The sequence below is a fragment of the Leiobunum rupestre genome, chromosome 7, assembly GCF_980474605.1.
Source record: "Leiobunum rupestre chromosome 7, qqLeiRupe1.1.hap1, whole genome shotgun sequence".
NCBI lineage: Eukaryota > Metazoa > Arthropoda > Arachnida > Opiliones > Sclerosomatidae > Leiobunum > Leiobunum rupestre.
Window position 1 is genome coordinate 32,818,461 of NC_143390.1, and position 144,179 is coordinate 32,962,639.

The 144,179-nt window shown below is 38.2% G+C and overlaps 1 protein-coding gene and 1 long non-coding RNA gene across 5 annotated transcripts; one reads left to right on the top strand and one right to left on the bottom strand.

Annotated features, from left to right (window-relative positions):
• Window positions 1-781: 781 nt before the first annotated feature.
• Window positions 782-91,487, top strand: LOC149936087 (cell adhesion molecule Dscam1-like). 2 transcript variants are annotated; one of them, XM_090154035.1, is made up of 26 exons: window positions 782-1,081; window positions 3,387-3,713; window positions 18,833-18,994; window positions 21,062-21,208; window positions 39,047-39,343; window positions 54,229-54,495; window positions 55,144-55,551; window positions 72,839-72,997; window positions 74,395-74,682; window positions 77,078-77,197; window positions 78,720-78,896; window positions 79,456-79,603; window positions 79,699-79,847; window positions 79,914-80,045; window positions 80,114-80,278; window positions 80,804-80,874; window positions 81,590-81,827; window positions 82,511-82,618; window positions 87,011-87,196; window positions 88,604-88,897; window positions 88,964-89,140; window positions 89,519-89,751; window positions 89,821-89,929; window positions 90,001-90,142; window positions 90,206-90,333; window positions 91,046-91,487. In XM_090154035.1, exons 1-26 carry the CDS (start codon window positions 1,012-1,014, stop codon window positions 91,123-91,125), a joined length of 4,782 nt encoding a protein of 1,593 aa, XP_090010161.1. In that variant the 5' UTR covers window positions 782-1,011; the 3' UTR covers window positions 91,126-91,487. The 2 variants fall into 2 exon arrangements, with proteins under 2 accessions (XP_090010161.1, XP_090010162.1); XM_090154036.1 differs by having other exon boundaries at window positions 89,821-89,905.
• LOC149936088 (uncharacterized) lies at window positions 66,425-69,623 on the bottom strand. 3 transcript variants are annotated; one of them, XR_016472277.1, is made up of 5 exons: window positions 69,435-69,623; window positions 68,438-68,615; window positions 67,119-67,278; window positions 66,895-67,063; window positions 66,425-66,792 (listed from the first exon to the last, which is right to left on the bottom strand). It is a non-coding gene; the product is annotated as an uncharacterized LOC149936088 (long non-coding RNA). The 3 variants fall into 3 exon arrangements; XR_016472275.1 differs by having other exon boundaries at window positions 66,895-67,278; XR_016472276.1 differs by having other exon boundaries at window positions 66,425-66,805; window positions 66,895-67,278.
• Window positions 91,488-144,179: the final 52,692 nt, after the last annotated feature.

The following is a 144,179-nucleotide window of genomic DNA, read 5'->3' on the forward strand; positions in this document are numbered from 1 at the left end:
TTTTTAGCCCGCTTTAATATTGGGGACTTAACCTGGCTCGATAGGAAATGTACTATAATAGCCAACTGATTCTTTACAGCTGATTTGACACTATGCCATTATACGTAATTTTATATTCCTAATTTTGATTTTGATTTACTCGCGTAATTGCTGTACGGATTGGACGTTTTCACACGCGGAGCGGTATAAAGGGTGGATATTTTCTTGAGGCCCTACTTTTATGAGAAATAAATCACCCCTCCACTTTTATTTGAACCAGAGGAGACTAGTAATAACGCCGTTGGAGAACTATCATTTCATATTTCGCTGACTCGGCGAGAAATCGAAAAATTCCAATCATATCTTCATCGGCAATCTCATTATGCGCCCTCTAGAATCGCGAGCGTCCTCGCGTATGTAGCTTCTAGCTCACTCGGGAGATGGAGCCAGCCCATGGAGAAGCAGCAGAGAGAGAGCGAGATAGAACGGAGAGTGGAAGGGAACAATCTGACAAACCGAGCATTTTCGGGCCCTATTCTCAATTGCTTCGTCCCAATTTGAAAACGCGGGCTTCCGAAGGATATTAGTCTATATTCCGCGCGTGATTCGCCGGAACTCGCTGGAGTTTCCATTTTCGTCGCTTCGAGAGCGCTCTCGACTGAGGCTTTGATCCACTATGGCGCTGGAAAATCGACGTACCAACCACGTGACGGGGTCACGTGAGGGAGCGGGGAATTAAAACCGGAGAGTCGATCGAGGAGCCGGCTCCTAGAAGGGCAGATCTTGCGCGGCCGCATCGTAGGTTGGGTCGTCCGGGCAGCGAGAGCTCCTTCGATTCGGATGTGACCTACACCGCCGGTTTAACGCGCTATCTATCTCTCTCTCATTTACCCGCATCTCTCTATTTTAGTACCTTGAAAACTATTATCGCTCGCTCGAATATTTACCCGAAAAGCGAGGAAAAGATTACGGTAGCTCGAGTATAAGCGGTCGCCGTTCGGACTTTGATCTTTAATCCAACTGACTGTGCTAATGAATGTTGGTATGAAGATAAAGGATGCTATTTACTTGGTGATGCTATCGGGATGCTTGACTTTAATGGGTGAGTTCTGGGAATGACTTTTCTCTAGCGAATCGCCCTTTATGACTGTGCGCTTAAGGGACGCCCGCGAGAGACTAGGGTAGGGAGCATCAGCCCTGGGAGGGTCCTTATACGGTTCTCTTAACGAATTCTTCGCGGGAATTAAATCGAAAATATCCAGCTTTGGACGTTCTCCCGGGACGACTTTTAAATTAATGGGAACCTCCTTTTAGTTGAAAGTGCCGTTGCGGTTAAAGGTAATTTCGGATCTCGATTAGCGTTACCAAAATGTTCACAGTTTACGAATTCTTAAATAGGTGATAACTCGTGTTTTTCTGGGCCTAATTTCACTTGAAATTTACACAAGCGCTTTAATTACACCGGCTATATGTTTTCTCTAATAGTTTCAGTTATATAAGAATATCTCGTTATTCAGTGTTTTACTTTCCAGCGTTATTTTGAAAAATCGATAAACTAAACTTTAATTAGGGTGTTTATAATTATTATTATATTTAGTTTCCGGCTTAATAAATTTCTTTCCCCGTCGAAAATATATAAAGGAGATACTGCAGTAGTGTTATTTAAAAACCGATCAATATTTGATTATTGGTTATTTTTATTTAAATATCCACATTTAAAAGTCGTTTTATTTTTATTTGGGATCGTTTACTCCCAGAAAATACGATTTGACCTATATTTGGTCTAAAACCGCCTGTAGAAATGTTCTAAGGGTCAAACACCGTTGTTCAGGGTTAAGTCACCCACCAGGCGGTAGAAAACTTTTAAAAGGGAAATTCATAAACTGTCAATGTGGCCCATTTTCCCATCCTTTTAAGATTAAGTTATGTTCAAAGTTACAAAATTTACGTGTCAAAAATGGGCCGATAAAATATGACACTTACGCTTGTGTAGAAAATGAAAATTGCTGATGAAGCTTTAATTAGCTATTTAGTTGTAAATAAACGGCGCGTCTCTTTCATTATTTATAATTCGGAGAGAAGTATAGATATTCAAATTGGTTTCCATTACTTTTCCATTACAAACGTATCTGTAAACCACGTGTATATATCTTAAATTTTAATGAGACTGACTTTAGACAAATAAATTTATCTATCTAAGGTTGTAATTGGGCCATATTTACATTGGGGAATAATGCAGTTCGTGCTCGATTTCCATTTTAATTGACCTTCGACTGAAAATACATTTTTAAGTTTAGTGATCCGTGTTTAATTATCCGATCAAAGTGTGTTTTTTTAAATCGTTAATTCCGTCCCCTTTACGTTTCCTCAAAACTATTAGTCAGCCACCAGTGAGCGAGGAAAATTAAAGTCAATAAAGAAGAGGTTCGCAGTGAGGATAACGTGTACCGCCTGTATTATAAAATGCTATGATGTAACGTAGTGAAGGAGAAGATACCTATAAGATATAAGCGGCCCGGTGACAGTAGTTAGCTTTAAGCGGTCTCTATAGAAAAACTCCATTAAACTGGCGAAGAACGTAAATTTTTTATAACCCCCAATTTTCTATTTTCAATTGCTATAAAACACTTTTTAACGACTGTAGTTCAGAGACTGAGTGTATATTCTCTTTAACTCCCCCCCCCCCCAGTACACCTAGCTACTCGTTATGCGAAATTTCTTAACCGTCTTCTCTAAACTTGGGTGTGAAGCTTCCTTTAAGTAGAAACGGAAGCGATACGGAGTTGCGTTCGTATGATACTATTATTTTCTTTGAACATAAGATGAGCATTATGGATATTCGTTATAACAACTTTGAATTATTAATACGTTCCTGGGCCCATGTAGCCTCTCCAGCCCCGCAATATTATTCGGAAACCCAACGCCCTCACTACACTTTACAAACTTTATTCCAAAAAATTTAAGAATTTTCTCGCCGTGAAAAAAATGCTAATGCAAATTTAAATGGAGGAAAGAAATATAAAAAAATATTCTTTGAAAAAGAAAAAATGTTTTAAAAAGTGCCAAAAATATGACTATATATTGCTCTGGGAAGATAGTTTAGTGTCTTTTAATGTATATGGTTTAAAGCTATACGGTTCGTGCACTTTAAACCAAAAATTATCTCTTCTACGCTGCTCACCGTACGAAATTCTTGGCTATAGAACCAGTTATTATACATTTAGTGAATTTCTTTTAAAAATTCAAAATTTGTATTTGATCATTTTCTTAATAGTTTTGCGACCAAATTTACGATGCGCGTTCCTTATTTTAATAGAGTTCGATATGATTAGCAAATCATTTAATTTTAAACTTGTAATTATAAATATTTGGTACGAACTTTAAAAGCAGCGATTTAATTGTTACAGACGTAACGGCAGGGGTGCCTTCTTTCTTGCGAGGCCCGAAATTTAGTCGAGAGCCGCCAAATCAAGTGGTGTTTCTGAATACCTCCGGAACTATGCTCTCGTGCGTCGCTGATGGTAACCCGCCACCGACAGTAACTTGGGTGAAGCGAGACGGAATGCTGGTGGGTGACGTCCCCGGACTTCGGCACTTGAGACAAGACGGCTCCTTAGTGTTTCCACCTTTCGTCGCCTCCAACTACCGTCAAGACGTTCACTCGGCTGTCTACCGATGTTTGGCCACCAATGCCTTGGGAACCATCGGATCCAGAGATGTCCACGTCAGAGGAGGTCAGTTGATTGACATTTTTTAAAACTAATTAGCTTTTAAGCTTAAGTCAAAATTGTGGTCTTAGTGTGTGTCATTGTTAATGCTGGGACTTGGAGACTTTTCATTTTTGTCTTCCTATTCACTTAAATATGATTAAGGAAAGTTTTAAGGGAATCCTAGGTTGGTTATATTTTGAAACATTAATATCGCCTAAATGTTTATCGTATTTTTAAATGCTTTTAAAATAATTTGTAAAATATACTGTGATCCAACCCTTTCAAAAAAGGTGGATAAATTTTGATTCCAAATTATAATGCGTGAAATATAACTTTATTCGTATGTGATCAAACTTATTTGATCCAAACATAATTGGATATGAAATGAAAGTTATTTGTTTCCAGTTGAATCTAAATCTGGACATATTCATATTCTTAAGGAATTGAAATAAATATTAACATGTTGATAGGCTACTAAGAGAATAAGGGGATAAGATTCATTACTTTCTTCAACTTATTTGGCGCTATGCTAGCCCTTAAAAATTGCATGTATTAATCGATTATGATATATATTTTAGGGCCAGGTTTTTAAATTAGAGAAGTTTATAATATTTTCAATTGAACTTAAGGGTAAATTTATTTTTATTAACTAGAAAAATACATAAATGACTATGAGGTTGATAATCAAAAGGCCTGTGGAATTGAAAGGCTGTTTACCTCTCAGAGAAAATACACATTTATAGGGTTTCCGAGGTGAGACCTAGTTGTCGACAGTTAATCTATCTCTGTTCCCGAACCAATAATTTAAATTAAGGGGTAAGTCAGCAGTAACTCTAAAAATGAAACGATCTTACGACACTTACTAATTCTACAATAATTAAGATATTAAACCTCGGTTTTTTACATAAATTTGTTAGAAACCTTAACTAGTCAATGATTGAAGATTTAAATTCGAATTTATTTTTAATATTTAATTTTAAATATTTTACAAACTATAGTATTTGGAAACTGACGTCCTTGAAAAAATCTTAACTATTGGACCGATTCTTAAAATTAAAACTGCTCTCTATAGGTTTGACATAAATCTCGTTTACGATTGAAAATGGCACCGCTAGCCTAACGAACAAATTTTATATTCAATTAAAACCGTATTTTTGAGTAGTTAGCTTAACTAACGCGGGAAGTCGCTAAGGTCTTGGTGCACGACTTTCTTAAAAAATAGCAAAATTCAAATGTAACGCGCTAAAGTATCGTTTTATTCCGAGAGCTATTATTTCAGCGCGAGTACGTTTTTATAATGCGCGAGCGTTGCTCTCAGCTTTAACAGTACAATGAGTTTAACTAAATAACGTGAAATTGAAGAAAAAAACATTTTTCTGACAACACCAGCGCCATCTCTTATTATTTTCCAGAAACACAAAACTACTTACTTCCGCCTTAAATGAAACCCAAAGTTGTGAAAGTCCAATTCAATCCTTTTTTTAGAATTTTTGACTGCCATTTATTAATTTCTTAAAAATACTATGTTTTGAGTCTTTATGAAAATAGAATTAAAGACCAACCTTTTATAAATAGTTTTTTTATATAACCCTAATACTAACACGATAAAGAAGCTTCAAACCTAGATTAAATTTGTTTTGGATATATGTTTGTAATTTTGATGTTAAATTTTTTTCAGAAATTTTACGTTTAAGGGGGAAGACTATAGTAAAAGCCTCTTTTTCGTTCAAGCTGAACGTCTTAGTTTTAACAATTACACAATCGAATTATATTTTAATTAATAGGCTGAACCTTCCTCTAGTGCTTAAAATAATTTTGATAATTATAATATTAATAGTTAACGAGATATAAGGCTATAAATAAAGGGAAGTTTGGGCGCTTGCCCAACTTGTTTAGCTCCGGGGGTCCAAATTAAAACGTAATAATTAAATTATTTTAAGCACTAAACCACACTTAAATATTAATTTTTTAAGTTAAAACACAAAAATAAAACAGTTCAGCTTGAAATAGCGCGAAAATAGACAATGGCCACTGTAGTCTTCCCCTTAAATATGATATTTTAACCTATGTTAGTAATCAATATGTTCCAAATAAATTAGCAAAGCACGCGTAAAGCACAATTTTAATATTTAACTGTTTAAATAGCTAACCCGTTCTGGGATGCACCACATTTAGGGCTTCAATACAATTTTTATTCCGAAGATACGCGATAATACAATTTCCGTTCGAAATATCAGTATTTTTAATGAAAAATTAATACCGCAAAATTAAAGAAAAATATTGATTTCTTGTTAAAATGGTTTCCTTAATCGTAGCTAATTATTGGTGAGTTTTCTTAAGCAATATATATATGAAAAAATCTTCATATTTTAATGAAATACAAACACTGACTTTTTATTGTTGGAGACGGAATGAAATGGGTTTCCCGACGAATTACGCGAATAGAAAAATGCTCTTCAATGTGACAGTGGCTAAATGGCGCTTTTTACAAAATGAGACGAATCTTCTTTCAGCCCGAAGCCGCGACTCGATCCGTCGCTGCAGCCGCAGATAGAGCTCGTCTTAGTATCATTCCACGATCTGAGAGCTTTTTTATTTCTCTACATTGCCCTTCTCTTCTTTTTCTCTTGTGTCTTAATCAATTCCATTAGAAAACTACAGGAACATCTGCTAGGCAGTCATTAAATAATGCATCTTCAATTTACCGAGAGGGGAAGAAGTGTAGCAAAGAGAGCGAGAGAGCAGGCGAGAGAACGAAGAAGAAAGATAAAAAAGTTTTGGATTTTTTCGAGGTTATTCCTTAAAAGGGACGATATGGGCGGAAGAAGTCAGTCTTTATTTCTGCTCGAGCTAAATTCGACGTCAAAGTTACTATTTCTCACGCGGCTTGCGAGCAAGAAAGAGAGAAAATCTCCGTTCAGCAATTTTCTCGGTTCCCAAATTCTTGGAAATTTTCTTTTTTAAAATATATCGTAAAAAGAATTTTTGCTCATGGTTGTTACAAAAATCGGGCGGATTTTTATAGTAGAATATCTAAGGATTCACTCCGCCCATTGTATGTTTCATTTAAACAGTGTTGTTAAAAAATTTCTTTGGATTGAAAAATTGGCGAAAAAAATATTTCTTAAGGTGATTTTCACATGTTTGCTGGAACTTCTTCTCTTCTACCCAGAATTGGTATGGTCCAGGAATAAATAATCGAATAATCGGTTTTCTTCCATATTAGGAAAAACTGCATTAGGAATTCTGCGGCTTTTTCTTGCCGATATTAACCCTGAGAATGGTACTTTTCTATTTGAGTTTCGGGAAAGCGAAAAGCAATATAATTCGCGGCGTGAAGCTGCTTTGTTCATTTTAGGGGTTTCGAGTGTCGGTAAGTCTCTCCTCCTTTTGCATTGGCTTATCTGACGGAAAATTTCTATATTTTTTGCTCCCAGAATGATTGGGAGCTAGTGTACTCCTCTCTCGTAGTTCCCGCGTTCTCACCTATCCAGATAAGATTGAAAATATGAAACTTTTCCCTCCTCTTTGCTGAGTTCTCCCATTCTATTTACGCTCTGCAAAATGAAACTTTAGAAAAATCTATCGCTCCAGGGAGTTATACGCATTTTCTCCGAAAAAAATACTTCTCATAACGGGAGAGATTTTTTCGTGGCTTTCTCTCTCATCAACCTACATGATAGCTCTGAATAATAAAATAGATAAAAAAGAAGCATACGCAATTTTTTTCACAATCAGAAATCTAAGATTCGGGGCTTTCTCGCCATGGGCAATTTCCGATTAAGGATATTTTCTAATCTCAATTTACTTTTCATGTAGGAAGTGAAGCCAATTTAAATGTTTATTATTTAAATAATCTGAAAATATATTTTCTCCTGTGAGAAATTTATTCTATTTAAAATGGTTATTATTTTTTCTGATAAAATAATATTGTAAAAATTGTCACGTTTGTATAATTTCCTTACTCTCAAAATCGATGAAAAGTCTATTTGTTTCTTAAAGTCGTTAAATGCTTTCTACTATTAGGAATGCGTGATTGTTTTAGGTAAATATTGAATTCTTCAGTCAAAAGCACCATTTTCACGCTCGCTAGTAAAAATACTTAAAATAGCTTCCCCGGTAATAATTTTTATTTTCAGATTCAAACTGTTTCAAGGGGATATTTCCTTGAAATTTGAAGTTGTTGGCTAGTAACGTTAAGCTCTATTTAGACTTTACACTCTCATAAGCTCGAGTCATTAAACATTGATTTTTTTGGACGAGGTTTACCAACATGTAGTGGAATCTCCTTAAGCGAGGCAAAGAATTTACCATAAATTATATATATCTCGCATTGAGTCTGCGACACTTAAAAAAATAAATGAGATATTACCCTAATGGGAGGGGGAAAAATTAATTAGTTCGTGTCTAGGGGAAGTTAAAGTAAAGTGTCAGCATTGAAACTAAGAAATCAAGATTCGCATTACGTTATTAGAAAAGATAAATCCGTTACTTTTATTGTTGGTCATTACGATTAGAATAATAATAAAACATAAACATTAAATTGACAACATTTATACGGCGAAGTTTTGGCTCTCTGGTTCCCATTTACTTAAATAAAGTTATTTCATCTTACGGTACCGTAGAGTTCGATGCGGGCGTAGTTCAACGGGGCACAGATCACTCTCCAAGCAAAGAAGATACGAGCGCGCACAACATAACGAAGCGCGGTCACTTAACGTGTTTTGTCAAGAAGTTTCTCGAAGAGGAGTCCGAACGGCATCACTGCTTACTAGGAGAGAGAGAGAGAGAGAGAGAGAGCGAGACGTGTCCGTCTATTTGTATGCGCTGGTCAGTATTTCGCCACCGTTTGAAATCTTCATTGACCTTCCTCTCGGATTCCCGAAAAGGTTGACTGATTTAGCGAAATGCTTCCTCTCAGCCTCCCAAACGCTGATACATGTTGGGTTTTAACGGAAGAGGTACTTCTTAGGGGAACCAGGAGAAAATAAAGCCGTTGAAGTTTAAAATAAGGGAACATTCATAAAGTTCGTGAACTTAAATTCATTAATATGAAAAATATTGTTACAAGTCGTATTTCTTCTCAAAATAACAGCACGAGCGTAATTTCGAAGATGCCATCATTTAAATTTCGGGACGTAGCTGCAGTTCCTGTCAAATGTACGAAGCTTACGCGTAAAATTACCATAACGTAGCGATAGGTACTCGCAGCGTCTTGTTCGCTATACCGTCGTAATAGGCCAACAAATCACTCAAGTTAGGGAGCATGTCGGGAGAACATAGAAAGAAACGATATCGAATAAAACCCTTAATAGGAAGAATATGACCATTGTAGCGGGCTGAAATATATGGCGGAAATCCTCCCTTTCTTATCTCATTTTCTTTCTATTGACATTAACGAGAGTAGATAGGGTGCAATAACTCCGTTATCTCCCCAGCGCTAGTAACAACAACAAGAACCCGTAAAATTAGATTTTTACAGTTATGACGCCTTTGGCCCGGGCTCTATACCATCGCTACTCCTACCACCGTGAGTGGGCTACTTCGATAAGGCTGTTTACTTCCAGGGTTTTGGCTCGGGTTGTCCAACCCGTCCCCTAATCCATATTAGGAATTGTTTTCTCTAATGGAACGCAGTCCCGGTGAAGGCTCGTTCGTAACAGCCTCGAACCCTTAGACTGCCCTCCGCCGAACCCAGATAGTGAACCCACGCGCTGGGCTCTCATTCGTTAGACGAGAAAAGGAGCTGACTTAGCCACTTGAAAGCTTACGCTGCGTAGACTGCGCCATCCGATAGTCTGGAACTAGCCGTAGTAGGGTTGCCAATAAAATTACAGTTTTCTTCGGTAAAACGTTAGTGAATTAGCAGTCATGATTCGAGCCGTCGCTTTCTCGGTGGCCTTCGCGAACTCGCACCCTCAAACGCTCTAGGCTCGTTAATTATATATAGCGTATAACTATGGGCGTGGCAGAGTTACTTTGATGAACGGTGACTAGGCACGATAGGCGCGCGCCTCCACCCCGCTCCTCTTCCAGGCCCAATCGTCCGCCCAAAGTGAAGAAAAAGCTTTCAATAGAAAAGAGGCTTTTTTACTCCTCGGCACTGACGAAGAGAGCGAAGCTTCGTAGAAAAAAACGCTTGTCTTCCTTAATTACCAGAGGCAGCAGTCACAAGTCGGCTCCGCGCTTGATTGCCATCCGCCCTCGTTGCTTGCTGCGCGGCCCGGTAGCATCGCGAAATTATAGCGTTACTGAAGACGTTAGATTCAATTGTTCACTCTTTCTTTCTTTCTTGGTGGGGGTACTTTGGCATTTTACTTTAGCCGTAATGTTTTCCCGGCCGTTTGATTGGATCCCGGGAAGTTGTATACAGCGCTTGTACGGTTGATCGACTATCGTGGTTTCGCAGCTTTACGCGGAACCTGACTTTACTTATTTTTTAAGAGTAGCCGCTTTCAAGGAAGTCACGAAGCTGCTGGGGTCACCGTAGAGTGGCGCGGGATGCGGGACTAGCTTGATCAGAAGAACTATCTTTTGGTTGTCGAGTCAGCTTATCGATGAGCAACATTCCTCGGGCACCAACGCGAACGCTCGTACACCCATACCCAACGTAAAGAGCGTGTCATAAGTTGAAGGGTTGCGTTCATTGAACGCGAAAGAATATTCCTCGCCTTAATGGAAACACGTGATCGATTTCGTTTTAAACGGACGTTACGTATCCGAGCTGAGTAAATCTTGATCTTCCTTAATAATACCCTTCAATTAAATGTGTGAGGAAATAGCAGATGACTTTTGGATTTAAAGGATTTTTGGCTGAATATTTCAGCCACTGTTCAGAAAGAATTAGGACATAACAGAAGTTTTCACAGATTAAGTTTAAAACTCGGCCAATAAGCGTTTATACGTGTGACCAAACTGTTAACGTCACTTCCAGTGTAACGTGATCTTTACTGAAAACATTGGTTGATCGCAATCGCATTAACAATGTAAGTGTAAACGTAGCTAGAACGAAAGCAATATCTCTATTTTTGTCGAAAGCATCTTTTTCTTGGGTAAAGGAGGCTGGGTGGTATATGGAGAAAAGGGCACGAGAGGGTGGCGGTGGAGGGGGTTTGAAGCGGAAAGAGGTTGTTTGTTCGGTAATGAGATCCTCGGAGAGAAATTAATCAAACTGACCATGCCTGCTCCTGTAGCTTTCTTTCCCAATTGTTTCGGTTAACGGGGGTTGTTGCCTTATTCGTAACAAAGAGGTCGCCCTCTCCTCCATAGCAGAAGCTGTGTTGAATGCGATAAGATGAATTCGTTATCGATTTATTTTGGGAGGGAAAGTTTCCATAGAAGTAACGCCACTACGCTTAAGACAAAAAAAGCTATTTGTAATTTTAATCGCGCACGGTGGAGTTGGTATTTGACGGTTTATGAATGATTTTCATTATATTTTTAATCGAGCCGTTACCTTTGCTTTGGCCTACCACTCGAGTTATTTTTATCAATTATGACGAAATATTTCAACGTAATGAAATGAAGGCGAAACCTTTCTTTTTTCCCATGAAACAGCCTTTTGCGACGTGTAATTTACATAAAGGGTTGAACCGGCGCTTTTAATTTTAGAAATTTAACCATCTTTATGAGTTATATCTAGCGTTGGCGACATCGAGCCGCAAACGTGATAAATTACGATACCCTTTTTCAAATGAAACCCCTGAAAGGATCAGGCTTAAATTATCGTAACGACGTCTCGCGGGACTCGGGAGCATTCACATTTTCCCGTTTCGTTTCCTTTTTCCATCGTCAAAGTTCGGCCGTCGACCTAATAAAGAATCACGTCTCGGTCCCAGGCGGGGACTTTCGATTTTAAGTTAACCTAGCCAACTCAGCTTCAAATTCGTGGTGGGCAAAAAACCAATTCGGGCATCATACTAAACTAGTTCATCTCCCAAGTCTCTATTCGCGCAATTTTTTACTTGTTAGGTTCGTAAAAACACTGGTAATTGCTTCAGTTTCTCTTAGTTTTTTCGCGCCTTTTCCGATATGCCGCCGATGGAAGTTGGTTCCTTTCCGTTTTTTAGGGTTTAACGCGGAAAGAGAGAATACGAAGGAGGACGTGGCGGGGATAACTGCTCTAATTAACCGTCTTTGGAATAAGTTGGCTCCTCATTACTCAGATCCCCCGCTCGCTTCGCCCATCCTCTATTTCGCTCCTTTTTTAAAAAGTTTTCTCGCGATGAAAACTCTCATTAATATTTCGATTGAAAAGCGCGCGGGCAATTAACGAATGGAGCCAATTATTCCCGGTTTTGACAAACAGATATTTTGAACACCCACTCCCCTCGGTATGCCTCGCTTCCCCTTTTAGAAAAGCGCGGATTTTGAAGTCAATATTATTAGCTCGACGGGGAGGTTGAAATGACCTGCAGATTGCAAGACCGCGCGTTTCGTGATCAAACTGGTTCCCACTTGCGAAACCACGCTGGGCGCGTTTCCGAGATCTTGAAGGATACGAAAAGAGAAAGAGGTACTTGACTCGGTCGTCTTAAGAGTGAAAATATTTCCTTTATAATTAAGCGTTAACTTTTAAGGGTAGGACATTCGCGCGTAGGCACTATGCAACATTGCTTAGGTAGGGCCTCAAATAAGGACGTTTCGTTAGACTAAAGAGGCAGGGCCAAGTTATTCGTAACCTACGTGACCCTATAGGCGTACGGAAATAACGCAGACTGCACCACCCTTGGGATGTTCGGGAGAACTGAAGTTAGAATTGTAGGCTTGGCGGGAGATAAGGGGTTTCGCCTCGAAGCCGCGGTTCTTGGATCCCTTTGTCTTTAGCCGTTAGTTATAGGTACGAGTGTCTCCCTGGAATCGTCGTTGAAAATCTCATTAGCGCTGGTCTTCTATCATTCTCACCTTTAGCCGCGCTCGCGGATAGAAGAAAGGGTGGAGAAAGAGATAGGTGTATCTTTCCTCGGTGCTCCGCGCTTTGGCTCTTGGGGTTTCTTCCTAGGAGCGTGAACGTCGATAAAAGTACCTCGCGGGGGTTTCGGAGTTGGGTCGAAGTTAATGTAGGCATTCCTATCTCTTGGACGCTATACGCCCCGCTCCCTCCTCTCGCTCGCCGCTAATATTGTCCGCCTCCGCCCCGCCAAAAAGCAATCGAATTAGACGCACTGTCCCTCTGTAATTAGCCTGGAGCGCGAACGACTTGTGGTCCTTTCTTTGTCTCGAGGCATAGTTCTCCCTCTCGTTTTCAAGCCGAGAGAAAAAGGGCGACTTTCACCGCATCCCGGCTCGGGTCGACTCCTCTCCTTCAGAAGTCCGTGAAACCAATATAGACTCTACTCTCATCGGATATTGGATTCTAAGTTTTTGTCCCCTTTCTTTCTCGCGCCACGACTCCTTTTTCCGCTCTTTCCATTTCTGCAGGCTTATCCCAACCGCGTTTATTCAAAAGTAAAAAGACATTTTTCCGGGCCTGGAGCCGCTTGCCAATGGTCAATAGAATGAATGCCTTCATTTATATTGGAAACCTATCTTTTTGCCCCGGACCTTGCATGGTTCATTCTCTTTTCACGAAGAAGCGCTTTTTTAAATCTTTTACCTTGGGAATATCCATTGAATAGATTCCGTAAAAAAAATATTTATCTCCGTTCGTTCGTAGGAACCGATAAAATTACCGTGAACCCGTGGAACGGATTAAATGATACTAGGGATATGGATTTGTTACTTTATCCACTGATAAGTCGTTTAGTACGAAGAAGAGCCATTCCAATACACGTTACTCGAGCGCACGTAGTACTCTTAAGATTGATACGTAAGGGATATCCTTCTGGCGTTTTTCCCAGATCTACTTAACAAGGAAAGAAACTACTTGTTGAAGTATTTCTCAACCGGCTACTCAATCAGTAAAAGTACTTAAGCGCACCCTAGAGATCCGACATCAACGGCTACTACAAGGTTTGTCTTAAGTACATGGAAGAATTCCCAACTCTGATGGCGTCCCCTTACTTATCGAGGGTGCTTTTTCTACGAGCCTTTCCAGCTTTTTTCGGAGTAAGGGTGTTAGAGTATAGACTGTTTCGTTTGAGAGTAGCGCACTCGTATCGCGATTGGTGACCATGCTGGCTGTCAGGCGATAAATTTGGGTGGTTCCAGCTAACCCTCCTTTTGGTTTAGGTTCCGAGTCGCAGGCGGAAACACCGCGAAAGAAGCCAACTTCACCCCCTTCATCAACCTTCATTACGTTGTCGTTCGACAAGCGTCAATAGTTACACCCCCCCTTTCAAAATCAGCCTCGAACGCCTCTCGATTTGACCCCAGTTTGGAAGAAAGAGCGTCTCCCGGGGTGGTAAGAAAGGATTCGCCGACGGAGGCGAGATGAAAAGTATAAGAAGAAAAAAGCTAAAAAAAAATCGAACAATAGGTAGCGCTTCCGATCAATAATTCAAGAGAAAAAAAGAGAAGTTTTCAAAGAGGATTAAGCCAAGATCGACTTGAAAGGAGAAAGAGGGCCTAAAAAGAAATCGCTTTGGTACCACACCTATAAGTAGCGGCGAGAATAGAAGTGATAAAAAGTTTTCTAAATTGGAGAATCTGATGAGCCCATATGCGAAACCAAGTGATATAAAATGTTAGCGAGGCCTCTTGGCCCGTCAACATCCACCGAAACATTTGGGTTACCACCTCTGCTTATTGATGATGTATTTTTCTTTTACGAAGCGGGTAATATTTCTCCAATATTTATATACCTACGTATACGTACTATTATGAAACGTGTATGAAAAGAAGGCAGCTCGTTTCTCCATCGCATATACGCGATATCATCACGCGGTGCTCAATTTAGTAGAGTACACCTCAGACTCTGTTCTTAAAGTACTAAGCTGGATTGGATAGTAATTGAATTGGTGGCTGTGCCAGAACTAGGCCGACGTATATTTTAAACCCTTCTATCTAAAACTTTAGCTAAAAGGGAAAAGTTTTTTTTCCATAAAACCAAAAATTTAATCCGAAATATAGTTTTGAAGAAAGAAACCATAAGAGGATGGAGATCCCCGCTTCTGCCATCGTTTTTATTTAAGAAAATCTCCTTTTCGTAGATCTTCTTTTCTAAACTCTATCGACTGAAATAACTAAACGGATCGAGCTGAAAAAAATATATGATACGAAATTTTATAGACTTATAGTATTATATAAAATATAGTCGGTCTTAAGCTAAACTTTCACGAATATGGAATCCGAATAAGGCCGAGCCTCTATTCTTTTCTTTTTCGGTTCCATTGTTTTTGAAATAGTTTCGTTCGCTCGGGATGTAGTAGCAACAGTATGGCTGCTTCGTTCGGCAATGTTTTTTCCTTTCCGCTGTTGTGATATAGAATTACATTGAGAGAAATACTAGTCTCGACCAAGATCCTGTTTTGCTAAGAATTTACGATGGACTTCGAAATAAACTTTTTTTTAAGATTAAACGTAAAGAGACTTTCTTCCGGATAGGAAAAAAATATAAGGCTTAAAAATACGGTCTTCGAGATTCGCGCGGTTAGGGAGCTTCCTGACACAAGTTGCTCTCGTTCGACTTAAATTTTCCCGTCCCTCCCTTGTATAAAACAGCTCTCTTGAAATTTACTTCTCAGCTGAAAGAATAAAATTTAAAACGAACCTCGATTTCTTTGATTTTTCGAATCAAACTTTTCCCAAATAAGTTTAGTTTTCGTTATTATTCAACGTTTTCTGTTATTTACCAAAAGCCTTTGATCCTCTCTTATTTATATTCTTAATATTTTTTAAAATATTAAAACAAACCACGTATTAAAAAATTTCTACCTCCTAAATATTTGCCGAAACGTAGCCCATCGCTTCACCATGTACTTAATATGCCCTTGACGTTTGACCTTTATTACGGGCTGTTTTAGTGCAATAATTAGGTCACAACGTCGCGCGGATATTAATCTATAAGACGTAGACGATGTAGATTGAGGAAGCCACGAGCAAACATAACAAATGAGAATCGGCGGACGCCGTTTCGCTAAATATTAAGCTCGAAATTTACTAGTGGTTACGTTTTGGCGCGGTTAATCACGATGGACTAGAAATCCCGGTGTCACCGTCGAGACGAGGATGAATATTGTAGATCTAACTCTATACAAACCAACTTGACGACGTCGGAAAATACTGACGTACGAGCTTTAGTTCAGTTTACGTCGCGATGGAACTTAATTGAAACCAGCGTATGGGCCCTATTCATCGACTCTTATCCCTACCGAAATCAAAGAGACAAATCTTCAACAAACGCTAGATTTTGGAAGTTTACGGTCTTAAGGGCGGGGACGTGGAGCAGGATCGCTTCAAACATTGATGATCAGGAATAGCAGTCCCGCGAAATTCCACATAGCGGAGTGAAATCGCGAAACAGCTTATAAACGTTTGCGAAAAGCTGCGGCGAACTGGTATAAGACTCTAGACGGCTAGAAATGAATTCCGGGCTGTAGCAAATCCGTCTGTTATTAGTGAACTCGACCATCCCCTACTCCCCCAAATGTGTATGTCCGTGCCTAGCCTCTGCAAAAGGATCAACTTTCTTGTTCTATTCAAGCAGGAGGAGGTTCCGAAATGTCAGAATACGGCGAGATCGGGATAAGGAAAAAATGAAAAGTGAAGAAGGGTTCCTTTTGAGAGAAAGAAGGCCCTCTTTCTCCTTCGAAAACCGACTTTTCCTCGAAAAAAGAAGTGCCCACTCCTTTTCGTCCTTTTCCTGATCCTTCCGCTCTTCTGGTGTATCTTCTTTCAATAAAGTAGGCTTGTTTATAAAAGGGAATTGCGCTCGAGTTTCTTTCTCGTCTTCGGTGGTTTTTCAATTCGTCCACGTCTGTCCGCTCATACTCGTATTTAATCTGGCTCTTCTCATGCAGCCTCGGAGACCTCACAATAATTCCGAAGGAGAATGATGGGATAAAATAGCAATTTCTCTTCAAACCTTATAAGCTTCTTATACTTCGGGGGCCCCATTGTCCGATATGAATTGGAAAAAATCCTCTATTCATTTTGTCTTAACTTGTCTATTTGCGTTTCACTAGACTCTTATTTCAAGCTAGTCGTTTATAATCAGCTCTATTTTATTTTTCCGCATTTGAAGGATCCATAAATATTAGTTCGTTATAAGTACGGTATTACAGGCGTTTTCCCAAACATGTTTTTCGCAAGATGAAAGAAATTTGACGATATGCAACGAATTTAAGCACTCCGATTTTTTTAAATCCTCTTAAAAGTCATTTTCTATCGAACGAACTTAACTCAATCTAATTCTCGGCGGAATATAGTCATTTCTATTTGAGCTGAATGGAGGATTTATCATTAAGTACACCAATTCTTGAAAACCGAATAACGGATTTATACAATGAAATATTCCGAAGTATCCCATATAAAAAATAAAATTTGAAACACTAAACTTTACTTTATAAAAATAAAAAAAACTCGTATCTTTTTCGAATACAGGGATAAAAACGTGAAAATTTCCATATTTTACACTCGCTAAAAAGAAAATAAAATGTCTAAAATCTTAAACTTATAGACGCTACTTGTACGGCACCTCGAAAGAAATTTATATTCCGAACGAAAAGTGAGTCCCTTGAAATATATCACCGTATTCATATTTTATCTATTTAAAAAAATGCGGGCTAAAAGAGGTAGGTGGGGGAGGAAAAGGGGGTGTTTATACCATGGGCTCATTTTAATCCAAACATTTCGGTCTCCCTACCTCTCAATCTTATTTTTTCTCCCTTCTTAGAGGAGGTTCGATCTAGCGGTTCTTTATCTGCGTTTTCAAACTGGGAAGGGGGTCGGGTAGGCGTCTCTTATCTCGGTGGCGGTCCGCTTTAGAAAAGGGAGGACTTCAGAAGAAGGGGGATAATGTAATCGAATTGCAAATACGGCTCCGAAACCCATTACTATCCCTGCCTCTCAAACGGCGAAGCGCGACCAAAGCCTACGCTCTCCCTTTAAGATGTAGAATGGTTTTATCGTCATCCTCGCTTTCTCATCCTTTTATTTTTGGGTCGGTGGTCCTGGCCTCCGTCCCGTGACTCTCCTCTCTCCTCTCTCACTCGGCAGGCCTCGGTCCGCGGCTCACCCGTGATCGAAGGGTGGCTATGGGGCTTTATCCGCGGAATCCCTGGCCATTCATATATTCCTTGTTCCATCGAAATCTTAGACCTCCCTCTTCTTCTCTCCTGGCCGGCATTTTACTCATCTTCCATCCGTTTTCTCACCTCCCATTTCTTGCCGAAAGATCCTTCTTCATCCCGAGGGGCCATCGTCTCTTCGGGAGTTTTGTTCCCAAGAGAGGTGGCGTTGGGTTTACAATAGGCCTCCTTGATGGAGTTGAATCAACCTACACGTTTCGGTAAGCGTTGGTCGTTGGTAAAGTCTTCGTTTTTTCCCCGATAGACTACCTCTTTTCGAAAAGCGTGTTAGACCAGTTCGCGCGATAGTGATTTTTTACAATTATTGGACCTACTCTAAGACTCATTGCGAGCTCTCGTCTAAATTGAAAAGGGCTTTATTTTCAGATATATACGCCGATAGTGGGCCCTATCACCAACATTTTGTTGGGGAAAGGAACGGGAAAACGGCTCGGTTGTTATTTGTTAAAATAAACATCGGTCGGAGTGAAAGTAAATGTTTGTTTAAGCGAGACCTATTGTTGGAAGAAATCTGTTATCCGTTTTGTCTGTTTATTTTGCTAAATTTATTTCGGTTAGGTGCTGGCGTTTTTGGGTAGCTCTCATTCGCTTTAGCGGTTATCACATTTGACGATTAAATTTCCATAACGTTGCGGATTTTGCAATCCTAAAGAACCAAAATAAAAAGGTTTAAAAATTAAATGTCTCCGGGGATACGTCTAAAATTCATCTAAAAACGCCTGTAGAAGTGTTCTACCTGCCACTTTGCAGTGTTCAGGGAGTATCTGACTACCAGGCGTTAAGAGAATCTTACGATGTAGTACATGATTTAGAATATGTGATTGGTATAAAAACAACAAAGTAGCGGGGCCAATTTTAATCATAAACATTAAGTATTAAAATTAATATTTTTGAAAGTGTCAGTTTCCCAAGTGATGAAACTTTCTTTTAACTGTGCTTCTTTCATTTTTGTAGTGGTTCACCAGAATTATGAGGCGCACGTTTACGACGAGTACGTCATCCGAGGCAACACGGCGGTGCTACACTGCCACGTTCCCAGTTTTGTCAAGGAGTACCATCGAGTCATGTCATGGACGCGGGACGACGGATTCGTTCTTGTTTCCCAGAAGCGTCTAGGTAACCTTTGAACATTCGCCTATTGTAATTTTTTAGTTGTGATAAGTTCCTCTGAAAATCTGCCTTCCGCCGCTTAACATCTAAAGAGCAAAACAGCAAACTTTCCCCTAAACACCATTAATTGAGAGGGTTGAAACTAAACGTCAGTTTGCAAACAGAAGCCTGCTCTTCCCTGTTAAATTATTAACGCAAATATTTACTTTGCCCCTAAAATTCTTTCCATCTATGAACGAAATAATCCCAGAGTTTTATTCCGTAAAATTTGGTAGCTTTTATTAATTCTGGTTTGTTTGGTTTAACAAAGATCTATATTGTATAAAGTACACAAAGCAAAGTATAAAATTCCTATTACAAAGATATATAGCATTTAAGTAAGTTTTATATAACTCAATAAAGCCTCTTATAAAACATCCGAAGGAAAATATAAAATACATCTCGATTATATATTTATAAATTTAATGGCAAATATAGCCTCCGGGTGTGGTAAACAAATTGAACGAAAAGCCCAAAGAAAATTCAAACGTATTAAGAATTAAAATTTTCCACCCCTGAATTAAACCTTTTTTCTTCCACTATAGACGTTGGAAACGGTATCTACATCTTCATTTCTTGCAAAAACCCGTTCATCCGTTTAAATAAAACCCCCTCGGTTGAATTTTTTTTTACAAATATTTCATAGTTCTTATTAAAAAGAGGCAAAATCCCTCTTCACCCCTCGACGACCGACATTTTCAGTCCAGTGATTTTAATTTTTTTTCTATTCCTACGTATATACACGGTTATTTTTTCCCTCTCCTACCCTCGAGGAGAAAGAAAAGGAGACAAAAAAATATTTTTAATAGCAGGGATTCGGAATTATCCAGCGTGGCTGCTCTCTCCCCTCGTCCTCGCGCCGGAGCCCCGCTCTTGGAGGCTTTTAATAAGCGACCTCTTGAAATCCCCTTAGCAACCGGGGGCTGTATCCTCCTATTTTCCATTAAACTTTCTGACAGTCTTACGGAACGGTTCTTACCCTTTCGCGTCTTTTTGAATGAATTATCAGGTGAGGTTAGGCTCGAATAGGGCACGGACCAATGTGATAAATTATTATTTGCGGAAGGTATACGTTGCTTTGTGACGCGGAAGAATGGTTCGAATCAGGAACCCAAAAAGAATAACTAATAATGGCGTTAATGTTATGGAGTTAACGGAATTTGTCGACCTACGGTATTTAGTACTTTAGACTTTCGAGGTTCCTTAAAACCATATACAATAATCTTTGGATTTAAACAACATATTTGAATAATAGAAGTCCACGTCTTCAATATTGGCAGGAAACGAATCATTTAAAGTTAAATTTTAAATTACAACCAGAGGCCCACCTTTCAAGTAAAAATAAATATAAATATAAAATATATTCGACGCAAATCCTTTTATTTACTTCCCTAGCTACTTCCATCAATTTTAATTTATTTTATATCTGTTTTGGTACATTTTCTTATTGTTACGTTATTTCTTTTTTGTTTTCTGTCTTTCGCGATTCCCATTTTGAGAAAACGAGAAAGGAACAGGCGGACAAACACGGAATCGCAGTTTCAATCGATATTTCGATTACCCCTCGGGTCGTAAATTACCTCGACGGGCTTTGCTTCATCCATTTCGAGCGAAATTGTACAGGCAGAGATTTCGCAAATATACAGAGAGAGAGAGAGAGAGAGAGAGAGAGAGAGAGAGAGAGAGAGAGAGAACCGAATTTTAATACCGTCTCCGGTGTTTTACGAATATAAGCTCGTAATTGGGGTGTGTAATTGGTGCCCCGCCGGAACTCTCGCGCTTACTCCCTCTCTCATTGATCCTCGGCTATAGGAGCCGCTTGGCCCCCCATTCAGCTGAAAGCGTAAATTTCGAGAATATGCCGAAGCATTAATTAGAATTATAAGTTCAATTTAATGGCGTTCCTCGAAACGGTTGGCGAAGAATTCGAAGCCGGCCGTCGTCTACGCGTAACCCCTAATTAAGTATCCGATTCGATGGAGAAAAATCGCTCTTAATTGAACTTTGATTGAATCTTCGCTCGTCTCATTTCAGCCTCAAAATATTTCGTAACTTCAACTGGCGATCTGCTGGTTCGAAACGCCGATCGCCAGGACAGTTTTCGACGATATCAATGCCACGTTAAAAATCAACTCACAGAGGAAACTAAAACCAGTTCTGCGGGTCAACTCATTGTCACAGGTGAGTTTCTTTATCTATAAGTGGGGTGGCTGAGTGGTTAGCACTTTCGCCTCGCAGCAAGTGGAGCCGGGTTCGATCCCAGCTTATGGCACTGGGTGAAAACTCGGAACAACTCCTTCGGCGTTGAGTTTGCAAGTTCTCTCGCCACTAGTTAAGGGGTTTTCCCACTAGCTCTTCGGTTTCCCCTTCCATAAAAACCTATTGAAGTTAATAGTTAGAGTAGGGAGCTGTTGGCTTGAGTGGCCTGCAGTGCTTACCACCACCCTCCTACGCATTATGACCCGGCCACCTGAGTTAATGGCTTTAAAAGTCGCTTGATAACTTAGGCCTAAGGTGGTGCCTTGGGTACTAGCTTATTATTAAATGAGTGTGTCATACCTTTCGGTCTCGACAAGTGATTTCATTATGGATTAACCGATTTCTTTCAAGGTTCATACAGTTTCATATCACTGAAAAACTAAGATAATAAAGTTTTCGACGTAAAATAATGAGAAGTTCATTCTTTATTCAGTACCTTTCAAATAACGATTAGTAATGTTCTCTCTTTTTGTTATTTTGGCATAGCGGTGACCACATCTTATTTCCAAATTATAATTTTTGGGGTCCTATTCCAGGTTCAGGATGGTCATGTAAAGCACCGATAGTTATTAACACACGAAAATGTTTTAGAAATAAGCTCTTAAAAATTTTGATTTTCTTTTGGCAAAGGAAAAGGTCAAGCTCAAATTGGCATCTCGGGGACGTAAAAATAAACCACGATGGTGGCACAATTTATCATTAGTTTTTGGTGCGCTCTATTTTGGAATAACCTTATCTACTACTGCTTTCAAAAGCTAGATGACCCTTTTATTTCATTACCTTAAGTCTCAGGTAACATAATTTTTTGGTATAGAAAATTCGCATAAAATTTAGCTGGGTATTTAAGAATATCACCATTCAGGGTAGTTATTTTTAATTAGACAGTTGAGAAACTGAAATTTGGTATTGGGTTTCAATAATATCATAAGTAAAATAATAACATAAAGTATGACACTTTCTATGATTTTAATGCTAATTTTCTGACCGAACCTTTTTTCGACAAACTACGACTTGGACTTGCATTCGAACAAACAAGGAGACGACCCGAGGTGTTACACATCAATTTTGTTCAAACTCGGGAGGTTGCTAGACCTTCATGTAACTTGAAAAATCCTAAAGTGATTTTATTCAATGGGCAACGGTTTTGCCATGGCAACGAAAAAGGTTACTGACAACATAAAATGGAAATTTTGCCATTGAAAATAACATGGGATTTTGACCGATTCCAAGGGTCGCCCCTAGGAAAAGTTTAAAATACCAAAAAAATCAAAATTGATCATATTTTGATCAATTTGAACCAAATGGGTGAAAATGAACCGATATGGCTAAAATTTTAAAAAATATGAGAAAAAAAATAAAAAAATAAAAACATTGAAAAAAATATTTCAAAATTGATTGAAATAATTTTTCTTTTCAAAATTGAAAAAAATATATAAATTTAAAAAAATATTGATCAAAAACAGTAGTTTCGATCAAAATTCAAAGAAATTGACGGAAATTTATAAGTTGTATAAAATTGGATTAATGTATAGATAAATTGCGATTTTGTGAAAACAAAGTATTTATTTTGGTCAATGTGATCAAACTTGACCAAAATGGGAAAATAATAGATCTAAATTAGCCCATTTTTAAAAGTTTTGTAAAAATTATATAAAAATAAGCTAAATTCGACCCACTACCTCAAAATCTTTTAAATACTTTTTTTAAATTTAAAAATGTTATTAACACTAAAAAGATTATCAAAATCAATAGTTTCGATCCAAAACGATCAAAATTGATAGGAATTGATGGAAATTTATTTATACAGAAAAATTGCTTTTTTTTAATTATTTTCAAAATATTAAAATTTTGTTAAAAAAAAAGTATGAAAAATTTAAAAAAATCAGTAATTTCGATCAAAAACCGCATTAATTTTTAATCTATATCCGTAGTTGTTTTGGTTCTAAAAATTCAAAAATATTATTTACTTAAATAATAAATAAAAAATAAATTAAATTCATTAAAAATTATTTATATTTATTTATTGAACGAAACGGTATTTTTTAATCATAAGGTATAATAATGTTTGGTTTTTAAAATAAATGTTAACTATAGCGAAATAAATTTTGTTCAGTTAGTATATTTTGTCGTCAATATTGGTTTCTTCATGTATACGGTAATACCTAAAAAACAACAGGAAAATTTTAGTGTAATAATTACGTAGTATAATAATTTATTTCATTTAAAATAATTATTAATTTTTAAAATTTTAGATAAACTGATTTTAAATAATGGAAAATAATATAAATAATTAAATTAAAATTAAAATGATTAGTAAAATAGTAATCTATTTTAAATTAAATTGAAATGATTAGTAAAATAGTAATCTATTTTAAATTAAATTAAAATGATTAGTAAAATAGTAATTTATTTTAAATTAAAATTATTAGTAAAATAGTTGTTTTATATTAAAATAAAATACACGTAGTTAATAAATTAAAATTAATAATAAAATAATTATTAATTTATATTATTAATAAATTTAATTTAATTTTAATTAATAAATAATTTAACGAAAGAAAATATTTTCATTAAAAAAATAGTATAATCTAAAATAGTTAAAAATAAAATTAATTAAAAGGAAACAGTTAAAGTTATTTAATTCACTCTTTGATCGTGTCTTTACTGGGCGCCGCCATTTTCATACAGGACTTGAGCTCCACCGTTAAAATGTTTGTTTCCCCTAAAACAGTTTTTGGGGGTCTGTAAGACAATGACGGCTGATTTGGAGAGCGCGTAAAAGAGTTAATAGGATATAATTCAAATTATAGATTATATTAATAGTTAAAATTAAACATTATCGGCATTTTTTAATGGTTTAATTATAATTATATAATTATAATTTCCATTTTATGTTGTCAAAAACATTTTTCGTTGCCATGGCAAAACCGTTGCCCATTGAATAAAATCCCTTTAGGATTTTTCAAGTCACATGAAGGTCTACCAATCCCCCGAGTTTGAACAAAATCGGTGTGTAACACCTCGGGTCGTCTCCTTGTAAGTAGCGTGTTATCGTCCTTGGTAGTAGAATATTTTGCCTTAGACGCTAGTGGGATCTGTGCTAAGAATTAATCCTAGATTGCACAATAGATTTGAAAACAGTGCGGTGATAATTTTTCCTAATTGATATACTTATTATTATTATGTTATGATAATATATAATAATGAACAATTTAAAGTGATGTAGAAGCCAATAAGAAAGTCAGACATTTAAGCTACGTTAAAACAAAATGGACACGTTAGTTTACATCCACAATTTTTCACTTTTATAGGAACAGTTAAAAGTTTAAAGATCAAAATCAATTAAGGACATAAAGCTTTAATAATCTTAGATCGTAACGTATGGATTTAGGCTCACCAATTAAATGTCATGATATTTAATTCAGGAAATTTTGAAATTTTAGTCTAACATCCGGACATGAGTGTAAAATTAATATATTATAAGTTTCGGTACTAATATGAGATCATTTAGGTTTTTCTATCTAAAATTACAACAGTATGGTTTTATATTCTGTTCTAGGAACATTAGATTTAAGGTTCAATATCAGAACATAAATGTTTTATGATTTTATGTTACAAAGTTGTATTGACCCATTCTCAAACCAATACTGGCTTACTTATTTTATTTGAACAATTTTTAATACATTCAATTTTTGCAGTGTAGAGCCTGTATTTGCAACTCCAAAATGTAATAAGTTAAAATAAGGCATTACATAAACTGACAACGGTTAAATTTCTATCGAATACTATTAATTTATTTGCGAAATTCGTAAGTATGCCAAATTTGGTTTAAAAACAAATAAAGAGGAAACATTGAGGAAACGTTAGGTGAAATGAGGTGCCAATATCTAAAAATACCATAAAATGGAGGAATAAGTAATTTCTTAGCGTATAAAATTGAAAGAAAAATCGAAATCGTATGGATTGACCCACATTTTATTTCATCGTTAAGCCTATTCGTCATGCTTTTTCCCTCACCATGTGTCTCTTTAAACTATCAATCGTGTGTCTTTTGCTCTTCATAGCTATAATGGATACAACGTAAATCGATTAAACCGATTGCAGTATTTTCCCCATCAAATGGGCGGTATTGAATGCCATATATAATAGTAATCTTTATTTTTCGCAATTAAGGAAGATAAAGAAACTTCAGTTCTCTTATATAAAAAATTAAGTTTTTATATCACGGTATTGCTGTCTAGGGATTGTTCCGATCGTGCCTCATATCACAAAACACAACAGTTTCTTTCGCTGTAAGGCTAATTATTATCGTTACCGTTGTATAATTAAATATATAGCATATAGCGTTAACAATTGGGAGTTTCATTGCAAAATAAATTAAAGATTATACAATTACAGAATCAGACTTAAGTTTTTCAAATTTGTTGTGGTCTGATAAAATTCGATTTAAACTTAGTAATACGTTCTAGAATTATATATTTCCATAATAGAGGAATCAGATATATTGCCAATCGACTCTATAATCCTGTATTTTCGTTTTGCGTTATTTAAAATAAAGTCAATATTTTGGCTCGAGTTGTATGGCTATTCTAAAGCATTTGAGGATCGATGGTACTGCGCTAGAAAGGGTTGGTAGCTTACTGTTGAAAAAACCAAAATGAATATGGATTTGAAAGGTATTTTATGCCACCGAAACATTAACTTCATAGCGAGGTGAAAATAAGAAATAGCAATCAACAAGTCTATTTCCGGCTGAAAAATGGGTTGAAAATACGGCGTGATAAATTGAGACGCGCGGGAACAAGTACTGTTAAAGAGGGGAGAAGAAGAATAATAAGAAGAAGGGAAAACTTTCGCCTTGGCATTTTTTTGGGTCTTTGGACTCCAGAGAACGGCTGCCGTTGTTAGATAGTTGAAAGGGCAGCGTAGTTGAAGGGAGCAAAAAGATGTCACGATATTACGACTCATCGAGCGATGCTTGTGACAGATGATGGAGAAATGTATCCTTCATCTCCTATACCTCAAGTGGAGCGCGTGCCTCCGCCCAACGACGCCGTGTCCCCTCGGAATACTTTTTTACCGTTTTATTTCTCATCATTTTCGGAATTTCTTGGCAAGCGTTTCTCTCTTCATCTTCTTCTTCTTCGTACAGTGAACGTACGTCTCTGGCTTCTCTCGGTCGACGGTTAAGCGAAAATGACAATTTTTTCCGCCGAATAACGCAACGCGAACAGGACGATATCAATTTCGAATGGGTCTGTCGTAATGCCTTTTCTGCGGGGTATATTTATTTACAAGCGACATGAAGCGACGGTATTACGTCCTGGTATACGTCTGTATAGCCCCGGGAATCCCTTCAAGGCGTATCGCGCTCTTATTCTGTTCTAAAAGGCCTTCCGTGGTCGCTTCGAATTTCCTCTGACCTCTCCTCTCTCTCGGTCTATACGCCCTATTTATCTTGGCTCCAGAATCATCCGTGACTTATGGCTCTGGGGGTCCTCGTAAACTAACCAGAACGTAGATCAAATTTGGACAAGCCAACACTCGCTGGATACCTCGTGTTTGGGTTCCCGTTTAATACAGCTGCTACGAAACTATTACCCGCCTTATGGTTGGCACCAACAACGTGTAGTTAAGCGTGAGGCGGATAATATATATCGCCGTTAGCCGAACTGGCTGTTGATTGTTGACTTCGTTCCACCGGGGTATAGTTGCCGGGGCGTCTTCTTCAAATCTATTCTTTTATTAGTCGGGTCGTATCCGATAAAGCCGAGATATCTAGCTAACCGAACTCGGTTTTCCCTCGCTGACTCGCTTTCTGTTTGCTCCGATTTGGTACCGAGGGGATACACGCGGTACAGGGTGGAAGGAAGAAGAGACCCGGTTTCATTACGCCAGGGTCGAAGGTGACCAATCGATTCCTTATTTGTCTAAGACGGTATAGCGCGCCGTTCCTCCGATGTTTGCCCGGCAAGGCTTCAATTGGGTGATATCTCGGCTCACCGTCCCGCCCGTATCAGCTTTCGTCCACACTGTTTTCGTTCTTCATATTGGGCCCAACTGTTTGTCCTTCTCTAGAATATCCCGTACGTTGGCCCGCGGATACCCGCTTAGATAAAAAAAAATGTTAAGCAAGAACCGCGCTAATGCAATAGTGCTTTGTACAAATACGCGCTATATGTACGGTATGGAAACCGGTACGAGGTATAGCGAAGACGCTCTACCCTCGAAAATAAAGAAACTCTTTCATCGTATCGTCTTTCTGGACGTTTTTCTTTGCCTCCCTATTCTTCGCTCAATTGTTTGCGGTAAAAAGGAGATACAGAAATGGTGGAAAAGCTATAGCCGAAAGGCCATATAATCGAGGTGAACCTTTTGCCCTCTATCGAAAAAAATAATGCTTTCATTACCGAAAATTGGTAGAATGTCGAGAGATTGAGTCAGCCAGGGTTCGCTACTAGAGAGATAAATTGACTGGAAACACTAATTACTTCTGTTATAACTGCCCCAAAAACTAACATTTTATTTTCGTGGAAGTTCTATATAACCTTGTTATACAGGGTGTTTCAGAAGTGAGAACCCAGATAGAAAACCGGTTTTAAAGGGGTAGTAGGAAATTTTACTACTACCCCTTTAAAACCGGTTTTCTATCTGGGTTCTTATGTTCTTGGAAAGTTTACATTTAGGCGTTTTTAGGCCAAACTTTAACGCTCTCTAGCGCTTTTCCTAATCGTCGCAGAGGATCGCGACAAAGACAGTCAAACATCTTTACTCAACCCCTATAACACCTCAAATTTATTGCACTGACTTCTGAAACGCCCTGTATATAGTGAGTCGCTAGATATTAATGGGTTTTTACTGAGCTTCGGAAATAGTTAATAGATTTCCTTTTTGACATTAACCTTTGTTTTTTAAATTTGGTTTATAAGCCCTTTTTGGAGCACTGTTGTGGAATCACCTTTAAATAATCTCCTCCGAATAAACTTTTCTTTTTTCTTGATAAATGGAATTTGAATCTTATTTTCTTTAATCAATTGTCAGGGTAAATATAACACTGTTAATTAAACCAATACAGGTTGTTTTAAATACGCTAGTAATTAGAGGAACATTTTTATTTTAATAGTACACTAGTGAAAAAAATAAAATTGTAATCGAAATCCCATTTCCACCGAAATAAATCCCCGCTAACAAGGGCGATTCTTTTTGTATTTTTTTAAGCTGTAGGTATAGCTGCTTAAAGAAGGCGGATTGGATCGATACGGAAAATAAGTTACTATTTTTTTATTCTTAGTCCTTGAGCTAGCAACAACGTTTTTACGCGCTAAATGGGAGAATTTAAGGAACGAAGAATTCTTAGGACTACTCGGTTTATATATATACTCCATCCACTTTCCCAGGCTCACTTTTGCCCTCACATTCGCGATCTCACTCGGATGGAAATTCTTCACGCAATTTCTCTCAGGTCATGCATGATATCGAAATGACTCGAGGAGCAAATCTCAGGCCGCCACCGCCGCCGAAACTCTTCTCACGCCCGGGGTTCTCGCGTCTATTCCGTATACGTATATAGTCGGCGATTTATAATCGAAAGTAGCCGGGAAATAAACGACTCGCCGACTGCAGTTCTGGCCTAATAGAGCTCCGAGATTGAATGGCCTTGTATTATTAGACTCGGGAACCCGGGGCGTTCGTACTCGAAATAATTTAAATGGAAGTGGGCATCGATTTCGATCTTTCCACGTTTCCCCTTCTAAAGACTAGAAAATGACCTACGATATAATTCAAAATTACCGCGATAATTATCGAACTTCTCGTTGAAGTATACGTATTTTTATAATTGGCATATAGGCGGTTTGTAGCCCTTATCATCGTATCTCTACGATTTTCGCGATTTTTCAGTAATAAAAGCAATAAACGTCGATCAGCGTTTCCCTTTGGAAATTCGGGTTGATGACTACATTATACCCTATTGATTTTCTCCGTTTGAAGCTCACGCTATCTAAATTACGAATTTATTTCGGAACTTTGGAATTCGACGAGTCCCAATGGGACGCGGAAGGAGATTACGACGACTGGCACATTTCGTACAACCCTCCGACTTGTAAATTCGACCCTGTTCTCTCCATTAAAATTGGTGGTAATTGGCGCAAATCGATAATGTTACCACTCTCGCGTCTTCAGCAGTCAATCTAAGGCGCCCCACATTCGCATCTCTCTCCCTATAGTTATCTCTCGTCTTTTGTTAGCCAAACGTATTCGAAGAAACGTTCACTTCGGTCCCCTTGCCAAGCCCGGCTGCTATTTTATACCACCGGCATCACCACGGCGGAAGGGTACGGACACGGCAGGGCCTTCGCGTAATCAATCACCGGGACCAACCGCGGTTCGATACTCGTAAGAGGGGGGACTTAAGGAGTCTTAAGGCGAGGCTGGGTTTGAGGGGCCCTTTGCACGTTCGGTCGGACAGGCTCGCCAACGCCAATTACGCGAACCCTTTTACTATTCAGCGTTTTAGTCGAATTCCACTCAAACAAGAGGCAGCCCTCAGCCCGATGTAAATTCTAATTAGGGAGCGGCGAATCATTCAGCGCCAGTCCAGTTCGCGATCTCTTTTTAGCCCTTGCCCGATCACCCCGCTCAAAGCCGTTGTCAGGCTTACGCCTGGGCGTGTTCGAGCTAGATCGCTAATTTCACCTTGATTTATTCCTTTATTACTTTTCTGCTGGGATCGTGAAATATTGTTCGGACGGAAGTGCTAGTTTCTCTCCCCGTCTTTTACAACCGCCCACGTTTTCCCGAATCGGAATAGCGGATCGCTTATTTCGATCTATATTATTCTTCCCCCTTTTCGCGAGCTCTCTTTCCAAATTTAGTTTCGGGAAATGTAGCTCGATAATAATCCACTTAAAAGGTTTTCCAGATTGGATGCCAATCTATTTTATTTTATAACCATTGAAGTAAAGAATTATCCGAAAGGGAAAGAGTTCTATTTTTCATGACCGGATCATTTTTAATAAACCGAACAGTTTGAATCGGAATAAGTGTCTCGGGAATGTCACTCGTTAAAATTTATCACAAAATGCAAATTTCCAAACTATTTGTAATTCAAAGAGAGCTTCGAAAGTAGGATTTATAAGGTTCAAATCGAAACTCGCAATTTGAGGTCCACACGCTTTCTAAATCGGATATAATCCCAACATTGTGATTAAAATGTAATATAGATAATGCTAAATAAGGTTTGATAAATAGTAAAACTATACATTAGCAATTTATCTCTTCAGTAAAATTTAGAAGGCGAACCACGAGCTCTTAGACTTTTCAACTTGTATTACCAATGTTTTATTTTCCATTACGATATGTTTGAAAATGGGATTTTAAAAACGAGGCTGACATTTGTACGAACAGAGATAGCTCTGGCAATCGATTAGAAGCGAATGCGAATTCAAAGTTTCGACCCTGTGGCATGGGGCCTCGATCGCTTATCATTCTTCAATTCTCGTTCTTTACATTAACGAGTTTTTAAGATTTCCGGGAGCTGCTGAAACGAAGCCTTTGAGGCAAAAGAAAAATGAAATTTTCGGAGTTTTGTCGGAATTTAATCTTTCGTAAACAACCTGGGTTTTCTTCATTATTCAATTTCGAGACCCCGACTGCGAACTCTTAGTAAAGTATGGCCTTACGCGGCTATAGTTGGCCTCCTGATCTCATTCCCTGTGATCTATAGCTTGGAGCTCTTAGCCGAGTTTCGCCCTCCCTCTCGTTATTTATCTGGAATCTTAATTCCCTATTCTGCCGATTCCGGAGCCAGGCTCTTCCCTGCCGCCGGGTGGCCGCGTAATCCAGGCCGGCTCAGTCTGACAGACGATAGCGAGAGATTTCCGAGAGTGAAGAATGCGATTCTCTAATCCCCCCATTCTTGTTTCGGTCTCGCCTCCCTCCGCAACGTACGAGCCGAGGAAGCGCGAACTGGCTCTGTCTTTCCATCTTCTTCTTCTAGCCCTTTCGGACCGCTAGAGCGCCTATGGCACTCGCTACGGGAGAAGCTTGGAGTAAGGTTTCATTGCAGGGTCTGTGTCAACAGGATATTTTAGCGATTTTCTCCAGAGGGACTGGCCAGAGGAGATAAGCCTGAGCTACACGTCGAAGTCGTAGAATACAAGCTAGATCTCTCCTACGGCGCGCTTTGCTTCCCTTCTTCGTCTTCTGGTTCCTCCGAGGTTTCCTTTTACGCTCTTGACTTTTTTCTTTAACGCTATTTCTATAGGATAAAAAAGTTTCAAATTTTGAGATGTTGTTTCTTTTTTTAATTTAAAACCACCCAGCTTTTTTTAACCCATTAATCAAATTTATTTTCATTCGTTGCTTTCGGGTTATTTCTTAAAACGTAAAATTTTAATGTTATAATAATTTAATGCGTGTTAAGACGTCGGGGATTATTCCTGACGTAAAATAGGCGGATAGAAATAATTTATTACGAATGGGTTATTAATGGCCATGAAAATGTAATAGTAGTTTCAACTCCGAAAAGAAGACAAAATAAAAGCTGACTTTACAGTGGACAACGGCGCTCAGGGTGAAGCGCGCAACCAGGGACAGCCTTTGCTCCGCACGCTTTGTAATCGTGTTTGATCTTAACTCGCAAAATAAAATTAAATAAATCGGCTAATAACTTGTGAAAGATTTATAAATTTAAAACACTCGAGGAATTTAATTTTATCAGCAAAGTTTCGGAGCGAAGAAAAATTTCGGGATTAGGAAAGGGTGGTGATAGTCGAGAATTAGTCTGATCTTCCTTCCGCTTCCGTGAATTTAATTATTCTTAATACGTATGAATAACGCGACCCCGCCAACTTAATCTTTAGCAAAGTACGTGATGGAGACCAAAGAGTGGGTTATACTATCTTTTATCCGTGACATAGGATTCCCCTTTGGGTCGTAACTTCGTGGAAGAGTGCCTCTATTCGGGCGCCCTCTCTTTTAGTTCCGAGAATTGTTGCCCGTATCTCGTCGCCCGTAAATCCCAGAGAGTGGAAAGGTGTGTTCGGCCTGGATGAACGGCCGACAAATCCTCAGCGGATTAAAGGATTTTCGACTACTCAAGCGTCTCTCTTCTGACCATCTTTCTCGGCGGCTAAGCTCGCTCCCTCCCGCCATACTTAGATCGAATGTATTATATATACCCTCCTTTTACGAAGGTACAAACACTGACGTGTCTATAAAGACTCGTAGATATATAAATAACTTCCATAACACGAAAAGAATACGGGACAACGCTCTCGGCCGTTTGCAAGACGGAGATATTTCGCCTCGCTTCCTGCTTAAAAGTTTTAGCGGCGTTCCTCCCATCAAAGCAGTCTGCAGCGCGAAGACCCAAAAAATGAAGGACTGAGATTTTAGGAGATTGAGAACATCAGGAAATGAAGCTTATACCCAGAAAGACGTATAGGGCTTGCCGCGCGTGCTTTCACCGCTAGGCGTTCCACCCTACTCCGTAACGGATCCGTTTCAACTATCCGCTAGACTTCACCGCGTTTAGAAGTGGCTCTATACGGAAGGCGTGGTGGATGCGATAAGGCATTTAACCGGTCGACTATAGCTTTCTTAGTCGCCTTTATCCATCGCAACTCATATTTTTATTTATCTGCTGCTTTTGTTTTTCTCGCTCCGCTCGTGTCTAAATTCGGTAAGGAACTTTAGTTCCATGGCATGCCTTCCTAGCGAATGATCTCCCCTAATTTGTCTCCCTGATGAATAGCGTTTCCGATTGCAACGGACGCTTTTATTAGCCACCAGAAGACGGACTCTTTTAATGTGAAAAACATTAATATTTCATTGTAGAAACATTTTTCTAAACTATATTTTCTTCTAACAGATATAACTCTTAACTGCGCCCTGTAAGTACCGCTACATAAATGTAAAGGGATTATATTATATTTCTAACGAAAGATGTATCCATCGTGGCCATTGAGAGAATGTTTCCGACTTTTTGTGATTATATTTTCGTTGCTTTCGGTGCTAGATTAAAGCGCAATTCTTCTTTGTAAAGATCTAGTTACGTTTTATTCTATTCCGGTCGTAGGTTAGAAATATTTAGCAAAACAATGCATTTTCAATGACCCTTCAAAATTGGCAAGAAGAAATTTGTATCAGAGTTTTTCTCAATTAAGTGCACTAAAAACAATCCGAAATAATGTTGGAAATCGGTAGAGCCGTTCGAAAGTTAATGACTTCTTTCTGAAAATTTGCTTTTAAATTTACGGTTTTAGTTGGCACTAACGAAATGTTATACAGCTAATATTTTTTAGATGAGCTAGGGAAATATGGGACTCTTTGACCTATTTTATTTAACTAATAAATGTTTTGCAGTGAACTTGGCAAACAATTTGCTATTTATTTTAACGAAAAAGAACACCCAACGGACTGATATTCTGAGAATAATTAAAACGGGTTTTATTTATCTCAGATTTTTATAAATAAATAAATTGGGGCTACCTCTGCAATCTTTATTAAAATTTTAATAAAAACAAATAAAAAAATGAAACACAGCCTTTGGTGTATTTAGAACTGAAACAAAAAGATAAAAATAATTTCCTTAAACTGGGATCGTGACGTACAAAGCAAGAACTATGGTTAATTTTACTAGCCTCATCTAAGGGCAGATAGCTTTGTTAATAGGTGTATACTAATAATTATTTAGGGTTACTTTTCAGAACGCTACGATGGATTTAATGTTCTCAATTGTGAATAAATCGGATGCAATTTTCTTAGTGTCAAATTAATTTTAATTGCTAATTATTTTTTTAACCTTCGACGAAAATAGAATAAATTGTAAACAGACCTTTACAAAGAGGTATTGCACTTTAATGTAGCACCGATAGGAACGAAAATATAATAAAATAAGTGTTCGGAATCTTTCTTCCACGAAGGTACCTTTGTACCAAATGAGAGCGAATTTCGGCCAAATCGAGCATGTGTACACAAACAACCTGTATCACTACTCCCGAATATGTTATTTTACAAAAATTACTCTGTTCGAATATTTACCCATCTGAAATACCTTAAGAAAATCACTATGTATTTCGCCTCGCACTATTTTTTTCTTCCGAAACGTGATTTGAAAAATCACCAAGAGCCTGTGAATAACCTTAGCAGTATACAGGGTCTTTTTTTTGCTCGGAAAAGTGTTTTTTTTTTCAAAAACTATTTATAGTACCGATTTCAAATTTGGAAGGTCAATTCTCTATACCGGGGGACATCAGTTTGAGAAATTTGAGCGTTTTCGGTAATGTTTTTCACCAATTTTTAAAAATTATTTTTCGACCACTAGGTGCGAGATAAAAAATTTATATTATAAAGTTGTAGGCCGTCATCGAAAACCCTTAAAAATTGTTCACTTGACGAAAAACAACTTATTTATCAGTGAAAATTCGAGCTTGAAAAATTTACAAGTTGGTGAAGCCAAATTACGATTGTTTGAAACGATAATTGAAAAGGGAACAAGTCTAATACAAACGTAGTAGAGTTTTCACACTTGAAAAAATGTACACGTTTGGTTTTTAAATGCAGATATTTTATTCACACCATTGGCTGCAACACAGGTTTGTTCGCGGACAATTAAGTTCTCAAACGCTTTCTCTACCATTTCTGGTGTGACGTCTCGGCAAGCACTGATTATTCGTCTAATGAGTTCCTCCCTAGTTTCAATGGGCGTGGCGTATACCTTTGCTTTAACGAATCCCCAGAGAAAATAATCCAGCGGTGTTAGGTCAGGTGACCTTGCTGGCCAATGCACTGGACCATTTATCCCTATCCACCTTTCAGGAAACTCGTTGTTGAGGTGCTCAGTTACTTGCCGGGAAAAATGCGGAGGGGCGCCATCTTGCTGAAACCACAACTGACGTCTTTCAGCCAATGGAAGGTCGTCGATTGCGTCACTCAGTTCGTTCTGTAGAAAATGTAAATACCTTTGGCCGTTGAGGTTCGTCGGCAGGAAAAAGGGACCAATCAAACGGTTTCCAACAAGTCCAACCCAAACATTGACCCGTTCAAATTGAACCTGGTGATGATATTCAAAACCCCAATGTGGGTTGATGTCAGACCAAAGATGGCTGTTTTGATGATTAAAGGGCCCATCTCTAGAAAATGACGCTTCGTCGGAGAACAAAACATGGCGCAAAAATTGTCTATCTTCTTGGACAGCATTTAGTAACCAGTTGCTAAATTCATAACGTCTTTGATGGTCTCCGTCAATTAGTCCTTGGTGGAGCGTAGCTCTGTATGGGTGATAGCGATTCTTACGAAGAATTTTCCACACACGATTTGCAGAACAACCCAAATCAGCAGCGGCGTTAGCGCAACTGTGACGAGGATATGCCACAAAGTACGCGAGTACATGGTTCTCGAAGTCTAAATCCGGTTGACCCAATCCGCGAAACCTAGGTTGCAAGTGACCAAATTGATTGAAATCGTGAATTGCTCGTCTTACTGTATTTACAGATGGTGCTCCATTTGGATGTCTTTCTGCGAAGATTTCAGTCACTCTTCTAAGGTTTTGCGCTGCTTCTCCATAGTAAATGGCAACTATCTCGGTACGCTCAGCTACTGAATAACGAGGCATTGTTCGAAATATTATCAAACACTGATAATAATCTCCCAAAGTTTTCCTTTAAATACCCAATGCATGTTTAGGATTGACCTATAGCCTCGTGTTTTTTAAATCCGGTCGTTTTTTTAACCAAAGTTTCAACTGGATTAGGTAATTCGGTTTCAATTATCGTTTCAAACAATCGTAATTTGGCTTCACCAACTTGTAAATTTTTCAAGCTCGAATTTTCACTGATAAATAAATTGTTTTTCGTCGAGTGAACAATTTTTAAGGGTTTTCGATGACGGCCTACAATTTTATAATAGAAATTTTTTATCTCGCACCTAGTGGTCGAAAAATAATTTTTCAAAATTGGTGAAAAACATTACCGAAAACGCTCAAATTTATCAAACTGATGTCCCCCGGTATAGAGAATTGACCTTCCAAATTTGAAATCGGTACTATAAATAGTTTTTGAAAACAAACACTTTTCCGAGCAAAAAAAAAAGACCCTGTATATGAAGATTAATATTTATTTGGTACGAGTTATATTGTATATTTCTGAATTTATTAATTTACCCACTCCAGGAATCCGAATCATCACTTTTATTTAGACCTCGAGAATAAGTCGATGGTATTTATTGTCATCTATCAAAGATTTTAGACTTAAATATCGACATTCATTTTTTGGCGTCATAATATATTAAATCCAGAGATATTCAAATTTCTATAAAAAAAAAAGGACTCTGAGACTTTAACTCGGATAAAGACGCGTCGCTGAAAAAAAATAAAAATATATCCACGATGGTATTTGGACGCTTTCCCGGTCCTCTTTCGGACAATGATATATTTGATTCTCGCTCGGCTATCCCTCTCATATTTCCTTACTTCTTACAGTCTCTCTTTTATATTCAACGCTTCGGTGTTCCTTCGCTCATAGACGTCTTTCTTTTCTCCTTTACAAGTAGAGATTGATACTGGAGCTTAACGTTTTAGAGATGCAGATCCAACGGATTCGGGCCTCTCTTCCGCACAAAGACGCCGCGGCTTAGATGGTGCCCGCTCTCTCTTCTTATAAAAGAAAGGAGTAAGACGAGGACTTCTTAAAGAGGTGGCGAGGAGGATCTCTTTCTTCATGCCTCATGAATGCCAGAATGTCCAAAATCATTAGCGTATACGGGCTCTTTGCGGCGAGTTCCCTTCGGGGCCCTCTTGCCCTTTTTCGCCTTGGCTTATACGAAGAGATATGAAGGATCTCTCAGTAGTCGAATAAAGTAGACGCTCTCCCTGAGAAAGTCGTTGGAGGATGCGCGAAGAGAGTACGAGCTTGCTAACGCCATTCGTATAGTCAGTATAATAAGGAAGACAAATCGGCCCCACACTCTCTGGGTTTCTCGGTGTTGCGCGTCTGTTGTGATCCCAATGAACTCGGGCTGTAGGCTTCAAGTTGGGAAGAAACTCAACTGAAAATGATGTGATATTTCATTTTACCCGATCTCATTTCGTGAAGTACAGCACCCCTAAATTGTATAACTGTTCTTGTTGTTCTTTTATTTATATATATACTCGTATTAAGTGTGTTTTTCCTTAATTTATCAATATACGGGAAATGTTTAGATATATCACTGTTATTACTTATTAACGCCGGTTTATTATTTTAGTTGTTTTTCAATAAGTTGGTCAATAAACTTAAAAATTTCTAACCAAACAGTTAAACACGAGATTTAAATCAGACGTGGTTCAATTTTGGACCACGATTGCTCTAAGTCAAACGCTAAGTTAAGTCAAGTTGAAGAAGAGGAATAAAGAACTTAGTGATGTAATAAGCGGTAGATAATCATCAGTAGTTTAATAACCGTTCTAAAACTCTTCTATAACGATTTAATTTAGCCGGGTTTAATCTCCCTTGATATATTTATAGCATTTTAAAGGCCTTTAAGCGCGCAATAGCCCCTTTGAAAGCGAAACCATTTATTTAAACTATACGAAACGTATTCCATCAAATAGGTCAGATAGTCAAACTGCAACCAACCTCGATCCTCAACTGCTATTTTGGGCAAAGTTTGAACTTTTAGAGCTTTTACCGTGGTATATATCCGCCATTCCATTGTGAAGGTTTGGTTGGAAGCTTCATTCCGAAGAAAGGTTTCCGCTCCTCCTCGCTTAGCGTGGCGGCTCAGAGAAGAAAGAAAAACCAATACATTGCCTTCGCTCGGAATGAATTTCGGCGTGTTCCGACTTCTGATACGGAACCGATATTTTCTTAGCAAATCTATAGCCGTTGCGGCCGGAGATTCGAAGCGGGAATACGGGAGAGGCCGCGTCTCGTATCCATACATTTATAAGGCACCAGATACGCGCTATTAAAGTTGGATATTTCTATTTTTTTTGCATAGAGTTATAAAAAGTTGCCATTACCCCCGCTATCTAACGGAGAATAATGCCTCTATTCGTAAACTATATATAACGGAGTTCCTTTGTGTAAGCAAAGGCCAAAAGACTTCATTCCACTTTTTGGGGCCAAACTTTGAGGCGAACCCATCCTTTGAGTATTCAATTTCGGCCGGCGCGTTCCGACTCACTAACGAGAAACCTTTAGAAAAGTCGGCGGCTGAATCAAAGAAAGAGAAAAGAACCGAACGTTCCAAACGGGCAAAAAATAACTGTTGCATCCATTGTAAGGCCGCGGTTTTTCTTTACCTCTTTCTCGAGATTCTCGCGAAATGAATTCTATTCAGGAAAATATATTACAGTAATTTTAATATCAAAAGATATAGGACAACTAACGGCTTATCTAAAAAATACACCGTTACTTCTTTCAATTTGGTTTTATATAGCATCTTGCCTTTTTTATATGCCAAGCTTAGGACTGCGGAGACCCGAAAAATAAGGCAGTTTTAGTACGTTTAAAAGAATATATATCAAGGATGCTTTTCTCCTACAGTCGCCTTAAAGAAACGGGTCCCCTTTCTTAGAGAAAATATTATGGTGAATTAATTTTTAAAGGAATTTACATAGTGAAAGGAAAATAAAAGTAATCTTCGGGGAGGCGCGCTTCTGGCTTTGATTTCGAGGAGAACTTTTATAGCGGTATTATTATAATAAAAAAATATAATCCGGAATGGCCGCGAAAAGAAATTTTAATTAAATTTTTCCTTTTTAATTTTTAATTTTAGATCCCACCAGCAGTATACCGCCCCGGGTGACGCTGAGGAAAGGGAACGTGCAGGCTCACGAAAGCGAATCTGCGGAGTTGGTGTGCGCGGCTCAGGGTTACCCGCCCCCCACCTATTACTGGTACCGAAATAGGAACGGACAATTGCAGGCCCTGGATGTTAGCCCCAATCGAATGCAGAGACACGAAGGAGTCGTCATTTTGAGCCGCGTGACTGCCGATGACGCCGGAAAGTACCTTTGCCGTGTCAACAACAGCTTGGGCAAAGAGGACATTGAAACGGAACTCACCGTTAAAGGTAAATATTATCTCGATACTTTTCGCGTACTTTCCCTTTGGCGATGACGGCTGAGATAGTTATTTTTACTCGACTGTAAAGGATAATTATTTGAAAAAAATATCGTAAGGATATTTCACCGATCAAGGTATATTATTTATTTCTTAGAATAGACTGTTTTACGACAAAATGACGGCGTCGCCATTGTTAGTAGACAATCAATTTTTTTACGGGTAGTTGGAGAAAAAAACTACAATCTAAAGCGAAACACTGCAAAAATGGCGTTTTTTCACATTTGGAACCAATTTAGAAGGAGTTAAAGTTAAAATAAAATGGTTTAGATTTTGGTAACGTTAACTTAAATATGCACTCAAGGTTTCAAAGGAAGACGATTTTTTGATAATTTTATAATTATTTAATTTAGAAAATCCCAAATGTGCGTGAAGTATTAAAAAACGCAATACTATTAATTCGTTTATTTTTTTAACTAGATAACATTTTAAATTTTAGTAATAATAATCAATGGCATTAATTCAGGTGGCTTAGTTAAACCGCGCACTTGGGCGGTGGCAAGTCCTTCATGCCCCACGAGCCAACAGTTCCATACACTTACCGTTAACGTCTACAAGTTTTTTTGAAAGGGGAATTCGAAGAACTCGGAGGAAAACTCCCTTAACCAGTGGAGAGAGAAATCGCAAATTCAACGCATAAAGAGCTGTTTCGAGCTGATATTTTAAATAGATACGCAAAAGTTATAATTAAACCGTCTTTTTCGAAGCGTGTGTCACCTAAAAAATGTTAATATACTAGCATAATAAAAATAATATAACACTAAAACCTAACCACCCTGTATATGAAAAACATTATCTCAATCATTCGGTCGTTTAACATTACTAACCCACCAAGCATCAACAACCAAAGAGTAATTTTAACTCAAAGAAAAACCCATGACCACTCTTTATAACAAACGCGTGGTGCCCTAAAAAGAAGTATCCATCACCCTGATGAAGACCATGGTTACACGTCGTAGAGGTTTCCAAGGTAGAAGATCAAATATTTGGAGACAGATAGAGCTTGTTATCTAAATCTTGAGTTTTTATGAAATTCAAAGATCACCATAGTGCGTACGCGGGTTGTGATGTCCCGCGAATTGGCCAGAAATATCACTTAAAAATAAAATTTATCAATGCAACCGTAAATGTAATTCCAAAAATTATCAGCACTAATTGAAAATATAACTTTCAACTAAGTTGGTCTAAATTTAAAAAAGGGTGTTCCAATCTTAAAGTTGAAAATCACTAAAAAGGGCAAATGACCAACTTTTGGGCACCCAAGCCCAAATTAATTTTGAGCTATTGAGGATTGTTAATTTTCATTCGATTGAAATACAATTGATCCTTATGGACACAAATCCCAAACCAACTATGATATCAGTGTTGTCGGTTATAGTTCGTACAAAATGGCGTCACTTAAATTTTGGCGCGAAAAACGTCTATAAAACAAATCCCAGATATTCGCGAATAATATACGATTGAATCTCAAAATCATAACGAATTACATTTTACCACGATATCTTAAGCCTAGTATGGCTATTGTAAAAGTCGAACCCTGGCACACTGATCCGAATGGGGCCATTATATTTACGACTTCGCGTAAAGCCCACTGGCCCTCCCTATCGCAGTTGGACCACAGCCATTTTTATAAGTATATTTCTGCTCGGAACATTTCAATACGGGTCGTTTTGAAAATAATGTGGGCTTCGTTTCAATTCGTGTTCGACCGAACTGAGGCTTCCCTGGTGTCTGTACGTCCCGACGCCATAGGGGAAAATCGTTTGGGTTTATAGAAGAAGGCTTTCCCCCTCAAATAGATCCGAAATCTTTGGCCCTCTAAACATTGGAATGAGTCCCTGAGCGTCCGTGGACTGTGGCAATCGAGCCGTTGATGTATGGGGGGATGCCGATTGGAGCGAAGAGAAGGCTTCCAGACACGCGAGATTTCGGATTTCGCCCCAGGGTTGTAACGGAAAACCCGGCCATTGGAAACTTTATATCATTCCTAGACGATGAAGCGGGACCTAGGCCTATCAAAATTCAATAGTTGGCGAGGGCTCTTCACGCTTAGGTACCTTCTCAAGGTGACGGAAGAAGCTGAAAGGGAGTACGGAGAGAGAGAGAGAGAGAGCGAACGCCGCTATATACGCGCCCATCTCCTCACGTCTCGAGGTTTCGAGGAAGAGTTTACGGAGAATCGTTAGATTGAGAGAAGCGCAGCGCGACGCACGGAGCGGCCGATCGTCAACCCGAAAGTGGAAAACATTCTTCAGTCGAAATTGGGTTTTTAGCCCAGCGTCGAAATGATGTTGACTCTCGGAGGAAATAAAACACGCTTTCTAGTTTTTGCTCGAATGCCTTTTATTGGGGAGGAAGTTCGGATTTGCTCTATTGATTCTGAAAGACCAGATTGAATTGTTGTTATTCAATTGTCGATATAGCTCTTCCCCAGCAACGGCGCTCGAAACTAGCACTCCACCTTCCTTCGACGCGTAAAACCCTCTTCGGACGCTATATCCTTCCAATAGTTTTAAACGCTGGCTTCACCGCGTGACTTCCACGTATCAGAGAGTCTCTCTTTGACGCTCAATATCTGCCGCCGCGTATACTTCCATCCGCATTCCTTTACTCTCAATTCTCATGACGTTTTGAAACATTTTCCGCGAAACTGGTAAGAGACTGTTTCTGCACTTCATTTTAAAGGGTTTTGTTTAGAAAGCACGCTTAAGTACTGATTTCTTACGTGTCTTATTGACCCCGTTCGAACGTGCACTGGCGTAGAGTATAATCTCGTCGACCTAAGTGTTTGAAGTTAAGTCGTCGTGAAAGATTTAATCGAAATAAATTGGAACAGCTTACCTTCGAACTTTCAAAATAGTTCCAATTATCCCAATTTGTGTTCCGTAAATGGTAAATCTCCTTATGTTTCCGGAAACGTTTCCAGAATTGATTTAGGAAACTTTTCTCTCTTTTCGCTTTCTTGCAAAAACTAAAGAAAAAAATCCCCAACGTGACTATCGAGATACTCGCCAAAGGATTCTATACGCCAAGTATACTACGCCCTCTTTTTATCTCAACTTGTACCTTCCTCTTAGCAAGCCGAGACTCTCTTCGCTCCGACCTCGCGCGATAAAATAGGAAGGATCGAATTAACAAGCCAAATGCGCCGCCATTAGAATACAGATAGCGTTTTTAGCTCGGAAATTGGCCTCGGTTGCTGGGATCTTCTTTAACGAAATGGCGAGAGTTTCAGAGTACAGCGTCCGATCTTTCTCTTATGTGGCTCACTCGTTGGTGTATACTCAGTCGACCCTTTATTTAATAACGAAACCAAAGGCGGGAGGTGAGGGATAACGGGCGAGCGTATCAATCCCGCATTCGGCTTCGTTCTTTTCCGTAGAATAAGGGTTTGAGACCTCGAAATTTCGTTCTCTCTCTCATTACAAATAGACGATGAAGCGAAGGGACGTAACACGGTTTTGGACGGGGACGCGGAAGATGGGTCCCTCCCGATAGCGCACTAAAACGCCATTAAAGCCAAATGAATATTCATGAGAATCCTGCACCGTAAGCATTATACTCGCCTTCTAAAGGCGTTTATTAAAGCCATTTAAAGAGTATGTTTTGGGGAACTCGGTTTGCTCTTGGTCTACCAGGAAAATTCAAAATTCCAGGCATCTTCATCAACCCGACGACCTGGTCAGGGCTGTCTACAGATTTCGGATGTAATGTTGTAAACTTGATACAGAATGTAAAAGGGCCTTTCTACTTAAATCGACAAGAAGGTTGTTATGGAGGGTGTACTAATCGAAGCGTATCGATTTATTTTTAAAGCAAGTACTTCCATTATAAGTTATGGGAAATTTTAGATTTGAAAAAGATAAATATACTTTCAAACTCTTAGCGCTTTTAAGACTAGTTTCATCGAGTGCAAATCACTTTTAAAACTTTATTTTCTTCTATTTACACGCCTCTTAATCAGACTAGTAATCTGCACTCAAATTTAAAAATTAAAACTGAAAAATATTTGTAAAACCACTTAAAGGGATTTTCATATATTTAATATTACAAATACACTTAATTTAATTTATAGTGAAAATTTATTAAAAACAGATCTTTAGTGGTTCGTTTATTAGTGTCTGGTTGACTGATGTTTAGCGTATGACGTAAAAATTCCCAATGGCTGATTTTGAACGATTGAAAAGATTTGGTCTCTATCCTCCCATGGCCAAACTATCATTTCCACCACCACTTTGAGATTCCAAATAAACTCTGTGGTAAATTTAAGCCGTTATTTACGCTTAAGATGATTGATTTCAACTATTGATTTGTGTTTTAATTAAGTTAACGTTCGGCTCTTTATGAGATTAACCATTAAAAATATGCTTTCGAAAATTGTTTAATTTTCCTCCATAAAACCGCAGTGAAAGAATACGCGTCAACAAATTTCATCCCAATTTTTATTTAATCTCTAAATAGTTAAACTGGTGGGGTTTGAAAAGTCGGTTTTGCATTTTACAATTCGTTGGCCCTTTAAAAATGAGAGGGTGCCATTTCATCGCGGCTCATTTCGGAGAAGGAAGGCTCTCTAATCCTTTATTATTCGAAAACCACCTGAGACTTAGCCTAAATAGGCTTTCACGCGCTGCTCGCGAAGGAAGCAGCGTTCCCCGTCTTCCGCCTTCATTTATCTCAAGACTTAGCGGCCGGAAAGCGGCTTGCATCCAGCCAAATGCCCTTCGAGTCAAGGAGGAAAAGAATTGGGCATAGAAGCCCAGTTTTTATTTATTCCCGGGAAGGATTCGGGAAAGCCAAACTCATTCTCCAGGCCCTCCCCCACGTAATTAAGTGACCAAATAAAGAGTTAAATGCTAATGAAATTTTCACTGGGCCGTGTGGATTGACTAAACCCGGATTTAACCTCTAAGGAACGCCTCGGATGAGAGAAGATGCAGGAGAGAGAACGACCCTTCCGCGTCTCGCTGTTTTTATTCACGCCCAGCTTCGTCCGCCTTTGAACCTTTTTAAAGAGCCAACAGTCCTCTTCTGTTTTGCATTACTAAAGGAGAGAAAATCCTATCAACACTTTTCATTTACAGGCCTTTAGGATTTGGCATGCGCGAATTTTAATCAAATTCTTTTTAACGGTGGAATAGATTTTAAAAACGGAATTTTTATTTTATTTTAACCTCACCAATGGGCTTGGTAGCAAATTATTGGTGGTGTTAATTGGATTAATAATGATTCTTTTGAAGAATGGGAGTGCATTTTTAGACAGTGACATATTAGTGAAAGAATTAGCAAATCCAAAATCTTAAAATTTACTAGTCTTCCCCATTTCTTCCACGAAAACACGAGCGTCGACGCCAGATCCGATAAATATATCTGATGTTGGGAACGTCGGGAACATGGGAATTCGGCATTTGAAAAAGCAGATGATGAGTGAAACTAACAACAAAGGTCCTTTTTTTACTAGTTAGGTCGTTACAAACAAAATGTTGTGTGTCACTTTTTTTTCACTAAATTACGTTTTATTGGGTGCATATGGCATCGTGACCTTCGCAGCATTTTTTCAAAGTTAAAAAGATGTGGTTGGTGCATGTGGCCGTATCACTATACTATTTGAAACAGGTGGCGCGGTATTTCTCTTCGGTAGACGTAAAAAATTTTAAACATATTTTTCTGAACGACATTTTGACCAACACGTCGGGAAGAGACGTAGACGTATGCTTTTACGCCTACTAATTCAAGAATACAACATAATTTTACAAATGTATCAGTCAGTTTTTTATTAAAAAAGGGTTTTAAATTAGCCCGTACATCCTTTAAATTATGTTCCTAGAAGGAAAGTAAGTTAGGTAATTTTGACGTCACTGTGAAGAATGGCTTTAGTAAAATATATACCAAAGTTTCGTACTTACATTTATTTTATTACTTCTGATATAATTAAATATAATTTGAGCAATCCTATATATACGTATAATTTTCCTAATTTATTATCAGCTTTTCGAGACTGCTTTTATATAATATTCATAATTTATTATACGTTCCAACTTTTTCTTGTAGGTCTAGCCAACTATTCCGTAAACAATAAATCTCTTATTCTCGGTAATTAGTTGATAAAATGTTATAGGGTCCAAAAAAAGGGTGCATTTAGCGTGGATAAAAGTTTAATTTTTTTGTTTAGGCAGGATGAGGCACATCAGTTTCAGCGGGAAAAAGTCAGGAAGGGCTATTTTAGCTCGTTTCCGTCTCGCTACTCCACGTTAGCTGTTCATGACAGCGTCTCTTAAAGAAGTATCACAAATACGAACGGCAAACACAGAAAAAAAAACGCGTTCATGCCGGGACGTTAAAAGGGCAAATATCGAGGAAACTTTGGGAAGTGCGAAAAGATGTATCCATTATGGATTACGTAGCGATACTGTCCGCAGCGAACGCGCACACGAACATGCAAATTAAACTCATCCGCCGCGTTTAATACGCGCGATTTTCCAAGAAAGGAGTTATTTCACGAACCGCTGTTTTCACGGCAGTTTTAAGTTGAGCGAAATTTTAGTGGACCCCGAGCTTCAGTCCCGTAGCGAAAGGATCGTACCCTAACCCCCTTCGTACGAAGTAGCCGGTGACGCGGGAGTTCCAACGTCATCAATCTGAATACGTTACACTCTTTTTAACCAGCCTATTGCAGCGTATAAAGAGGAATGGCTACTCCTTTACGCTACCACGGTTTATGTCGTTTTTTTGGTATTTACTAGAAGGAACTCCGCTGTCCATAAAGGCTTGTCTACCGACGATGGCGAGCTTGCCAAACACATTCGCTCTCTCCCCACTAACAATATGTCAGCTATCGGTAATGGCTTTTTCAATACCCCCGTAATAACTGACGAAAAGAGTGCCGCATTTGTGAGCTTATGAGACACGCATATCGCGCGACGTAGAACCAGTCTAGTAAAGAAATTATATAACTAGTTCTTTCGGTACGTTTTTTTTCCGGTAGAGTGAAAAATTTGACGGGTCAAAAAATTTCCTTTATTCCCAACGGCCGACCCAACTATTTCTTCGCGTATTATAAATTCATGACTAGTTTAATCATACTTTCTAAGTTTTTACATCCATATAGAAAACTCACGAATTTTTTATCTTTTTAATTTATATCTAACACGCGGTTTAATAAAAAACTAATTTAATCATACTTGGCACGCGGTCATGCAATAACAAAATTAAAGTCATTTTTTTAAATCGACGAAAAATTTGGAAGGGTTTTCTATATTTAACAATTGTTAATCAATAATAATTTTAAATCCAGTGTCGATAACCAAAATAGCTTCGATAAGGAATATCTATTACTACAAGATGTTAAACAAAAAATAAATAATTATCCACCAGATGTTTCATTCTAAAAAAAGCTAGTGGCGGTTGAAGATGAAAAGCGTAGAGTTGATATAGTTTGGGGTCTCTAAACGTCGTTTTCCTTAAGATCTTACCAAAGAATTACGCCCTTCCTTAATGGAGAAAAACCCTATAGTATTTTAAACTAATGACTCCGACGCTAATGTCCGCGCGGTATAGAAGGATAAATACTAGCGGTATCTTCCCGCGTATGGTAGCGAGAACGGGGAAAAATAACGGCGGGCCAAACCTTGATTTTTATGGTTCTGGTAATAGGTATTTTTATAGCCATTCTTATTTATAAGGAGAAAGAGAGAGAAGATAGGGGCAAAAAAACTATTTGCGCGTTTCACTCGGTCCTTGGTTCCATAGGGTGAAAAAATCCGCGTAGCCTTCTATAACAAGATAAACCCTCTGGAAAAAATGCATAAATTTTAAGGCTAATGCGTAACTTTCCCATAAGTGAGGTTTTTAAGATAAATGCAAAGGAAAAAATACGTTTTCCTCCTCGGGTTTTTTTCCCGTGCAGGGCGAACGCAATGAAACAAGGGGATTCTTTTTTTAGGAAATATATAAGTTTGGCCCGGGCTCTAGAAGATGAACCGCGGCATGAGAAACGGTGATTTGAGTCGAAGGAGAGTACTTCTATAGTTAAGGAGGAGGAGTGCGGAGAGAGAGAGAGAGAGAGACAGAGGGAGTGGTGGCCCTGGGCGTTATATCTCTTCCAAATCGCACTCGCGAATTCTTATAATACCGATATTATAAAAAGGAAGGACTCGAAGAAGTGTAATCCGATTCTGAGAGCAATTTTTTATGACAAGCTCTCAGTTATCTGGCCCTTTTATTTTGTCTGATAAACGAGAGAAGTTTATTTTATATCTAGGTCGTCACCGGTCTTAAGACTTTACTCGTGCCGTGAATTTATTTTATTTGACTTAGAGAATAGTATTGTCTAAAGGATTGCGGTGTGCCGAGTCTATTTTATTATTCTTTACTCCGTTTACTCCTATCTTATTTCGAACCTGATGGTTTTCACTTGCGAACCTTTTGTTTTACTTTTGTTGGATAAAATGGGAAAACATTTTAAAAGTTTTTTTAAAGGAACGTTTTGGTCCACCGATTTTAGTTTTTCTGATAAATATATATATATATATATATATATATATATTATATAATTTTTTGAAATTATGAATAGTCAGATAACTAAATTAGCTAAAATATTATTTATGAAACGTGTCCTTTGTAATATCTAGATTCGTTAACGTTACGCAACTCATGCTCAACCATTTTAATTTGCCCATTTAACTACACAGGGTGGGCCACTTTTTCTTGCTCCAACACAAATATATGTTGAGGAGAGAGTTTAGAGAAGCGGGAAGGTACGCTTGAATCGCGTGACCGAGGGGGAGGAGCTATCTGAAATTTGCAAAGATTCTGTGGAACTTTGCAAGTACCACATTAGGCCCCAGTCATCTAATCTCCTTCGATTGGAACCGGTTCAAAGAAACTTATAAGGAGAACGATTATTAATTATGAACATGTCGGTACACAAAAGACGTGCTCTTTTCACAATTCGTTTATGTCAGGTTAATAACAGGTACTCAATTTATGGTTTTTCCACAATATAACAAACCTTCCATTGTTAATGAATTTTGAGCGCAAGCAAATAAGATGATGAATTTATCAATTTAATATTTGTTCATATTAAAAATTAACACGAAAATCAGGATGACACCATAATACTTCTCACGGAGATAAAGCGAAAGCCTAGATTTTAAACAGGCAACGAACCTTACCGTTATTCCAATAGAAACAATAGTCACATCGCTCTATACGCTATCAACGGCTTGCCTTATCGCCCATGGCTGTTTTTTTCGCGAGTGTGGCTACTCGAGTATCAATCTTTGATATACTCTCCGAAGGGAAGGAAAGGGAGGGGCTGGACATATGACCTTTCAATGTATTAAGAGCCGAGTTTCCTCCTACCGTCTTTTCTCGGAGGATAATATATCGAACCGAATGGGTCGGAGAGGAAAAACATTAGTCTTATCGGAGAAAACCCCGAGAACCAAACCCATAGATATGATATAAGGGAATCGTGGGGGTTGAGGCCGAAAGGGTTTCGAATTCCTGTCATTGAGTTCTCGTATGTCAAATGAACCCCATTTTTGGGGGAGGGGTTATATGAGTAAATGGAGCCGAATTTTATGAGCCGCGGAAAATTTAGTCGCTTCATCGGTGGAGCCATTTTAACTTTCAGTCTGCCATGGTAGGAGACCCATTAACTGATCCACCTGATAGCTCACTTTAAAGTAAAGGGGGGGGGGATGGCGGGCCAACCTTTATCTTACCCTCCCTTTTGGATTGAAATATCAAGCCGATCGCTTAGATCCGTCCCGGATAGAAGCTTTAACCCTTTTCTGGGTCTGGCAAACGAGGCGCCCTAACCACGACGTAAGAGATAGGAGAGTGGGGAAAGATCTTGGCCAGTTGATAGAGCCGCTGGCATCCGATAGAGGGCGGCAACTTTGAAAGACTGATTGTGGCGCGCTCTGTTCGGGTGTATACGCGGGCCATTTCGCCCGCTGCCATCTTCAGGTTGATCGATGATTCACCGTGACTAAAATGTCACGGCTTCCGATTACTTTTTACGGATGTCTGACTCCTAATCAATGGAGAACCGAGTGGAATATCCCTTCCTAAGTTATCCTCGGTTTCGCCGGCGGTTTTGCGTTAAAGCTCTGGTTATATAGGATAGCGCCGTGCCGAATTCGTGTTTCCACTTACGGGATATGTATAACGGATTTGGAACGTTCGGTTATAGCTACGTATAGTCGGATGTAACGGAGAACCGCGGCGTGGCCATTTCCGTTCTGTACGGATTCCGCAGCGAAGGTGTTGAAGCGTGCGATTGACGATGGCTAAGAACGCTCGAATTCATTCCAATGCGCAGAAAATTCGATGAACGCCTGATTTTTGTCCCTACCCGTGGCTCCCGTTTCTGGACCCTCCTCCCCAAGATGCTCTATTTGCAATGTAAATTCGAACCTATTCCAACAGCTCCAGCTCCACTCTTCTTTCTTATAAATTGAATAAGAAAATTCAGTGTAAAGAAGCAGAAGTTTTAGAGGAATTGAGGGGAAAAAACGCGTCTTTCTCTCCCATTTTCTGGGCGGAAATTTAAAACTGGGGCCAGAATTTTTTTATTACCATTTCTATGAATTGGGAGAATTCTTTTGTTCGACGCTTTTTTTTGGGAAGAGGACGAATTGTCATTGATTAACTATAACGAATTCTTTTGAATCGCGCGCTGACATGTATAGTCTTGTCTCTGCCCCCGTTCATATTTTAATTTCGAAGAAAAGCCGGAGCGAAGTTAATTTGCAACCAAAAACGTTTATTCGAGATAGCCGGAGACGTGAAATTAAATTGAATATTAAATTTGGTCGGCGGCCTCGAGGTTCTTCGCATTATCGAAAACCTTTTATTTTTTTCTGGCCTTGGCTTTAAGCCACAAAAAAAAGTATTGTCTTTTGTAATTTCTTATTATACAACCCTTATAGAATCTTAGACCATTATATTAAAAAAATTAAAGTTTTTTCATTGTTATTCTTTGCCACTCTCACTTTGGAATGTAGACGTTAATATTTGTTTTAAGTTGAAGCCTCAAATCAGCTTAATAGTAATATTTTGGTTTCATATTTTTTATGGTCTTTAATCACTTTAACTATAACTTGAAATAGTAAGCAAAATTCCGTTTTAGGATTTAAATAATTACTCCTTTTGCTTTACTGGTACACATTATACCGTATGTTAACAAGCTTAGCTAGATATATCGATATACGATATAGCGTAATTTATAGTTTTTCTCAAGGATTTAATTTACACGCTGTCGTAAGTAAGGCCAACCCCAATATAACGATTCTAATTTAAATTCCTGGTCTTTAAACTACCGTGTTCGGCTATATTGCATTAGCATAAGTTAATTGCGAACCGGGCTCCTTATCGATTGGTTTATGAATGAGCCGTTAATATACTTCATCAGCTGAGTTCCGTTAATTAAGAATATACTTTACCAAGTAAGCGAAACGGTATATAGAAATGACTCCGTTCAATGCGGTAATCAAATAATCTCCGCGACAAGCCAGTTACCAACCAAAACGCACCGAGCAACCGAGAATTATTGTAGGCGGCGAACAAATCGTGTGTAACATTAAACCGTTACGCGCTGAAATCCAGCCTGTATGTCGGCTACTCCCGCGTCAATGAGACTCTCTCACGAAAGAGGATTATAAAACCCAATTTATGTTGCTTATAACCCCCCCCCTCCCCTCCGGCAACAATTTAATATCAGAGCGTCACGATATCTAGAACTTGCCCATGAACAAACTGAAGTGGCAATGTTTTTAAAGCTTTCATTTTAAATGGGCGCCATTACTCAATTATCCTCAATTCAGTTGTTTTGTTTTGGTTCAATAATAAAAAACACTTTATTCGCAATTGTGCAGTCTTTCCAGACCATCTTAATCCAATAACAAATGTAACCTTAACAGCAATGCCAAAAATTATCGAATATTTGCTATTCGGTAGTGGCTGCGTTAACTATATTAAGGGATGAAATTATCTAAGTTTGGGGGTAGGACGAGGCTTTTTAAAAGCTAACGCTTACTTTATTAAAGAAATAATAATATTCATTATAAACCCTTCCTTCGGCTCTTGAGGTAATTTTGACTTATTTAACTTCTAAACACATACTTTTCTACGACTAATATCAGATTGACTTGATTTAATTTCGACTGACTAACAGGAGAAGAATACTCAAAAGACAACCTTCAGACTATGGTAGTTATAAAATTTGCGTGGAAAAGCTCACAATATCATACGTATTGTTATAATGTATAATACAACTAGAAATTTATGCAAATAACAGTTGGAAATTAAGCTAAAATTTTAATAATTGCTCCGTATTTTATTTAAAGTTTTATAAAGGATTCAGCTTTTAACGGAAAAATGTGGAAAATGCCCTTGAAGGAATCACCTCTCCAATGTTACATACCAGATAGTTATTCTTTGGCTATGCTTTAGCTGGCCTCTATGAGTGCTCTAGCCAGAAAGTCGGCGAGGGTGATTAGCCAACCCAATTTAGCTTTAGCTGAGTCATCGTGAGAGAGTAATTATAAAGAGTAGAATGAAAAAGAAAATGGTGTTTGCTAGATTGGTTATTAGAATAACGCTGATGCCAGGCGAAATATGTTTGAGTTGTGCTCTCTCTGTGTTTGTCCATTCAACTTATTTCCGTACCTTAATTAGGAAAAGTTCGATCCGGCGCTACGCTCTCCCTTCGCTGGGTTCCGCCACACCCCCCTCTCTCTTTCTCCAAACCAGCCTTTGTTCCACCAAGTGTTTCAATGCCGACCAATTGTTCCAGCCCGAGGCGAAATAAACTAAAACTTATACGTCATTTAATTAACAAAGGTCTCAGAGTTAACCGTGTTTTCGCGTGTTTAGCTTGTCGACTGGCGATAAATTTAACGGGATCACAAAATATCCAACGGGTGAAGTATTAAAGTTATTTCCCTTTTAATACTATTTGTTCCAAAAATAACGTGGAGGAAATATTTACTAGCGTTTCGCCTTTGAAACCGACTTAGCTATAAACGCGAGTAATTAGCAGTAGGAAAACCTCGGTAATTAAGTCACAATTATTTGATGTAAGAAGTGTCCATCTTAGAAAATATAATGGATGCCGAAGTCAACGCTGAATCACGGCTGAAAAGCTTCTGCCTAACGATGAAAATGTAAAAATTGCAAATACTGAATTTAAATAGTTTAGAAAATAATTTTATAAAGTATGTTGTCCCACACGGTTTCCTTCCGACAAAATCATTCTAGAAATCATTAGCGAAATAGAGTAAGAGATGTTTTATACTTCTAATATAGTTATATTATTAATGGTGTATTTACCAAGAACCTATAACAGTTTTAGTTTATCGCGTTTCTTGGTAATGGTAATATCGCTTTTGGTAATATACTCGTCAATAAAAATGGCATTTTATACTTTTCCGTTTCTTATCTTTAAAAAGAAAAATCCATTAGATCCAAGGCGCTCATTTTAGTTTTTTCTCTGATGATGGTTTCAGACCAGGCTCGCCTCCGGTAATAGGTATTCTTCAAATGTTAACTTAATATTGGTAACTCCGCTTCGTTTTTGGCAAATAGCAATCAGATCTCGGGGGAATGGTCCCGATGGCGGGCGCGTATCAAGGGCAGGTGTGATGTAGAAAAGGGTGATGATACTGCAGCCTTTTTTTTCATTTGACTTACTATAGATTTAAGTGGCTAATATAAATTTTTCTAACTGGACCTTACTTTTAAGTATAAAGACTTCGTTCCGTAGAATTAGATTAGACCTTTTCGTTGGACAAAGAGAGTTATTTGCGATCGCAGCTGCTCCAAGGTTAAAGAAAAGAGCTTTTTCCATCTGCCAAGTTGAATCAGAAACTGACAAACGATCCGTTGTCAAACCTCCCTTCATCAAATTCCTTTAATATCGAAAATAGAAACCCCTGCTTAGTTAATTTATTACAGCCGGGATAGTCCACTATAGAGAGAATGTCCCCTCGCCTAGTTTGGAGCAGGGGCGGAAGAGAACTAGGAAATACATTTCTATTTTCGAGCGAACTCCGCTTTCCGGTCGTGGCCCTTTCCCGAGGCAGCTCTGTCTCGGATGATGAAAAATATCCTGACCGAAATGTCAATTGCAGAACGCTTAAATATAAGAAAAAACTTTTGATATAGGCGACGGGGAGGGCGTTTTTATGGCGTTTAGAGCTGGTACTGTCTGTGTTGGAAGAAATATTCATCAAAAAGTAATAGGATTTTGGGGCAGGTTCTGGCCGAGCACCGAGTGCGATCCGACGTTTTTACGTTTCCCGGCGCGCGCTATATCACGCGAGAACTTACACGTAGCAGAAGTTTTGGAACGGTTATCAATAACGAAGTTAAGTCTATTTTTCGAATGCCGCCGCCACAGCAAGAAAGAGAGACTGAGACGAAAAAATATCAGAATAATCCGTTTATTTCGTTCCGTTTCTTCGGGGAGGGGGGGAGGTGGATCGAGCATCCTCTTTTCTACGTTCGAAGATGCGAGATCTACCGCGGAATAAACTACAAAGAAAAAATCTCGAAACTTCCGGGAAGAAAAATGGAAAAGCTTCTTTTGCTATAAATTATATCCTTTCGGGAAGGCCGTGTTATTCGCTCAGGTTTAAAAACGACATTGGTATTACCAGAAGTTGCTTCCCCATCGAGGTTTTAAAATATTGCTTTATTGTATTATTGAGTCGCGAAGACGTTGTATGATAAATCGGGGTTATGCCTTTGAGGAAAAGCCCCGTTCGCGTTTCCCGGCCCGCTTCCAATATTGATATTCTCTCTTCGTTTTTTTATCGCGGTTTTCAGCCAATATTTCGGTGTACTTGTCTCCTGGGACGGCATCCGTCGAGATCAGCCAGTCCGTGTCCTTCAATTGCACGATACAGGGTTATCCCATTCAAACTGTTACGTGGCTGAAGAACCAGAGACCCATCGTGCCCGGTAACAGGATTCACGTTCTGTCTCGACAATTGTACATGACGTCGATTCAGAGGGATGACCAAGGAGTGTACCAGTGTATGGCCAACGGCGATAGTCAGTCCGCCCAGGCCGCTTCTTACCTAACGTTGTCTGGTAACTCGTTATTTGTCTATTTAATACTTACACAAGTTTATTAAATTTATTTAAGTTAATTTGTTAGCTGTAGATGGGTTTGGCTATTCAATTTAGGTTGTGAAATTTAACAATGCATATAACAAAATAGAGTTAATATGATGAATACTTTGTCCGCAAAGTAGGTTATTTCATCTTAAAATCTAATTTACTAGTATAATAAAATTGGGACTTGGCAGCATGACGTGTTAATACGTCACCCATGCTTTTTCCCATTGGAAAAAAATATTACCAGCATGGCGGCCGTAACCAAAAGTATCGCGTGACGTCATGCTGCCAAGTCTATATTATTTAAATATTTTATTGTTATAATTTATATTACGGCAAGTTTCAATCTTAAATTTCATGAAAACAAAATTATTGTATGATCACGCCAGAAACAGATCTCGCCTTATCTTCAAACTTTTATATAATAAGATAATAACTGTTTAGTTTAAACAAGAAACTATACAATAATAGTTACTTAGCTCGTTTTAATACTCCTCGTCTGTAGAGATTATTGCGAACGATTAGTGTTTTGGAAGACAGTATCTTACAATAGGTGAATTTCATTTGGTCGGCAATCATGTCCTACGACCGCTTTGTAATTTTCAACCTTCTTTTTTACAGAGGACGCGCCTACGTTGAAACACGTGTTTAGTCGTCAAATAATACAACGAGGCGAGCGTGTGTCGCTGCGATGCGTGGCTGTAGGCAACCCTCTTCCCCGAGTCACTTGGACGTTGGACGGCCGTCCCATCCCCGAGAGCCACCGCATTCAGTATGGGGATTTCGTCAGCAGCGTAGGCGAGGTCGTTAGTTTCGTGAACGTAACTTCGGCCAGCAGCGAGGATGGCGGCCTTTACTCGTGCGTCGCCACCAACGAGGCCGGAGTGTCGGAGCACTGGGACCGAGTGGACGTCTACGGGCCTCCTTTCATCCGACCCATGGGAAATCTGACCGTCGTGGCCGGCGAAGACCTCTTGTATCATTGTCCAGTAGGAGGATACCCTCGACCCAACGTAACTTGGTCTAAAGGTAAGATTCGTATTCTCTTTTTAGAGCGATAAAACGAAAAAGGCTTCTCCGTTATGCTCGGTTTGCAACGCACGTCACCCGGTCTTTTAAAAAAAGACAAATTACGGCCATAAAATAAATAACTCCCCCGGTACGAAGAAAGGGAGAAAAAATCTCGTTTCAACGTGTTTTTTCCCCTCGGGCGGACTAGATTTGAGTTCTCGCTATTTCTTTCGCGGGTGATCTGTATTACGAATATAGAATATTATATCGTTTATATATAACAAAAATTAGGTTTAAACCACCACGCTCAGTTCTGTCTCGTTGCGCTTAGAATGGGAAATTTGATAGAGCTCGCGTGCGCCGTAAAGTGCTCTTTAAAGCTCCTCGGTGAGAATTCATTGCCGACTTTGTACAGGCCCCGAAAAGGGTACCAAATATAAAGCGTTCTAAAGAGGGCAGTTTCTCAGATTTTTGAAGTCGCCTTACGCGGGCCCCGGCACGAAGCGGCGATTTACGAGGAGGATTTGAAATTCCATTTATTCCCTAACTCGCTACACTCCTCCGAAGTTCTCTCTTTCTCCTATAGAGGCCTGTGTTTACGTAGTTCCTCGATCTTTCCAGACCTCCCTTTCCAGATTCTCTTTTCGCGCGACAATAAACTACACCGAAACTGTGTCACTTTTCAATTCGGCTTTCGGTAAACTACGAAGGACCCCCGGAAAAGGGCCGAAATCCACTTTTCATGTACTGGCGCGCGCGCGATGGGCATGATCCAATTTTAAAAGCGTTACTTTGGCCTGAGAAGATTCCCCAACACACTCTCTCCGCTAATACTCTCCACTCTCTTCCGTATTTTCCTCTCCGCAAAATATTGCGCTCAAAGTTTTTAAGCCTTTTAAGCGGCAAAGCCTCTTTTCGCCGATATAGAAAGGGGTTAGAAAACAATTTCATCGCTTAATACCTTACCGCGCTCGCAGTATACTTAGAATATGGATAAAACTTTCTACTTGCAAATTGCGGAAGTGCACGCGGGGAACGGTCACTGTAATTTAATTTGTGTGGAAGGTTTTTGACGCGTATGGTTACACTTCGTTTCCAGGGAAATGGTTTTTTTTTGTAACCGATTTAAAAAGGGCGTATAGTCTATAGGTTAGCCGATTCAAATTTGTTTTTCAAATTTTCAAAATTTAAGTTGACTTCGAAGTCAAATATTTTATATTTTGTTCTATTTATTTTACAATTTTGTAAATTCATACAGTTGTGGATTAATCACTTTATTTTCCCAATACAGTTTTGACAGATATATTTTACCAGAAGTATATAATATATTGCTTAGGGATCCAACTCTTTTACTGTTAATGTTATTCGCTTAAAACATCTACCTTCGCAGGCTCCCGCTGATTTTTCAAAATACTTTTCGGATGAAAGACAAAATAAATTGTCAAACTATAACTATTTCCGCGGTAAAATATGGTTTATAAATATACAGCGTGTTACGGATAAGAGTACCGAAACTTTCTATATGCATTCTATGGGTCTCTATGAGTAACAAATGTCCAATGAACATGGATCCCAAAGTGCTTGTATTTGACTTCAAACTCATTTTACTTCTAAAAGGACATTAATGAACTTTTGCCACTTGTTATTAAAATTTCTCGCCTCACGGATAAAAACAATTGATAGTTTAATGAAAACAATTCGGTTCAAGGAAGAATTTGTTTGCCAGATTTAAGGCTGTGTCCGGTTGTTTGGGGTAGTTTTTTTGGGAGCCCATATCTCTGAAACGAAGCACTTTGGGACCCATGTTTAGTGGACATTTTTTACTCATAGAGACCCATAGAATGCATTTAAAAAGTTTCGGTACTCTTATTCGTAACACCCTGTATAAATATTACCACGCAGTTGAATATCAGCAACGTTAATAGTAATTCCGATGGTAAACGTTAAACAGTAGTACGGTGTGCACATTGGCCGTTAGCCGGGTCAAACTGCACACGAGCCCGCGAAGGTACACGTTTCACTTTTATGGCCTATATGGCTCCTCCACGCGCAAATTCTTTATTATATTCATTTGATTTTATGGAATTATTACAATCGTAAAACTTAATTAATAATACGTTGTCAAATATACAGACTGGCATTAATTCCACGTTTAACATTTTATTGCCTAATAAAAATAGTGTATGGCGTTTATAACAATCAAAGCAAAGGTCCTATTTTCGTATATTTTCTACTAGCCAGTTATCATCGGAATTTACGACCCTAACAGAGGGAATTTGCGATCTAAAATTGAAAAAGCCAGGAAAAAAACATCAAACGGAAAAGAGAGAGTGATATAGGTTCCACTGCAATGAGCGCTACTTTAAAAATATCCCGCGTGCCATAGTTTACCCTTCGTCCTCGTTTTTCCGCCACAAACATAAATATTTAACCATCAAGCAGTCAGGTTTTTTGTTTACTTTTATCCACTAAATAGCTTTCGGCCCCCCTCCCTTTTATGGCGTTGTCAGTCATGCAGTCCACGGGAAGTTTATCAAGTCCTTTCTCGTGTCCAGTCCATTAACCAACATTTGAAATTAATATCAACGTACCATTTACGAAATAGACTGTACTTTAACCAAGAAATTATAAACGTGTACACTTGGAATGTCTGGGGATCCATTACCATTTTGCTGCGTAGAATGTTAGACGAAATGCGTTTCTCTTCCAAATTCACTGACGGTCTGGTAAAATAGACTGGTCAGAAAATGGATTTGAAAAAGTCTCTATTCGTTCTCACACAGAAGCGCTTTGATAATTTTGATGGCGAAAAAAACCGAAATGAATCGGTAACTTGGCGGGTGCGAAAATTTCGACTGTAATCTCCATCCGTTTCTATGATGATCAACAAAGTTACCATGGGTGGGGTGGCGGAGTGGTTAGCGCTTTCGCCTCGCAGCAAGAGGACCCTCGTTCGATCCCAGCTTAAGGCACTGGGTGCAAAACTCGGAACTACTCCTTCTGCGTAGAGTTTGCAAGTCTCTCCCCACTGGTTAAAGACATTTCCCCCCGAATTCTTCGGTTTCCCCTTTCCATAAAAACTTGTAGAGGTTAACGGTAATAGTTAGTTTAGGGAGCTCATGGCTCGCGTGGCATGGAGGGCTTGCCACCACCGTCCTACGCATTGTAACCTGGCCACCTGTTTAAAGGCATTATAAGTCGCTAGATGACTTGGGCCTAAAGTGGTACCTTGGGCCTATCTGATTAGTCTTCCTTAATCACTGCAGTATACAAATGTAATTTCCTGCTTTAACCCTGCCAATATCCCGTTTCCTCTACGAAAAATCATTCTTGAATTAGTATATTATAAAACTTTCTTTGTCGCTTAAAATTAGAAAAGTTAAACCCAAAAGCGTATTGGATATTAAGCCTCGCGTGGCTTTTGGTCTCGGAGTAGTTATACTTCGAGGTAAAATGACGATCGACTCTATTAAGGTTCCTCTCGACATTGTGTCCATTTTCGGGCTTCTATGATAATTTCTGCTCCTATTTCTTTCTGCCACCGCGTTGTATAGCTTCTTTTCTCTATTTACGCGTCCTCCGCGTTGGAGCATCTCTGGCATCGTCCGCTGCCGCGTTCTAATGGCTTTCTCTTAACTCTTTTATTACACAGGCTCTCTCGTATAATGTATTCGAAAATGTTGACCAGCTAGGATGCGAAAACCGTGAAACCCGGCTAAAGCTTAATGCGAAGAGATGGGCTTCTGGCCCGTACTCGGTTTCTCCATTATCCCCGGCACTCCGTTTAGATGACAGTAGAGCCCCCTTTACTTTATTTTTCAATGAAAAATTTTATTCTCTTAAGACTGACAACCGATTAAACGTCAACGGACTGGTTCGCAATCGAATTATAAAAAACCTTGATATTAATTAGAATGTTTCTTTTAAAATAAAGATGTCTAAATATATTCTTATCAGAGAATACATATAAACTTTGTTTTTATGATTCCCGCAAATAATTATCCGCCTACACACCTTACCAGGAGAAAGGGTGGCGGGCCGTGGTTTTTCTTCCGGGGAATCACATATTATCCATTATATTAAATTAATTAAACCCGTAGCATTAAGGCATCAAGGGATATAAGTTAAATATTTTTATATATGAATTATAAAATGTGTTTAAATTTGATGGACATAATTTGTTCTTATTTATATCTCAATTTTGTAAGTACGGCTTCACCTTTTTAACTCCCTCGATTTTATAAATTTAATTAAGGGCCATTAAAATTTTCATTTTATGACCCCAAAATAGCGTTTGACGACGCTATTTTTCCAAAAAAAGTGCCCCTAATTCGGGCTTATCTCCGTTTTTATCCAACCCCCACTCCCTACCGTCATAAATTGAATTTTGGTATACGTCGAAGTGCGAACCCGACTCTTACGCTCTGGGTAATTACGCTAACCCGAAATGTCCAAGCAGATATAATCCTAGCGAATTAATTCGATAAATGCGTGGCTAGAAGCTTTCCTTACGACTCTTTATTACAACTCCCGCCGCACACGCGAATATACGCCGTGGTTAACGCGGAATTGCTTCCTCCGCAAAAAATTGAAAAAAGAGACGTGCATTTGAAAAATGCGAGACTAGTGCCATCAAAAAATGTTCTTCTTTCATTTCGAGTAACGACAGTAAATTACGGCTCCGAGTGAGATAAGATAACAACAAAAAGTCACGTCAATTTCGGGAAAAGGCGCTAGAAAACTTTTTTATATTAATTTTACGCTTTTACGTTTTTTTATCCAACATTAATAAGAAAGTTTTAGGTTGAACCCACCTGGAAGGTTTGCTGGTGTCCTGACATGCGACCCAATCTTTCTCTATTTCAAACGTTTTATAACGAAAATTGCGAATATTTGGATTACAATGTTGCGGTGAAGCGTTCCTTCCCAAAAAAAACAACATCTTTCAGTTTAACTTTTTAAACGAGCGATTCAATCAAAGTCGTTCTAACAACGGCGCAAAAAAGCTATACGCATTTTTTTTTTCAAACCATTCAACGAACTGTCACTTAAGCCTTTGCATAATTATAATTGGATATGGGAACGTTTTACCCTCGTGTTCTTCATTTTTTTTTGTTTTTGTAACAGAAGAAATAAAAAAAATGTAGGCAGGGCTAGCTTAAATTCTTTTGTTTCGGGCGCGAAATTGGTCGAGGGAAAGACTAAAGATTATTTTTCGTTATTACTCTTTCGGTGCGCCTCTTCGGTCACGGATAGACCATCCATTTGCAAAAGGGTTTTTGATTTAGCATTCACGGAGAAAACCGCTCAACCCGTTCCCCAAAATGCTTTTTGCTTTTATTGTTTCGGCGGAAAAAGCGCGTGAAATGCCTATATGGAAGCAGCTCGAAAGATAAGCTGGGTTTTAATGCATTTTCCAGAACACCCCTCTCTCACCCCTTCTTCCTTTTTTTGTCAAAAAATTCCGCGAGAGTTTCGCTTCTTTTTATTATTCGTTCACCGAGAAGATAGCATTTTGCGCATTTTTTCTTTATTATTTTCCTCCGCCATACAAGAATGTTTTTCTTTTATATTTTTTTTTAAAAGCGGAAAAAAGGAAAGGCTTAGGACTGTCACGCTTTGTTTCGAAAAGTTTAGGCTGAAAACCGCTGTTTCTGCCCAGTTTTGTTAAATTATTTTTCAATTCTCTTCGCTCTGATAATCGCATTTTTATTAATTATATTTCGACGGGAATAATTTAGTTTTCCCTTATATATACCGCCGTAATTGCGTCGTTTCCCAACGAATGTACGTGTTCCAAAATGACTGTTTGGCCAGTGATACGCGTACTAATATTCGTAGGAAGCTTATTTATCGGGTATACTTACGGAAACTATGTAGATTAAACATTTAATTTTTTGGTACTTTAAATGTAAATTTGTTTATTGATAACACAGAACGCGTTGCACTTACGTGCCACGGTGCCCTGAGAAAATATCCATTAAAGATAACATGAATAATGAATCGTGTTGTTTGTTCCAAACATAAATCGTAAAAGTTATGTTTATCATTGTAAACATAAAATTTTAGTTTATCATTCCGCAACGCGGATGATGATTACGTTTTCTTCAGAGGCGTAAACTATTTTATCTTTAAAAGGAAAAATTCTGCTTCGAGTTTTCCAAGCACGAAAGCCATTCTGATAAATCCCCATATTCGCCGCCAACGGCCCTCAAATCTTGTCGCTTTCAACATTTTGTTCCGGAATCGGATACGGCGAGAACCGCGTTGGCTGATTCCTAGAAACAAAGTTGGAGTATCGCGAGTTTGATTTTCAGCGCGCTCTATCCGATCTGAAATGTTATACATGAAGAATAGGCTCGTCTTTGGGAACAAAGAAGAGGAGTTTTGCATTAGGCTCTTCGGCGGGTGGAGCGGGCCCGCGTTATTAAACAATTCGTCGCTCCTACGCGTTTTCCATATTCAATGGGATTAGGATGAAGGACGCGTTATCAATAATTCATGGTCTTCCAAGAGATCACCTACAGCGGCCGCTTTCGGCTTTATTGGAGTTAGCCGCCACCGGATGGGGCTCTTCGCGTTGCACACGACGCTATTACGCCGGCTCCGTAATATTGGATTATATAACGCTTTTAGCGGCAGGCTCCAACTTTATTAACCCGATTTGCTTCAGGGATCCGCTTTCTCGACGCTTTTCCTGGAACGGAAACCGCATGCCGTAGATAATGAATTTTATAGGGAAATTGGACGCGTTTAAATCAATTTCCATTTTGAAGAGGGAATAGTTTTTATTATTTTCATAATGAGATGATAAATGGTAGTTATTTTTATATTTATGGGATTCGACACCTGCGAAAACTATACGATGTATCCATTTTCGGATCGTCTTCCCTATTTAGCCGCGTAACTTTCGGACTCGCAGCCGGGCGCGTCTATCCTTCTTGGTGAAAGCTCTCTGCTCATAGTTTGAACGATGTTCGAAAGTTGCGCCTTCAGTGACGCGACTTCTTCGCGGTGATAGATCTTTCCTCGGCGAATGTATACATAAAGATAAAAGCTAATGAAGATTAGATTATGAAAATAAATCTTGTCACTGGTCGCTAACGGTGGAAGATAGCGCCTAAGAGTTATCTGTCTTCGTCCCCCGAATCTGCCAACGTCCGCTGCGGGAGCAAAACTTCCCGCGAAACTCGACTTTATGATAATTCATTATCGAAAGGCGTGTGTTTCTGAATTTTGATGCCAGATTGGACGCTGAATTAACCTTTTCCTCTCAAAGGTGAGCGCCGAGTTTTAGAAGTGGAAATATACATTCCTAACAACGCGCATTGTAACTTTTAGATAAGCGACTTACCTATACGTCCATATTTATACCAAAATGCCTCCATACATATACTTAAACAGATTTATTGGACAGCGATATAAACTGTTTTAAAGATAAATTAATATTACGTATTTTCATATAACTTGTCTTAACCTAGAGAATAAATTTCGCAGATATAGAGATTCTATAGATTCGACTTCCATCTTAAAATCGATCAGCTACCCTTTTCGAAAATTAATATTCGTTGGAATTCAACGCGATATATTTCCAGAAAGCCTTGAAACAAGTTGATGGGCAAGTTTGATGGTGGGGGGTTTGATGGTGGGGGGTTTGCCACATCGCCTTCGTCCACTTTTTAAATCCTTCCGGAAAAATCTCGGCCGATCACCATCCTTCTCAAAAAAATCAGAACATTTTCCCGGCCCCATAATCCAAATCCTAATTACGGGGACCACTTTAAACGAGGAAGAACAAAAAAAGCTTAAAAAATGACAAAGATTAAACTCGTTTATTCGAAGGAAGCGCTAATATAAAGGATCGCTTCTTACTGGCTCTCGTTGGCTGAGACGCGATCGTGGTGGAAAGTCCTTGTAAGGGAGGGCTATAAGTCCTGGCATCTCGAATCTGAGGACGACATGGCGTTTTTGCCTTTGAGAGTCATAACTCTTCTCGACTCTCTTGGCATGTAATTAACTGTTTTACGCTTCTTTCCATAAGCGAAAAGTCTAAGACGCCTGGCCACTAGGGTAAAAGCGCAGTTTTCTCGCCTCGCCACCTTTTTACGGAGAGCGCTGCTTTCGATTATATTTCGTGCCTCGGGATGGCGATCGCGTCGGATGGTGGGTCGACCGAGCAACTTTACCCTATCGCCATCTTCGAAACTAAGCGTTCTTTAAGCCCTTGTTTAACCGAACCAGTAATACTTCGAAGATGGGGTAGTCCTCGGGTAGAAAGCTCGCAACGAGGGAGTGAGATAAGATGGTTGGGAAAATACGCGCGTTTAGGTTATAACTTTGTTAGAAATTCGCTTATTTTTAATAGGCAACGAATCCTTAATTAAACGACGATTTACTGACGTCTGATCCAGTTACAATTTTCCACTCCTGGCTGGCTGCTGCTGGCGTGGGGGAAAGTGAGAGATAGTGGGGCGCTTCCGCTGAAGAGATAAATGCATTTCCATGTCTTCTCTTCGTTCTCTGGCAGCGCCGCTCCTCTCTTTTGCCGATGGAGCCACTGGTTTTATTCCCCATCCTTCGGCGCTATTCCCTTTCGGGGAGAGCGAGCGACGACATTAATTGCGAATTACATAGAGATCAAAGTTAAATTTGCCACTTGTAAGGGCTTTCAAATTACTTCGCGAGCACCAAATAAGTACGTCAGTCGAAGTATAGGGCTATTAGAATTTTAATTTGCATATTGTTTGCATTTTATAATAAACTCGCGCTTATAGTAAATTTTAAGTGCATGATTCCGGTGTTTAGTGAAAACAGGCTGTTTCTCGCGTGATCTTCGGTAATTATTGGAAATATTAATCATGGTTTTTATATATAAGTTCTGTATTGTGCTAATTGGACTCTCGAAATCTCGGCTCGGCTATTTACTAAATTGAACTTTTACAGGGCTGGGATAAATTTTCGCTAATTGAATTTTATTATTTACTCTGACGAAAATAAATGTTTACAAAGTTCCAAGTAAATGAACTATTAAAGTTAGCGCCTTTATATTCTTTGGTAAACTTTGGCGTCGTCTGTCTAAAATATTATATATTAAACATTATCCGGAAAGCGCTCGTTCTTTCTTTTCGTCAGAGCGCGCGCAACGAATTCGACCGTATATTATAACATTCCCCCCAACCTCCCATCTCCAAAGAAAATAAACCTCTCTATAGATCATAGATGGGTGGGAGGTTGCGTATCATGGCGCTGTATATGGAGAAAAGATATTTTTTCCTTCGCTCTGTCTCATCTAGGAAATTTTTGCTCCTCGCGAATAATGCCTCTCGCTCTTCTTCTTCCAACGTCGTCCCGGCTGACAGAGATAAATGGGAGCTCTCAAATTTTTCTCCTCAAGTACTTCGTCAGGAGAACGAGAGAAAAGAGGTGTAAGGCGATAGGCCTCGGCCATCCCGCTCTTCGTCCTCCGCTTCTCCTTCGGTAGTTAGGAAGCCCCATCCTTTCCCCTAATAGAGAAAGCAGACTCGCCTGATAGAATCCTTCACGCTATAACGCCGAACCCTTCCTATACCTCACCTTCAACTCTAAGGTGGCAGTTTCCGGTAAGGCGTGCGAAATAGTAAAGTGCTCGTGGGAATTACGATAAACGACGATGTCGGTTAATCAGCGCGTTTCGCTCTCGCTGTATCGCCATAACGGTAAGGAATAGTAGCCGCTAGCGGCTAAAAACCCCGCATATTTATAATATTAAAAGGATAGAGGGAAAAGGTGTTTCGAAATAACTGGAAAATGATAGGAGCTCTCCTCCGTTAAGCCCTCACCCTTCAAATTTGCGTAGGTTACGCGGGGAAAGGAATTTTAAAGTTAATTATCTTTACCGGTCCTCCAACCTCGCCCTTCCTTGGATAAAAAGTATCTTTCTCCCTCCCTTTTTATTATCAGGAAGTTTCTTTCTGCACAATGGAAACTTTTCGCGATAAAAGCGCTAGTTTCGTTGGTGCAGCGGCGGTTTTATTGGTAATATGTAAATTTGTCCCGCCGACCGCGAAACAGTATGACGTCCTAACACGATTTTAATAGTCTCGCGCCAGCGCAGTTGTTACGGTGGTGGCTCCGCCACACGGAGGAGTTTCAGAAGCGCGACGACGATATATTGCGCCCTCTTGTTTTAAAAAGGTGTCAAGGGTCGAGTCCGGGCGTGATGTGCCCCTTCAACCCTTCGCCCCCTTTCTATCGTTTTGCTATTTGGGTCTACGTAGTCACACTTATCTTTATCACTCAGATTTGTCGAATTGAAATCGAGTTTTAAGGTGGCATTAAAGGTAGCCTGTCCGAACTTGTGATAGACTAACTAGACTGGCTTGGGGGTATACTTACTAGAGGAGTTGCATATCTTAAACGAATAGTGTTGGCATACTTTCAGGGTCTTCGATAGCGGGCCATGTAAAATATGCAAGGGATTCCCGCAGCCCCCGAAAAGTATCGGCACATGGGCCCCACATTATTCTGCCTGTAGACCTGTTACATCAGAAAATATTAACATTATTTTTGTATCAATATATTTATCTCTTTAACGGTGATACGAAAGCGCGTCGAGAAAAAGGCTGGGCTTAACTACGTCAAGTGTAAGACGTAACACGACATTTCTATTTCATTGGCTCGAGGTTTGAAGCGAAAAGAATTCGTCGTCATGGTAACAAATAGGCGATCTTCCCGCGCAAAATAGGCTTATAAAACAATAGATTTAAAAACCTTAATTTGTTATCGTACTTAATATTTTCGCGAACAAGTGTAGTGATACCTAATTTCAGGTATTTGTATGGTTATAAAAGAGATAATCAGGTAAGCTAATAATATAATAACCTTGACTAAGCTTAATGACGAGTTTTCGTCGAATTAGCTAGGGTATAGCGAGGCGCGAGAGTTTTTCCACTTTAAGACACGCCCATTTCTACGAGCTTCATCACGGCCGTAAAAATCTTCCTTAGACATTCCAAGTGTATACCTATATAGTTTCCTGATATTACATATTTGTAAAACTTTTATATCGTTTTATGTTTAAACATATAATTTTGGTACATCTTCTCTTTGGCTATTTTAATCGAAATACTTTTGGTTCCATTAGTTGTTAGGCCTGTTTCACCGAAAGGGATTATTTTTGGGAAGGGTCCGGTCATGCGTTTCACTCTCTCTGGTCCGTTCCCCTTTTGGTAAGACTCCAGTGAGTGGCTCGGCTTGGAGGATTTCGAAACCCAGCTTGAGCTATAATGTAAACCTTTACTCTTTAAACATGTATATATCGTCAGCATATTTTCGGACGTGGAAGTATTTTTCCGTTCGAGGGTTTTACACGAGTTTACCTACATTGCGAAATCTCGTGTCACGTGAGTGTTGTGCGCCAGTGAAGGAGGGTTCACAAAATAGAAGCTCGGACATTCGAAGAAACGCTCTGCTAGGAATAAGGCAGTCAGTCTCCAATAGTTCAACGCTAGTTACGCTATGGACTTCAGTCGGCCTTGTGTCCTCTACAGTGCTAAGTTCAGAAAGAAGATGAACTAGAAGAAAGTTAAAATCAACTAGGCTAATACCCAAGCTGCCTCAACAAGGTGTAGATAAGTATTTACGTTGACCTTAGTTGGCCTCAGTGTCTGCGTGACGCTGGGTTAATCGTACTCTGAGGTACCGAATTTAGTCATGGTCAGCGCTCTAGAAGTTCATGAGTCTGAGACTTTCGCTATATAACTTCCCCTGTAACATTAAGGTGTCGGTCAAGAGTCGGGTATGGGTCTAAAAGTCGTTTTCAGGTCGACGACCGTATGCCGACTCAAATTGTTCAATTTTTTCAAACCCCAAAAATTACAAATTTCCATTTTGAGACTTTATAAAGTCGGCAAGTCGACTTTAATGTACAGTCGATATGCCGACTTGATAAGGACCACACATGAATTTTTTTCATATTTTTAAAATAATTGTATTTTAATTATACTTGAAGTTAATTTTTACTAATTATGATTAATTAATTTTTAGAAATTAATTTGCATAAGAAGTTACTTCCCCTGTAGCAAATTAGCGTCGGGCCGACGTCGACAAAAGGTACTAAACACTAAAGTCGGCCGACCTTTGGATTGAGGGTCGAAATGTCGTAGGGGTAAAATGGTCGGCCGACTACAAAACGTCGACTCTTTACCGCCAATTAATAGATCTAAGAACTGGCTCCGAAACGACGTCGGGCCGACTTTATGTTAATGCTTATTTCCGACCCAAAACTGATCTCATTATTAGATTTTCGAATACAAATAAGTTTGAAGAAAAATTAAAAGTGAATAAAAAGTTTATCATCATCAAATAGTCAGAAAATAATTAAAATATCCCCTTTTCCTAAATAAATATGGTCGGTTTCATAAAGTTTATGTCGAATCCAATAATTAAATGTAAGGTCTATTTTAAGTTGGAAAATGGTCGGCATACCAACCATAAATAGTCCCAAAAAAGCGAGGGGCTGATCACTCCGCGTAATCGGTGTACAGAGCCGTACCTTTGACTGTACTAATGGGACTACGCGTAATCTTTGAAGTCCCTGCCTTTGGCAGTGGTAATCTAAGTGTAATCCAGTGTACAGACTTTCTAAGAGTGGTTAGCCCCTCGCAAAAAAGGATTTACGGTTTTAGTGTCGAAAAACATTTCGACGTTTTTAGGTCGGCATTTGGTCGTCGACTATAAACCATTGAATTGGGAATAATACTGCTAGAATTAAAATTACGGTTTCAAATGCCATGGTTACGCGGGACCTAGTCTGATAAGACTGTTCGAAATTCATCTCTATTATTAGGCGGTAGCGCCATCTATATTTTGTAAAGTTATATGGCTAAAAATAAATAATTATATTATATTAATTATAATAACTCACCGTAACTTGAGTTAAAAAGAATCGTGTTGACAGAATAAAATTATTTTTAAACAACTTCAAAGGTATGTTTGTTTCGAGAAATCATACATTCCAATTTCGCCTCTAACGGCTGGTCAAAGGCTTCTCCCGTGTTTCGATTTTCGAAAGTGTGTAATTGTTGACTTGTGCGCTTAATTTTCTATTAAAAATTAATGGAAAAATCATTGAAATCTTGAGAAATACATTAAATCGAAACTAACAAAGTAAGTTTTTCAATAATATATCAATATAAATAATATCTATATCAATTAATTATAGCTTTGTGAACAATTTTTTGCATGAGCGGTTAGGCCTTGTATAACGACGCTTCCGTTTTCGTGGCCGAAATCGGGTACAATTACAAACGAGGGGATTTTAAGTTTAAGGCTTTAATAGAGCATCCCACGCCAATAAATGAAAAGAGAGTTTTTAGGCTTTCTTTGGCGTCGTGTACATCACATTTGAGGCTCGAACTGCCCGAGTTGCCGTTTTGGTACCAAGTGTAAATGAATTGAGGAAACACAACCAATGCAATGATAATGGAGTTTATTGTAACTCAACAGTTCAACTTAATTAATACAATACACCTGTTAATAAATAAGGACGTTATGCTAACTTCCTATTCCAGAGGGGCCAAGGGTTCAACTAAGTTTACGGGAGGACTGGTTCTGGAAGACACCGCTTTGATAATACAATTAAGGGATCTGGTACTGGGTGACACAGATTTCGGAGAGGAAGAGTACCTACTAAATTATGGGGAGAACCGCTGGTTTCTCTTGAACAAAATGGTTGGGGGGACCTACCATGCGGCTAGAGGTTTCAAATATCTGAATCTACGGGGTCGAGATTAAGAGTTCAAGGGCGTCGCAAAAATAATCATCTAATGTCGGCCTGATATAAGCAGCTCTTATCCAATATACACCTAATAATAATAATACCAAATAATGCAAAGAAATAACAAAAGTTTCGATACAATTACCGCCAACTTCTGGCTGGACTTCTTGTCCTTCCGCGCACAATTACTTTAGAGAACACAGTCTTTGTATTCACACTACCGCACTACATGTCCTTTCTTCAGGGACACGATTCCGCACGCACTACTCGCGTTTGTACAACTTCGACTTGGGCCCACTGCCCTCGCTCACCGTTTTCTCTAACTTCCTTGACTCTCTCGTCACAAAGAACTCTCCCCCTTCTGCCCAGGCAACTATCTTTTATATCCCTGGCTTATCTAATCTTTCTCTTATATTTAACCTTCATCGGGATGCCTCCCGTAGCGTGATTAGTAAAACAAATATTTACAACGCGCCTCCTTGTTAGTAGATGGCGCTACCATCTGGTTCCCCTCGGCCCGCTTGGCGAAAAGGACAAATAATACTATCGTCTGCTTTACTCTAAGCAGCTCGTATCCCCTACAATACCCCTTATTTCACCCCAAAAAATGTCAGGTTCCTAACACTTGGCAATTACAAGGTCATGTGTTTTATAAATAACATATAAAATAGACTACAACATTAAAAGATAATAATAATATTTTTTAAAAGTATTTGAATTGTAATTGTTTTTACGTATTAAAATCTATAATTAAAATGTTTCTTTTCTATATCACTACTATATTAATTCTATGTACTTCGCCAAAAGATTTTAAGTCTTGTATATACAAGACTTAAAATCTTTTGGATTAGTTCTATTAATATAAATAGCTCATTTTTGTTTACAAAATAATTGAAAATTATTATCGATTCAATCTCAGCTAAATTACTGTTAAGGCATCAAATTGGTATTAAGTGGGAGTTCCGAAGTGCGATTTAATTTGAAGTCGGCCCATAGTAATTTCTGAGTCGGCCCATAGTCATTTCTGAGTGGGCCAATAGTCATTTCTGAGTGGGCCCATAGTCATTTCTGAGTCGGCCCATAGTCATTTCTGAGTCGGCCCATAGTCATTTCTGAGTCGGCCCATAGTCATTTCTGAGTCGGCCCATAGTCCTTTCTGAGTCGGCCCATAGTCCTTTCTGAGTCGGCCCATAGTCCTTTCTGAGTCGGCCCATAGTCCTTTCTGAGTCGGCCCATAGTCCTTTCTGAGTCGGCCCATAGTCCTTTCTGAGTCGGCCCATAGTCCTTTCTGAGTCGGCCCATAGTCATTTTTGAGTCGGCCCATAGTCATTTCTGAGTCGGCCCATAGTTCTTTCTGAGTCGGCCCATAGTCATTTTTGAGTCGGTCCATAGTCCTTTCTGAGTCGATTTTTTTTGTCGATCGACGGTTGGCCGACTACTTTTCTACTAGGACATTTCGACCTTTCAGAGTGGGGTGGCCCGACAGTAGGCCGACCTTTCTGTTTTAAGACACTAGCCGACGTCGGTCCGACTCTAAAATGCTACAGTGCTTAGTGTTAACCATATAATTACCATATTGGTTCATTTGTTTTTAATTAACCTTAAGGTAATCTTAACCGCAGTGCACTAGTTAATATTGTATTTTAACCCTTGGGATTTAGTAGTATGGTACCATTTAAAAGTTTAGTATTGTAGTGTTTGCGTTTAGTTACTTTTATGGTATGATTGTATATTTAATTGCTCTCAGTATGTGTTAAAACTTAATTTAATTTCTGTTAGTAAATTGGTTTCTTATGGTCAATTCGAAATTCTTCATTACAACCCTTAGCCTATAAGTATTTCCCTAAGCACTTTTTAGAATTAGTTTAATTGTTTTGTCAACAGATTTGAGAGAGTTTGTTGCAATAAGGGTTTCGACCGTAGGTAGTCATGAAATTTATTACACATTTTGTGTTGAAAAACAAGTCTGGATAATTTTAGAAGTATTAATATTCATGGTGCCGAAACCCGGGGAGCTTATGATCAAGTATTTTAAAGGAAGGATTCTGATCGGTCAAAATAATTTGCAACGTTAATGATGACGTACACGCTAAAACTCCAGCAAGTTTAAAACAAGAAAAGCATATCGTATTAATATTCACTAACAACTTGTAAGTTCTTTGTATTTCCAGAATTTTTACTGCGTGTAATACTTTGACTAAAGCACTCTGTAATTTTCTTACAAATAGTGAAATTTCGAGAAAACCAATTCTTTTAATACTATTCCTTTCTTAACTTTGAATCGAACATAAACGCAATAACATAATTTTTGTACACGTAGCTCGTAAAAGTATTGTTTACTCAAAAGCGTAAAACAATGGGGCTTACATGAACTAAAGAACAAATTGAGTTCGAACCTAATGGTTACCTTGTTATAATTGATCGTCAACACACTATGGATATCGTGATATAAGTAAAGTAAGTAATTCTATCCCTTCGTGCTCGTAGGTTGTATACACAATCGTTTTACGCTATTTTAAAAGTGTGTAAAATCTGAAATCTTTATTTTCTCTACCATTATTTAATGCCTGCCACACCTGGCTTGAGCCTATACGTTGGCTCTGGAGAACGGCTTATAGACGAGAATGTTTCGACCGTTTTTGTCGTTCTCGGGTGAAGGCTTTTTATTTGAAAATCCATCAACGATGCTCACCGGGTGAAAAATCCATTACTTAATTTTTACACGCTGGGCTTTTCCTCTCCGGATATTGACGCCCGGAGGTTAAAAAAAATGCCATTTACCGCCACAGCCACCGAGCGCGCGTTTCTCACACTTATCGGGCTCGCGAAACAAGCTCGCTGAAAAACTTTTAAAAGCTCGATGGCGTACTCGGTCGTGGTATCCTCTTTTTTAGTTCTAAAAAGGAAGTAACGGAAAAATTTTCCGTCGCATCTATCATCCCGCGAAGTAGTGGTTTTTTTCTTATCCCTTCGTCCTTTTTTATATTTTTATTATTATTTCGTCCGCCGGACTTTCATTTAGGATGCCAACCAATACTTCGTCCCCAAAACTTCTAAGTAGCCTGATTCTTCTTCCTGCTTTTTCCTCTTATTTTTTTCGCGTACCGGTTGGTTTGGCCACAAAAACTTCTTTATTCGATTCGAACGTTGCGACAAAGTTCACTTTAGTTTCTCAAAAAATATAAATGGAAAACGTAGGAAAATAAAAAAAATTGTAAGTTTTCCGTCTTTATAGACTTTTAGAAAAAGGCAAATTTAACGTTTGCTTTTTCACGAATACATTAAATTATACATATAAAAAATAGTCTATACATAAAGCTTTTCGTACAGTTCATTATATTATTTATTTATTTTTCTTGAAGAACTAAAACGCGAACTTTGGTGCAACTTTATGAAATTGCGACGCGTTTGACTTGTTTTTCTGTTGAATCTTTCCGAGCGCGAGACCGTCTTTTCAATTTCCTCTTTCCTCGCGCAATTTTTCTTTGTCTCTCATTTTCTTTCGATCTCTTTTTCTTTCTTCTTTTTCTCTGGTGTCTTTGGCGGTAGAAGGAAGACGCTTGCCCTACAACGAACGCCAGCAAGTCTTCTCCAATGGGACTTTGATGGCTCACAACGTGACCAGGGAAGCTGACGAAGGAGTCTACCTTTGTAGCGCCGAACGTGGCGAACTCCGAGTCCAGCGGGAGGTCAAGATTCTTGTGCTCAGTAGGTTCGAGAAAATGCGAGAGACTCCAATATGACACGGGGTCTTCGCGGGTCATTTGCAGTCAAAAGCCACGTCCCCGAAGCGATAGGTGCCTTCGCGCCAGGACTTCCGGTTCCTAGACGGGTCCCGTCGCGCCGCATTTTAAAGGAGAAAACATTAATAGTCGCGGTTAGTTTTGGGGCTACCACGCTTAACGCTCCTTCATTTGGCAAAGTTTTAATTAGTTTCCCTTACGAGTCAAGACATAAATCTCCTTGGCGGCATTAGTATGATGGATACTAGACTCTGTCGCTGTTTTCTTTCGCGCACTTTGACGAGACCCCGAAAGGAAAATTGCATTATGGTAATTGCGGTATATTGTATGGTTTACGTAGAGAATTAGTTTAAAGTTTAATTAAGGAGCGTTAAACGTGATTTACAGCGTACGCGTTCCACTCTCAAACAACCCCGCAGTGAGGCGTTTTATTAGAATATTTTTTGTACGGTTTTAGCTACCCTTGACGGCCATTCATTCTCGTTGTCGTAAATAACGTTTACGCCTATAATAAAACTGGTTTGTTCTTTTATACCTTTAAAGGTGGCATAGATTTAACCAAGATTAACTTTTGTTGCTTGCGCACTCGTTATGTGGTTGGCTGTCAGTTATTTAACGAAAGGTGATATTATATTCAAATTTCCCAGCAAGTACGCGTTGAAGCGTGACATCAGGGCTATCTGTCCAACTAGTTTCCGATTGCTCTTTGGTATATCGTTAATTTCCGACAAGTCGCGAATTTGGCTAAATGGGGATGGAAAGGTAGCCATCAAAGATCTTGATGGATGGTTTTTGAAAGTCGATCCCCTTCGCTTACGGCATTCCCGCTGGATTAATAAAATCCAATAACGAGGTATATAACATTTATCCCCGTCGAGTTTGAAATCCACGTTTGGTTTAATATCGAATCTAGGATTGTAGATATTTGCGTCCACCAATAAGCAAATTTCGATCAATATATCATATTCCTAGCGTAAAATAGGCGAAACCCATTAGAGAATAAACACGATATAAACTGAATCGCTTTACTCGTCGTCTTCCAAGCTTCCCGCGATAATACCTTTCTAGCAAATCGATATTTTCCACCTCGCTTCTCTGGCAAAGCTCGCTTTTAGTGGTACCGTTTGAATATTAATAGGGGGTGTATATTTCTCATAGGTGTCGCTCAAAGTACAACGTGTCTTCTGTTATTTGCGCGTCACTAGCGTGAAGCCGATCACGAATTTGCAAATTCGTATCGCGTTTACCATCCAACCTTATATTGACGCTGAACCCTTCTACGTTACGGAGTCGCGAATAGCGTGTAGATGTATACGTACGCCATCATCTTGGAAACTAACCCGGTTATCCACTCATTTTCAGAGAAACCCGTGATCAACCCTTTCATCATTCCGAGCAATTTAGCGGCGGGAATGCGAGTCATAATCACATGCAGCGTTCTAATGGGAGACCTCCCAATCACGATTCGTTGGCTCAAAGACGGATTGCCCATCAAGCTGCAGAGTCTCAACGTGGAAGAAACTCCCATCGGGGACTTGGGCTCTTCGCTCATCTTTGCCGGCATCGGACGAGCCAACAACGGCAACTACTCCTGCCTGGCGGAGAACGCCGCGGGAGAAGCCAGCTACTCCGACACCATGGTTGTAAATGGTAAGCTATATGGCTTCTTTGATGGAATATCAAACCTAATTAACTCCCGATATCACTTATACTCTCTTGGAAAATGTCTTTACTAACCTACTTTAAGAGACTGCGGTTATTAACCGCGAGCTAACACTAATTGATTCCAACGTCTTCCGAGGAATAAGATATTGTTTACCAAATTGAGACAAATGCAATTTTTGATAATTAAAAATTAGCGGGAAAATTTAAATTATTAGTCCAACGAATTACGATGTGAACGTGTGTATGATCTAATATCGGAAAGACACGAAAATAAAAGTGTTCGTTTTTCAGGATGGATAAATTATTCGAGATGAATGCTAGTCGATGTCGTTAGCTAATAGGCGGCTTGGCCGGGCGACGAAAGCCAGCGTCCGTTCTCCGATACTCGTTTCGTTTTAATCAAGAAAAGCCTGGGGATACGGGGAAAGGAATCCGTCATGATAGAAAACCGCGAAAAAGCTAATGAACCACAGACTCGATGTTTTGTTTTTATCTTCTATCTTTCCTCCGTCTCATCTCCTGAGTTACGAAATAAGCGTTTCGATATTGATTGAACCTATTGCGTGACGACAACTTTAACCAATAGGTCGCTCGGAAGCTTCGCCATCTTCCGGAAGTCGTTCCGCCTTTGATTGAAATTATTTCGTAGACCCTCGCCGGGACGTAGCTATCAGGGTATCCGTTACCTAAGAGCTTTTTGTTATAGGTAACGTTTTTCCCTAGAACGAAAGGGATTAGGTTTTCTGGAAGCTCGATTCTTTGTCTTTTCCAGCTAAGTAGAGCGCGGCTCTTTTGACGACGTTGTCTTTATTATATAGAAGTGGGTCCAATGGATATCCACGGATATATAGATACTCTAGAAAAGATAAAATTTGCTACGTATACGTTGAAACAAAGACACGTTAGAGATCGATTGTTCAACTGTTACGTTTCAGTTTCGTTCTGGTCTATTTTTAGCGGTTTTTAGAACGTCTGTATAAAATATATATCTCGAATAGCGCCTAACCCGAGGAATACTTTCAAAAACGGTGCTCTTCTATGGCCAGAGAAGATGGGTTTACAAAAATTCAAAGCCTTGTTTCAGCTTCTTTAATCCTCTTTGCGAGACGGTTGAAACTTTCCAGGACATTCTCGCTGACTCGCCCCTGGAAAGTTTAACGATGGCTCCCGCGCTCTTCGAAAGTTCCAAGTGACTGTTAATCTAGCAAAAGTCTGCCTTTTTTACTTTTCCCGAAACTCGCCTTTGTTTTGAGTGCCACTTGATGTTTGGTTCCATTACTATCGTTTAGATCTTCGCAGGATCATGGAACGCAGAAATGGCATCTGACCTTGCTTATTTTTTTCCCGGTTGTCTTATTCGGCCACCTTTCTTCCACAACGTACACCAGCCAGATCTTTTCGTATAATTCCATTCCACAAATTGGTTGTCCCGCCTCTTCACCGCTCTTTTTTGCGACTCTAAGTCAGGTATCTTGGTAATCCTTTCTAATTGGATCCCCGAGGAATTCCAAAAATTCATTCCTTCCAGCAGTACTCGCTGTTCCCTAGGTGATGTTTTAGGAAGCTTCCTTTTATCGCGCCCAGCGCGACCTATGTTGAAGCGATGACGGTTTCTCTTGGCAATGCTACGGGTGAAGCAAGGTGAAGTAATCTTGTTCCCACTTTTTTATCTCCTCTCACTCAAGCGTACGTTTTTGCCGGTACGCTGCCAAATTGGCGAGTTGTCGACTATTGGCTATGTTTGGCTGCTTTTCTTTTCTCTCCCAAACTTTAAAGAAGCTTTAAGACCATTCATTCATGACGCTTGATCCTAAAATCCTATTTTTCTCATAGACGCCAATAATATTTAAAGGTATTACGTTCTAGTGGTCTGCGTTTGTAAGGATAATAAATAAATAGTTTGGCATCACTTTGAAAATAATAGTTCATATATATATATATTGACGATTTTATCTGAACTAGAGGATGAACTTTTTCTTTAACGCTATTAAAAAGTTCTTTTATCTGGAAAACAAAGTTAGAGGGCTTCCGTGCACATTTTTTAGGTGATGTTCTTCGTACGATGTTCCTTTACTCTCAATGCGCTTTAAATATTTTATACTTCTTTAAATATTGAGAGCGTTATCTTCCGGCGTCTTTCGCGTTTCTAGAAAGAAACTCGTAAATGTTTCATTTTCTTTACTGTAAGATTCCCGCTCGCAGTGTTTTTCAATAATTCAGGAAAGGGAAAACTTGTAAGAGGAAATTTTAAACCGATTTACGTGCTTTTACGACCCGCACAATATATACATTTCCTAAAGGATAGAGCGAGATAGGGAGAGAGAGAGAGAGTACCCCTTAATTTATTAACCGACCCGCGATGATTCTTTTTCAATTTCAGTCGCTCCGTCCTGGAAGCTCGAACCCAGAGATGTGTCAGCCATCGTTGGATCCAACGTTATTCTGGACTGCCAAGCCGACGGTTACCCTCCACCCATTACCAGGTGGAAGAAATCTTCGGGTAAGCTCGCTTTGTTGTTAGCTCTGCGTGGATTGCCTTCATACGTTAGCTATAATAAATTATTAAACATTTTTCCCCTGAGTCAATTAATAAGACTTTATTAATTTCGATCTTAAAAAGGAACGCTTTATAATTTAACTATATGCAACAAGGCATTGTTTGATTCTTTTATGGGGATTCAACGAAACCAACGACCCCTAGCGTTGATTCAAACCTTAAACTATAGGTTTCTCGTATTAAGGCAAGAGGGCAATCACCGGTAAATTTTTGTAAACTGATTATTATATGAAATCGACAAATTAAAAGACCACTGTGTGTACAATAAAAAGTTTTATTTAAAAACTCGAGTTTTTAAATAAAACTTTTTATTGTACACACAGTGGTCTTTTAATTTGTCGATTTCATATTATAAATGTACAAGCGCCAATAATGATTAATTTTAATAATAATCCCTTAACTGATTATTAATTTTCGAACCTATAATGCAGTGTTTTCTTGTGATTTCTTACACTTTTCGGTGATTTCTATTGATTTCCTTAAGACGATTTCTGGTGAATACCTAAGATTTATACACCTGATCACTTAAGTGAATGTTCCTTAAATAATATTTTATAAAGGCAAAAGGGTTTCAAAAATAATTGAGTGATTTCCTTAAGTAGATTTCCGGTGAATACCTACACCTGATTTCTTAAGAGATAACCCTTTAGGTTTATTTGGATTAACGCAAAGGGGTGTTAATCACTCTTAAAAATTTTGAAACCTGTTTACTGATTTACAAAAGTAATTCAGTGTTTTTCGGTGATTTCTAGTTTTTTTTAAGTAGATATCCGATGAATACCTACGTTTTCTACACCTGTTTACTAAAGTGACTTTCCCCCAAAATAAAGGCTACTAAATTATTTAGCAATGCGTATTTCTTCAAAGACTTAACATGCTTTCAACAAGATTTGGTACCCGTGGATCGTATCAGAGTAAACATAAGCGAGACTACTAATTTAGAGAAGCATGGTGTTATAGCTAAGTCCTGCCACGTCCTAAAGAAAATTTAGTTCTGGGTGCGTGAATTATAAGTAATGAGATGGATATTTTTTTCTTTCTGTACACTTCGCCAAAAGACAAAGGTAGCGGCTTTTTAGATTGCTTTAATTACGGCATTTTACTTCAAAACAAAAGGATGTTAGTCGCTGCGGGAAAAAACCTAGTCGTTTCTGAGGAAAGAAATCAATGTTGTTAAACAAAGAATATTGCTTGGGCCGCCCTCCATAATGAGCGGACACTTTTTTGCGACAATTTCTGTCTCCTCTTTTCCCTCTGTACGTCCCATTTCCCAAATAAGAAAAAAAAGGACAAAATCGAAACACTTCCTGGGGTGAAGCTTAATTAAGAAGGCTTTGGGCGCTGCTGATTAATAAATAACCTATGTAGAACTAACTACGTTGAGTTTTTTCTCGTTCGCGTGTCTCTTATTAGGTATATCGTCTTGAGAAACATTTTTTCTTTTTTGTTCAATGTTGGTGTATAGACAAGACCTCGCCTCGAAATTTCCAGTCGGTGATCAGCAATTATCACATCCAAGCGCTCGAGAATGGTTCGCTTAACATTAAAAATGCCGAAATAAGTGACGAAGGCTTTTATCTCTGCGAGGCGGTCAACGGAATTGGCTTCGGTCTCAGTTCTTCCATGCAACTTTCCGTTCACGGTGAGCTATCCTTTCCCCATCTCCTCGCACTCTCTTTCGACGGGCCTGCTTTAACTCGGGAGGCAACCTTCCTTTGGGAAGATTAACTTTATACTGACGCTTTAATCCTAATTACTCTATAAGGCGCTTTGAACTTTGCAGCCTTAAGGGTAGTTGCTTTGATATAGCCGCTCACTTTAATTCCATCTCGAGACGGAGCCTTTTTCGTCATTACTTTAGCTCTCGCGGCCGCAATAATATGACCCGTATTCTTATTTATTTTATTGAGCTTTTAGACTCGTATGTTTAAACTGAGGTCTATGCTAAAATTATCTATAACAATGAGTAAGCAGCACACGGTTCGTAATAGAATTTAATTTAAATAATTTAGTTAAAGCAAATCGAGCTTTAATTTAAATACCCCATCTTTATAGTTTGAAATAGGACGAAAGGTTTTGAAAAATCTTTTTTTTGTTCGTAAGCGACGGACCGTTAAGCCGGAAATTCATTTTAATTAATAAACTTAATGGATTAAAAGAAAACTCATTCCCTTTTTCTCTCGTTCATTTTTTAATGGCAGTGGCGGCTCATTTTAAAACTAATTTCGTCTTTGTTCGAGTACGAAAGGGAGAGGAGTTGAAAATCATTTGCGAGGCTTTCGGAGACCGGCCTTTGGCCGTGCGTTGGAGCAAGGAAAAGTTGAAATTGGATCCCAGTCTCAACAGCAGGTATGCGTACCGGTTTCCTGGTGTGGTCATAAAACGAAAATTATTTTAAATTGTTGGAGTTTTATTAAATATTCAGTTTGATTTGCTCATAAAAGGTACGCCTTTACCGAAGATCCGACAGAGGAGGGCATGAAATCAACTTTGGTCGTGAACTCGGCCGATCGCAGAGAAACTGGTCTTTACACTTGTTTCGCGACGAACACTTACGGGACGGATGAGAAAAGAGTTCAAGTCGTAGTCGAAGGTGTGTATATTTTATCTCTTCATTACTAGATAAGTTTAGGTATGACCCTTTTATTTCTAATTTCAGAGGTTCCGGATCCTCCTACTGACGTTCGAGCTACCGAATTGTCCAGTCGATCAATAACTATCATATGGGGTGTTCCCTACACTGGTAACAACGCCATTAGCCGCTACTTGATACAGTGGATCAAAGATACCGGTTAGAATTCCTTTCATCTCCCAAAAAATATCGATAGATATCCCAACTGCTGTTTTAAAATTTTCTAGATAATTGGAAGACATCGTTCAAAGTGGAAACCCCCGGGACGGATACAAAATCGTCTCTTCGGGACCTGGTTCCCCTGACGAAGTACCTGGTCAGGGTATCCGCCGAGAACGCCGTCGGCACGAGCGACTTCAGCAACACAATATCCTTCACTACGGACGCTGAAGGTGAATAAGTTAATAGCGATTGAGCTACGCGTATTTTTGCCCAATTATTCAGGTTGGCACCTAAATTTAATGATCTTATTAACGGCGAAGTAACGCGTAGAGCCTCGTTCTCATACGAGACAGTTGTTGAGTCGCGTGGAACGGCGTCTGCGTTTTTCTTACAGCTAAAACGGGATGGACCTGTTCTTTATTAAACGAGCTGGACTTCGCTTACGTGGATTGAATAATGTTTTGCCCACTCCGAGATCGATAGCTTTACCTTTCTGCCGTGGTGGGACGCGAAGGATAAGAGGCTTAGGAATTTCGGCGTGCCTGCAGAATCGGCAACGTTTTTTGTTTTTATCTCGAAAAATTCCGTTCTTGATTTATGGCTCAATGAAGTTTCTAATATTTGCTCCTTTCCTATTCCTCGAGATTTCTGCGCTCGAAACTTGTCTGATTCGCTTTATTCGCGCTTCTTTTTCTCTCCTTTGCTTCTCCGTCGGGCCTTCTTCTCTCTCGGGTATTCGTTTCAATCGGAATCAGTCCCCGAAGAACCACCTCAACACGTTCAGGCTAACGCTGCAAGCTCGCAGTCGATTCGAGTCTCTTGGAAGGTAGGTACGTAGATTTACTCTTCTAATCGTTCAACATTTTACAAGCCCCTCGGGAATGTGTAAAAGATTGAGCCGTTAGCAGAGCGTTCTTCGATAACCTAAATGAGGCCGTAGGGATGACGTTTAAAGGATCAAGTTTAAAATGAGTTTTATACGATGCTATGAGAAATCCGCGAGGCCACGCTTCCGAATCTAAAGCGTCTAAGAGGAAGTAAATTTAAGCGGAGAACATTTGAACGATTTCCTTATTTGCCGTCCGAACATTCAATTCTTTATCCAAAAGGCCTTTTTTCGAGGAAATATTCATTAGTAATGGCGCTAAAGGCACGGAATGGATATCGTCTACATTAAAATTATTTACCTTTTCCTTTCTGACGCGTGTTGCGTGTAAATTCAAGCGCGCTTAAACGGTACGAAAATGACTAACGAAACATTCGATATTGTTTATTTTTGCTTAGTGTATGCACTGAGCCAAATCACTTGCCTCGAATGCTTCGTAAATAATTTTTTTCGTCGCCCATACTCGCTGCAGCTGGTAATTACTGGACGGAAAATTGAAACGTTAATTTTTATTGGGAGACTAGAGTACGAGTCTTTATTACGTTGTCAAGGGCTGATTTTTCCGTTTCCTTTCTTTCTCTTCCTCTCCTCCCGCTGTTGGTTCGCCGTGGCTTTCTGTATATTCCCTTCTTGGGTGACTGACTCGCTCCCGCAGCCACCTCCTAGTCACGCCAGCTACGGAACCATACTGGGCTACTACGTGGGATATAAAGTCCAAAACTCACCCGACCCCTTCATCTACAAAACCCTCGACGTCACCGGAAGTTTTTCTGGCGATTGTTCACTGACCCACTTGCGTCGATTCACTCAATACAGCATCATTGTGCAGGCCTTCAACCGGAAAGGGGCCGGACCCGCGTCTAAGGAGATCACTTGCCGCACCCTCGAAAATGGTAAGGGGAGCTAAAACCCAACTCCTACATACGTCGTAAGAGACGCGATCTTTTCACGCCTTACGCGCCACTGTCACCGTACGCGACAACCTAAGGCCCGAAGAATGTTTATAGGAACTTCGGACAGGCGATCTTTTTCTGGCCGGTCACCCTGATAGTTGTCAAAAGGGTTTCTTATATGGCCACTTTGTTTTATAGCTGTAAAGAGTGTCAGAAATCCTTTTTTGAAGCGCCATTTTATTAGGTATTAACGCGTTACTCAACTGCCCTTCTAGAGCCCGGTGTTAAGAGAGACCAAAACATTACGGATATATATTCATTTTTTAAGAAAATAGTAGGCTTACCTAATTTAAAACCAAAACCAATGACTGGGGTTTGGTGTTAACCGAGAGATCATAGTTTTTCAATTTGACTTAAGAAAATGTATACCGCTGAGTTTCATTTTCCAATAGAAAAAAAAAACGGTTTTTTGTGCCCGAAAACCGAATGAACATTTTTAAGCTGTCATTTTCTAAAAACCGTAAAAAAGGAAACTAAAATAAAAGACGAAATGGGAGAAAGTCGTCCATAAGTTTCAACCTCTTTTTGTTCGCGGATATTTGACGTCTTTCTGGCCTTTTTTTCACTCTCCGTTTCAACTCCTTTTTCTTGGTGCCCTTTTTTTGATGCTTTCTCTATTTTAGATCCTCCTCCTCCTCCGACGTTGAGGGTGGCTTCGACCAGCGTTTCTTCCGTCAATTTAGCCTGGGATTCTCTTATCGAGGGAGACAGCGACCCGACACCAGTGAACGGTAATAGCTTAAAAGATCTGTGTATATTTCGGGGGCTGTCGTGGCCTGCCTACGACGCGTTTCTTTGGAGGGTAGGGAAAGAAACTGCCGAAAAATTGATGGCGGATGTTTCTGGGAACCTTTCTCTTACCTGGTTCCATTTTTATTTTAGGTTTTTGGCTTTAATGCCAGATCTCCCGATTCTTTCCCCCCAAAGAACGTATATAAGAGATATATAAACTATAGAGACATAATAAACTACCTTTAAAAGCTTTTGCTTTTGCGTGATAAAATAATTTTTCAATAGAGAACCTAATTTCATTACTGGAAGCGGGTAGCTCTACCCTATGACGAAACGCAATTTCTATTCCTCTCTATTGCCTTTGCTCCTCTCTTGATAACAAATGGAATATATATATATATATATATATATATATATATATATATATATATATATATATATATATATATATATATTAATGAAGGTGCTACTAAACTTGTATTAGGCAATTTTTGTATGTAGAAAAACGCGTTACGATGGCTTATAGGGCTTCGATGGCGCTTGAAATTTTCAAAAATAAAGGGCAAAACAGTTTTTAAAAATTAATAATGGCATCCTGCAGTCCAACGGTGCCTCTCGGTATTTCTGAGAAATATCTGGCTTATAAAATAGGGCCCCGTGCACTTAAAGGATTTCAATAATTCAATAATTATTAGCACTGTTAAAGAAATTCCACTTCATAAAATTTCAACAGGTTGTCTCTTTCCTGTTGAAAGGGACGGTATACGAAAATAAATAAGTAATTTAATTTTTAACGCATTTAAGTACCCAGGTTGTATGTGCCCTTGTGCATAACTCTCACCGGGATCCTTGTATCGATTAAAGTAAAGTAGACCACCCTTTCTTCTCAATTACTAGTATATCGGATTTGTCGTAGCATCCCATCGTCCCCCTTAGAAGCTCACCCTCCCGCTCCCGAAATATCTGGATTCTAGAGACTCCTTCACCTCTGTAGCCGGGGATGGCGTGTTCGCCCGTAATATAAACTGAGAGTGCTTTTGATTTTGGCCAAATATAAAGAAGACGAAAATGGGGTACAATTTTCCCTTTTATTTTTTACTACGATATTGATTCGATATTAAGCTACTCTTGTTCGCTACAACTTCGCGACGTGGTTTAACACCCCCATTCTCCAAGTCCAGCGCCAGACACGAACGGGTACGTTACGAATTTGAAGATGGGCTACGTTGGCTTCGAGGTTGAAAGAGAAGAAATTCCTCCAAAAAAGGCATCCTCACCATTTTGAATTTCTTTCTTTTTTGGTATTTCCATCGATTGTGTCCGTTGTAGCGTGTAGATTGAAGAGATTAACCTAGTTCCACACCATCAGTCTTGTCTCCCTTTTTTGTTAAGGCTAGCTAAGAGAGACCAAATACGAGAGCGAATCGGCAATAGAGGGGACTCTAGCTGCTAAAACTCGGCCTTTTTACTGCGCTCGCTTTTGCGTAATTAAATGATTTGGAAACGAACAGCGTTTAAGACAAATTGAGTTGTATAGCGAAGCAAAGATATCGCGAGCACCCAAGATAGTTTTTTCCCCGCTGGTGTGTTATTTCCTAATTTCCCCTGAAAGGTTTAAGCTCTTTTTACGGACACGTTTAAAGCTTCGCTTCAATTATCGCTATGGTCTTTTGTTTGTTGGACGAAAGCGTGCAATAACGCCTTATCTTGTTGTTAAAGCCGGTGAATAGCGTGTCCTACGACCGTTCCCTAGAGAGTATTTCCCCTCTCACCGTCACTTCTTTTTCTGGACGTGTAATGTCCAGAGAGTCGTATATTCGAAATTAAGTTTCAGTTGTCCTTGCACCATCTATAACGCGTTACAACTATGTACTGTCATTTTTGTGTCTCGTGTAAATAGAGAACAGAAACGCTGACTCTCCAATCTTGTTATACGTGAAAGTTGTTATTGGTCTAACAGCCTCAGGAGACGTAGCTCCGTGTTTATTCATTGACTTTGTTTCATTATCGGATCAATGTTTTTTTTATTCAGAATATTTCTACTTTCATGAAAAAATAACATTAGATATTAGAGTGGATACAGAAAAACTAATCGCTATCGTTGTGGCAATTAATGTTTTCTTTAATAAAATAATGATGAACTAGTAAATCCGAACATAAAATTAATTATTGTAAGCACTCATCTCGACTTTGGTGGTAATTTTTATATTAAATTGAGGCTTTAATGCGATTTTGCTAGTAATTTTTGCTATCAGACACCAAAACTAAAAAGTATTCTAGTTGGAATAGCTAAATGTAATTCACGATAAAGGAATGTCTAGGAATATAAATATAGTTCAACAGTTTCACTCGAAATATCATTAATATAAAAATAAATTTAATATGCCTGATATATTTTTTTTAAGCTCGTGACGAGAAATAACGTGGACGATGGCACGAAATCACGTGAGCTATCTCCAAATAAATTGAATTTCATTTTGGTCAACCATGGATTGGTTTCGCACACATTATAAATTTGCTTTATTTTAAATTTGGTTATACGGTTTCTTATTGGGGATTGTGAATCGTTAAAATTAGCTAATTGAAATAGGAGATTGAATGACCTTCCCACGTCTTGGTTTCGACAGCACTTTCAGAAAGTATCTTTAACATTTAACGTTTGTTGAAAAGTTCATTCCGAAAAATGGAGAAAGAGTTTTCTGTATCCCACAATGAAGTCAATATATGTGTAACGCACACAAAATACGAAGAAGAAAATAAGTATTGTAACAAATGCCCCGGGAAGGAAATGTTTTCCGATAAACATTATGACCCGCAAGGAATTTAAAAAAAAAATCTTTATATAGGGGATAGCTAGACAATTTTTGTCAAATGGCAAGGGTCATTACTGGCTTTAAGTGGAAAAACGAAATCTATGGATAATGGTAAAAAATACAGAGATTCCAGTAACTAGTCTCCAAAAAATAAAAAGGAATTTTACAATAATAATCTCAGAACCATTTCCCTACTTTATGATATAATTTCCTATTTATAGCAGTTTTTTAATATAAAGAATAATTAATACTCTAAGATTTGATATTAAAACGTTTAAAAACAAAGATATATCATTTACGCTATGTTAAGAATGTAAAAGCCAACTATCGTTTCGGCTTGTTCAGGCCATCTTCAGGGTTAAGCGGTGATGCCCTTAACAAGCCGAAACTATAAGCTAGTTTATATATTTTTAAATTTCGAAAATTGTGCAAATTCCGTTGTTTGATTTTTTTTAAGTTTGGTCATTTTATGCGCGCAAGTAACCTTAAAAACTTTGTTACCCTAAGATTAGAAAGGAAACTTTGCGATCTTAGCTTCCCTGGAAATAAGTTGACTTCCCAATTTTTAACAATCTTTGCGAGAGCGTTGTCTATAAAAAAAAACGTACTTTTTGCATTTAATTTTGTTAGTTTCTCCGAAAGTGTTTAACCGATTTTCTTAATTAAAAAGAAATCTAGGATAGTAGCCCGGATTAAATATAAAATATTACTAACTTGAAATTTAAAAAAAATCTATATTTTGAAATACAGGAAAACAAAAAATATCATAAGAATAATAATACAAATTTCGGTGTCACACTCATAAAAATTCTGAAAACAAAAGAAAAAATTATTGGTTGTCAGTAAGTTTCTTGTTCTGAATCGATCGATTACGCAATTTCTCCGATATTTAAACTGGTTATATTTCAGCTAAATCTAAAAGGAAATGGTTTTTTTACCCTTTTTACAAGGTAAACGTTTGATTACCGCGGGAATGGGCGGTAATCAGATTAATATCTTAATTTCGGTTAGGAAATTGATTAACTAAGTAATTTAGAGTTTGGGAGTGGATTTTTTCTCTGGTCACAATGAGAATATTTATGTGAAATGGAATGGGAATGGTTGAATGACAAATATATGACGGAACTTGGATGGGAATAGGTATTGTTCCGACGTGAATAGTGGCCGTTTCTTTTCAAATGCAGCTCTCTAATGTTGATGCACCAATAAATACGCATTTTAGAAGTGTTCTTTTTATAAAGAGTTTTAATATAGTGGTGAAGTCAGGGAGAACAGGGGGCACGTGCCACCCAAAACGTATGGGTGTATGTATAATTGCTTGTTTTTTCTTAATTGTGTGCATGTCCCTCCTACGCTACAGTTTTAACGGCTTAGCATTATCAGTTTTGGAATGCGTAATTCAAATTGATATCTTGAATGCGTGTCTCATTTGGTATTGGGTCGTTATAATAGAATAAAGTTAACCTGTTCGTGATGTTCATTGGTAGGTCATTAGCAACCTCTGAAACGTAACGTGAATGTTTGTAATTTACACGCTTCTAAACATTGGATCCTGTTGTTTCTCTCGGCGTCTTTAAGGTTACACGATCTATTACAAGCACGACGCGGCTGACTGGGAACGAGTCAACGTCTCTGGAGACACCACGTCTTACACCTTTCAGTCTCTGACGTGCGGCACTAATTATCATTTCTACATCTTGGCCTCTAACATCATCGGGAGGAGCGAACCCAGCGAAACTATTAGCCTCACCACTCAAGGAGCCCGTAAATATTCTACCTTTACCTTCGGACACATTCATGCCTCGAAACCGAATATACTTTACTGTAATGTGATTAAAGCGAAACCCTAAGAATGAGACGATTTCCGTCCGTTTTGATTCGTGGCAACGCGCCCTTAGCTAAAATGGAAACTACATATAATATTCCCAAGCCACATTTTAATGCTCGCTACTAGCATATTTTCCACTTTCGCTTCACAAACCAACTAAAATTGGAAATCTCCGCTAATAGTGTTAAGTAGCTGGCTAGATACTAAAGCGAGATTTTGAGGTTCTACCAGCTAATACGCTACTATCGAGCATTAAACTTAGAACGAATAATTTTTTTTTATTTTCAATAGCGATTTTGAAGCAGAATGGCTTAAATTCAGACTATAGTGTTCAACTAACTATGCTTTTCACTGGAAGTTGACTATCTGCATAGTACATATGCTATACAGTCAAATAAGTTCCAGCGAAAATCATAAACAATTTAGTCGACCTTTAAATAAATGGTCGGGGTTCTTTTTCGGATATTTTTCTATAAATATTTATCTTGATCCGTTCAGACCACATTTTAATTGTTTTAAATTATTTTACAAAGGATAGTAAATGGCAGTCTTAAGTCCCACTTTAAACATCTTTCTCAATTCCCATATCGCTTATTTTTTTGCTTTTTTAATTTCCACGAGTTTACCAGGGCCCACAGCCACTGTAGAAAATCTACTTCATCCTAAAGAAGCGATGCTCTGGGAGTGATTATATCATTTAGTGGCAGAAAACGGAACTAAACATTCAAAGAGTTTCCATTAGAAAATTTATGAAAATGTCGGTAGAAGGGCTTAATATGCAAATGCCATGTTAAAAAAGATATTAAGTTGATAGAACTTTAAAAACCTATAATGATAAAATAAAGTATATCTCAAAATTCATTCTTCTAAACAGAACATCTGACCCTTCGACCTTGACCTTTGTGGTAAATAAAGATGAGTCATTTTATGGAAGTGTATAAAACTATAAATGACTACATTCCGACACATTCGTCTATCGATTGCAGCGATTCTTTTCTAGAAACCCTTAAAGCGACATCAAGCGATAGGTTTCCGGAGAATACCAAAATGTTGGTTATTAATAATGATTTTAGTCCACCTCATTATTTTGTCACTTTGCATAATTAATTTAAATTTAATTTTGTCATCTGCAAATGGAAGTGAATGAATTTTTATTGATCTATATCTTAAGTAACCTTAAAAGATATATTTAATAAAATAATTGAATAATTGAATTGAATTAATTAATTAATTGAGTTTCTTTATCAATTATCCAAGAATAAAATTTTTAAAATAATTCTAGAGAAAGTGAATTAGTTAATCGATATATTTTAAAAGCATCCTTAATTTGGTGTCCATTTTAGCACCAGTAGCGCCGAGTAAGCGAGAACTGTTAACGGTGAACTCGTCAAGCGTGCAGTTGAATTTGCAAGCTTGGGAAGATGGTGGTTGTCCAGTGACATTTTTCGCTGTCCAGTTGAAACAAAGGGGTCAACGGCATTGGAATATGATTTCTAACAGTGTCAGCCCGTCCATGGAGAAGTTTATAGTGCCAGGGTTAGCCGCCGGTTCTTGGTACAACCTTCTGATGTCTGCTCACAATCCAGCTGGTTCAACGGAAGCCGAATTTGTATTTTCCACGCTGACTCTCAATGGAGGTGACGTAGTTTTCAATTCATTCAATTAGATAAGATGGTCATCTAACGATCTGTTTTGTTTTACAGCCACGGTCTCTCCAATTTTGTCCCCCGAGAATCCTCCGTCCTTTTTCCGAAGTTTACCCGTGGTGGTTCCGCTCGTGTGTTCCGGAGTAGTTCTTTTAGTCATAGTTCTAGTTATCTTGGTCGTTTGCTTGAAACGCAATAGGATACGTGAAAATAACGCTGCCAATCCTGACCAAGGTATGTGGTAGTAAAAACCAAATTTTTGTACAACAGCAATTGACTGAGGGAGCAAGGAGAATTATTATTATTATTATTATTATTATTATTATTATTATTATTATTATTATTATTAATGTGGTTACTACTAAACCTTTGGCCATTAAATCTGAAAAATAAACTTTGTATAAATGCTTCTAAACTTTACACAGTTAAAGTAGTTGATGCGGTTGAGAAGATTTTGTTTAAAAAATATCAAAATACCAAAAGTTAAAACCAATTAAAATTTTCAAACATTTAAAAAAACTGGCCCCATTTTTGCTCGGTCTCACAGTTGCAGATTCAACTAAAAACAAGTTATAATAGCGTGTGAGTTAATCTATTCTAAATCATGTACAGATAACCGTGGTGCGGGTGATGGCAAAGGAGATAACATATCAATGACTTCGGTTGGAAAGAAACTTTACGAAGCTCAAAGGGAGGCTCTATACTATCCATCACCATACGCCACAACTCGCGTCTCAATGTACTCGGCTGAAAGCGAATCATCGTCAGGTCACACCAGTAGTTTGCATCGTCCAGCTGACCAGAGAAATCAACATATCTATGACGTTCCATTCCCACCAAAACAGGTTAATTGAAGCGGAATATTTACGCAATTAATATACATAACTTAAAAGATGTTCCATTTTAATTTTCAGTTTACATATCAGACCCGTAACAGCGGAGTGGTTCACGACTACCAACCTTTGCATCCAGTGTCTCCGCAGCAAGAGAAAACATACGGTGATTTTTTATTTTTGAATGAAGGTATTTGTTGTGGCTAACTTGAATTATTTGGTGCGAAAGCCATCGGTTTTGACGTTGTCGTTGTCTTTCAGATACTACAAAGCCAGAAGCCAAATTCTCCGAATTCAAACCATATCCGATGAGGGAATGGACGAAGTACAACAAACTTTCTAATCATAGAATGAAAGACACTAGCGATAGAATGCTTAGAGACATTTACGGATATCATGAAAAGTAAATCAAAGTTGAAAGAACATTTATTGTTTTAAATACAATAACTATATAATGTCTGAACAGTGGACCAACAGATTACGAAAGTAATCCTGAGGACTTTGAACCTGTTGGCCAAGGAGTAAACTCTGGTGAAGTTCAGGAAATGTCAGAAGCCGAGTGTGACAGAGACTACAGGTGTGATTTAAAACAAGGTAAGGCCTTCTTTTAAATATTAATCTGTTTGTAAAAATTGCGTAAGGTCAATGCTATGGTATTTTGCTAGTTTCAAACCTCCATTTCCTGTTACCTGAATTACATATATTACACATGATTTTTAATTGTGTACATTTTTTGGATGCATGAATTGTGATCTTTTAAAAAGTTGGTTTAATAAAATGGATTGTACCAGAAGTATATAAAAAATCTCTTATGAGATGAGCATTAATCCTGGCATTAAAAATAAGAAAATGTACATTCGCAGGTACGCAAGGCTATTACCTGCCAAACCTTAAAAGCATACACCGAATCACAGCTGAAAATTAGTGGCATTTATTACTCCGCCTAACGATCTAATCATTACACTGTGAAGATATATTTTCTTATCCATTAGCCATATTTTACTAATATTTTTCTAAAATCTCTTCAGGGGCGTACCGAACGGGCTCAAATTAAGGGGGAGTAACTAATTTTTCCACGTTTTCTTCAAATTCTTGGACCAAAATCTGCCAAGGTGCATATTTCGAGCAAATAACATTAAAAGTATCAGAGTATATACTTCTGATATTTTGATCACACCCCTTTTGGTATATGGCATGGTTTTCAAGTTCACCTCATTACAAACTTATTAAATTTATCATTCCTTCAATGTAGTTTGGTTTTGAATTTAAACTATTCAACTTTGTTAATTGTACCTTCCATTTACAGCCAAAGATCTCTCTAGTTTACCATTCTACATGGTTCGAACGTCAAAGCCAAAGTCAGAATATGACGTTTATCTTCATTGAAGTTGTACACACCGAAATCGGTTGTAATAAGACAACGTTTTAATTTGTATATAGTAATTTAAAAACAAATGACTGACTGTGCCTTGCGATAACGTAACAAATTCAACGCGTTATGTCCAGTTGTTTCTTGATAAGGAATACTGTAATATATATATATATATATATATATATATATATATATATATATATATATATATATATATATAAATATATATATATACATGTACATGTATACTTCCGTAGCAGTTAAGAAACTTGAAAACTTCGTGTTCAAATGGAGAAACCGTCGAAACTTTTTCATTCACAGTGTATACATGGACCTTGATGAGATTCCGATCTAAATTTACGGAAATGTTTCATAATATAACTGACAAACAAATAAAATACATTGCTGTTATTTATCCACGTCTATTTTTAATAAACTTTGGTCTTTTATAAGGCTTCCTATTTGGGTTGTAAAATGTGAACGCATCAATTTGGATTATTTTCATTTCATTTTATTTTATTCTTACTCGTCCGAGCGATAGTCTTACTTGCTAAACAAGTGGCAGCAGGGGCGTAGCCAGGATTTTGTTTCGGGGGGGGGGGCACGCCATTGAAAAAAAAAGTAGAAAAAAATAAAAATATTTGTACGTACGACCATACGTTTCGGGGGTGGGGGCATGTGTGCCCTGTGCCCCCCTCCTGGCTACGCCACTGACGACGTGTGTGGCAGCCCAAAAGAAAATATTTTGTACGCTATCCTGTGTTATACCAAAAATTTATACCACGCCGCCTGTCGTAGAGCTAGTGCAAAATACCAGACGTTCCCGCTATTTCGAAAATTAATTCATGAGTAAAATTACTTAACTTCTTAATAAATAATTGAATATAACACTAATAAAGGCTGATATATTTAATTTTTTTTGTCAAATTGTCAAGACGTTTAATATGATTTAGATATAACATTTCACTCTAAGATTCAGTTATAAGACACCCAACACGTGTTAAAGATGTAAAAGGCTTTATAGTAAGTCTACATAATTACTTTTGGAATTATATAGACCAATGACTAAAATCACCTTTATTTATTTAGGGTTTAGCTTATATGTGCCCCCTTTTTCATAATGGACTTTAACATTTCGCGTGGAATAGCGGTTTTTTCATTAGACTAAAGGTGGTTCTTATTAACTTTAATTATCGTTTATTTTATTTTCTTTCCGTTGCTAGACAAGGAGTTTTAAAAAAATTTAATGAGTAGGCTCACATTCTCTTTTTGGTTTAGTTAGTCGCACGCCAGATTCCCGGTCTACCGTTGGAAATTATGGTTGTTTGAAGTTATTTTAATTAGTTTGGTCCGAGTTTCGCGTTTTAATTCTATTCTTAAAAACCTATTGGTACGATAAATCATATGTTTTGTAATTACTTTAAATCTAATTATTGTTTACCTTTTTTGCCCCCTTTTTTATAAAGGACCTTTCTACCTTTTCGCATATTTTATAATTTTTTTAATAACAGTCTATAGATGGTTCTTATTAATTGTTTTTAACATATATACATTGAAGAAAACCTAGAAGTATTAAAGTTTTAGATATCTACTGGGCTGTAGATAACCTTAAGCTTTCAATACCCAAAAAAGATTTATTCAGCAAAAGAGGTACTACGCTATAGATGTCAATTGCTTTAATCCATGTTCACCTATTATAAGAGCCTACTCATTGAGTGGTTAAATATATGGTACTGTTAAAACCGCCATCTATTGGGTAATACAATTTTTTATTTTAGAAATAATTTTAATTCTGATACTGATGTTATTCGTTAAAGTGGAATGTTTATCAGTTCAATTTTCATTAATGAAATCGACATTACACTACGGATTTTGAACGGTTAAAATCTAAAACTACTCTTTGCAAATTTCGCTCGATTAATCGATTTTTTCATTCACCCATTAGATAGCGCCAGCTAGAAACTTGGGTTAAAACTAGGAGCATAACAAATTTTCAAATTATAACCTTACAAAAAATAATCGATGCAGTGTATTACCTTGAAGGATAATCGATAATTGTAAAGTGTGTTTTATTGAAGTTTATCGTTTATTCGGTATCGTTACACTTTATATATATTCTTAATGTCGTACTTTTGAAATTAATTTATAACGATATAAAGACAGTTAAAATTCTGACATAGATGGAACCGCTTGAATCCTTTCGTATTTCAATCGATTGCGAATCGATTATTTAATGTTGGTTTATTCTTGAAAACCAATGGGATTTCTACGAGTTTATTGAATAAATAATTAAACTTATGAATTAATAAACAAATAAATTTCATTTTATTTTTAAATGCAATGTACGGAAAAAAGTAATGTGTATTTGTTAATATTTATAGACACTGCCTTTTCTTAGACTATTCGTTTATTTCTTCATAATTAATTTGAAGATGGATGAACTTAAAGTACTGAAAATGGTGAGTACAAATTTGCTTATTCTTACTACTTGGCTCCGTAGTAGGTTACGCTTAATACGAATTCCTTAAATTTGCATCGCATTCTTGGAAATTTGACCTGTTTTCCACTTTAACGCAACGCGTTCCGGTTCTGGTGTAGATTCGGGGGGCAAGCTACGTGATATATGTTTAAAGCGTGGTACATTTTGCAAAACACGGGAATGGGATATTATACAATCGGAGCACGCGTGTAATATGTGTAAGGCTCGACTTAATTTATTATCCAAAAAATTACTGGTGTTGGTCAAACAATAACTTCATTCTGTAAAAAAATGTAGAATGAGCGAAGGTCTTCCATAACCACCCACCGAAATTACGCTGGCGGAATATTAAGGGCGGCTTTAACATTTGACAAATTATTGATCCTCCGTGGACTCACTACGAAGGCCTTAGATCTCTCGTATTTCCCTCCAGGTCAGTTTTTTCCTTCCAACACTCCGCCGTTGTAGACCACCAAAAAACTTTGTTCAAGCCCAAAAAAAAGTCCTCTATCTTGGCTCATCGGTTGGCGCGTCACTTTTAGTTAGAAAGAGACAACAAGCCGAGGGGAACGACGTCCAACCGCCTTGACAAGCCCCGCAGCTAAGAGCCCTACGAATGGCTCTAGCGTCGCAGTTCCGTCACGGGCGAGAATAGGGTACCGTCTGTGGATCCAGAATTCCACAGTCAGTGTCTGGTATTTATTGAATCGCTGAGAAGTATAGGGCGAAAAAATCTTTGAGCTCTAGACCCTCGTAAAGCCACCTCTGGCTGGCATTACTTTCTTATACGTAGACTCCGATCTCATCCACTCTTCCACTTTGGGGATTCTCTCGCTGCCATTGTCCGTGGGTTTTCTGGCCAGTGCTCTTTCGCTTCACCTTGGCGTTTTTCCCTTTGGCTTTTTCGCTTAAAAAAAGAGAGAGAAGCCAGGCCGGTGAAAAGCGGTTGTAGTGGGCCCGAAGAAAAGAAACTTTCCAAAACTTAGAATTTTCTATCGCGATTTTCATTCGCCCTTTTATTCGGTCTTCCTCTTTTATTTCATCTCTTTCCAATTTCTATCGTCGCCACTCACTCTCTTCCGGTGGCGTGTGGTCACGAATCACCTTAATCCCAGGAGATTTTTTAAATAATTTTACACAGCAATTTCCATTTAAAGATCAAAAATGACTGTCCAGTTATTTTGATCGCGGCGAGCCCTATTCATTAGGGCCTCGGGCTTTTCGTTTATGTCCCGTTTCTTTGAAAACAGACGCGCTTACATGGTATTTGAATTAGAGAAATAGATTTCGGTGTTAAATAGCGCGAAATACGCCTACCCTCGACTGTTGGGGCTAATCTATCGAACCCACTGGGCATCGACACCGTCATTGCTCACGTATTAAGAATGGGGAATACATTTATTTTGCACGCGTCTCGTTCGTAATTTCCGCTCTGATAATTAAACATCCCCCTCGAGGTTTTCTTTATCGCTGCTCCCTAAATATCGGCTACACTCCCGAGTTTACTGTTGGGAAAGATGAGTCGAAAATAATGGTGTACCATCATTCACCAAGTATTGAATGGGTCAAGCTGGGCGCTATCAAAAGGGATTTGGGTCGTGGTGGCAATCAAAAGTCCAAAGAAAAAGCTAGCGAATCTCGAAAACCCCTTTTCTCGATCTTCCTCTCTCTATCTTTCCCTTCTTCAATTCTAAAGGGCCCAACTCCCCGTTGCTTCCATCCCGGGGACCCAAACGTCATTATCGTCATTTCCCCCTGGTCAAGATTCTCTCTGTACACGTACTCGTAGAGAGAAGCGGGCTTCTACGGCGATCGGCGATGGCAACGGGGGTTCAACGTGAGGCTATTTGTTGCCCTTTGAAACGCGTCTGTTTCGTCTTTGGCGAGCCTTTGACTGCGTACGGAGAAGGAACGTTGGCGAGGACGGGAATGTTAAGACGTGAAAATGTTACGCCGATTCTTCGCTATAGCGGCAACAATAGCGAGTTTCGCTTAGAGACCAGCGAAGGAGAGAACGGGGCCTTCTGGCTATTTCTGGTGGCGTGCTGCAAATCGGCTACTCGGTAATAAGATTCATTATTCTCGAAGGCAAGAGTGCGTTCTCCCGCTCCACCGCTGGTCCGTGCCTTCTCCTGCGTTCGAACGAGAGAAGATCAAAACTTCTCGCACGAGACCCTCTTCATATTCGACACGACAGAGGGATTCCCCGAAATTACTTCCCGGGAGTTTCTTCTTTTTGGTGTAATAGAATAAAGGGGACATTGAAAGGGACGCTCGGTGGTGCCTATATACTCTAAGCAAGAAAGTACAGAGATGACAGCGGGTGGAGCGACAGGCACATGTTACGTGTTAAAACCGATTTTTACGGTTTCTTATAATTTAACTGACGGCGAAGATTCCCCTTTCTTAGGATAATTTAACTTTTAGAGGCTATGAATAAGTCATTGGGGGAGCCGAGCTGAGATATCTCCGGGCCATCAAATTAAAATTTTGTCTGAAAACCGATATATAAACTTAAAAATGCGCTAAGCTTTGTAGACAGTTTCCGACAATAATGAGACTTGATTTAATTTAATAATTGGGTATAGCGCATTTGAATAAGCCTAATTAGTTTTTTTTTTCATCTTATCGCGCGCGAGGTGGGCTGATTCAATAAAAGTCTTCGGGAATATTAAAATTCACCTTCTTAAAGTTTGAAGGGTTACAAGTTTGACAAAGTGTAATGGTAGGGACGGAAAATCTTGAAAAGTCGTCGGAACTTTAAAATTGGGAGCCGCCTCTAGTAACGTAGAGGTCGCGAAACCCTTCTAGAAGGAGGAAAAATGCGAAATAAAAAATGACTTTGGATTTTCAGCCACTCTCGGCTGATCTATCTCCCGCGAGCCCTCCCCTTTCACCCGCCTAGTTATTATATATTCGCTTCGTACTTTTTGATTGATACATACTGGCCGCTATCCCTTCGCTTTTTGCCGGGGTTACCGGGGTCGAGAAGATCGATAATGTGTTTTTTACTCTCAAGCTTGACATATTCGTGTCATTCCAACCGGTTCTGCCCCCTCCCGCTTATCTCGTAAGTTAAATATAGCCTAATAACAGCGTGTAAAGATCGACGTACTTAATGCTTTCAAGCTGCTTGTCTCACTCCCTCGAGAATGATGAGGACCCGAACAAAAAATGGTCTCCAGTCAAAAAAAGGAACGGTGACATTTTTTTGGAAACCTACTGCCGTGATTGAGATGCTCTGACCCTAATCCACTGTATCTCACCTCGTGACAACCCAACAACGCGCGTCTCGAAAATTAAGCGCCCGAAGTATATACAACAAGCTTTATTGTTTTAAAATGCATCATTATTTAAATTTCGGTTGTTATACTTCTTTAGTTAACATATAATTTAAATGGTGACAATCTTTGAATTTTAATCGTTTCCCGGCAATTGAATAAACACGTACTGCTCTAGATAGGCATACTCATAAAGCTCATTGTTCATTACCAAAATAACAGACACGACTAGGACCTTATGAGGAGTTACAGAATATCACGTGGCAAAGTTAAACCATAATTTTCGAGCGCTTGTGAGTTCTTTAAAAATTTACGTCGTTTTACTTTACCACCCTCTAGGAGCACTCCCAAAGCCATCACAGATAAAAACGAAAAGCATTTCTGTTCTGGGAGCACATTAATAGCTTGAAAAGAAAATACCATTAATTTAGTAAGATATCTTGGTGGAATTAAGACTCCGGCCATTATTAAACCTTAAACCAATTTAGTGCTACAGCGAAGTAGTTCGTAAACGTTTCTTATATAGGATCATTTTGTATGTGCTCAGTTGTGCCTTTAATTATACGGAATAATGTGTTTCAACTTTTTAAATACAGTAATAGTATCGCTAGAACGCCGTTACGTAACTTATTTCTGTGACTGACTTATTAAATAAATGAGATGATTTATTAAAAACCCTTCGCTCCCCTATAGTGTTGCTTGAAATCAAAGTATTAGCCCAAAGTGTCGCCTAAAAATATTTCCACTGGAAACTATTGATCAGTAACACAAACTTCAGCCATTTTGCGACAAAACGAGAACATATACTTAAAAATAGCTTTCAATTGAGATCAATTTTCGTTACTTCTAACAAAAATTGGATAAAAATTTAACTTGAGCCTTGGCTGTAATAATAGTAAAATTATAACAGTGGCGTGTATTACACCAGAAAAAAACTGGAATAGTATTTTGTGCTACACTGAATTTTCGATAGTATCTCAAAGTATCCACTAATGAGGGAAAGTTTTAAGAGCAGCTTCTGATTAGAAAGCGCCACTAATTGTTAGTACTAGGGGGGCTTCAGATATTTCCACCAATGGGAAAGCGGTTGAAAGGTCACGTTTTTAACCCTTTTGTATATAAATAAAATTGATTTGAATTAAGCTTTCCCATTGTTGAAAATAGCTTAAGACCTCTAGAAACACTTGTTTGTGGCGCAATTTAATCGGTAGCTGCTTTTAAAATTTCCCTCATTGTCTACAATAGGGCTAATCACTTTATCAGAAATTGCAGTTTACGTTTTTTGTGATTAAGAATCATGAGGTGTTTTCCAGTTATAATTCTTCAGAATACGACTTTAACAGTGCAAGTTCGTTCAGGAGTGGTCAAAAGAACAAGTTTGTGTTACATTTACAAGAACCATTCCATGTTCGATAACTAATCCTTTTTATTCTTCTAATAAGCAAAAATTATGGTCTTATCCGAGGCATTTATTGTAACCTTGAGAAGTAATTCCTAAAAATATTTACCTAAATTTGCTTACCTTTTTTAATGCTACAATTGGAAAACGTAAATCCTAAATCATTATTTTATTAATCATTTTAGGTATAAATTTAATAGAAACGCTGTTCAGTACTGTCTAGATTAAATATTAACAGGCTGTGTTCCCGAATTAAAACTATATAGGCCTGCGGGGCCGATACTAATTTTCGCATGCAAACTCTTTTTGCAAACTTTACGCAAGTTTTGATAATTTCAGAAATAGCCAATAGTTTGCAAATCAGATACTAATTTGCGAAAGGTTTTTGGAAACTTTTTATCGATATTGATATTTTCAATTCTAATTACCACAGATATCATAGTTTGCAAAAATATACTATTTTGCGCAAGGTTTTTGCAAACTTTTCATCGATTTTGATATTTTAAATTCAAATTACCACAGATATCATAGTAAGCAAAAATATACTATTTTGCGAAAGGATTTTTCAAACTTTCCCTATTATTGGTATTTTCAATTATATATACCTCAGATATTATAGTTTGCAAAAATTTACTATTTTGCGCAAGGTTTTTGCAAACTTTCCCTAGTATTGGTATTTTCAATTATATATACCTCACATATCATAGTTTGCAAAAACCTTGCGCAAAATAGTATAATATAGCAATGCTTATGAGACAGACAGACAGACAAATAAATACACTTTCGGGAATATTAAATTTCAGTAAAAAGAAATGATTTACAATTTCAATTTTATTAAAATAAATAATGCCCTCTTAAATTGAAAGTTTTTAAAGCATTGATTGGGCATTAAATCAAGGTTTGTTGCTCCACAGGTCGATTGCAGATCCCTCACGACTACTCAGCCATTAGCAAACGGAATTCCCATAATTTATTTTGAATTTATTGAACGCTTGTCCTAGGCTTATCTTTACGAGCATATGACCGTCAATTTATATTTAATGATGGATCAAATTGACACATAAAACAGCCTAGTTAAATAATGAATTTATTGGCAGGTGAAGCGCTATTGCACTCTAGTGCTAGATTGAGACAATAATTAAATTTTAAATTAGTTTTCAAACGCTGAGTATAAAATCCATAAAAAACGCATATGCCAATATTCTCAAGACGATCCATGTAATTTTTGCATTATTGGTAAATCCATTTTTAAGAATTAGCTTATTTTTGTGGTGTGACGCTACGATTTTTAGCGTGGCTTCAAATCCACTTTACACTCTTACAGTAAAACCACCCCCATTCCCATGCGATTGAAGCAAACTCGGGTGAAGTTTCTCGTGTCACCTCTAGTGCAGAAAGGAAAGTATACCTCAACCCCCCCCCCCCCCAAGTACAAATAATTACATTCTTCGTAAAAGCCAAGTTATTTTCACAACATCAGGACAATATTTTTTTGCAATTTTATCTCATAGTGTGAACAGTTTGTCGAAATTTTAATTTACTTTTTTTGAGTTGAATATACTTTCTGACATGAATATTAAGAAAAATTAAAGTATTAAAATTTTAAGTAAATAAGCCACGTTTCAATTTAAATAAGCGTCATTCATAATGCCATACGATTAATAAGACACGAAATCCCTGTTATTAACGAAATATTTCAAAATGCACAAGACAGCTATACAATTTATTCTTAATTTACATACCAGTTTTTCTTCTTGAACTTGGGTATAAAGTATCAAAGTGTTGTATCACAGGCGGAGATTTTCTAAATATTTGAATAAATGAGTAAAATATTAGTGACAGAGTTGTAACATTTTTTGTAGCTGAAAATGTTTTAACCAAACTAGGATCGACTTTTAATTAAATATTAGTGGAAAAGCTGCTTTGTGTCATTATTGTGTCGTTATTGCTAATATAAATAGGCAACGGCTGTCGTCAGTGTTTCCTAAACCATCCACTTTATTCCGTTAGATTCCATCAGGAATCTATTTTGCGTATGCTGACTCGTTTCCGAAGTGGGGTGGTTTGTTCATAAAGGAGCGTGGGCGTCATAATCTGTTCAATTATTGTGACGTTGAAAATAAATATACGGGAATAAAAACTTGACGAAATACGATTCTGAAATTATGCTGCTCAACAGAATTTCTATCGCAACGCGTATAAAATCCTGTTACCGGATTGATCGGTAATCAACGTAATTACAAAACAGTTGAGACGATCGTTACTTCCCGATAAATATTAATTTTTTTTGTTGAGTCGAGTTCCAACTTTAATATCAAACGCGATATGAGTTAGGCGCCAATTTCGGGTGGGCGAATAGAGAATCAACGATACGTAACAAAAGACTCGGGAACTGTGTGATAAGCGCGAAACTTTTGACCGTGCAATACACGTGGAAAGTTTTATTTGATTATCTCGACTTTTATTGGTAGAACGGAATTGAGTTTAATCTATCCGCGCACCCTCGTCTCTTCCTCTCTATAGCCATCTACGTATAGTTGAGAATCGCTGACACACCCGCTTCTTCTCCTCGACCGAGCAAATCGACGATACATGTAGTTTCGGGCTCTCCCTCTTTTTTATACTTAAGCGCGCTTTTCGGAGACTCGTGTTTACCCGACCTCAATGCGACCGCGCCTCGGTCGTCTTCAAAATATAGCGTTGCCTTTATAAGGAAGCGAGAGGAACACTCTTCTATCTAACCTTTAATTCGCTAGAAGTATAAAGCCCGTGATAAATACCCGGCTAGACTCCTCTTGACAGTCCAATTGGCCGAATTTTATCCGCCGTATAGAGCCCGAAACGAGCGGATGAGGGGCGAGAAAGAGATGAAACGCTCGTATGCCCCTTTCTTACGCGTCCCCTCACCGCCCCTCGTGAAATTTCGGAACGTGGCCGTAATCCCCTGTAAAAGTAAGACAACTGCCGGCGCGAAGCTTCGTCGGGAGGCTAGTATTTGAATACGCCGGGGCTATCCATGGAGCGTAAATGCGTGGATATTTTTCTTCCTCCGCGCAAACCCTCCGAAAGTTGAAAACTATGGATGTGTATTGGGCGACGCGATTTGAAGAATCTTTTCGGATTTAGCCCCGAGGAAAAAATCTAGACTCCCAGAGACGTTGCTGAAGGGCAAAGAAGTAAATTTGAGAGAGTTGGAAAATAGAGTCGAGGACGACGAAGAGACTGCGAGATTGATACAAGCGAATCAATCACTCGAGCGCGCAGGCAGTTTGTATATACCCGAGGAAGATTTTTCAGGCCGGATTTCTTCTTTTCCTTCTCGCCAAAGCTCCGCTGAAACCGACTCTTTCGTATTCGGTTCCGACTTTATAAGCGTAATTTTCCACACTATATACGATTCAAATCGCATAAAACGATTTTTTCGAAAATATATTCCGTCGCGTATAGAGTTCTTAGAAAAGTCTTACTTCGGTTGAAATTGGCAAATACCCGTCTTTAAGTTTTCTGTAAACTACTAAACTGTGTATTTTACCAAAGTTTTGAGTTTTTCCTTCAAAACGCCCTTGTTCCCATCGTTATTGCTTAGATTTTAGTCTCTTTTCTATCGATATAGCTTTGTATAGCCTATAGATTTTAAATCCTGACAGAAAAATATTCATATGAAAAAACAAAACTTGGGAGAATAAACTCGATAGGGAGCTATTAGAATTTCCTATTTTTCCGCTTTGTTGATATTTTTTTAGGAATCGGAGGTTTTAAGGCTTATAACAAAGTGCGGCAAATCCACAGCGAGATATATCGCGATGATTTATTTCGTTGCTTTCAAAGGTGTTCTTTTTTTATATGTAAGAATTTAGTGTTCCGTCGGTTTTAACGAAGTTGTAACCATTTCGATATCCTCTTATCTCTTTTCCGTTTTTGTTCCCTTCCGAGGACTAGAGCGTGAAAAATTACCTGGATTACCAGTGACTGGAACAAATTACATTTTTCGACCCCTTCGTTCACCCCGATAGGATTTAATTTAGATGAACCCGTACGCCATCTCCGCACGGATTTCTCTTCAATCCCTCTCTTTCTTTCACCGAAACATTCCCATCAGGTCTTAGCCTCAATAAATGTAAACCCCATTGGAAACTGATACATTATCCGCGTATCGGTTGCTCGGTTTTGTAACTACAATGGCTTCGGTCTTGCCGGAATAATTTCCGTCGTCTGTCCACGTTGTCTCAATGAGCGTCCTATTTTCGGGTCGGGGCTGCCTTCTTCCGCGACTCTCGAGTGACTCCTTGTTTCGGTCGGGCTTCGCGGATTCTTCCTAAATTGAGCGATTGGGTGAGCTTCTTTTCCGTTCCTTTAAACGAGACATTTTAAGGGGCTTTAGCGTTGACCTTCTAATCCGAAGCAATTAGCCCGGGACAAACTTTTGGGGCTTAATGAGTTTACGCGACACCTCGCTGTTTCGACGGTGTAATTTCTGAGCCTTCCTATTAAATTAGGTCCACATAGGGATAAACCGTTATATCGAGGTGACGTTTCGACCGATAAAACTATTTTGAACTACCTCGCTACTATATAAATTTCACGGCTCTAGACCCGTCTACCGTGTTGTTCAATTATGCCCTGTATACTGAATTAAACTTTGTTAATTTAAATATATCGATGGATTTGTAACGCACCCTGTCGTTGATTTTTAAAATGTTTCATTTGAAAGAAATTATTCAACTTTTTAAAGCGTCTGCGCAATTTACAGAGCCACGTAAGAGCTTTTGATAAATTGTCCTAATGACGTATAACTATACAATACCCGTGTAATGTAGTCCCAAGCCTAGACCACGTAATACTTATACATATTTTATTCGAATTAGTATTCTAGTCGCGAAAAGTTCTTGTTTAATATCCACGCGCGTTGTGGATTTCAACAAAGATAAAAAATCAACATAAAAAGGGCATTCCAGCGTAGCCTCTCCATCGATATTCATACAGAAGTAGAGTTTTGAGAGAAAAAGATAACCTGTCCTATATGACTGTACGATAGTCTGGCGAAATCTTTTAAAGCTCGCACCACCATTCCAAAAACAACCAGGCCTACTGAATCCAGCCATTTCTCTCTCGTCCTTCTTTTATACCAAACTGTCCCAAGTTCATAAAAATTCCGACATAGCCAGATACGCCTGTTGAATAGTCAATCAGTTTCTCTCTTCGTGCTGCGGTGCTTCCAAAGTGGCCTTCCTTAAGCCGGAGCAAGTCGACCGAAAGACGGCTTCTCCAAAAGACGTCCCTCCGACCACGCAACTCCAGAACGTCCCCATCTCGCTGGATTCCAAACGCCGTGATACTCTGTACGGAGTCGCTCGTGGCGCTCGCTATACGGCTTCGACTGCTCGACATTGCCATCCTCCGACGTACATCGAAGGTTTTGTTCCTTGGAAAATATTATGATGCAAATTAGAGCGTAAAGAACGAAAGCCAAATTTACAGGGTAGAAATGGAGGAAGGGCAAAAGGGAAAAAATGTAGGGATTTCCTTGGGCCTTCCTTTCTTTCCACCTTGTTTGACTACAAGCTTGATGGATGAATGAATAGAGAAAGGTAGAGCAAATGGTGGAGGGTGGAAAAAAGGCGGAAAAGTTTTAACAAACCATAAATCTAAAGAATCCGGATCTAACTATCGGGAGCGCCTTGCCCGTTCTACGCCTATTTAGTTTAGCTCCGTCGCGCGTAAAAGGCCTCGTTATCAACGTTTTACAACCAGCGATCATAGATTTCAACTTTAAATTACAATCATAATTTATCAGGGAATTTTGCTTTAATTTGTTTGCTCCACGTCCGGTCTTGTTTGTAATTCATAAATTCCAGCTTGTAATTTTTGACACGTTTATACACCGTGTCTCGTCATAAAGCAGTTTTATGATATTTAACGTTAGATACACGTACCTTTATTTTAATGAAACCACGGAAATTTTACTATACCGCTCTGATTTCGTTGTCAAATATATTTAAGGCGAAGCGCAAATTTGTGACCCAACGGTTGATGTTTTTGGCTCGTGTTAAAATCGAAACTTAACAATAGTAATGACTCAATACCATCATTATGTTGGCCTGTGTTGTATATCTAATAATGTAGAATTATTATTATTTTCTAATCATTTGGTTAAGTAAATAATTATTTTGTTGTGTAGTTTACATTTATCTTAATGTAGAGATTTCTTCTTTAAATCAGTTACATATTTTAATAATACTTTAATTTGTTAATCAGAAATTTTGGACAAAAACGGAGACTATAGGTTGATTTTTTGTTCAGAAAAATAATCCGTCAATCACCCATTGTTCCGCGATATTCAAATCATAGATTTTTAAACGAGTTAAAGTGTGGGGAAATTTTATTTGTTAGTAGAAAATCGATTACTAAGCAACGGCTGCAGCGTACATTTCCATCGCGAAATACAAGCTACATAAATTTTTATTATAGTCCCCACTCTCTTTGATCCCGCTACTTTTGCCAGATGTAGAATGTCCCTTTTCTGGGCTTTTAGCTGCCAGCTTGACGTTTATCCCGCTAGCGCTCCTGGGCGTGTATACGAAAGAGGACTGTTTTGTCGAAGCGGGCGCTCCGACAAAATATCGGATGTATAGGCAAGATGATGGTCAAGTCACGCTTGATCAATGAACCTTGACCCATGTTCCGACACGCATCGAGAAAGACTTCTTTCTCTGGCGGGCCAAATATATATATAAGAAGCGGATTTTTCTCATCCACCACCATTGTTCCTCGTCCGCGAACCCTTCGTATAGCGGGCTGGAATTGAATATGGGAAAAGCCAATGGCGCGCCTGGAACGCGGCTTCTGGCTGCCTGCGGGAGGTCCTTCACAATCCCGGCTACACTCTATACCTCTTCTCTCTCTCTCTCTCTTCCACCCCAACCATTTATTTCATTTCCCCTTATATAATCCATGTATCCTTTTTTTTTATATTGTATAAAATGTGTTATCCGGAAACCCGCGCCTGGGAAGAAGAAATAAAGAAAGATCGCCCATTCGGGCTAGCATCCGTATATGAATTACATCGGAAATCGCGGTGAGGGATAACTTGATTTCCTTCCCGTACTTTAACGTCTACAGAACCGTGCTTGCAATCAGCATTAGTTGATTTGAGAGTCTCTCGTCGCTTCACTTTTAAAACTTACGATCTTTTAATATTTACAACGATTTTCCATTGTGGTGAAGTTGGTTTTTTCATCATTTAGCGGGGAGATATTAAAAAAAGACTAATATATAGGTTGTTATACCAGTCGAACCCTAATAAGTGTGCTGATTAATTTGAACAACTGGCTACTACTTTTTGTCGAAAACGGGCAGAGTCCTGTTAAGTACTCTCGCGGCAGTCTGGCTTTCAGAACTTATTAGGGAACCATAAAATAGAGCCCCGGGATAATTATCACCCTCCGGAACGACCCAATAATCAGGCAGTATTATTGAGAGAGAACTAGATGAGAGAGCGGTTATCATTGAGATGAAAACATGTCTGCTCGTACGCGGCCACCCTGGTTTCGTACCATTACTTCCGACAATTAAGCCAGTCCGTACGCTAGTCTGGGTATCGCCGACTCGAAAACCCCGTAATTTCGAGCTCACGTTAAAAACGGTCTAGGTTGTGAGAATCCGGACGAAACGAGCTGAAGCTATTACGCTCGTTTGGGCGTAAGTTAAGAGTCGCAGCGCACTTTTACCCCTTTCACCGTTTCTCTACAACGGAGCCACGGAGGGTTTTACGACTCAACAAGGAGTCTGCTAAAGAGCCGTTACTTACCAGACACAGCGATCGCGCTGACAGTCTTAGGCCTTACGTTTTGGCATTGAGGTATCAGGTGAGGGCTAGCGTGTGTGAGGAAATAAGGGTTGCTTAGGAGAAGGTTAGATTAAGAGTCGCCGATGGGGCTCGACGCCCTCTTTGCCCGTTTCTCGAGACGCATTTCCACAAATGGTTTTTCATCTAGCAGGCGCCCGCAAGCGGTTTGAGGGCTCATTCCCATTGCCTATTCTCTCTCTCTCTTTTTTATGATAAATGAAGCTCGTTGCCGCAGCCAGATGTTTTAGGCGCTCTCGCTGTTATTCCGGCAGCTCACCTAAGATCATTAGGCAGCAGCTGCAGACCGCTTTCTGCCACTCTTCAAGGCAAAGAATTCGTTTCTCTTATTCCTTCCCATCTTTCCCTCCCGCAAACGTTCTTACGCGTTATATTTCTATTTCCCCGGTAGCACTACCCTCCCACTCTCTCTCTTCTTAGTAGCTCGCTTATCCTTTATGACCTGAATTCAACCTACGTTATTTCAAACGTTCGAATTGAAGTAAGGGTTTCTACGAGAGCTTAGACTTTTACGCCTCTTTCAAAATTTCCTCTCCCGAAATGTTTTATAACTGAATAGATTTAGGCATTATATTGATAACTTGGGGAGGAGGGCTGTAACGCCTATGGGGACTTCGCCTACCACTATGGGCTTGTTCTCTCCAAAGTGCCGTTATATAGACTAGCGGGCGCGTTTGATCTTTTGCCTCGGATGTGATTAATCATTATTCGGTAAAGGTTTGGTTACCAACCGCGGAAAATGTGACTTTACTTCTTGTCCGTGGCCTAATTTTTGTTCGTTGTCCTCTCGCTTAATATTTTTCGAATATTTCCCTTCTACGTCTGCTGAATTAAACAGTTTCGCGTAGTTTGTGTTGAAAGTTTCCAAGTTTGTTGAAGAAATGCATTAAGACTGACGAGATATATTCGGCGCGGATCGTTTTAATTTATGCAGATTAAGACCAAGGCCACTCGCAGCCTTCCCGAAGTTCATCGTCCTTTTAAGTATGTATTGTGAGTCATACGCTCACTGGCCCTAACGGAATATTAAAAGAACTGTAAGTTTAGCAAAATATGTTACCTTTAAATATAAATGACTTATTCCTTATCAGTCTTACCGATCTTGGTGCAAAGTCAACGTCTATATAACATTTTAAGAAACTCACCTGTTTATGAAAAATGTATCAAATTCAAGTCTGAAAGTTCCTGCAAGTTTAATTATAATTAAATACGAGCCGGCGGATATTTTAAAATTACTTTAAGATTTTCAAGGTTGATTTTCCGTATTTTAATTCTTATTCCATAATTACTTGATTGTCACCCAGATTTCGGTATTTTCAAGTTGATTTCGAGATATTTATATATATTTTTCTGTACCATATAAGTCATTTTGACGAGTGTCCAATTCTATTCGTACAACAGCTTACCGTTCTAGATCTAACTCAGCCCTAAACCCCTTACTTCAAGTGGAAACCAGCTATGAATGTTACGATTTCTGTCATTTTTGGATTACCTTTACTGGCCTTTCGTTATAATGTTAAATAATCTTAAGCTTGGCTACCCACTCAAAACCACCAGTAAAGAATGATTCATTAAGGACATTGTAGTCCATTGGTGGTTCATATTAACTTAATCGGTTTGTTAATCTTACGCTAAATAGAGTGAACTACGCTGAGGCCTGGTTCATCCTGCTTATTCGTTTCAATAATACCTGAGAGATCATTAGCGCTCAAGTCAAGGAACAGTCAGCAACCTCATTAAGACAACTGATTGACACGATCGCTAAAGGAACCAGTCCAACATTGGGACGCTATTCTTTTACACATAATTGGAGATGAACTTGACAGTTGGAACAGTCCCTGAAAGGTACCGTAAGACCAACATATGAAGAATACCAAGCCTTTAATTACAAGACGGCATTCAGTCGGAACCATTTCCAAATCGAAAATGCTTACTATTTACCCCACCATGCAGTCTTTAAAGAATCTAGTTCTACAACAAAACTTCTAGTCATTTATTATGGTTCCTTGAAAACATCTAATGGAATCGCGTTGAATGTCATATTTCTCATAGTTCCAAAAATAAAAAAGATATCTGTTTAATCTGCTAATTCATTCGGCGGACATTGAAAAAATGTACCGACATATTTGGATCAACACTGAAGACATTCACTTTCAACGAATTCTGTGGCGAACTCAGAAGTAAGACCCCATCTAAGACTATGAACTTCGTACAGTGACGTACCGGACGGCGTCGGCACCATTCCTAGCTACGAAGCGCTTGCAACAGTTATCGAAAGAGGTTAAAGCCAGCTGTCCGTTAGCAGCTCAAGCCTTAAACGAAATGTTTTATAACAAATTCAAGACAGTAGCACCGCGATCAAACTACGAGGAAAGCTAACTAAAACCATGAATTTAGCGTGACTGCCTATAAGGAAATGGGCTTCCAAAGACCCTCTCCTCTTTGAAACAACTCCGTCAGAATTGAGAGAGATCCTGGTTCCCTTGACCATCAGAACCGATTCTAACACAGGGAATGAAATGGACACCTGCAACAGATGTCTTAACCTTTTCCATTAAATTGCCATAACCAAAGGTAATTTACTGTCAGACACGGCCTATATCTTCAACCCGTTGGGACTCCTTTCACAAGTCATCATTCCAGCAAAGATGGTTCTACAGGAAATTAGGCAGATCAAAGTAGGTTGGCACGGCACGTTTTCCGGTAAGACTTAACCAAGGAGTCTGTATGTGAACCAAAGATGTTTCCGTATGCAGTACCGAATAAAGAATACGACCAGTGGTCGTCATGCATTACAAAATAGACCAGAGGTTCCTCCAGAGGTACTCGTCGTTATATACCCACCGTCATTGGATAAAGGTGACTCAAGAGTACAGCTTCATCGCAAAAATTAAGCCACAGAAACCCATTTCCTCAAGTAAAATCTTGGTATTGACACCGTTCTTCGACAACACCGACCTCGGTGGATCCGATACATCCAGTCATTCTCCCACTAAAAAATAAATTAACGGATCTCATTATTGCCAAGAATATATACAAGGTGTGTGATGAGTATCTCCTGCCCTGCTTAATGGTAGCGTGTTTCCCCCTAATCAATATCCCTTCGCCGTGAAAAACCCTTACTCGGAGTGGTCATGAACGGACGACCCGGACGAGGAAATAAATCATTCAATGGCTACTTTTCAAATTTTGCCTGCTTCGCGACCCGAGCTTTACACATTGAACTCGTTCGTGACATGTGACTGACGCCTTTTTGGCGGTATTCAAGAGATTCGTATTTCATCGTGGGAAATGTACTCAATGGCTAAACCAGTGTTTAATCCATGTCTAAACCAAGAATTAATCTATTTATATATAGATTTATACATAAATAGATCAATTTTTGGCTAAACCTACTGCTTTGAAATTCATAGGCCGTTGAAGCCATTTATTTTTTAATTAAAAGCTTTTATTTTAGATGAAATTGTGGAATAGTTGAAATAATTATTTTTACCCTAATTTTTTGCCACTTGCAGTCATTCCAACGCGGGCCACCTCTTCTTGTTCGCAATCGCGATGGGGCTCCCAAAAGCTCGGGGGCCCAGGGAAACCTGTCTGGCAAACCCCGTGTACGCTACACCTCTGAGAACACTCTTCTTTGAATTTAAACTACTTTTCTTTCTCCGAGAGTCCAACTAAAATCGAGACTTTGAACTTTCGCACTTCCAACAGTCGTCTCTCCCCCCTCTAAAACGCTAATCAGTCTTCGCCTCGCATCGCATCGCCTGTTTTCTCTTGTTCCCGAAAAGGCTTAACAAATTTGCCCTTGAGCACCGCTGCGTTATTCTTACGGAATACCGCCTACTACAATGCTCCGTTTTGAAATTGACGTTGCGTTGGACCTAAAAACAAACACTATCGGGTCTGGAATACAGTGCCATACTGACGGAGTCTTTACCACATCTAGTGGCAGAAAAAGTTACTAAACATTCGTAGGTTTTCACCTTAAGAGCTCTCCCAAATTCACATCCCTAATTTAAAATGTACTTTAGAAAGCAGTGAACAACTAAATCTGAATAAGATCATCGTAGCCTTATAATTTGACACGTAAGAAGCGTGTTTAAAATTTACATGAATTTTTTAAACCCCTACCAATTTGTGTTGGATTCTCAAAGGCGTGAAAGATTTATAGTGGGCCCTCTTTGAACGGGTCTGATTTTTGAATGCAGAATGCTGATAATTTTTGACAAGCTAAAGCGGGGAAATATTCCTCTGAGGTTTTTTAATGGCCCAAAGTTGCCAGCGAATTTTTTTCATCTTACTTCCTCTCGATAAATTGCATCAATGTCAGTTTTTGCCTCTTCCTTTCCTTTCCTATACCAACTTCCTATATATACCAGACATATTTTGAGGAGGCTCAATCTCCCCATTTTCATCCATTTTTCTGGAGAAAACAGGTTGAGCAAGTTAAATTATACATTGAGATCTAAATATCGTTCAAATGATATTTATATTCCAAAAGCACTCACATAGAGTGAAGGCAATCAGAGAAACTTGTAAACACTTTCCGTACACACCGTCTGCTTTCGAGGCGTGAAATTAACAAGTTGGCATCAAGTTAATGTACAATATCTGTATAAAAAGTAAGTTTATGCTTAAAAAAATGTAAAAAGAACACCATCGCTCTTCGGAATATATTTATTCACGCCTCGAACATTTATGTTTTTTCCGTTAGGATTAAGGTTTCATGCTCATCCATAGGGCCTTCCACTCTATGTGAGTGGTTTACTCTACACCAAAAGCCTTGCAACCTTTCTAAAATTATGAATTTTATAAATAATTTCAAATACAAAATCACTGTTGCATAATTATTTCTTAACTATGCAACAGATATTTTATTTGTAATTATTAATTAGATTTTAATGCATAGGACTAGTCCATATACAGGGTGTTTTAATTTTATCCCTCGGGCATTTTGCTCAAAAACTATATTACCTACAAATGTGAAATTTTCAGGATGTAAACTATCGGGGAAGGTCGTTGTTATTTGTAAATTGTAGCAAAATCGAGTCATTTTTCACGGTTTTGGATTTTTTTTACGCTAGGTGGTAAACAAAAACTGTCAAAAAACAAGTTGTAGAGCATACTCGATAACCTAAAATGAAATTGGTTCGGTCGGAATAGGTCAATTTGTCACTGAGATATTAGGTCATGAAATATAATAAGTTGGTAGTATGTGGCCAGAGCCTTTTCACAACTTATTTGAAAAGATTAACCTATCTAAATTGTAATGTTTGTATGACTTCTAAAAATTAACGTTTTTAAAGTCATTTTGATTGGTTACTAATTTTGAGATGTAAAAATTTCGGAAATTGCTTTTCTAATTAAAAAAATAAGTTGTAAGAATTCTATAAAAATGTATAATTTTTGTCAAATGAATTTCCTAGAGATTTTTTATGCATTTGCATTTAAATTTAGGTTTCCCATTAAGAATAAAGGTGCGAAGTCACCGAAATAAAATCAATATCACAATTAAGTACGCCTCGTTATAACCGTGAACAGCGGTTCAAGTTGGTAGAGTTAAACTACTGTAATGGTCATCAAAACGCACGTCTAGTAAATCAGTTATTTCAAATGTTCTATCCTGAAAGTAGTCCAGATTGCCACACCATTATCCGTGCTGTTTGTGACTTTAAAGATGATGGCATTAATTTGGAAGACACCGTCATCACCTACTTTGTCGCCTACCCTCGAGCAAGTATAAGAATGGTCAACGTAATATATCTGGAGTGTCCTTGACTACCGTAACTGTCAACCATACCGTGCCAAGCTTCACCAAGCACTTCACGATGATGATAGGCAACGTATATTGGAATTTGGCAAATCGTTCAGTACCATGGTCGATGTAACTGAAAATTTCCTCCACTTAACAGAACAACCACATGTGGAGCGATGAAAATCTGAACTGGGGATTTCCGCTCCACAATCAGGTCAAATTTGACTTCAACGTCTGGGCTGGTCTACTAGGAGATCTCAAAATTGGACCATTTCTTCCTACCAAATTGGCTTAGTGGGAAGAGCTACCTTGCCTTCCTACAGAATGAAGTTGTAGAAACATTGGAACATGTACCTTTGATCGACATCCCATACCTTTGGTTCCAGCGTGACAGTGCGCCTCCTCTCCAGCCTAGAGGTGTGGTACAATTCCTTAACACAGAGTTCCCTGGGCGTTGGATTGGAAGAAACGGTCCAGTGCGATGGCCTCGTAGGGTCCCAGATTTGATACCACCGGACTTTTTCCTGTAGGGATTCACGAAAGAGGAAGTGTATAAAACGCCAGTCATTAGCGAAGAAGACTTGCGCCAGGGAATTATTGCAGCGTAACTCCAGCTATGGTCTGTGGTTCATTTGAAAATATGCTGTATCGCGCACGAACTTGAATAAGACTGGTACATTTGTAGATTTTCTAACACTTTCGGAAATTGTTTTTTTATCTCAAAATTAATTACCAATAAAGAAACTTAGTTTAAAAAACGTTCATTTTTTAGCTGTCATAATAAGTTGTCAAAAGGCTTTGGCCACCCACTACCAACTTGTTATTTTTCATGACCTAATATTTCAGTGACAAATTGACCTGTTCCGACCAAATCAATGTTATTTAATATTTTTTGACAGTTTTCGTCTACAACCTAGCGTTAACAAAATCAAAAATTCCAAAACCGGAGCCGAAAAATGTCACGATTGTCTTAAAATTAACAAATATCAACGACCTTCCCAGATAGTGTAAATACTAAAAGTTTTACATTTCTAGGTAATATAGTTTTTTAGCAAAATTTCTGGCGCGATACAATTAAATCATACTGTACATAAGCTATGAATTTCCAAATAAAAATGTAAAAAAAAAGCATAGAATTATTCTAGTGCAAAATATACGTTGAAAATTTAAGATTAAAACCACGAAATTTGCTTGTGCACAAAAACATTTCGTTGATTTAATCATAAATTTTAAACATAACAATAAAACTTTAAATATTTCTCACTTATCTATATTTTTTCTTTGTACCTTCAATTATTCAACGAAATTTTAATACTTGAAAGTTAGACAGTATTCACATTTTTGAAATAGAGGATTCTAAAACGAAATTTGCCTTACTTTATCTAAAAGAATATGAAATGTTACTTTTTCTTACTAAAGTTGAAGCGCGTGAAACTTTAATTCTAACGGGCAAGCTTGTTTCGAGGCATGAATAAATATAGTCCGAAGTGCGATGGTGTTGTTTTTACCTTTCTTTAGCAAGAACTTTCTCTTTTATCCAGATATTGTACATTAACTTTAGGCCCACTTGTTTATTTCACGCCTCGAAAACAAGACGTTGCGTACGGAAAGTGTTAACACACTATGTGAGTGGGTTACGCAATAGGAAATAATATTGCAAAAATTAAATGAAATGTGAGTTTATAAAAAAAAATTGTGATGACTAGTTTTGCTATATCATTAGGCCATATTATCAGATATTCACTTTTATTTTATACGTTATTAAAATATACAGATGTCAAACATATTAAAGCAAGCGCCTGAGCCAAAGACACAAAAAAGTAACGTAGAAAGCGCGAAAATATAAAACTTAGAGTCTAAAATTTGCTTTTAGAAAACGCGTTTCAATACGATTGTATATAAATAATAATATAATTAAAATAACATAAAGTAAACAATAAGTAAAAAAGCTATTTGTTGTCTAACTACGAGTAATTCGCTAATCAGGAAAAAATATCCTAATAGCAGACGATAATCAAGCATTTCATTGAACGTTATTGCATGGATATATAGTATAAGGAAGGTTCCAGAAGTCACAACTACTAATTGGACATTAAATACGGAGGTATTTTTTTAAATAGCTAAGATGACATACGTGAATAGCGTATTTTTTCCAAATACAATAGTATTATATTTGTATTATTTTATTAACAAAACATTGAGATATCGTTATCTCATTTGTAAACAAAAGTTTTATTTAAATGAGTAGGGTTAAACACTCATATTTAAAATCTGGTCAAACCTTTACCTCTCCATATTAGAAAAAGGCGAAATCACTGTAGCAGGAGCCCGTTGGAACATTAAAGGAGTTTTCCAAAATCATATCCTTCAATCAATACAGAGTGACCCGTAATGGCGGCAATGGAAACGCCCATATTTTGGCACGAAACAAAGACTATGGGTCATCGACGACACATCAAATAAAGAAAATATAACAATAAATTAGATATTTACAAATAAACTGTTATTATAAAGTCATGTAAGAGGCAAATATAAGTAACGGTGACAGGTCATTGTCAATATTGATGGCCTGGAGAGTTCCAAGTTTATGAGGTAATTTAGAGTGTTTTAACCTTTTTTTTTAAATATTTTTATCAGTTAAGTAAAGGTTCCAAATTTAGGAACAATAATATCTTACCGGTATTATCTAATGCTTTTACCAGAGTGCAAAAATGAAAAAAGATAGTAATTCCTTATTTGTTTTGCTTATTCTATTGGCTTTCTCAGTAAACATAAGTGCTGGATCAACAAGGTTTACAAAATAGCGTTTAGATATGGTCCGTTGATATAAAAGTACATTTATTGATGTCAAAATCAATCCCAAGAGAGTCTGCCCAAGAAATAGCCGCATCAAGCTCAAAAGCTTTGAGTCGTCAGCAATGAGTTTCATGATGAAGTGAAAGAAACTAACGTAATTTCCATATTTTTATCACTTCAGTATAATATTGGATATAATTTATTTACTCTACCACCCTGTATGATGCGATACTAATTATAACAGTTAATAATTATTAAGCACTTCAGAAGTTAGAACTACCCTTACAGATTGATAGAAAAAAATTATTAAAATAATACAATAATTGATAGACTTACGGCCACTCTTTTTAGATACTATAGTATTTTTGAAAAATGCCTAGAAATGTTTGGTAGATATAAGAAATCATTATTTTTCACTTATTCTGTGATTCTGATTATATTTCAGGCGTTATACACTTTGAAGGTGTATCTGAAACTTTAGGTCCAACAATTTATGAAATTTTTATACACATCTTATTAATTACATAATATATACTACCGACTAATACTTATACTTATCATTTTACGAACATAATTGACTACTTTTTAAAATCATTAGATTATACAGAGGCTTGTTACCACCGTCCTATACGCCACAAAACTCGGCCATCTGAAAAAACTGCATAAAATGAATTGACTTGATGCCTTGGGTATCAGCCTAGCTAATAAATATTATTTGACGATATTTGTAAGTATAATTGAAAATTTTGATAAAAGGATTAATCGTACACACGATATTCTTTTTAAAATCGGAAACCGACCCACCAAGAGTTATCAGATTATTACTTTGAATTCCATATTTTTATTTCAAAGTAATTTTTTTATGGTGGCTTGCTCGCCACTTCCAGCGCAGTTACTTTTTCCGAGGGTATATGTATGGAAAAAAGTAAAACGTCGAAACCTAATATAATATTATAATCTTATATGGTCCAAGACTGACTATTCGAGGTTTTTTTTAGAGTATGACGGCAGGCACTAGCTGTTAGACCCGGTCCGTAATATGGCTCGCTGAAGAATGTATTTCGAGGGAGAAAAGATGAGCGATTTTCCCCATATAAGAAGAAGAAAAAGAAGAGACTAATCGCGAAGCCACGAGCATCAAACGCATCCATTATTCACACTCGTAGAGAAGAAAGAAGTTTAGCGATGGCGAATGACTTTGCGATTATATGCCGTCAGGCGAAGGGAGAGCCCAATATACAATTTTTCGCTAAACTCTACTATCACTTGGCAGTTCGTTCGGAAGTAGATGTTATATTCTATTCTTTGATTATCAAAAATATGCGTTGGTTTTCGTGCTCGTCTGTAGTTAAAAGGTGAGGTAACCGTTGGTTTCCGGTTACTAATGGAGTGCTTTAATTAGAGATGGTGAACTGAACTATTTTAATTTCCCTTTGACTGGTATAAACTGTGCATTTTCGATTAGGTGTTATAGATTTGGAAATTGATTTCCTCTCAGCGTATTTTGTTTGTTTATTTCAACATGTTTAAATTCTGAACAAGTTCAAACTACACCAATTTATTAAAATTACATTTTTAACAGACGAGTATACCAATACTCGATGTTCGTATAGCAATTTCTCTATTCGTGGTACCTTAGGAAACTGCTTAATGAGCCCAATGCTGAAACCGACCTTTCGTGCACGTAATATACTTGGGACCAGAGAAATCTAGATTGATTGGAAGTGCCCTCACCTTGCAATCCCTACTAATCAGTAATTCCACGCTATTTAATCGCCTTTCGCGTTTGAACACGCTCCGACTATATACGGTCCTTAATGTTCGGGTATTAGACATCGACTCTATCGCGGTATATAACCGTAAACTAGAACAGCAGTGTCATTACGGTTCAATCTGACAAATGCGAACGCGACCTTCCATGTTACGAAAATTAATTATATTAATTTTCAACTTGCTTCTCGACGACAAAAAAACAAGGGCTGACTATCCATTATGGTCAGCGATTAAAATTGTTCCACGTGTTAGTGGTCTTTCGTACGAGGCGTCGTACCTGTCAAGCGGTGAACGTGGGAGAAACACGCTGCTCAGGAGAAGGCTTTTTATTGTTCCCTGATACGCCTATGAACCGCGACACCGACCTGGGGCCTCTCGTAAGCGCGCCTTGCCCTATCGGAAGCTCAAATTGTTTGTAGCGCCACGCGAACGTGAGCGGCGGTCGCGAACAAAATATGAAAAAGACAAATCGGGTCGAGTGCCTTGATAAATAACCGGACAGATATATTCTGACGGCCCGAGCTGCTGCCTGACCAAGCGAAGAGACCGATAATTTATAATTCTAAAGCCCCTCGTTTCACCCCCGCACGACCTTTCCCTCTTGTGTTCTACACTTTTGCCCTATTTTGCCCGTTCCATGTTTGTCCAACTATTAACTTGAAACTGGAATTAAGAAATTGTGATATTTCCTGGAAGTTTACCCTTTAAAGTGATTCGGAATATTTGAGTGGAAAATTAAAATTATTCCAAAGTAGCATCGCGGTGGCTGCTCCGATTTACGGCTATTTTTCGTCACTGAACAAACAAGATGTCATTCGCTTTATAGTTTTGGGTTGTTTTGAAAACTCTCGTAAAATTTTCTTCTTTAAAAGTATATGGTCACGGACCATTTAACTAGAGAGAGGAGGCCCGAGATAATTAGGCAAGATGTTTTTGCTTATGAGCGAACCCTGTTTAAAGAATGACTTTGGGTAGTGGCTCGCTAACGGCTTTTGAATACGGGTCGATACGGCGCCGGTCGTTAAAGAATTACTTGGTTTTAAGCCTGCTTCGCGAAACCACGAGCAATTAGGGAAAAGCCTATCCTAGGGCAAACACCAGCTACCTGCCGAGCTTGCCATCTCGTTCCACCCCGCACACTCCTTTTCTAGGGGTCTCGTTTCTCCGTAGACTTGTTCGCTCGAAACTTTTGACTATATCCGAGCGTAAATGGTGTACGGCTGGAAAATGAGCCTAATCGGGTCCGTCAGTTTCTGAACCAGGTTCGTAGTACTCGCAACCGCCTGGTTATGTTTAGGATATAGAAATTGATCCAAGGAGGGTACGAGGTGGCAGACCCTGAAGCGTGACTCGGTAAGCATTGCCTAAATTAGTCAAATTAACAATTGAAAACAGAGCTAGAGGGACCTAAGTTATCCGCCTTTAATTATATTCTTTGTAGCTAGGTTTTCCCCTCTTATGCACAAATTGAACTAATTTTATTTTTAGGTATTCTACAGTTTGATTAAGAGCACAATCAGCGTCATGATTGAATCGCACTGTTTGAGGTAAGAAATATCTGTAAATCTTGGAAAATGGCGGCAAAATTCAATAAAGGTACCTGAAACTATGGTTCTTATTAACAATCCAATTTTTTTTTATTTATGCTTTTGGTCCTGATTTTGGACTTCCGGTTTGACTAAAGATAAAGCACTGGCAGATTTGATCTAAGCTACATTTGGAGCCGTAATATATCTTACCCATAAAATATGATAACTAGAACCAGAGTTACAAATATACGTTATTTTTTCTCGATAACTGATGGATAATCTCTACCTTGAACAGAGCGGTACACCGTACCACGTGAAAGAGCGTCTTATAAGTAAGATAATTTTTCAAATCACTATTATTTGTATTTCCTAATTTTTCTGGCGTTTATTGAAAATTGTTCAGATCTAAACCGGATATTATAATTCTAATTTTGAACCTTAAACTAATGATATTTTTTTTCAGGACTTTAGTTTCTCCAGAAATTCTTCGGACCATAACAAATTGACTAAATATTTCTTGATTTCAATTACATCTTTATGGAACTTTGGATTTAGTCGTAGATAAACATTGTTCCTAATCCTTCTAACTTACTTACTTCGTTTAATAAAATCCCTTTTAGTTTCTGGTCTAAACACAAAGTTTATTTACCAATTAGCGCTGATATTTCTTATTAAGAATGGTACATAATGAGCTCTCGGTTATCTTAATTAATAACTCAATATAAGTATTTTTTCAGTTTCCCGAAATAACGATGATTGCAATGAGCGTGGTCACACAAAGAAAAGAGGACACTCATTATAGCCCCCACCCTGTACCGTACCTCAAAATACATTCGCTCTTGTTGGAATCGCGCGATGCATTCGATTATTAAACTGCTTTCTTTCCATTTTTTTACCCACGGCTTCTTTTATACGTCAGTTACGGCTAATTTGTCAATGGTTGGATGCTCGCAATATTCTCTTTTAAGAAACTAAGGAACAAAAAACTCGAGTTTTTTCTCTACAAGGAGCAAATCTTATCGACTAACGAAGCCGAAGTAATGCTTTTAGCGTTCCAAGTTCTTTGCGCCAAAGGATTTTTTATCTTTGTTTTTCTCCCGTCTCTTGTACCCAAAGAGATTATGACGCGGGAGAACTTTTATTTTGCACTCCATTATATGGTATTGATTTTTGCAGGGTTTTTTCTTCCTAGCTTAGGCCTAAGTCGCCTCCGTATTTTTCCCTCGATAGAACGTATATAAAGATGTTCGGGTAAAGTTCGTAAAAATTTAATGATATTCCTCTATATTTAAACTTTATAGTCGCGTTTTGTGGTTGCGAAAACGAATTTTATTTTCAAAGTAATAAAATGTTAACTAAGCTATCAATATTAGTGGGTTTCGTACCCGTAGAAGCGCCATGATTGAGAACTATACTGTAGCTTATGTTAGATCGGCTGGGTCAAAAAGAGTGACGTGCACATTTATTTGTAGATTTTATTTCGTTCCGCCTGCACTTTCGTAAAGGGAATTGGTGAACGTTTTGTTGATGAAATATATTTATCTTTTAAACATTTAACTCCGTAGTCAACTTTAGAAGGAAATGAAATAGATTATGGACGAGTGTTTTCAAAAATTATTCAAAATTTTAGCTGATGAGATGAATTTTTTTTAACATCAATCAAAGAATACTTTAATAAATGGTTTTGGTTTTTTATGTAAATACTCGGGCCTTTAATTGACATTACTATCCTCATTACGACATTTGGTGATTAAATTTTGAAGCTAGATTTTTGAAATTTATCAAATTTTAGGGAAACTTAATTGATTTTTAAATATATTTAACGTTTTTTACAGCAAACGAAATTTATTTCGCGACAAATTTCGAAGTTTGGAGACATTTTATTTCGGAAGTCATTAAATTCGAGTTGCTCTGTCCCTCAAACTGGCGCATTTTCGTTGAAGAGGGAATCATTCAGTATAAAACGTCTGTGCCTCCTCGAATCGTCAAAGAGTCTTATATAATCTTCGCAAAGTTGAGAAGAAGCTATAAAAGAACATCCCCGTAAGGCTCTTTTCTTCCCTTGATTATTCGAACTTCATCTATACGAAGCCAAAGGGAGCGGGAGGGTGATGCTCTCTTTCTTTGGCGAAATAGCCTATTACCATTCCAAGTTGGGTTCCTAGCATTCTCGACTAACCCCTCAAACATTATAAACCAACACTTTGAATTATTCATGGAATTTCATCCCCTCCAGAGCCGCTAGCAGCCAGGTTCCATCTTTTTCCTTTCACAATTTTTTCTCTTTTTATACGAGAAATATCCAAAAAAGAGAATTCCAAATTATATCAATAGAATATTGAGTTCGTTTTTTCTCTCCCCTTCATCCGAAATGAAGTTCGTATCCTTGGCACAATGCTTTTCCTATTCTCAATTTTTCCTTCATTCCCCGCTTTATTAGCTTCCTGTATTTTTTTCTTCTACGTAGTAACGATATTTTTTTCGACTGGGATAAATTTTTCATTTCTTATTATTTTAGAATATATTCTACATTTCTTCCATGTTTGTTAGGCATACCTGGTATTTTGTTTTCCGAACCAGACACGCGATCGTGCTGTTTATGGAGTCCTACTTAATCGATTACGTTTTATCTTTTCGCGAATTCCTTTAAATATTAGCCAGTGACTCAGTCTGGGAAGATAACTCATTGTTTATAAGAAATTATAGTACCTAGAGAAGAGGTTTGTTTAAAGAACTCTATAATTACGGGTGCTTCGAGGGGCTATCCACTGTCAGATAGACTGTACACCGATTACTCGTACTCAACACTGTTAAAGGTACAGACTTTAAAGAGTACGCGTGTTCTTATTAGTACAGTTAAAGGTACACCGATTACGTGCAGTGACTAGACCCTTGGCGTGCTTTTCGTCACCTGACATTTGGTTTCCTAGTGCAGGCGTAATGATGTTTTTTTTTATCCACGTTGGCTACTTAGAAGTAAAGTACCGTAACCAAATCCCCCCAATTTTTTTTAAAACCTTAGATGCTACTTAACATTTCCGTGTCAAAAATATTTTATGGAATATTTAAATATTAATATTAAATTAATATTTAAATTAACGCTTTCTAGCGTTATTTTGCGCCAAAATTCGGCCCGCTTCATTTTTGTAGGTGAAGTTGATAACGTGATGGTTAGGTTTAAATAAGGGAAAGGAAACATTTGTGTGAAACAATCCTAGGTGAATATATATACCCAATTTATCCTAATTAAACGTACCCCAACAACAAACTTGGGGTTCACTTTCTTTTTATTTTAAAAATAAAACCCGTTAAATATTAAAACAAACACGATAAATTGGCACCTAACCCCCCCAATTCTAATTAATCACCACTGATTGTAGACCATTGGACCGAAATCCCATTCGTCCGAATGTACCATTCAACCGAATTCCAATCGACCGAAAACCCGTTTTGCGCGGTTTTCATTCAATATACCGTTAGTGATACATATTTATATATCGTAGGTTACGTGACGATAGTATATCTAATTTAGACTAAAGTATGTCTTAAATATTTATTATTTCGTACCGACGTGTATTTTAGACCTTTTTCCCTTGAAATTTGATATTTTCCGGGTTTAATTTTGGAAAATAAGACCCAACGTGAAATAATTGCCTACCATATCTAACCTAACCCAACCTAACCTAACCTAACCCAACCTGAACTAACCTAACCTAACCTACCCGAAGTGAAAACGAACCAGATTTAAATTTCCCATTCAACTGAATCCCGCCATGTGGGGCTATTAACGAAAATACTTTTCGGTTCAATGGGATTCGGTCAAACGGGATTCGGTCCAATAGTATACAACCATCACCACTGGGTCATGTGGAATTGTACCTAGTGAAATCGAACCAACTCGAATGGCACTTACTTAAATTTCGTTTATCCTACTGAACCACAAACGGAAAATAATGTTAGAAAACGTTAATTTTCCAAAATTTATTTAATGACATAAATAATAATTTTTACACAAATTCTTAAAAGTATTCTTATAAAAACTAATTTATCCCTCAAATCTCACATTATCTCAGCACATCCCGATGGATCTAAAACAACAGCAAAATTTTGTTATAGCTCCCCCTGCCGGAGGAGGGGAATTTTGGCTAAAAAGGAGGGGCACGTAATTTTTTTTGTGTTAGCGTAATTCCGATGAGAGACGAAATAAGAGTGAAAAAACTCGATTTCGGCCATTTTCAGAAGGGTATTTCTCGGAAACGCGCAAAGTTTCAAGTTATGCAAAATCCCGCTTAAAACGCTTAAGATAAATGAGGGTTGAGCTACGGTTTCCTGAATTTGCCTCCCCTCTCAATACACACGCGATATCAGTCTCATTTCTCAAACTATTTTAAGTCACATGAAAATGCCGCCCCCACAAACGAGCCAACCAGGGTGGACCGCCCCCCTGTGCCCCCCTTTAGTTACGCCAGTGGCTACAATCGTACACTCGACTTAAACCAAAACGTTATTTTCTGTTAAAAAATTGCTTTACAGATAAAATATACGAACCAAAGTAGCTGTATAAACATGAACTAAGAATAGGCCGATAAAAATATTATCCTACGAGGAGACTTCCCATCAGTACTTCCCTCGCGTAAACCTGCGAAAAAGAGGATTTCTCTGATTGGTTGGAATTTACGGCCAACTTCGACGATTTTTTTTGCAGTCTAACGAATTCGCAATTCGCGAATCGGCAAGTTTGAAGTGATGTATTCTCCAAAGAAAAGGTGTGTTAATGTTTTTGATAAATGTAAATTAAATAGCATTTAAATAAAACAGCAAACAGATCCTCCAATTCCAATTGGACGATTCATTTGATATTTTTAACTTATAATTTACGTGTTAATCATTAGACACGTTCCCGTAAGGCTACGATTCTTGCTAAGGCTTATGTTCCTCACAAAAATACTGCAGCAGACGAAATTTGTTTTTAACGTTTTTTATAGTTTTGATATCTGTACATAGATGGCACTGATGTTGAACATACGTCACAGACTTACTTCCCCTTCCTAGCCCCTTTCCGAAATCCTCTAGTAGTTAGGGAAAGAGAACAACTTAGGCGAAATATTTTTATCGGCCTATTGGCGCCTAACGGCACCGCACGTTCGCTATGCCCTCGTGCTGGGGGCACGTGGCACCCCCAGGCTCGTTCTTGTATTACTTCGTTGAGCCATCTGGATACGTACCTAGTGAAATTGTAAAATATTAATATTAACTACTTAATGTAAAATAGTCCCCCTACGATTTCAAGTTTATCCCTTAAAATAACCTTAATTTACCTATAACATAGAGTATATATTTTCCCCACCCAAAGCCCCTATTTTATGTTTTGATAAAAATACAATTTTATCTCGTAAAATAATGTCTAATATAACACTAAAAACTCTAATTTATCCGCGAAAAACTCTAATTTATCTTTAAAATAGAATATATGTTTTCCCCACCCAAAGCTCATAATTCAACCCCGGTCCCGTAAGCATGTTGAGATAAAATCACACTTTTATCGTAAAACAATGTATATTACTCGTTAAATAGTGTATATTACCCGTAAAAAACATTATTTGTCTCTAACAGAGGATATTTCTGTCTCCACCCAAAGCCCCTATTTTTACCCTTGGCCCCGTTAGTATGTTGGGATAAAAACACATTTTATCTCGTAAAATAATGTCTTTTCTAAAAATAACTCATAGCTCTCCCCACCCAAAGTCCCTATTTTTACCCCTGGTTCCGTAAGTATGTTGGATTACCTCGAAAATGGGTTGAAAAACAGAAAAATGTGTTGCGGAAAGGTTATCTGGAAATTGCGAAAAAAACATTGGAAAACGTCCAAAATGCGTTGGCAAGGCATCGAAACGTATTTCCCAACCCATAGTATGTATGTTACGATAAATTTATATTTTAACTGCCAAACGCTTTTTTTCTTTGGGATACCTTAAAAATGATGCGAAATTAATAAATCGTGGTACATTCGCTTCGTCGCTATGTATGCAACGCGACCCAATGAAATGGTAGTAATTTCAGTTTCGTGTATCCTACTGTACCGCAAACGAAAAATAACGTCAGAAAAGGTTATTTTCTAAAAATAAAAATCTCCGCCAAATAATTTTCGTACAGAAATGTTCAGAAGCGTGTGAACAAATATGTATTAAAAAAAACACCGGGTGTGTAGTGCTGTGTTGGTATTCACCCACTTAGGCTAGTAGAAACCTAGTGCGATCAGCACCTTTAATACCGTGTTTCCGCTCATTACTTTGGAGCTCCTCCATTTAAAGGAAGTTTCGCTTTCTTGTAATTGAGAATTTAAATTTGTTGCGCTATTCATAAAGATATTAATTTTTGAGTGTTTTTTAAAGCGCAAGGAACGAAGTGCATATTGGGCGTTCAAGTTCTGCTGGTAATTATCTTCACCCTGTACAACATGACGTTGTTAAAAAATCTATTTATGAAAAACACGCAAATTTTAATAAAATATCAAAGCGAATTTTGCACATAACGAGCTGGCTCAAACAATTTTTTCCTAGTAACTGATTTTAATCGGGAGAGCCTTTTTCGCTGCTACTCTCTCTTTATTTGATCACGCATAAAATCGCCTATCTCAGCTTTAATAAAAGATTCGCATTAGATCAAACAATTCCACTGAACATTTATCTTTTCTTCGTGAATGATATTGGCGTGGTCGAAATGCACAAAATCGTAGACGTTAGTGGTGGTTGGCGTCACCTTCAGCTCAGTAAAATGTGGCGTTCTTGAAATAAACTTCAAATCACCCATTCCACCATTTCTTACAAGGGTTAAAGATCGATTACCAAGAAAAAGCTACCTATCGTGGCGCCACGATTACTTCTGATCCAAAACCATTTTCCAAGAGCGAATCTCTTCTGAAAAACGCTCTTAATGTATGAGGGATAATGTGATCAACTACCCGCACTACCTTGATCGATGTTGGTGTCCCTTTCCTAACATATGGTAACACGGTCCTAAAGATCGATTATGTCATCCTGAAATATCTGTACCAAACTCAATATCGTGAAGGTCGGGTGGAAATTTTCTAAATTTTAAAGTTTCCTTCAATGTGAAGCTTAATGTCATCCTTTCAAAGGACAAAGGCGAAAAGCACACTAAATTAGCTAGTCGCCTGATTGGCCCTTTATAAATACTTTATTCTAGATAACGACTGTATGGACAGAGAAGCTATCGAGGTGAAGCTATTCAAGTGGCTTTGGAAGGTAGAGAAAGGTGTCTTGGTATAAAAAATTGGAGTAGAAGTTACAAGAGGAAAAACAAAGGGTCTTGAAATGTATTCCTTCAAGGAGGCCCCAGTAGCGAAAAACCCTTATTCGAATGGCATCGGTGGTCACTTATTTTTCAAAGTGCACTGTGGAACCCAACCAACTAGAAAAAGACTACGTTAAATTTTCTGAAATGACCCAGCTTGCCTCCTGTGTGGGAAACCAAACGATGACTTATCTTCAATGAATGCCCAGAGCTCGAGGAAAGAATATTGGCCGATAATGCTTAAGACCACCTTTTTATCGAAGCTACGAATTAATCCTGAAGCCATGGTTACTTAAAAGATTAGAATAAAACCGTGTGAGCCTGTACAACTAATATAAATATTATTTGAAAATAGCCTGTATAAAGTTTGGTTTTTTTTTGGCCGCAATATAAATATTAAAACCAGATTTAAGAGAGAGGGCTAAGTTGGGACCTATAAAGGATCAGATATTTTAGATTTAGATATATTTTTGGGGAATAATTTAAAAAATACAGTATATTTTAGTTTAATTCATAAATATTTGAAAATAATTGTAGTCAATTGTAACACTTAAATATTATGGTAAAGTAATGGGGATTTTAAATTATGGGTAAGTTGTCTAGGGGTAATTAAGTAGAATAATGAAGTGTTACATTAAATAAATAAAATAGGGAGTTAAATGGTTACTATAATAAAATAATGAATACACATAATAAGCAAATCAAAAGTATGTACAACAAAGAAATATATTTACACGAACACAAAGAAAGTATATTTACAAAATCATGTCCGTCTCGATGAAGTTTGTCCGATAGGGCCAAAGTCACGGCGCGCACACCAATTTAAAAACTGCATCGCGTCTTCTTGGTCGTGTTCTCAATTGTCTTTTCCTCGCTCGGGTCGGAGGTTTAACCCCTACGATGGGTATTGCGAAATCGGTGGCAACCTCCTTCCCGGAGCGAGAAAAGTTTTTGGCGACACCATACGCCCGAGGTATCATTATAAGTTCAGGGAGAGTAAAATACGTTACACAATTTTCGTCACCTTTTCGTAAATTGATGTACATATTTATCAGATGGAAATATATATTTTTAAACTCTTTGCTAAAATTTGATCCTTGAAACCGTAAGAGTAAATTGATAAAATAATAAACTTTAAAGAAGTAAATGTGTACGTTCAGGGTTTATATTTCAGAGAAACTTTTCAAACTCAGTTTGTAGCTGGCGCCATTATATACAAAAAACTATCCATACGCCCTCTTTTTGTAGTCGTCGAAAACAAGATAGGTTGCGTAATCGCAACCGAACCGAGTCTAGGTGGCGTAACGGTGCTAGCTTCTCCGAGGTAGCGCCTATGATATGCTACAGACAAATTAAAAAGTCATAAGAACTTTTTTTTCTTGACTAAACTTATCAATATATAAGCAAACGATGTAAAAATTATATTAAAATGTAAGTATCATTATTTATAAAGTCAAGTTATCAATAACGATGAGGAAAAACTAATAGCGTCTGCTTTAGCCACTACCTATCTAGATTTCAATGACGAACCAAAGGGACGTAGCGATTGACTTGGTCGTGAATAAGCCGACTTTAGATTTATGTTATAGAAAGTTTATATTTTGTTGGTCACATTCCGAATTATCGAAAGACTATATATAGCCGTCTATGGCGGGGCCTGTCGCCTGTTTGCCAATGGCCGTTTAACCAATGATAGGTGATAGAGTAACTCCGCTACGTACGACGCGTCATCTCTCGGCGGATAAATATGAAAGCTGCAGACGATGTTTTCGATAACCAAACTCGGGAAATTCCGATAGGTGTAAGCTCGGTTTTTCGATTTTGGAAAAATAACGTAATTATAGTAATAATTGCTATAAATATAATTTATCTTACTATCAAACCCAACAAGTTTACTAAAAATTAATTTATAAAGTAGAAATGCCCGCGAAAAGGGAAAAAGTAACGCCCTTATTAAATGACTTAACTTTCACGGTTTTAAAGTGTTTAAATTTCGGGCCAATGGTGGTTATTTACACTAAGATTGAGAAAAAGTAGGGAGGGGGGTTGCATTACAAGAATGTGTTAAGATTTCTCTATAGATAGATTGTGGGCTATAAAATGGACAAAAAATTATGAATTTAGGCTTAAAATAAACCTTGAAACCATATTAAAATTTTAGCGTGAACTGCAACTCACTTTTGAAAATATATTATCATAGGAAAGTATTACCACGCTTGCCCCTCCTACTAGCGCTCCAAGCGGCGAAAATTCAGGAAAATTGTTTTTTTTCTCATACGCTCGTTAATATTGAAGGCGTTTAAGGCCGGCGGGTCTTCTATGCGAGTAAGCGAGCTGATCTAAGTTGACCGTGACTTAAGCTATATGTGACATATTACTGGCGGAAGTCACTCTTTAAGTTCTGATTGGTTGATTTTGGCCGATCGCCTTCCACGGCTGTTTGACTATTTCCCAGTTACGCTGCAGAATTTTATTCTACCCTATGAGTTTTCTATAGTTTTGAGTAATAAGTATTTAACTTTTAATGCGTTTGAATAACATAAATATCATGGGTTTATTATGTATTAAACTAAAATTGCGTATAAATAAATGGTTGCATTAGGTAATTTATATATCGTTTCTGTTTCATATATTTTTTTTATAATGTTTCATTTTGAAATACACGCTTCAAATTAATTGGTGTTAAAGAATAGTTTTTTAGATTAGAAGTTTTTCGTATTTTACTAGCAATCTGTAGCTTCGCCTTATTATGTTAAACGCTTTGTATTCCTTCATGTGAAAGCTTATGAGTGATCATCAATCAACTTTCAATGAATGGTTGGCATTTGTTGAGACTTTCGGATTTTTAATTTTGCATTAAAATGATATTGCAAAACACTCGTTGCATTCATAAATATATTTTACAAATTAACCCTTAAATAGATTAGTTTTAGTTATTAGTCACAACAAAAATAACAGCCAACATATCGAAGTTAAGGACCGTAATTTAACACAATCCTTTACAATTTAATATTTGATAAATTTACTATTACGGTTTCAAGGCTGAAATTTAAGCAAAGGGTTTTAAAATAAATACATTTCCATCTGATAAATATGTACAACAATTTACGAAATGCATGGTGACGAAAATTGACTACATTTTCAAACATTTATGAACAAATATACTTTTTTTAAAAATATTCTCGAAAACAATATCTCTAAATATAAAATATCTAATCCTTTATACAGGGCCGGCTCAAGTAAATTTTTTCACCCGGGCAAGGGGGATTTTTGGCGCCCCTGTTATTTTCTAACATATTTAATACCTTCTTTATGGTACATGGTCATTTTACATGGAGCTTGCGTACATTAATTATTATGGCCATACTGAATAGTATCAGCGCCAAAAAACACTTCCAATTCAGCGACCGTATCGGCCTGACCGTCCCGACGGTCTCCACTGAATCTCCTCTACGCCAACATGGAATCGCTCTGCAATAAGATCCCAGCCTTCCGAGGTTTCCTCTCAACTCTCCGCCCTGCTATTGTCGCGTTAACTGAGACAAAACTGGACTCCTCGATGATTTCCTCGGAAATATTTGGCTCGGACTTTGCCGTATATCGTCACGACCGAAATCGACACGGTGGTGGTGTCCTGATCGCGGTCGCCAATAGCATTAAAGTCTTATCCAGTGCGCTCCGAGGATAACGTTGAGGTGGTTGTGGTGCGACTTAATATGGGCTCCAAATATCTGAGGGTCGCTTGCGTCTATCGTCCCCCCTTTGTCCAATAAGTCGTATTCCGCCCGGGTCAACGCCTTACTTGAAAAGCTGTCCCAGGGTGTCTCTGATATCCTAGTAGTTGGCGATAAATCCATAGACTGGGATCTGTTACAAGCCACTTTAACTCTCGATTTGAAGTTCTTGTGCACTGTGCTCTCGTGCAACTACACGCAGCACAGTCTAAGTGCTACCAGAACTACGTCTTCCTGTGAAAGCATTCTCGATTTGGCGCTCTCGTCTCGGGGACCAACACTTCCTTCAATTCACTCTGCCGGCTCTCCCCTCACCACCTAGACTGCCCCCCCCCCCGCACCGGCCTAGCGATCGGCAAAGCGGATACTGAAGCTATCTCCGCTGAACTTCAGTTACTGTGCCTCCCAAACCAGGATATGTGTGACAAGTGGGACACTTTTAAGGCTACCCTCTCTGAGGCGGTCTTACGTCACACCCCTCACGCAACATCTCATCCAGATTCGGTATCCCCCTCCTCTACCCGGTATGCCCCCTATGGAAGATATCACAATCTCAAGCACGGGAATCATATAGCTCCTTCAGCCGCTAAATCCCCATAGAGCGCCAGGGCCCGATGGACTTCACCCGGAAATCTTGAAACGTTGCGCGTAACCGCTGGCCTCTCCGGTGGCGGACATGATTGCTTGCTCGCTCTCCACAGCCTCACTCCCTCGGGACTGGAAGCGCACCAATGTAACGCCGATTCCAAAGAGAGGGCCCCCAGATGATCCTGAGGAATACAGACGAATCTCCCTGTTGGCCCAACTCCTAAAGGTTGCTGAGCACGTTGTCACCTCATCCGTCACCACCCACTTGGAGCTCCATAATGCAATTACTCCAGCCCACCACGGCTCCACCACGGTTACATTACCGAAAAAAAGCTCCTCTCCAGCGTGGACGCTTAGTTCACCGGTCTGGAGACCACCCCCCAAGTGGATGTGGTCTTCCTAGACTTTAGAAAGGCCTTTGACACGGTGCCTCATCTGCTTCTTCTTTCGAAACTACATAGCTACGGCATACGCGGCTAGTCAGATTGGTATCCCGTCACTTCAGGCGTACCACAGAGCTCTTCACAATTTATGTCAATGACGTAGGCTCTGGTGTATTCTCTCGTTTGTCCGTTTACGCCAACGACGTCGCACTGTTTCCAGCAATTTGCTGCCCTGGTGATCACGACACCCTGCAGCTGGACCTCGACCAAATCATGCTCTGGAGCTGCCACTGGAAGCTGAAACTAAACTCTAAAAAATGCAAAGTGCTAAGCCTTCACCGCTTAGGGTTTAAATCCACCTCCTTCGGGTACCAAGTTGAAGGCACGGCCATCGATCACGTTCAAGAGTTCAAGTATCTCGGTGTTACTTTAACTGGCACGCTCTCCTGGGATTTCGACGTTTCTATGACTGTCTCTAGGGACCACCGAGCTCTCGGCTTCCTCCGCCGAACCCTCCACGAAAGCATCGGCCATAAAAACCTACGTCACTCCGATTTGGGAGTATCGAAAACGGTTTAAATGCATTTTAGAAGATTGAATGCCGGTCCATAAGAGCCTAAAAAACAAATAGAATTATTGAAGATGGCCTGCTAGTTTATTTATCATAAAGCAGGATAAATAAACGGCTTCCTTCTATTCTTGTAGTATCACCCAATCACTTTTTCTTCTTCATATTATATACCCTGGTTTATAATGAAAATACCAGGAAAATTCTTTATCCGTCAGAACTATCCACAGTAATTTTATGGATAATTTACTATTGTAAAGTAAATAGTAGAGAAAAAACGTTCATCGACGATGTTGCACATTTTCGTTGGGAAAGTGATTTGTAGTTCTAATTAGCTAAAGTTTTTTCGAAATATGTTATGCTTTCATTAAAAGTTTTATAAACAAATCCAATTCTTGGTAAACCAAAAAGGCGCGCAACTCAATTTCGGCGCCCCTTTCAAACCGGCGCCCCGGGCAGTTGCCCGGGTCGCTCGGCCCTTCAGCCGCCCCTGCCTTTATAGATCTCAACTAAGCCTGATCCCTTATATCTGCCTATAAACTGCTTTAGTAAAAGCATGGTTCCGTTTAATGGCTACGGAGATCTCCACATCACTCGGGCTATTACTCTGTGGTTTAATCTGGGAGCAATTTTACCAAACGCCTGTTACAAACTTGGAATACTGTCTCCAAAAAAGCATTGATACTGGCCGTCGTATAGCTTCTGCGGGACATTCCGTAATATGCCAAAACCTGCATCGCAGCAGGAGTTATTATTTACCCTTACTAGTAAATATTTTTTAGTGTGAATGAAAAAAAGTTATGATTGTCTTACAATATCTTTTAATTAATTTATAAACCTTTAAACAGGGAAATAGACAATGGCATATTTTTCAACCACTCCATAACAAAATATTTCGTGTAATTTGATAAAAATAACAATAATTTAATTTAATTTATAAATATATTTTTGCTTTATTGAGGAATATTTGATTAAGGGAAAAAGCTAGTCCCATAGACACTTCGTAAATATGCTTTCGTATTAGCCGGTCGGAAAATGGAATATTGCGTTAGGCTTATTTACGAGGAAGGGAACTTTCGAGTAGTTTCATGGTAGGAACTCCGGGATATTAGACGCGCCTCGGTGCGGTTATACTCTCCGGTGGAAGTGTGATGAGCATCTGACGTTTTTAATATATGAATAAAGACAAATATTACCGGCAATATCTTTCCGCTCAGCCCTCGAGGTATTAAAAATCGGCCCATTCATTTTGTTCGGGATCAGGCCATGAGTTTTTTATTATTAGTTTTATTTCCCTCCTACATTTCAGAATAGGTCGTATATTTCAAGTGCTCGCTTCCTCGTTGGGATCAACTCGGGTAAAACGTTATCTCGTATGTACGGAGGCAAATAAAAGGATCAAGCTAGATTTCGTATTCTGTGTCAACAGGGACGCCGGGCGCCCGCCAAACATAGTGCTTCGTGATTCGAGGAATTCTGCTGAAAAAAGGGAGTATTATTCTTTATCAAGTTCTCCACTATCTGCGCGTAAATAGGAAAGTCAGTCGGATCACCATGCTTTGAAAAGGTTCCACTAGACTTCCACTTGAATCGGGCGAATCGAAATATTCTGGTCGTAGAATGTGAGGCTAAAATAAGATGGTCAGTCGTCCTAAAATTATAGTTTCACTCTCATTCCACAATGTTATTAGCAAGGATATTACTTCATGTTTGTTTCGTTAAAACTATTTGAACTTAAAATACTATTTCTAACAAGATTCCTTGGTAATTTTCAAATTTAAGGTTGGATTAAACTGAACTTTTACAGTTTCCTTAATTCATAAGCTACCTTCACCCTGTAAATAGTGCGGTACTACGTCAAAAAAAAACTAAAATTCTGCTCTGGGTCCAATACTCGAAATCGTGATTACTATCCCACTCCATACATAATATAGCCGGCAGCGACAAAAATGCCCCTTCTTCACTGTCTTTCCCTTCTCGTAGTCCCTAGCTTTTCGCTCTTATTGAGCTCATGCAAATTTAAAAAAAATTTAAGAAATATTTTTTTAGCTCGCTCTCTATGTTGAGCTAGTGGAAAGAAGCAGATGCAAGAGGCAAAAAAAAAGAAACTAGAGAAGAAGCAGACGTAGAAAAAGGTAGTTTTTCCTTGTTAGGAAGTTTGAATTTTTTCCTTGTACTTCTTGTAAGATGAAAAGGATGAGGAGAGAGATCCAGGGAATAAATTCAAAATGTATAGCGTATTTTTAAATCTTTAACGTTTTTTGGGCTGATACACTCGACTTGCTATGTACGATAAAAATTTAAAGTATTTTCCCACTATTATTTTGAAAGGCAAAATTTCGACGAATATAAACTTAAATCAGGCATCTGATTCTTGTACGAAAGATGCGTTCTTTGCAACTTTGTAACATCTTTAATCTAATATTCCCAAACCTCTTTACTTTATAAAGCGACACTTTTTTAAAAGTTTAAATAAGCTGCAAACTACGCGAAACGAAAGTGATAGTTTTTCAACCTTATATAGTAAATTCCGTATATATACATTTTTTTTAAATGTATACTTTCGAAAAGCGTTTTAAAAATGTATGACCTTCTATTTTTTACATATTTTGAACGGTGCATGGGATTTGTAGGTTTTAAGTTTTATAAATAATATAAAGCTAAACTATTTTATAACTGTACTCTCAATTATATCGTAGTCTCATTTATTTTTAATATGGTTTCCAGTCTTATAAACTTGGTTGGCAACAAAACGTGGGCGCAGCCATTACCGCCATTTCCGCCCACTTTTTTCATTAACCTTCCATACCTATAGCAGGGATAGTAAGTGCTTATTTTATAAAAATCCCTTGCATATTCCTACATTAGTCAGTTACAGTGCTTACTTCGTTCAGTTTTGGGAAGCTGGAGCGAAGGTTTGGTCAGATTTTAAATATCTACTGAATGGCAATGAAAATCCGATATTTAAATGTTGTGTTACTATTCCATATATATTGCTATATTTTGTAAAATCCTACACATTCCCTTAGGTCACCTTCTGGCTGGCCTTTTCGTAATTAGCAAATTATCAAAAGGGACGGTAGTCCCTATGCAAGGTCCGGGTATAGAGTAGAGCACCTACCCGAGCACTTGCTATATTATCTCGAGTCAGAATGAAGCCGATTTTACCCCCTCGTATCTCAAAACGTATAGGTCGTATCAAAACAATTGATAAGTCGTTTGAAAGGTTACAGAACCGCGACAAACATATACGAATTCCATCGAACAGGGTTGAGGCGACGTTTCGTAGTAATGGGGCAAAGTAAGGCTTAATTTTCTTCTTCTTCTTACTCTTCTTCTTCCATCTTCTCCTCGCAGACCGCTCTACAGCAAAATCTACTGAACCGATTTAAATGAAATTTGGTGTACAGTTTCCAATTAAGCTCATATTGTGTCCTTCCAAAGGAGAAGTTCATATCTGGTATAGTTTTGGAGCTATGGCGACAAATGTACAGTTCAGCGAGTCGGTAACGAAACCATGGAGTAACAAACACATAAGAAGTACTATACCGGAGCGACCAGCGATTTTTAAAAAATAATGCAAAAGGTTTGAGGGTTAATTCTAGGTGAAAAAGTGGCGCTGTGTTCGAAAAAAATAGTCCGCTATGACGGATATACTTGAAAACTATGTATGCAACATATTTATAGGTGGATTGTAGGTAAAAATGGGCGCTGAGTTCGACAACAATAGTCTTGCGAGTGTCAGGGTGGGGGATGTCCGCCATAGGGCTTGTCGATAAATAAGTCCAGTTTATGACGTTTTTGGGAATATAATTACAGATCTTGTCCTAGGGAAATAGATTAAACGTTCGAATGCTACTGATTTATAAGTTGTTTCTAAGTGAAAGAGGTGCAGTGAGTTCGAAGTGTCTCGCCAGTGCCAGGGTGGGCAGTGTGCCGCCAGAGGGCGGTTAAGCCAATGAGTAATAAACAGTACAATACGTGTAAAGTTCAATAACAATCGTACAAGCTTATTTATTAACATTAAAAAATGAATTAAAGAGCATAATGACGTCACATTTTCAAAAATTATAAGTAAACAATATCTAAACGTACACAATGTTGGCGAAAGAGTTAGGCAGTTCTCAATATTCCAAATAGGTGAAAGTTCACTTTCCAATTTGGTTTATAAATATTATTTCCGCTTTGTTACGTTTGAAGGTATTATAATAACTTCACTTCTATTGTTATAAACAAAAAGGCGTAAAATCCACCCAAAACCCATTCGGTTAAAAATTGCAAGGTCCTTTAAACAAAAACGGCACGTCCTATATTATTCCAGGCCATAAAAGTAGTGAAATCAAATAACAGGCAAGATCTGTAATTATATTCCCATAAACGTCATAAACTGGACTTATTTATCGACAAGTGATGTGCTCTGAAGTAATATGCTAGACCTTGCGCGTCTTAAGTGTTTTACTGACAATGTGAGTTGAAATCCTTTGTACAACCATAAAACATTTCAAAGAGAATGGTTAATATTAGATTCGCATTGTATCAAATATATTATTTAGATCGAAATATATTATCTACTTTGTTTAAATTTATTCTTTTACCTTAAAACCATAACTAAATAAAGCAGACAAGTTGTTGACTGCAGTAATTACGTCACTGCAGTCAACAACTTGTCTGTTTTCAGTAATTTGCCAGTTTCAATCGATAATGTACAGAAATGTTCGAGTACCACTAGTACGGACAATTTCAGTAATTTTATCGAGTGTTTTTATTTTGTCTTGGTTGGCCATGGTGGTACTTTGAGCGAGACAAGAATTAAACACGTGCCAACGTTTATTTCACTGCCAAGTTATGTTGACTCTGATTATTGAAACTCGTTTACTGTGCTTTTAAGGTAAAAGAGTAAATCTAAACAGAGTAGATAATATATTTCGATCTAAACAATATATACACATATAAATAAAATAAACAAACCGGGCCACGTTTTGCGAGAACGAAAGAAAACTTTAAAGTCGGGAGGTTGAAATGGTCCCGTGATTAGGTAATGCTGCCATCTACATCATTTTTAGTAACTAATTCTTGATATTTATGCTTGCCTTTCGCCCGCTACGTTGTAAATTTTATGATTTGTTCACTCTTTATACATTCTTAAGAAAACGTTTTATCTTATATTGACCTTTTTCTTTAATAGATCTTAAAAGAAATTGATTTGAAAAATTCAACGGTTATATTGTGTAAATTGGCGCGTGCTTGCTCGGAAGGGATAATCTTATTGGCTAAGACAAATGCGGATAAATATTGCTAAGCCCACGTGATTCTATTTTATTATCAGAATAAATAATTACACGTGCTACGAAAAAATGGGCGATATCATCGAGATTCACGCGTTTTTAATTTAAAAACCCTTCCTTTTGACGGTTTTTATTTTGGAGCGAATAATTTCTTTTAGCGTCTATTAACTTGGTAAATTATTTAACTGATATTGTATCATTATAATCGTTACAGCTAAGCTAAGAAAACTTGTCTCTTCTAATATTAGCCATTCTCTTTGAAATGTTTTATGGTTGTACAAAGGATTTTAACCAGGGGCGTACCGAAGAGAGTACGTTTGGGGGGGGGGGAGGTAAGTGAAATTTGCCAAGTAAAAAACGAAGTTTGTCAAGTCGTCTAAGTTTGGATTGTTATGGTAGATATCAATTTAAATGTTTCATTAAAATTATAATAGGTGGCGCCATCAGCTGTTAGCGGCGGGAACTATATACTATACAATTGATTTAATAGTACTAATGTACCTTGAAAGTTATAGATGGCGCCACCCGTATAATGATAGCGTTAACGGCTGAGTGCGCCGACTGGAAATTTCAGAATATAATATAATAGAATAAATAGAATAAATAGAATAAAAATAGAATAAATAGAATAAAAATAGAATAAATAGAATAAAAAAGGAAGAAAAAGCCACTATATGTACAAAAATTATATAATTATAATTTTTGTACATATAGTGGCTTTTTCTTCCTTTTTTATTCTATTTTTATGTAGAAGTGCCGTTAATTTAAATTTTTAGAATTTAAATCTTATTATTATAATATAATATCACTACCGAAAGCGCCTATGCCATTCTAGCGGTACTATTCCCAATTCAATGGCGAAAACGGCTCGGCGTCTAGTTATAGTGAGTCATGGATTAAACACTAGTGTTTAATCCATGAGTGAGTGAAGCATTTATATATAAAGCGAGATACACGAATAAGAAAAAAAAGATTGAACGATGCTACAGCAATTTAAAAATCCCATCAAACCCACTTACTATTTTCTCATCGTGTATTCCGCTGTAGTAAAAAATAGATACATTTCATCCTGACGAATACTAGTTGTTGTTTAACTGAACTGGTTTGACTAACTGTAATTATTCATACCCAAATATAACATCAACAATTCAAACACTTATAACTGAAATATTAACGTAAGAACAACCGACACTGTATCACACCATATGATCACATGTTATCTTTACCCAACGCAACTTTAGGAATATTGGCTTGTGAAATTTTCACTTTCCTAAAGAATATCACTATAATATTCACGACTTACCAAATTTACCCTAAGTAAACAAAACTGTGACATCTCCTATATAAATTAAAACTATTTTTATAAATTTTATACAGATTGCCAAATTTAACGTAGAAAATTAACACTGAAATAATAACGAACAACCGATATTCTCTATCACGCGTCTATCTGCCTTTCAATTTTATAAGGTGCTGTAGGAAAAATGACTATTTAAAAAGCTTTTACCACAAGGCTGAACTAAAGTTCCGACACACTAGCTGCCTAGCATAGAAATCAGGTCTTGTAAGTTATACATAAGGAGAACCAACTACATAGAAATCTCAAACATAGTTAATGATTTTAGGGAAGTAAATTGCTGGGAAATTCTAAATGATTTGTTGTAATATCGTTTTTTAATTAACTAACATGTTTCATAATTTTCATATTGCCAAGTCCACCTCGATTTGCCAACTCTACAAAGCTTTTGGGGGGGGGAGCCTCCCCCTGCCCCCCCAAAGGTACGTCCCTGATTTTAACTCAGTAAAACACTTAGGACGCGCAAGGTCTAGCATATTACTTCAGAGCACATCACTTGCCGATAAATAAGTCCAGTTAATGGGAATATAATTACAGATCTTGCCCGTTATTTGATTTCACTATACTTTTATGGCCTGGAGTAATATAGGCCGTGACGTTTTTGTTTAAAGGACCTTGCAATTTTTAACCGAATGGTTTTTAGGTGGATATGATACTTTTCTTGCTGTAACTAAAAACCAAAAAATCATGGCTTGTACAAAATGGAGGCGCCCACATTTTGGCGAGAAACAAGGTCTTTAGCTTACCCGTAGTTCAAACCTAATTAAAAAAGAGGTCAATTTTTACTTTCTTGGAAAAATCGATATTTTTTATTCGCCGTTCTTTATTATCAGTGCTGTGACTGTCCAAATAGCTGAGACGCAATTCCCGCTGAGATATAGAAGAAATAAATAAAGAAATTAAAATCTAAGGTCATATAAGCTTTGTTTAAAAAAATAACGAGAAGGTTTGAGGGGCCCAAAAATAATGTCATAGAACTGGTCAAGGCCATCCTCTCCTGAGGCTAAAATTCCAGTTGTCCCTTTCCCGGCTCATTCTTGAGCTAGGCGTTTAGTGGATTTCACAAACTAGAACGTACCCTCTTCTACCGCCTACGGCTAACGTGAAACGCCAAATTGTCGTCGCGAAAGCCGATGGAGAAGTTAGGAAGTGTCGGTAAGCGACGGAAGCCTCGGTCACCAGGCTCTTTCTCCTCTCGGCATCCCCAACTTTCAGTCTTCATTAGCGAACTACACGGACAGTTTAAGCTGCTTCTCTTATCGGCGTTTGGAAATCAAGCGTCGAAGCACGGAGGTGGACTTCTCCTTACCTCGGGCAGAGAGGGGGCGGAGAAAAGAGTTGAAGAGTACAGGCGATTGACGGCAACTGGACCGTACTAATTGTCCACGTCGAGATAATGAGGGCGTTGGAAGTAAAACTGACCAAGAGATAGAGAACCTTATTATCTATCGCGAAGAGATAGAGAGGAAGAACTGCATTAGGAGCTCTGTTTCGACTAACGAATGTTGCCCCTAGAGCTGCAGCTTCGAGAGGAAAAAATCTGTCATTCTATTCTCTAATATACTTTCAGTAATTTTATCTCTCTTACGTTCCATCTTTTTTTCTTTCATTAGATAAAGCATGTTTTGGTTCAAGCATGATTGAAACCACGTAAAATGTGATTAAACGTAGACCAAAAGCTTTTATATTTTACAAGAAAATGAAATTTAGTACTATTAAAATTTTGTCAAAATACTGTATTAGATTTAATTTTCAAAGTTAATTTTAGCATTCCCAATATGACTTCCATAGAATCCATACTAAAAATATTTGGGTAGTAATTGTTTTTACAACTACCCAAATAAGGGAGAATAGCCCACTAAAATAGGTCTTGCTCTGTTTTCTTATTTGGCAAAATGTCCTCTACATTTAGAGGCTTGTAGTGAGAAGGGAAAGTATTGAAATATTAACAATCAGGAAGTATACGAATAAGATCTCCCAATCAATAAATTGAAGTATAGCCTGCCCCTAAAATTTGGGACTTGTAATGAGATTAAATGTTGACTTTTCTATACAAAACTGACGGTATCCGCCATGTAATGTAAAAATTCGGGGCTTATTTGACTTTCGAGAACTCTGATATTTGTTTTTGAGAAAATGCGCTCGGCTCCAAAATTGAATTGGCTTTTATAGAAATATGAAGCACCATAGTGGCCTATAGCTCGGGTTTTTTTCGTAATAAGACAAATCGGGAAAAGCCTTTAAGCATATAATACGACACAATTTACAAATAAATTTCCGCTATAAATACATATTTACCAATAAAACCATAAAAAGTTAATTATTTGTAAATTTAAACAATAAATGTAACAAAGTGCAATTATATAATAAGTTTTGATAATGTCTTTGGTCTTAAATGATGATTTGAAGTATTTTTAGAACATTTTAAGTTTATATATATATATATATATATATATATATATATATATATATATATATATATATATATATATATATATATAACGTGTTAGGTTAGTAACGTTCAGACAATAAACAATTTCAGTTGTTTCCAATTAGTCGTTATTGTCTGATGTGGTTATTGCAACACTACAGCAATTGGCACCTCCAAAAATGAGGTTAATCGTGCATCGTTGATCGGAATCTGACAACATTCTTCTAGTAATAATAAATTTGCTTACAAAGTTTGCGTAACAGTGGCGTCACGGAATGACTCGATTTAATTGATTTAAATTTTAAATAGTTGAATATCTCAAAAACAATTGTACAGCCAAAAACCGGTCACCTAACTGGAAAAAAAAATTGTGTTGCCCTACAGAAACGTGTTCTCATCTTTGCTGCTCACACAGCTTATAGCTCAATTAATTCGGCAAACTAGGTGGTAAAGTTAATTGGCCTTTAAAAGTCGTACACTTTGAATGCTCATGTAGTTTCGTTGCGCGACTGCATTTATACCTTTAAGGGGAAACATAAAAGCGTCTATGCCATTTTGCACCTACATTTATATTTTCGCCCGTAGGTGAAAATGAACGGCTCGTTTGTCGAAAATATGGGAAAAAGTTCGTCTTAGGGAAGTCATTTTCGTTACAAAACGTGCTTTGCTAGACTGGGTAGGTGTTAAAAAAGCTCGTTTTCCATAGCTCATTACCCAAATTTCTCATCTAGACCGGGCGTTTCTCGCGACGTAAACAAGGGTTAGTTTTAACGAGCTTCTCTCATGCCTCTTGCAATTTCAAATAATGCATATACACGCGAATTTCGGTCTCGTAAATACTTTAATTGTAACAGCCTCACTGCTTAACTCGTAACATACGCGGAATTTATAATCAAATTACTCTCACTAATTACAAAGAAGTTTTGCGTAATTTTCGACTTTTGGTCTAGTTTTATAGTTATATTTCATTACTTTTAAATCGAAAGTAATTTAATAATAAAATAAATAAATTAAGGTTAGATGGGCCTTTGATTATAACTAAACCGTGTAAAATTTTACAACTCTGGATAATAGCTAAACGGTTTACAATTTAACGAACCAAGAATATGGATCGATAGCCTTTTTCTTTGGTACCACCCTTGCATACTTTGTTGCGAAATTTAGTCCGTTTTTTCAAGTATATGTGAGGTTGATGTTTAGAATCTCCACAGTCTAAAATACTTGAATTCAATTTTGAGTTTATTTTATACAACTCGCACCGTTTTAAATAAAACAATATTTAGTTTATGTATTTAATTAAAAAATCTCAAAATAAACTAAAGATATATATTTCACTGATATTTTCCATTCATAAACTTATAAATACCCTGAATATTTGATTCGGGTGCCTGTAAAACCCCCGCTTTAAACAAACTCTCGTAACCATAATACGTGAATAGGCGACGGTTACGTAGCAGAACCCTCCTACTTTTGCTTATTTCGGGTATTTCCTATTAACATTAACAAAGGTAGCGCGTGCGAAGCTATTAATTAGAGGCATTTAGCGCTTTTCACCTAAACCCGGTGACGCGTGTTAATTTATCAGTATTTCAGCAAAATTACGTGTATGAAATTACCGGTAATTTCTCTTCGCGGGTGTATGCTCAAGTAGCGGCCTCGCACGGGTAATTGAATTCTAGTGGACTTTGCACAGAATGTATATTTTAGCCGATGCTGAGTGGAGGAGGAAAAGGGGAAGCAGACGAAAACCCGTCTGAGCGCAAGAACGGCTTTTCATCTTTCTATTTCTAGAAACTCGATTCGAGTCGATCGATTAGCGACTAAATCGACTCCGTTAGTGTTCGCTTTTCCCGAAAGAAACAGCTCCGTCGACTATATCCATTCTTGGGACACTCGCAAAAAGGATAAGGAAAGTCTGCGAAAACGATGTAAAATATTACCGCATTCTCTCGTTTCTATTAAATCCTTGCTCTAACAGAAAATGGGGGAGATGTTTAAGGTTGGAGATGGAATAGGACAAGACGAGTGATTCTTTCGGTATCTTAGCTACTCATGGTCGCTGGTGCAGATGGCGGAATGCAGATATTGGCACCATCGTCTGGCGAAAGATGGGTTACCATTATATGTATTTTTCTTTTCAAGGAAGAAAATGTATTAAAGTTTCTCTAGTTAAGGGTATTCTTAAAAATAGATATAACTAAACCAAGAAAGTTTTTCGGTGACCGAGATCGTAAGAATTGACCTTTTAGGCCTGCTATCATGACATAATTTTATCCCTCAAAAGGACAACGTACATATTCCTAAATGGTATCGATCAGAAGAACGGTACTATTATGAAAAAATGCCTTTACTCGAAGCAGGAAATACTACTAGTACTTTTTACTTCTGTAAGGGGGTCGACTAATCTAAATGCGCTCTTACATATCAAATTTTTTTTGAGTTTGATCTGATTTGATATTTTTGGTGGTGAGCGATTCAAAATTCAAATTGGTCCAAAGAACGTAGTTCATAGTCTTATGCTATATACGCATTTCGAATATCTACGTCGACGGGGACGAACCGTTCTACTTCAAAAGCTTTGATTTCCAAGTATTTATATAAGGTTACGAGCTGAAAGAAGATGATAGTCCAAGAATATGGAGAATCGAAGAGTAAAAATTAAGGGGAGAAGGCGTGGCCTCTGCAAAGAAAAGTTTCATCGTTTGTCAGTTGCAGACAAGACAGAAAACCGTTACGATTCGGAGTTAACAGTGGGCGATGGATGGCCTCGACTTTAACTGGTAGAAAAATGTCCTTTTTCTTTCCCTCTTTTTTCTTAAGTTTTCAAAGAACTGGAGTATTTTCTCCGGCCGAAAGAAATTTATACGGTTTTCCGAAGGTATTATACACCAGGCTTTCATGTTTTAAGGGAGTTAAAGGGATTCCACGGGTAATGCCGGATATTCTTCTTTTTCGAAAAAGAATGTTTCTTCGCGTGGGAATGGTCCTCGCGCGAAATTGGCTTCACGGTGGAGTTTTAGGAAGAAAATACTCTTTAATGTTATTGAGAAAGAAACAAAAGGGAGGTCTTTTCCGATTTGTCTCTCGCAGGCTCGTTTCAGGCCGAATCTGCCGAATTTCTAAGTCACGCTTGTGGTCGTAGCACAAATGACTCCCAAATTTATCTGCCCAAACCCTAAGCGCTGATTTATTAACTTCTTTAAACATTCCATTTAGAACTTTGCTTAAGAGAGAGCTCCATTTTTCTTTTGTTCCATTGTCGTTAGCTGTGTGGGCTAAAAAACAAAACCCTCTACTAACACGCAATCTGAGAGACTCTGTTGGGTGTCATTCAACCCTATTAGGTTCCCTTTGTTTGAGTTGAATGTGAATATACGCATGATATTCTTTAATATTGTTGTCAATTTTCTGATATAAAATTTTAGGAAGTCATCAACACCTGGTACTAGACATTTTAGAGATTGGTCATGTGTTTCTACGAAACCTTGAATTTTTGTTTTTGGGTGATTGCCGGATACGGCGAATTGATATTTTCCCCTGTTTATAAAAATAGACAATAATTCGCCTCAAAATGTGAACACCGCCATATGGAACACACCATGATCGAAAATAGGGCTATATGGTTGTTCATCAGGAAACAGTTTGCACTTGGGGATAGCGTGGAAAACACTATTTCTTTTGTTGTTTTGGTATTTTCTTAATCGCCATCAAATATAATAATATAAATATTTTCAAATTTATGAAATCGGTATACAATGGTTTTTTGTTAAAACAAATAGAAATAAGTTCGCACTCCAATTTAAAATCTCAACCCTTCACATTCAAAAGAAGAAAAACTATAGCAGCCAGTAAAATGAGGGTAGAAATATGGAAAGAATTTTCCAAAATCACCACCTACTATCACTGACCTAGGTGATGGACAGTGTCAACCATAGTGAAGGATAATGGCGACAGTGGCGTCGCTAGTGGCGGAGGTGGTTTTTGGTCGAACATTTTTAAAGGGAGTCATAGTCCTATATAGGAAACTAATAGACCTTTCTATAAATTATCGGGGCGTTCTTGTTTACTGTTTTTTTCCTCACTTCTACAATGGCTGCGTTCAGTAAGAGTAATCGGGCCTGCAGCGTTACGTCAAGAGCTACTCAACGCTTTTCTGTACTCACTCAATCGGTTCGACGCCATTACTTTCCTTAACGTTGTGACGTCACGCTACAAATGAACCGGCTCCCCCAGCAGGTTGAAATGCTTTCAATCGATCGAGGAGCGCAACGTCATACCGGGAATTGGGAAAATCGTTCAGTAAGAAACCGCTTGATAGATTTTAAAATGTTGCTTTTGCTGCAGGTTACTGAACGTAGACAATGTTTCCCCAGCTCTCCCCCCAAGGAGAGCTAATTAATTCTTCTATGGGTTTAACTGCCCGATTTCAAAAACACGTTCGGCAGTATAGTAGCGAATTTATAGAATGGCCTATTAAAGTTTGTAACACGTTTGGGAATTTACATTGGAGCTGAGCTAAAGAACATAATTGT

Bases quoted from the DNA above. Each gene is read 5' to 3' on its own strand.
- LOC149936087 (XM_090154035.1), top strand. From the start codon at position 1,012: ATGAATGTTGGTATGAAGATAAAGGATGCTATTTACTTGGTGATGCTA. The intron at 72,998-74,394 runs GTAGGTTCGAGA...ACTCATTTTCAG, and splicing joins GGTCAAGATTCTTGTGCTCA to AGAAACCCGTGATCAACCCT. The intron at 74,683-77,077 runs GTAAGCTATATG...TTTCAATTTCAG, and splicing joins CGACACCATGGTTGTAAATG to TCGCTCCGTCCTGGAAGCTC.